Raw genomic sequence first — 144179 nt, 5'->3', positions numbered from 1 at the left:
CTGTTTGGGCAGGAATATGGGGTCCCAGGCACCTGAAGTCTAGAGGGGCATAGGCTCTGAGTGGATGTAGTCCCTCAGTCCTGCAGACTGAATGCCCTGCAGAAAGAGGTATAACATGAAGGGGGCCAGAGCACGGCTCTACCAGAGCTGCCCATGTTCAAGGGCAGTGCTGTTCACTCTGCCCATCTGAGTGCCACAAGGATTGTTTCAGGGAAGATGCCTGAAAAGAAACATCTGTGAAAATCAGATTGCAAATCCCTTTCCTGAACCATGAGCTTTTTAACTGAAACAGCCCTGCAGCACCACTGCAGGAGAGTCAACCCAGAGATTCATGAGCAGCTGCACTGGGATGGCTTCATGTGACACACTGAGGCATCAAGAGGGGCATGCCAAGGTGACCTGGGGAGCCTTCTTTCAGGCCTCCACTACCCCCATTTGGTAAATTAGGGAAGATTAGTAAAAACTGAAAGGAGACTCAAGGCTCGCATTATCTCTGGATGGTTTGCTACATGTAAATAATCAGAACTTGATGGTAGAAAGCAGATTGTCCATTATCATTAGTATGATTTCAGCCTGCTTTATGGCTCCTCGGTGAGTTGAAAACATATTTTTAGATTTAATATCAAAACCTGTCAGAATTTGTTTTGTTAAAGCTAACAGAATGATACAGGTCAGATCAATTATTATGAGAAATTTCATTAAGGAAGTGCCATATGTGGCACTATAAAAAAGACAGAACAGCACATACGGCTAGGAAGAAGGGATGGCACTGTGTCCCCTGCAGGTGCATAACACCGTCACGCCCTTCAGCCCCTGTCACTGTGGCCATACTTGAATGGGAAACCCCTCCTCCATCTCCATCCCTGCCTTATGCTGTCCTCTCTCCCCCAAAACCTGTGCTCTGCTGGTGCCCCAACCCCGGAAACCTGAAAACCAATTTAATTTTTGTCTGCAGAGGACTTGGTTAACAGGACTTCTGATATCCCAGGGAATGGAAACTTTCAAACAGGAGACAAAGAAAATGAATGGACAATTAAACGCAGTGCCCCAAGTCAGATTGAATGCTCTCTCTCTCTCCTGCTTGGTATCAGGGGTTAAGAACACCAGTTCTGGGATCAGACTAGCTAGGTTTAGGTCTTGATAAATCAAATCTCATCTTGAATTGTAATCTTCATAATCCCCATAATCCCCACGTGTCAAAGGAGAGGCCAGGTGGAGGTAATTGAATCATCGGGGCGGTTTCCCCCATGCTGTTCTCGTGATAGAGTTCTCATGAGATCTGATGGCCTTACAAGGAGCTCTTCCCCCCCTTCACTCGGCACACCTCCTTCCTGCCAGAAGGTGCCTTGCTTCGCCTTCGCCTTCCACTATGATTGTAAGTTTCCTGAGGCCTCCCCAGCCATGCTGAACTGTGAGTCAATTAAACCTCTTTCCTTTATAAATTACCCCCATCTCAGGCAGTTCATTATAGCAGTATGAAAACAGACTAATACAGTTCTCTACAACTCCTTCATGTGACAGTGTGCAGGTTACTTCATCTCAATAAGCCTCACTTTTCTCATCTGCAGTGTGGGGATAATAATATCCATTTCTTCAGGTGCCTGCTGGGAAAACTAAATGAGAAAATGCGTGTTAAAGCACTTAGCATGATGCCTGGAAAACAGTAAAATTTCAATCCATATTAGTAATTGTCTTCATTTGTATGTCATTTGCAGGCAATAGGTTTGGTGGAAAAACATACAATTTAAGTTAGGAAATCTGTATCTACCACTGGCTGTAAGACTTTGGCTAGTCAGTTCACCTCTCTAGACCTTCATTTCCTCATCAACAAATTGGGGATAATCCTACCCATCTGGCAGAGTTGTTTCAAGATTCAGGGAGCTACTGAATGGGGAAAGTGCTTACAAACTATAATGTGATATGCAAGCATAATTTAATGTAATCATCTCTAAGCTATCCCTGAGCCTTTGAAAATGCTGGACAGCTGCCATTTATATGACTTTCTTCCGAATATGGACTGTCCAGGCAGTCAAGTAATAACTAAAAGCATCCTAAGAGTGTAATGATACAAAGCATCAAAACACGTCAGAAATGTAGAAGTCCTTACTCATAAGGGTCTGAGATGTACAGCAGAGGCGTGTTCACAAAGGAGCTGCCTGGTTGATTGCACTTAATAGTTTAGCATCCTTCAAATAGGTTATATATATTTTTTAAAGCCCAGAAATTGATATTCAGCAGCACAGCTTCCTTTCAGGCCTAGAGTCTATAATAGTTTTGTCCTCTGAAATCATAGCTCAAGAGATAAACCAGTCTGGGCCTCTGAGATGCCCCACAATGGCAGCCATGCTTGGCTAGCCAGATCTTGCCTTCGAGTTTTGCTGATGAAGGATCTGACCACTTGGCTCGGATCATGGAATTTTTCAACCTTCTGGTCCCAGCACTTGGCTAACTATTATGCCCTCGGAAGGCCCTTCCAGCCTGGTCCTTCTCCAAGGCTAAGTGAGCTGATTACTTACACACAACTCCTCTCTTGGACTCTGAGGCTTGGAGGGTGTTGAGCATTTTGTCGTGAATCTCTTACTTTATGAAATCCTCTAGGATATACAAAACAGGAAAATGGAAAGGGAGAATGAGTGTTGAAGAAAAATGAAAGAAAGGAGGAGAAAACAAATGTTCTCCCTAACTCTGCTTCACCTCTTCAGGTGAAGGAGGAGGAAGGGTGCTGTCAAAGTTGCACCAGAGCCAGTTGTGAGAGGGAAGCACTTTGGGGAAGTAGCAACCTGCACAGCTCAGGGGAGCTGCTGACTCCTGGAGGAGGTGGCCCCTGCCAGCGCAGACCCAGCCTTAGCTGGACACAGAAAGGGCAGGATCCTTGGCTCCTGTGGTATCAGAAAGAGGTGACAGGCACATGACTGGAGCAGATTAACCTCAGGCAAAATGGAGAGGAGGCAGAGCTGAAGTGGAATCACAGACCTCCTCTGCTCTGGTCTTTACCTCAGTTTCCTCTTAGCTGCGGGAAAAAAAAAAAAAACCCTCTTGTGTAATTTGAACATTTCTATTCATTGGGTGGTGACTAAGGCTCAGCAGGCACAGGCCCTGAGCCTCTTCCAGCCTCAATTGCTGTCTCTCCTCAAGTACTCTTTCCCTCCCCACCTGCCTCGCGATGCACAGGTTCCTTCCTTTCTCCTTTCTTTCCTCAGTCCTATTGCTGCTCTCTCCACTTTCTCCTGCCTCAGACTCTTTCATTCAAACCCTTCTTTCCTGTTCACCCTTCTTCCTGTTCCCCTCTACTTCTTGTTCCCCCTCCTTCCTGTTCCCTTCTCCTTCTTGTTCCCCCTCCTTCCTATTTTCCCCTCCTTCCTGCTCCCCCACCTTCCTGCTTCCCTTTCCTTCTTGTTCCCCCTCCTTCTGCTCCCCCTTGTTCCTGCTTCCTCCTTGTTCCTGCTTCCCTCCTCGTTCCTGCTTCCCTCCTCGGTCCTGATTCCCTCCTCGGTCCTGCTTCCCACCTCGTTCCTGTTTCCCGCCTCCTTCCGCTTCCCCCCTCCTTCCTGCTTCCTCCCTCCTTCCTGCTTCCCCCCTCCTTCCTGCTTCCCCCTCCTTCCTGCTTCCCCCCTCCTTCTTGCTTCCCCCCTCCTTCCTGCTCCCCCCTCCTTCCTGCTCTCCCCTCCTTCCTTGCTCCTGTCCCCTTCTCTCTCAGTTCCCCTCCTCCTCTCTCCTTTTGCTCTCCTAGTCTACCTTTCCTGTTCTTGTCCTACCGCTTCAAGATGCTCTGGTGAGGACTTTCTGATTTCTCTGTTTCTGGCTTCTAGAACTTTGAAGGTAATTAAAATCATATTCGTATATGTATCTGTCAAAAGGCCCCAATATTGGTGGGGAAAGAATTAGGCAGGGGAGATGGTGATTCATGTTTAAATAAGTAAAATAAGTATAATAAAACCACTTTATAATAAATTTTCTAAGATTGCAGACTACTTTTTATATTTCTTGTGGTTTCCATAGAGCCTAGCATTGTGCCTAACACATAAAAAATGCTCAATAAGTATTTGTTGAATGAGTGTCTCAACCAATGAATGTACGAATATGGAAACAAAATGTGGTTTATTTCATTTAAGCACATATAGCCACAGTGTCAATTGAGCCAGAAAGCAGAGATGTATGTCTTTACAGAACCTTGAAAATCCTTGATGGAATGTACCTATTCACTTATAATTAGCATAAGTATTATTAAAATGTTGCCCTCTTCAATGGGCTAACATTTTCCTTGTTTACATTACTAATTTTCTTGGCAAGCCTTCTTTCACAAATACAGGTCAATCCCAGCTACAAGTTCTGTACACAAAGCTGCTGACTCTGCTGGTGTCCCATGTTGACACTGGATTACTTTACTCATCTCCTCTGAACCTAACTTGTTCATCTGCAGGATTCATCTAACTCATCCTTTCACAAATGTTTCTCTTATGCTTGTTTGTGCCAATCTTTATGCTGAGTACTTCACATATATCATCTCATTTAATTCATACAACCTCTGAGGAAGGCATATTATTATCCTTACTTTTCAGATGAGGAGCCCGAAGCTAAAATTGATCAAGTATCTTCACCAATTTTCCCAGTTTGCCTACCACAAAAGTAGTTCCTGGCATGCAGGCCTTGTGGTTTTCAAACCAGGACAGTCCCAGGCAAGCTGTCCCAGTTTGGCTGGGACCGGGGAATTTCCCAAGACATGGGACTTTCAGTGCTAAAGCTGGGAATGCCCTAATGCACACTGGAAGAGTTGCTCACCCTACTCTAGTCATGTGCCCAGGGCCATTAGAGTCAGGATTCAAAACTATGTCATCTGATTTCAAGGATCTACTTTTAAATAGCCTGCCCTGCCCAGCCGACCACTAATCCTACATTTCTAGCTGCTTCAGAGACATCCCACAGTTACCTCACACCCCAAATACCACCCTCTAAAACATCTCTCTTCCCTTTAAGCAAACTGTGCTACTCTGTTAAGTAATATCTAAAGGTATCCTTATAATCACTTCCAAATTTCTCAAATCCTTCCCTCCCTTGCTATTCCCTTTACTAGCACCCTGGTCCAGGTCTTCAGCCCCTGAATTCCCACAACCAAAATGTTTCTCTGCCACCAAGTGTCCACCCTGCACATCATCCTCAGATTCATTCCTTAAGAGGGTAGACATGAAAGAGAATTCACAGTCCAGCCTTGTATCTGACATGTTAAAAAGCTAAGGCAAAGAGAATTCAATAGCGCCTCCGAAGCTGCATCAGGGCATCCCACATCATCCTCACCCACAGGCCTGTGTACTTTCCAAAGCACCTACCCTTGCTTCTCCTGTGGTTCCCTTTGGCCACAGAGCAAGTCCAAATTCTGCATCTGAAAACATTTCAGCCTCCTGGTCCTACCTGCAATTCTACCAAGTACCCTCTCTGCTCTGCTAAGTTTGTCTGGCCTTTGCAGCTGCAAACTTCTGGACCACCTCTGCATCTTCTCTTCTGTTTTTGCCCACCTACTTTCCCTCTATCACTGAGGAGGTTTTTAGTGAGCACGTATTATGGACAAAGCCTCTCTCTAGTGAAAATACAGAAGAAGACACAGTCCCTAAAACAAACCGCTTTCACTCTGGCTCAGGTTTCACTTCCTCATGACCCCTTCCCCAACTCCTTTCCTCATAACTTTCCAGAATATACATTTTCGGTACCAAGACTTTTGGCATTTAAGCTATTGAATCCAATTTTTTATCTGTTCCATGTAGGTGGGTCTCAATTTCTTAATAAGATTGTCAGGTCTTGGATATAGTAATACTGGAGAGCCTTTCTTCCTGCTCCCCACAAGACATCTGACCTTGTGATGGGTATATAATCACTGCTTGACAATTTCTTGTTGAGCTGAATTAAATTGGTCACAACAGATTCTCTACCACAAACCATCCTATGCAACAATTTTTTTCTCCGATTCCAGTGTACGTAGCAGTCACTTTCCCAAAGAAAAACTTGACTGCATATTATTTTCATTGCAGTCTAGAAGGGCAAGAGCTGACATCAAATTGACCCACTTACATTTCTTTTTCCACCACTAAGGAGGAACCCGCCTCCTTCCGTGATCTTCCTCCTCCCCCAGACATCTCAAAGAACCTAATCACCATCTTCTGAATCCTCCCTGTCACCTTCCGCCCCCTCAACCAAATGCACATACCACCTCAAATACTGAACCGCAACTCAGATTTTTAAAGTTCAAGAACGAAGAAGAAGAAGCAATTGACTCATTTTTCCTTGATTCAAAGTGCTGTGGGTTTTCTAAAGCAGCCCCGACACCCCTTATGTGGGCCTATTTCTGCAGCCAGGGCAGACCAAGGGGCTCCTACTTCCCTAGCCAGAGTGAACAATGAACCATAAATTACACAGCCTTGATGTGTGACCTTGGGCAAATAAGTCGCTTCACTGCTCTGGGCTTAGGATTCCTCAGCTACAAAGGGAGGGGTTTCTCTATGGGCTGTCTGAGGACCCCTCCACTGGCACATTCTATGACTCTGATTTCTTTCTCACTCCTAGATTCCCTCCACAGAGCAACCTGCTCCAAGAACAACTCCAGCCCCAGTAAATCTTCCCTTGCCAACACAGCTCTTCCCCTGCCAGTGCAAAAGGTGGAAAGATGATTTCTTTTCTTTGTTTTGTTTTGTTTTTAATAAGTTTCATGCTGAGAAAAGCTCATGAAAACTGCTAGTTCACCCAAGATGGAAAGACACCCCCAGTAGAAGGGCAAACAGAGCTCAGGGGCTCTCAGTTGCCCTATGGAGGCAAAGTGACTCTAAAAGCTTTGTCCGTTTGATTTCAGTGGCTCATAGGATTCTTTGAGCCATTTGCCCTCTCAAAATAGACAGTAAGTAGACAATGAGTAGGTCCTCAGAAAAGCCACTCCTAGTTTTGGTATTTTGTGGATTCTTTATTTGGATGACACACAGGGCATCAGGTTCCTATTGGCCTTTTCTTGAATAACTTGCTTACAAAGGAGAAGGAAATGCTGCTTAAACCACAATTGCCTTCTATGGAGAGCAGCTCTTCATAAATAAGAAACCCTTTGAATCTGCTGACTACCTTGATGAGTTTGGATATGCAAAGTGGACCCAGAGCAAGATGTGGAAAGAAAGGCCGGGAAGAGTTGAATTGCTCCTCATAACTAATAAGAAAAATTGGAATTTGTCAGGAGAACCCGGGAAGGATGAGGATGAGAAAAAAGAGAGAAGGATGGAGAGAAGAACCAGCAATTTGGATGAGGCTGAGGCTCTATGTGGGGTACAATGGCCAGTGAAAAATCTCAGGGATGGGAAGGCAGAACTTGGATGACTATTTTCATATGTGGCTGTGTGCTGTTGCAATAAAACCATCTCCATCCTCCTCTTAAATCTACTCTAAAATCTTCTCTGCAAACTTTCATGAATAAGTGGAGATTTTTGTTTGTGTTGGTGAACTCAGGGAAGAGGCTCAATTTCAGGTATGAGTCAACTTGGATTAGAACAACTGAAAGCATAGAGCCACAAATTTAAAAAGCAGGAGTTAGAAGCCAGGGGTGATTACAAGACAGTAATCCCCAAGGAATTTGGAGAAATTGTGAGATGCTCACAGTGTATTGAGTTGGTGGTTCAAGCTTATGTTTTCTAAATACCAAATCGGAAAGAAATTTGGAATTTGTTGGGAGAATCCAGGAAGAATGAGGATGAGAAAAAGAGAGAATAATGAAGAGAAGAACCAGCAATTTGAATGAGGCTGGGGCTCTATGTGGGGTGCAATGGCCATGCACATGTGTGTGAATGCACACACACACACACGACTGGAAAAAAAAAAAATCTTGAAGAAAAGGCCGAGGGAGAACATTTGATCAGCCCAGGTACAGGGGAAACCTCACTAAAAATGAGCCGCTGCTCTCTGGAATATGAGGGCTCTTCTCTAAAGCTAGAGCAGATAGAGCCTTGGGCAGATACAGCCTTGGTTGCTGGCTAGGCAACGAAAAGGCAGCATCAAGAGAAGAGGCAGCTGCTGGCTGCAAAGGAGTGTGGATATGCAGGCCAAGCGCTGTCCACAGTGAAGGAAGTTAACCAGGAGAGTGTGATCAGATGAGGTATGAATTTCTCTTGATGGTTCAGTGCTTTCATATAGAATATTTGGAAATGTCTAAAAATCACAGCACCTCAAAGTTGGAAGACAGCTTCCCCCTATAAACAGTCCCTGTTAAAGCTATTAAAGAGTGTGAATGTACATTAGGAAAAACTGAACCAAGAAAGGGACCCGGGAGGGTTTGATGGTGGGAAGAACCAAATTCCTGCCAACCAGAATAGAATCCCAGAGAAAAATGGTTGCTAGCCAGAGAAATAGCCCCTTCCATAGATTGTTATCTAGGGAGAAACAGAGGGAATGAGGAGGAGTCCAGCACAGCCTCAGACAGACATATCTGGGCTCTAAAGCACCTCCCTTTCTAAGTTTTATGTCTTTAGTTTCATTCATTTTTTCACATATATTTACTGAACGCTCAGTACAAGCCAGGTACTTTTCTTGATGTTAGGGAGACAGAGATGAAATAAGCAGATAAGGCTTTGTTCTCTTGCATTTAACACAGGCAATAAACAAGAGGGAAGAACACAAATGAATAGGATTTAGATGCCACTAAGTATCCTATGAGTAAAATAAAGCCGACACTTATCACGAACAGTGACTTGGGACAGGGTCTGCTTTAGGAAGAGTGGTCAAGGAAGGCCTCTCTGAGGAAGGCTCCTCTGAGTTGCAACAGAAGCAATGAGAAGGAATCAGCCTTGAGAAGACATTGGAGAAAGGCATCCTGAGCAGAGGGGAGGAAATGCAAAGGCCCTAGGAAGGCAGAGGGCAGGTGGGGTGGAGCTGCAGAAGCGCATCTGGAGTAGAGGCTGAGAACAAAGCCCAGGGGAAGGTCCTGCAGGCCCCTGAAAGCCATGATGAAGCCAATCAAAGTAGGCAGCCATCTGGTGCAGTGTGTCGGAGAGGAGTTTCCTTCCTGCACTGGAGGAGGCCATTTCTCCAAGAAGAGATGCATGGAGTGAGCTCTGCACCCACACAGGAGACTCCAGGAGCGGTGCTTACAGCGAAATGCCACCAGATGGCTCCATGAAGAGATGGCCCGCTTTGCTTTCTCCTGCCATTGCTGACGCTTTTCCTGTTGTAAGGTAGAAGCACTTTTTCCCACTGAACAAAAGCTTCTTCAACAATCAGCCACTTTCCTTTCCTTTCCTTTATTTTTTTCAAACAAAATGAACCGATAGCAGCCAGTAACTACAACAGGGGAGGCCAAATACAAACCATCTTTGCCATCCTGACAGCTAAAACGGGCAACTCCTCCTAAACAGAGGGCTTCCTCTGTGCTCCATTCCTAAGCTCCCCTTTTCTCAAAGCACTGTGCTCAGTCCAACAGGCTGGATCACCCTCCTTTTCAGAAAGTCAATCCTAGGAAAAAAGGAATGCCTAGCCCAGGCCACAGGCCAAACTTTAACTCTCCAAGGAGTAGATTACCCAGGAAGTAATAACATCTGAGCACTTAAACAACTCACTGTGACAGTGTGCATGAGAACATGGGGCTGGGAGAGCAAGAGGAGCTTCAGAGTAAAAAGGCAGACAGGATGGTGGCTACTTTCACAAAGGTTTTCTTGCAATAGTGTGTATTAGTAAATCAAGGCAAGAATCGCTCCAGACTGTCCAACACACACCAGCCCTGGAAACTGTTGTTTGGTGTGAAAGAAGGAGCTTCAGAGAGCAGCACACAGCTGGCATCAAGAAGCAAAGGCCTGCAGGCCTTGTCAGTGAGTCTAGTGAACTCATCAAGGAGCCACAGGGCCCAAGGCTTTTCAGGGCACTCTGAAGAGTCAACAGGGAAAAAAAATAGCCCATCTTTAAGGAGCCTGCAATCAAATGTTGGTCATGAGAACTCTTGCCCAGTGGAATTTTTTCCTTCTTTTTCATCTGTTGGAATTAGTCTGTCCCTCCCCTGAGCTCCCACAGTACTTGGTCCATATTGTAGTTATACCCAGACCTGTGTCCCTCAGTAGATGCGGAGCTCCCTGAATCCAGGCCTACCTGTCATCCACATTTGTGTCCTCTCACCCACTCAGGACCTCCCATAGAGCCTGGTGCCTGGCTGGCCCTTCACAAATGCTCATTGAACTAAATTTTGATGTGGAAACAGGAAGCCCAACCACAGGGCCAAGGGGAGAGTCTGTGAAGTGAGTGAAGCCTTGAGTTACATTGGATCTGAAAAGTACTCTTCTTAGCACTGACAAGGTCTAGCACATGGTCAGCCCTTAATAATGGTGTTCTGTTGTCTTTTTTTCCTCCTATGAGGTAGGATTTAAGAAGCTTAAAAAAAATTTTTTTTGAAGTTCTCTTTTCCCTCAAACCCCTCCCCTCTCCCTGACATTATGCCTATAATCTCTAAATGAGTCAAACTAGTGAGATAGGGCAGTGAAGGGACCTATGTTAAATACAAATCTGAGACGGCAACTTGTGTGGATATTATTATCCCCTTATTGGAAACGAGGAGAACAAAGCTCAGAGAGGCTAAGTAACTTGGCTACTGTCACACAGTTTGCAAGTTGCCAAGCCAGGATTTAGTTCTAAACCTGACTTCACAATAGTCCTGCTGCCGCTGAGTTAGGCCAACCTTGCATGGTGGCATGGAACCAGAGCAGAGCTTCCTAAAGTGGGCACCTGTAGCGGGATCATTGATTCTCTCCAAAATGCACATCTCGAGGTTTCACCCATACCTACTTAAGTCAGAAGAAAGATCTGGGAGAGAGAATTGCATGTTTTTTTTCTTTTCTTTCTTTCTTTTTTTTTTTGAGACAGAATCTCACTCTGTCACTCAGGCTGGAGTGCGGTGACGCGATCTCGGCTCACTGCAGCCTCCGCATCCCAGGTTCAAGCAGTTCTCGTGCCTCAGCCTCCCAAGTAGCTGGGACTACAGACATGCACCACCACGCCTGGCTAATTTTTTTATATTTTTAGTGGAGATGGGGTTTCACCATGTTGACCAGACTGGTCTCGAACTCCTGAGCTCAAGAGATCAACCTGCCCCGGACTCCCAAAGTGCTTTGATTACAGTTGTGAGCCACCACACCTGGCCAGGATTGCATTATGATAAGCTCCCCAGGTGGATTCTTATCCCCATATTTGAGAACCACTGATCGTGGGACAAGAATTAAAAGTCTTTGGCTCCTTTCTCCTATAAGAATGGCCATAATCAAAAAATCAAAAAATAATAGATGTTGGCATGGATGCGGTGAACAGGGAACACACCTACACTGCTGGTGGGAAGGTAAACTAGTACAATGACTATAGAAAACAGTGTGGAGATGCCTTAAAAAACTGAAAGTAGAACTACCATTTGATCTAGCAATCCCACTACTGGGTATCTACCCAGTGGAAAAGACGTCATTATACAAAAAAGACACTTGCACACGCATGTTTATAGCAACAGAATTCACAATTGCAAAAATATGAAACCAACCCAAATTCCCATCAATCCATGAGTGGATAAAGAAACTGTGGTGTGAGTAGTATGATGGAATACTACTCATCCATAAAAAAGAATGAATTAACGGCATTTGCAGGACCTGGATGAGATTGGAGACTATTATTCTAAGGGAAGTCACTCAGGAATGGAAGACCAAACATCGTATGATCTCACTCATAAGCGGGAGCTAAGCTGTGAAGATGCAAAGGCGTGACAATGACACAATGGACTTTGGGGACTCTCGGGGGAAAGGGTGGGAAGGGGGTGAGGGATAAAAGACTACAAATTGTGTGCAGTGTATACTGCTCGGGTGATGGGTGCACCAAAATCTCACAGATCACCACTAAAGAACTTACTCATGTAACCAAACAGCACTTGTTCCCCAATAACCTATGGAAATAAAAAAATTTTTTTTAAAAAGTATCTTGCTGTGGAAGTGGCCAGTAGTGAACTCAAGTGGATCCTCTTCCAAGAGTCAAGAGAACAATTTTAGGAAGCTGTGCTCTGGGTCAGAAGGACAAACACTCCCTTCACCTTTGGACATCAGAACTAAAACTTAGTCTTTACATCAAGGGTAACACTATGGCCAGTCAGTAAAGCATGAGGTTCAAGGCTGCAGTTCTGCTTTTTTCAGCCTCTGCATCTTTTTTCAGTCTTGTGACTAGAACTTAGAGACCTTTCTATAAGAAAGGGCAATGATAAATGAATGAATATATATATGGTGGGGAAGGAGAGAATGATACAGTTAAATATATGTAACAAATATTTAATATATGATATACAATGTGTGTATTTAATAATATTGTTTTCAATGCTCTGTTCTCCAACTCTCCCTGACACAGGTACACACACACACACTTAAAGGATGTGTATGTCATGATTTACTTCTTTTTGACAATTCCCACTGGGGCAAATTAAAGGTGAAGAAGTAACCCTGGAACTTGAGGCTATATGATGACTTTTCTATCTGCCTGACCAAAAAATAAATAAAGAAAGGCCCTTGGTTAGTTACTTTCCATGATGAGTAGGAAGAGAGGCCTGCTGTGCTAGTCCATCATCTTCTCATGAAAGGTCACTGGTGTCATTTCTCCAGTAACTTCTGGAAAGATGAGCAAGCATACCAGAGAGGTCCTCTAAACACAGCCCACAAACCGTCACTTTTGGAGGAAGGTTCGTCTTTCCCCTGCTTTGCTGGCAGTACATGGTGTTTCGGCAAGACTGCCACCCCAAAGAGGCTTGTATGGTAAGTTTAAGAACCATCACGGGCTAAATCTTCCTATGGCACTGCTCTGATTATGTATCTCACCAGCCATGACCCCTTTAAAGGGCTCCCAGTTGCCTACTTATTTGGTTAAAATCCACTAGCAAGTTAGACCCTTCTCACCTCTAACTGCTCCTTTGGAAAACATTCCAGGATTCCCTCACACCAAGTAGCCTCCCCCATAACACGTTCCTATGGCACTCTCAACTTCCCACCCTTCACACCCTCATGATTTCTTAAGTATTTGTTTAATGTCACCAAAGCTAGACTGCTCAACCCTGTGTTGGTGGGGACCAGGTCTTTTTGTTCACATACCCAGAACAGTGGCTGACACTGAGTAAGTCCTCAAATATTTGTGACTCACCCAGTGACTGACCAACTGACTTACTATTCTGGTCCTAACTTAACCTTTTCAGCTTCCTCTCTTGATTCTCCCATACATACACCTATGTTCATCCAAATCTACCATTCCCTAACAACTGTCTTTACTTTTCCTCCTCTGTAACTTTGTTCATGCTCTTCCTTCTTCTTGGATAATGGACATTATTTTCATCCCAATTAAGGACAACCAAAAACTGAGAAGACAGAAGAAATTTTTTATTGATGTATAATTTCACATACCATAAAATCCACCTGTAGTTTTTGGTATATTCACAAGTTTGAGCAGCCATCACCATTATCTAATTCCAGAATATTTTCATCTCCCCCAAAAGAAACTCTGTACCCATTAGCTATTGTTCCCAATTCCTCTCCTCCCGCAGCTCCTGACAACCACTAATCTACTTTTTGTCTCTATGGATTTACCTATTCTAGATATTTAATTTAAATGGGATTATGTAATATGTTGCCATTTATGTCTGGCTTTTTTCACTTAGCATGATATTTTCAAGGCTCACCCATGTTGTAGCATGTATCAGTACTTCATTCCTCTTTATGGCTAAATAATATTCCATATGTGTGGATATGCCACATTTTATTTATTCATTCATCAATTAGTGGACATTTAGGTTGTTTCTATTTCTGGTTATTATGAATGATGCTGCCATAAATATTTTCATACAATTATTTGTGTAAACGTGTTTTCAATTATCTTGGTTATATACCTAAAAACAACATTTCTGGGTCATAGGTAACTCTATATTTAACTTTTTGAAAAACTGCCAAATTGTTTTTCTAAAGTAGCTGTGCCATTTTTACCTCTCTACCTGCAATGTAAGAGGATTTCAGTTTCTCTACATCCTTGCCAACACATGATATTATCTGATGATGATGATGATCATGATGACAATTGCCATTCTAGTGAGTGTGAAGTGGTATCTCATTGTGGTTTTCATTTGTATTTTCCTGATGGCTAATGATGTTGAGCATATTTTCATGTGCTTATTGGCCAGCTTTATATTTTGTTTGGATACATGTTTATTCAAATCCTTTGCCTATTTTTAATTGTATTTTTTTGGTGTTGAATTGTAAAAGTTCTTTACATATTCTAGATTCTTATCAGATATATAATTTATAAATATTTTCTACCATTCCATGGGTTGTCTGTTTGCTTTCTTGATAGTGTCCCTGAAACACAAAAGTTGAATTTTTGATGACGTTCAGTTTATTCTTTGGTTGCTTGGGTTTCAGGTGCCATATCTAAGAAATCATTGGCCAAACTAAGGTCACAAAAATTATGCCTTTGAGGATGTTGCCTTCTAAGAGTTTTATAGTTTTAGCTATTACAGTTAGGTCTTTGACCAATTTTATGTTAACTTTTGTATTTAGTGAGAGTCAGAGGGTCCAGATGGATACTTTTGCATGTGGATATCCAGTTATCTCAGCACACTTGTGGAAAGATTATTCTTTCCCCACTGAATGTCTTGGAAAGAAGAAACATTTTTAAGACAACCTTGACCCAACAGTCTGGCCCTGATTTAAAAAACAAAAAAAGAAAAAAAAACACAAAAAAACAGCCACCACAGTCTGAGGTATGACAGTCATGACTGCAGAGATTGGCTGGAATATTTTGTTCTTACCTACGATGTGAAAATTCCATGAGAACCATCTCAGCCCACCTCTCCTATATATATATTAGTAGGTTTTAACCTTGTTTAGAGTAACTTATCCAATGAGATTGTGGGCTTTTTAATATACATAGTAATATTCTGCTTAAAATGTTAAAAAGTTCACAGACACCCTCAAACAAAAATCCTATCCACAGATCTTTGGTTAAGAATCCCTGCTCTACCCTCCTTCCCACAGAGTTCTACCGTTGCCAAGGCTGAAGCCACACCCCTCAGTGCAGCTGACTCACTTTGTGTTCTATTTATTTGTTTGTGTGTAGCCCTGATCTCTCCTTTAAGCTCCACAGTGCCACCTAACTCCTAGATATGTGTACCTTGTCCCCAGGCATCTCCAGCTCAACACATTCAGCTCATCATCTTCCCTCCCCCCACCCAGCTCATACCCCCACTTCCCTTTTTCTGGTCACAGTGCTGTTCTTCCCATCACGCAGGCTCAAATCTCAAAGTCATCTTCACTTCTTCTTCCTCTCACCACCCCTCCCCCAACAGCTAATTCAGTCTCCAGGTTTATATAGTTGTTCCTTTAGCCTAACCACCTGTCAGTACCCTGCCTAGTCCAAGCTCCTATTCTGAGGCCTGGGCTGATGCAACAGATGTCTCTGGCCTTGCTCATTTCTTGCCTTTGGGTTCTGTACTTTCTAATTTATTAGAGTGCCAGACTTAACAGGTGAAAGGATAGTTCTGAGCATTTCCCTCTCTGGCTCAGAAAATCTTAATGGTCTTAATGGCTTGTCATGGTCCTCTAAATGCAGTGCAAACCCAACTGATCAGAAGTCCAAGAGCTTCCATTCTCTGACTGCAGCCAACCATCTGGCTTCATCTCCCGACTCTCCCCAGACTCCATGTTCCAGCCAGTAGTGGCACCAGTGACATTGTTTGCACCCTCATGCCACTTACCTTCACTCACTGCCCTGCCACCATTCTTGGCAAGCTAACCCTGCTGTGCCTTCAAGCCCAGCCCACTGTGATTGCCTCTATGAGGACTTTCCTGATTGCTGCAGGAGGACTCACTCATCTCGCATAGTAATTTACTTATTTTTATGTGACTTTTGCCATTATTGTGCATCTGACACCTCTCTTAGCACACAGCAAAATGCCTTGAGCAAAATGCTTCCTTAATGAATATTGGTCACATTCAGCAGTGATTCTCATAAGGGAATGTGAATCAGAATCACTTGGGGAACTTTTCAAAATACCCCACTTTGGGACCCAGACCTCAATATTTGAAAAGTTTCCACTGATGATTCTGATGTGCATCACTAATTTGACTACTTGTCAAATTAACAAATGATGGTAAAAAATATACTGAACATCTACTATGGGCCAGGCACTGTATGTGCATTATCTCATTTAATCCTCACAGAAACTCTGGGGTGGGGTGGGGGAGGTGGTATTATTATTTGTCCATTCTTTAGATGACGAAACTTGCGCTTAAAGAGACTAAATGCTTTGCCTTAGCTGGGTCATGTATAAATAAATGAAGTAAGTGAAATGAAGGTCTCTAAAGGTCACTTACAATCTATTTGAGAAATTTAACAGTAATTTCCCAAGAAAATCTATGTCCAGATTTAATAATTTTGAGCTGGTTCTCATTTTCTTAGCTTTGTGACCTTAGACAAATTACATGCCCTGTCTGAGCATGTTTCCTCTTCTGCAGAATGAGCATTATACCTACTATTATTGTAAGGTAGAAGGAAGGATTAAATGAGTTACAATATGTAAAGTACTAAGTGCCTACACACAGTAAACGCTCAATAGGTTAGCTATAACTATCATTATAATTATTTTTATTCCAAAATATGCTCCAACCCAAGGTATTTCTTCTTAGCTGCAGTCAACAATGGGGGCTGAGGGTCATGATGGCTTAAGTAGGTCACTCGCAAGACTGACTCTCAGTATTCAGAGTCAGTCTTATAAGTGGGGCAGAATTAATAAATAGATTTTTACTGAGGATTTCTAGGTGTCAGGCATTAGATAAAGAGGTGAATAGAGATAGGGTCCCTACCCTCAGAGAGATTACAATTTTTTGATACTGAGACAAGGGCCACTCCACCCATGGGGGAGTTTGCCCATTGGCTTGGAGGCCTGTAGGTTCCTGGGGAACCACTTGTGGCAAGATTTTTTCCCTCTGAACTTAGCAGTGTCCCATTTCCACTGCGTAATATTCCCCTCCAAGACAGCAAGGGCGGCAAGGAACACAGAGTGGCTTTGGGGTTTCATTACTTCTACCACTGCTTGGAATCTCGTAGCTTTCAAACTTCCCTTTGACATTAACCAAACATGGTCTAGTTCTGCTTTCTCTCCTTCCTAAATGCACTTTAGGGTGGGGAAAGGGGGTGATCTTAAATGATTGCAATGTGTTCTTCTGCAGCAAGAACACAGGCATATGAAATATTTCAGTTATTGCAGCCTGCATTGGACTACAAGTGTTATTTTAACTCTTGAAATTGCATAGCGTTTTTTGGATTAGCAGTGTTCTTTCACGTACACCCAGTGAGGTAGACATCATTGCTCTCTGTATAGAAATGAAGAAACTGAGTCTCAAAGAGTTTTTGTAACTTACCCAATGCCACAGCTAATGAACCTCTTTGACATGAAACTTTTGGGGAGGTTCTTTAAAAGGGAAAAGACAGTGTGGGTGGAGGTTGAAAAGGGAATCTTTTGCCTCCTCTCTTTTTCCCATTTCTTGCCTAAAATTCAGACATTATGGCTATCGTGCAAGCAGCACCATATTGTGACTTTAAACTTGAAAGCAATGCAAAAAGGAGGCAAACCTCCTTTTTGAAAAACTGATGAAGGCTAGGCCACTGATGCCTTCTTGCAACACCAGACCAGCCCTGAACAGGGTACCTTTGGCTTTTTTTTTTTTTTAATGTGTTTAAGATACTATAGGTGAGCCTCTATTTCTAGTAGCTATAAGCACTTCTTAGCTGCTACACAGGATAATCTACAATTGCATAAAACTGTTAACAATCACCAATAGGGACATGGTTTAGCAAATAATGTCACATCATTATTAATTGTCCCTGAGAGTCACTCATTCTCCATTTCTAAGAGGGACCTATACTATCCCCTCCTACATAAACCATTAAAGAAATAATTATGAAAAAAGTAGATGCACATTCCTAGGTCCATGATATACCTAATGGAATACCCTCTATGATTAAAATCATGAAAAAAGTCTGTATGAGAAGGAAAACAATAAAATCTAATATATAAAAGTAAAACAGAAATTTAAGCTGGCAGGGTCATGATTTTTTTATTCTATTTTCAAAATTATCTTTAATATTGTTGCTTTATCCTTCAACTTAAAGTATTAAAGAATTTTTAAAATGCTGAGTTCTTTAACTCATTGCTATTTACTTGCTAACAAACATATTCACTTTTGCCGAGGAGACATAGAGTATATAGCTATCGAGTATATGAAGCCATCTCTCCTGATGATGACTAGTATTTGAGTAATAGGAGGAATTATAATCCACATTCACATTCTTAAAACCAAACTGGGGAAGGAAAGACAACTCCTTGAATTTGGTAAATTCCTGGGGTCATCTGAAGAGAGCATCCTGGGGTATCAGGAAGGTTCCTTAGGCCAGTGTGACCAACCCAGGTGGCATGATCACACACAAGAGAGGACTCCCCAGCCCACAGCTCTCCTGCTTCTTCAATCTGTAGCACACAGGAAATAGGGTTCATTTTCCAGTGTCTGTCCTTTCATTCCAATTTTTTATTTCCCTTTAATATAAGAGGCCATTGGGGACAATCAGGTTTCACTAGACCCACTCTTTTGATTCAATGCTATTTCCAATTTCCTAAGACAGTATTGCACTGGACCCTTGCCTCCTTTCTGACTTCATTGTTTTATGCCGTACTGCTTCTCGTGGGGTTTCCCCATAACCCTTGTTTCTGTATAAAGTTGCAGGTGAGTGTAAGTTGGGGGGGGGGAGTCCATAGCATTTGAGAAAAACAAGCATACATGAGCATCTGAGTAGGAGAGGGTGGTGGTGGGTGGGACAGAGGGAAAGATAACAAACATATCCTTGCAGAGCCTATGGTGTGGGCCATGCACTGTCCTCTCCCCAAGCCTTTACTTATATTCTCAGGCCAACTCCTTTGAAAGATGGGTCACAGCATTATTGTCTGTAATGTACAAAGAATTAGTTGTGGCTCCTAGAGTTAACTAACTAGTCAAATTTCCACCAAGAGGAGTGGCTGGGAAAACAAGGTGGGCTCAGATATGTTTCACTCCAAATTCATGGTCTTCTCATCACACCTGCAATGGATTCACCAACACACAGAGGACAGTGAAAGTCTCAGTTTATTTTCTAGTTAGATTACTAACTTTGTTTACATGAGGCAATGCACTGTGCTCAAGAAAAAAGAGACAATAAAGAAGAGAACTGCTTTGCAATAGCAGGCAGCACAGCGCAGGAGCTCTCAGACTACCTAGGATGCCAAGAGCCTGGTTTGAATACAAGCCTTGCCATTGTGTGACTTTGGGTAAGTTTCTTAACCTTTCTGTGCCTTGGGTTCTTCATCTGTAAAATGGGAATGAAAATATTACCACCCACAGGGCTGTTATGAGACTCAAATGAGAAGGTAGTGAGAACACACTTAAAGCAGTACCTTCTGCAGAAGTCTAGTTCTGAGACATCTGAAAGAAGCAAGGAGGAGCAACTGGGAAAATGGGGCGATTCTGTAGACCAAAAGGTTGAGGAGTGTTGCATCTTTGTTACTCTTAGGTATTTACAATACACTGTAACAAATTAAATTCAAATTCCTACTTTACATAATGGAATTTATTTTGTTTAATTTTCTCTTTCTCCAAACTTATTTGAGGGTAGCACCCCACTTCACCTAACACTTCTGAATGTCCTTTAGTATAGGGGGTATCTGGCACTCAGCAACCCCTTCTTCCCTCACATGAACCCTGGGGAGCAACCAAGGGGTACTTGAGAAGGCTCCAATCCTACTACGTATTTTTGCTCAATGTTTCTCAAAAGTCTAGTGGATTTTTTCCATTGGTGATTTGCATGCAGGTCCCATGATTACACTTTGAAGTTGATGAGTAATATTTAGGAGTAGAAGTCTTTCCACTTCTAGTTCCTCTCATTAGTAGGTTATGTGGGCAAGTTAATTAACCTATCTGGGTCAAGTCTTGCTTTCTACTAGAAAGAGATCTATGCATAAAATTAATAATTACTACATCCTTTCGAATACAAGCCAATTGCACTTTACTAGAAAAAAATCATACCCAAGCCCTGCTCCAAAAAGTCATGAGAATAATTAACAAAGCCAACAGTAAGACATATTTACTCACAATTAGAAACTGAAGGACTGAATAAGTCATTCTGCCTGCATGGTTATATATTTTCCCACCAATCTGTGAATCTGTGAAATACAGCAGCCCAAGAGGGTTTAGCTAAAACGAGGATACTGGATGTTAAGGTCGTGTGTGACACAGGCACATGTGAAAGATGGCCATGCCTGGAAGAGAACATAATTTCTACTTTACCTAGGGCAGAGTGCTCACAAGAAAATGCAAAGTGATTAACCAGGAAAGGTTGAACCAGGCCTGACCCTTCTGAGGCAGATTTCATGGAATGGTATATATATATATATTTTTAATTGAGATTGCCAATATTTTGTCTTGCCAAATAAAAATTAAAATAAGGAAAAGTTACTATCCACTATCACCACATTTCAGCAAAGAAAAGAGACATTTTACCAACATAAAAATAAAAGAGACTTAATTTTGGAATAAAAGACAGTTCTTAAAATTGAATAAATGTAGTGATGTGAAAAACCTCACTGCCTTGCCCTTTCTTTTTCATTTCCTCATGCATCAGTGAAAATGCTATCCAACACTGGTGCCACTCCAAGGAATAGTATATGGGAATGACTGCTTTAGCAAGGCATCTCCTTCTGGCTCCTTCTTGTTACCTGGGGCAAATTACTCTGAGGTTCAGTTAACATCCATGAAATGGAAATAATGTGTGCTTTCCTGGCCTACCTCACGGGACTGTGGTCAAATGAGACACGGGACAGGGTAATATACACAATGTGACTCTAGAAAAGGTGAAGAATCATACAACTGCCCAAGCCTGTTATTTTATCTCCACTTAAGTTATACACTTATTCCCAAACTCCTGGGATTAGATGATTTCATGATAAAATTGTTTCAGAGAAACAGCAAATGCCAGATCCTCACACATTTTCCCTGTTAAGAAAATAAAATATAAATTGATAGTTTATCATGTAGAATAGGAAGTTGGATCTACATTTAAAGATCACCATTAGAAACTCGTTCAGTACTGACAGATATTTGATCCAGTTCATCCTTTGGTTCTGGGCAGATGCCACCTAAACCAAGTCACACAAGTGGGAGTCTTTGCCATTTTTAAAGATTCCAAAAGAAATTTTACAGACTCAAGACTCAGTGTCTCATAGACAACATGTTTCATTTATCTCTGTAACCACAGAACTAGAAACAATACTGGAAACAAAATAGAGGCTCAATGAATACTGAAGAAATGAATAAACCAAGGATCTGGTCTCTGGCAAAGCATTTTTCAGTTTATTGCCTTACTGAAATCATCAGTAAACTGGGAAGAAAACTATCCTAAGTCCTGGAGAAGTTACAAATATTTAATTTTTATTATATATATGATGGGAATATAAAATGGTATAGTACAGCTACTTTGGAAAAAAACAGTTTGATAGTTCCTCAAAATGTTAAAAACAAAACAAAACAAAACAAAACAAAAAAACATAGAATTATCAAATAACTCAGCAGTTTCAATACTAGGTATATACCTAGGAGAATTGAAAACATATGTTCATGTAAAAACTTGTACCCAAGTGTTCATAGCAGCATTATTCATAATAGCCAAAAAGTGGAAATAACTCAATTGTCCATCTGGTGATGAATGGATAAACAATATGTGGTATATTCTTACAGTGGAATATTACTTGGCAACGAAAAGGAATGAAATACAATTACCTGCTACATAGATGAACCTTGAAAACATGCTAAGTGAAAGAAGCCAGACACTACAGATATAACATATCATATATTACATGATTTCATTATATGAATGTCCAAAATAGCCAAATTCATAGGGACAGAAAGTAGATGCACGTTGTCAAGGGATGGGAGAGTGGGGATCAGAACTAACTACTAATGGGTATGGGGTTTCTTTTTGGGGTGGCGGAAATGTTCTGGAATCAGTAAGGATGATTGCACAAACTAAACTAATTTAGTGAATAAACTAAAAGCCGCTAAAGTGCACATTTTTAAATGATGAGTTTTATGTTATTTGAATTATACCACAATGTAAACAAAAATTTAAGTATAACAGGCTGTAAGAAAAGGGAAGTTAGTAGTAACAAGTGAATTATGCTTTATTGAATCAGCATTCAAGAAATTAGTGTCCAATTATGACTCTACTTTCAAAAGCCTTCTTTTGCCAGAGCTATTTAAATTTGTGCTACTAACTTTATTCTTTTCTCAATACCTAGTAGCTAATATGCACTCAATAAGTGATGAATGAATGTATACATATGAAAAGCCCACATTCAATTTTCCAACAAACAAGATTTTTTTAATGCATTCATTTTGGGAAATAGCAGGAAAGCCACCCAGACTTTTCATAAGGAATCAAAAAACCCAACATAGTGGCCCAACTAAAAACTGAATAAGCACCAGGAACCTTGACTACAGAGTACTTAAGCCTTGAGAATATTCTCAAAAGAGTTTTACTCAATGAATTATTTGAATCGGGAATTCTCAAAGTTTGAGATGCTTTCAGTTGTATCAATTAAAGTCTTGAACTCTTTTTAAGGTTCTCAAAATAAAATCAACTGCACATTCTTAAATAGTGAAAGCAAATCTATACAGTATATTTATATAGAGAAGGGCATAGTACTAAGCAGGCAAATCATAGCCAGGAGTAAAAATTCCAAAAAGATTTGGAATAACAATATTGAAAGGATTTGACACAAGATTTGTTTATCTCTAGAGAGAAGTTCCAAAGCCCCAGTGAATTGTGTTTTTAGGGAATATCTGAGCTGGGGTATGGTTTCTCAGCAGATAGTAACCCGTAGAAACTGAATCCTTAATTTATAGAGGAGGAAACAAAGACCCAGAAACACAAAGGGACCGGCCTGAGACCACCCTGCTGGTTAGGGCCAGAGCTGAGCCTAGAACCCACACTTCTTGATTTCCAGTGTTGTGTTTTCCCACTGCCTCTTTCATCAGCCTTTGCCAGAACTCTATACATTATGCTGTTTTCAAACTGTGTGGGATATGCTGAGAAACTGTTGGAATTTTAATGTGGCTAAGGTGACCATAATGAGTTTCCTCCAGATTCACAGATTTCATAAATACCATAAGTGAAGGTTTGGCCTGGGTTCAATAGAAAAAAAAAAAAAAAGAATTTCCTACTTGCCCATAGGCTCCTCATCTTGGCCTTAATGCTTGGAACTATTTGAAAAGTTGCAATTCTTCCCATAAATTTAGCTATCCCCTTCAGGTGGGCAAATTCATCCTTCTGTACACAACCTCAGTGAATGCCACTCATTCTTTGAGTTGGTGAGGAGGAGGGGGAAAAAGCCAGCTTTGACTTCAGGCTTTGCCAAAAACAAGTCGTATAATTTATAGCAGAACTAAGGAAGGTATAATCTGCAAATTGGCTGTGTATTTATTTTTCTAAGACATAAGTGAAGTGTTCTTGGGAGGTAGCACCACATGGCAAAGTGTAAGTTCTTTGGAGGCCAGGGGAAAAATATCTTCGTGGGGAGAAATTTCAGAGGCAGTGTGGGGGACAGCGATTGGTTTTGTCTACCGAGCATTCATTCTGCCTTCTTTTGATTAAAAAAAAAAAAAAAAAAAAAGCCTCACTTTTCCTTTGGAGGAACACCCACTCCTCTCAGTCCACAAAACATGGATAGAGCTGAAATTTACCAGTCCACTGCTCTACCAACTCAAAGGGTGGTCATGTGACTCAAGCTTAATTAGTCAAGATATTCTAACCCCTACCACTGTGACTGGTTCGAGGATAGCCCCCTAGAAAAGCCAGCCAATGAGACTCCACTCCAAATTTATACTGGGCATTTTGGGAAAGAAAGCTCTCCTGTCACTTGAGTCACAGCTCAAGTGAGAAGCTGCCAGGAATACCATGGCAAGAGATCCCACCCATAAGGCTCTCTATACCAATGCAACACAGGGCAGAGCAGGGACAAAAAATGGTGAGCAAGAGAAAAATGGGCAAAAGGGACACCAAGTGGAAACCTGGATTCTGCCCTACCTAAAGAAAGAACTATCTCAGGGCTATAACTATGGCAGCATTTTTTTTTTTTTTCTAGAATCTAGCACTAGAAAATCTAAGATTTCCTAGAATCTTAAATAGCAGCACTTTTTGCTTAAGTTCAGATTCTGTCACTTGCAATAGAGACAGATAGTACCATGCAGTGGTTATGCAGTCTCCAAAAACACAGAAACTAAACGTGGATACTGGTTCAGTCGCTTTTCCAGTTATGAGACCCTAAGCAAGTTATGCAATCTCTCTAAGTTGCAGTTTTCTCATCTGCAAAATGGGAACAATAATATTTGCTACTGGGAGCAGTAAATAAATCATCTGCCCAAAGCACTTACAATAGTTGCTGCCATGTAACTGGTGTTCAACAAATGTGAGGTATAAGTTTTAAAAAACAAACTATAATAAAAGCAACCTGATGCCTGCTATCAAAGATTAAAGTTACTACAATACTTTTCTATTTTTCTAAGTTTCACTAGTACATGAGGAACACTTGTCACTTAAATAGCTTGTCATCAAACAGAGGCATAGAAATGAACCTAAATATCATGCTTAACATACTTTCTGATGTTTCTAACAGGGGAGAAATAACATTGAAGAGATAATCATTATAGTTCACTAAGATAATAAAGAGTGCTCTAGGCTGGGCGTGGTGGTTCACGCCTGTAATCCCAGCACTTTAGGAAGATGAGGTGGGCGGATCACTTGAGATCAGGAGTTCGAGGCCAGCCTGGCCAACATGATGAAACCCTACCTCTACTAAAAATTAGCTGGGCATGGTGGCGCATGCCTATAATCTCAGCTACTCAAGAGACTGAGGCAGGAGAATTGCTTGAACCCAGGAGGCGGAGGTTGCAGTGAGCTGAAGTCTCACCACTGCACTCTAGCCTGGGCAGCAGAGTGAGTAAGACTTCATTTCAAAAAAAAAAAAAGAGTGCTCTAGTATAGCCTATGCTCTGTTTGTCAACTGTGTTCAAAACAAACTAAAGCAAAATCTTTAAATCTATGTATGAAAAATTCCAGAAGAAACTGCAATAAAATGAGTGAATGAGAGTGAATATTGCCTGATATTTAGATTTCTCTTTTACTTTTCTCTATTTTCTAAGTGTATTCAATAAGCATCAACTGTATTTTTGTTTTGAAAGTTTTTTTGTCTGTACTAAGCTTTCAGAATGTTAATTTAAAAATTGGAGAATCATAGACTATCAGAGATGAAAGAGAGAATAGGGACCATTTTCACCAACTCTCTCATCTTACAGAGGAGAAAAACTTGTTCAAGATCAAATAGCTAGGCACTGACAGCACTGGAATTTTAGCCCAACATATCTACTGATTCAGAAAAGTTCTTGAAGGAGACACTGTTGATTGAACCACATCACCTAGGTTAATTCTACCAGCCTTTCAAGACCCCTTTTAAATATCACCCCCTGCAGAAACCTTTCCTTGGGCATCAACTAGAAGAAATCTTCCCAAACTTCAATCTCCATAGCACCTTATTTTTACTTTATTATTGTCCTTATTATTCTTCAGGTGTGCTTATGTCTCCTTTATTAATCAATAAGTTCCTTGAAAGGGACTTGGTGTCTTTTTCATGTCTGTTCCCCTAGCATCTGACACCATGCATTGGCAAGTAGTAACCACTTAGTGAAAGGCTGCTGAAAACAGGATATTATATTGCTTCAGAATCTATGTAACATAATTGTCTTAGTTTGGAAATAGAACTCAATTACATAGACAGAGAAGTCATCACCACAGGATCTTTCCTGGGCACAAGGAAGATGATACTTCCCAGGCCCATTGCAGTTGGGAAGGACTCCAAGACTAGATTTGGCCAAAGAGCTGTAAGTAGAAGTGCTGTGTGTCATTTCCAGTCTGGGGCAGTGAAAAGCTTTTGTGAGACTCTCCAGTTTTATCTTCTCTTATCTTAGCATCCCAGAAGCCACTGCTGAGAAGCAGGGACCTTAAAAGGAGGTAGTCATCACTTGGAGAACTACACTGGAGAGCCATTGGGTTTACATCAGGCAATTCATGAACAAGAAAGACGTCTTTGTTGCATCAGGTCACCAGGATTTGGGGGTTACTTTGTTGCTGCAGCTTCATTTAGCTTTGCCAGACTAAAGCACAGACATTGTGACAGAGACTTCTGTTGGTAATCCATTCTTTCTTTATTCTTACCTACAGAATCTTGGGCAATGCTCCCAGCTGAAAAAATATATTACATTACATTACATTACATCACATCATCCACATCACATCACATCACATCACATCAGCCAGCGGTGGCCAATGGGATCTAAGCAGAAGTTATTATACGTCCTTTAGGAAGTTCTCCTTCCTATTTCCCAACTAGACCTCCAAAATAATGACTGGAGCTTCAGCAGCCTTCTTAGACCATGAGGTATCCTTGATAATAGAAGTCACAAACTAAGGGTGATAGATGGAAAGATACAACAAGTAAACAGGAAAGTAGAAAAAGAGTACTATTTAACACCTAACACAAGTTGGGGAAGAATAGCATTGTATTCCACTGCTTCCATCTTCTGAAAAACTGAAGAAAAAATTTGACCTCTCAGTAAGTCTAATATTTTTCAAAATGCATTTTTTACATTAGCAAATTCTGAAAGAAATAAAACCAAAATTACATTTCTCCAACATAATTCCGAGTATATTAATTGTAAAAACTATGAGAGGGAAAAGGCGTATTTAATGTTAAAATTAAAAAGGAAGAGTAAAAGTTACTTGATATTTCATATTATTAAGACAAATTTTAAAGGTGAGGCATTCTTCTGGGAGAAGCTGCATGTTGAGAGAGTAGGAGAATTTAAACATTAGAGAATTTAAAAACAGGTTCAGTGAAGTATTTTTTATACTTCTTACCATTAGCAATTCCCTTAGGGACTCATCCAGCTTTAATAAAGTTTTATTAAGAATGGTGTCTGCTATTATTTTAATAAGAACTGATACCAAAATATAACTGACTCCAAAGAAAAGATATAATATTCAGAATCACCAAGAGCTTCATTCTTTTCTGCTTTTTTTGGGGGGGGGGAGGGGCGGGGACTAAAATTTTGGCTCACTTTATGTCAGCTGTTTGCTTCTCAAAATCTGTATTTTTATTAAACAAAATAAAAGCACATCTTAAAAATTATGAAACCACTATCCCTATCAGGGTTGCTTCTGTAAATAGACACACTTTAAATCCATAAAGACCTATACCTCTGCCAATGGGTACAAATTCCATCTCTCTAAGTCATGTGATTCTGTCCTTTATAAGACTAGGAGATGTCCCTTCACCACCTCATGGCCAAAGGGAAATTTGAAATGGCAAATATTTCCAACATCAGGCATTTCAGACCACCTGAACTAATGACAACTATAAACAAAGGGCAAGAGTCATGTACCCAGAAGAAAAGATTTCATGATCTTCCTTGAAACATACCCTACAGGAGTGTTTATTTCCAGTGTGAAATTTCTCAGGAAGCCTTTCACCCACCAGTTTTCCTAGAAAACGTCATGCATGTGCCCTTGTACACAGTATCTTATCGGTTGCCCAGAGTCGGGCTTTGAGGATAGAAGGGGGTTATGACAAAGCAGCTGTTATTTTAAATCTTTTTTTTTTCTGAATATGACTTAACATCTTTTCGGCTAGAACCACGTCGTCTCTAAAATAAGCCTTATTTCAATACAAAGCTTTTCAGATGACGAATACCACAAGTTCTAGGGTTCATTTAAAAATCAGAAAGCCTTGGGTGTCCCTGATATTTTTGTAGCTGACCCTTGAATGCATACAAGGGTTAAAAGATAACAGTAGGAAGAGAAAGGCCTGGGTTCCCGTGACTGCACCTGCTACCAGCCATGTGAACATAGACAAGTGACTTAACTCTTAGCCTCCATTTCTTCACATTTAAAATGAAATGAATAATCTCTACTTTATGTGGTTACTGTGAGGGTTGAACAAGCTGATGCATGTAAAGTACTTAACACAGTGTCCAATGCATCGTAAACACTCCATAAATATGAGCTATTGCTAAAGCATTCCTCTTTCTGTTTAGCTAACAGAACTCTGGGAAGACTCACTGACAGGCAAATTCAGAAATTCTTGGAATTATTGCCAGACACAGATACTAACTAAGGCCTCTGTGGATTTGGGCCATTCTGAGTAGCAGCACTTGGTCCAAGTGGGTAAGCCAGACACGTAGCCTACAGATCTGGCCTCTGAGGTCCATCCACAGGAATTTAAAACTACAATTGGGAGAATGATGCCTATTTTGTGTCTACATCTACCATGCTGCCCAGAGTGGCTAAATCCTTTACCATAAACTGCTCCAAACAGCAACCCCTTTTCTCCTACCAGACATGCATAAAAACGAATCCATGTGTGCGTAAGTAGCAGTTCCAAAAATAATAGTGACATTAGATACTATAAGACCATGGGACAGCAGAAATTGTCCTGGGAAAGAATGTTCAGGAAAGAATTTATTGAGGAAACATCATTCGATCTGGGTTTTGAAGGATGAATAGAAGTTAGACATATGGATAAGAGAGAAAGCATGCCTTGGGTAGAGAAGAACATGACAAAGCTGTAGAGGTAGTAATGAGCAAAGACAAGCCAGTGGGTAATGAGTAGAGCTGAGAAGCTGTGCAGAGAAATGTGGGGTGGAGTAGGAGGGCAGTTGTGATGGTATAAGGAGCTGGAGACTCCAAGTAAGACAGGGACTTGATAGGGTCAAATTCATCTTTGTGTGCACAGGACAGAGCCTAGCACAGAGGAGTGCTCAATAAATACCTGTGACTACATCAGTGAATGCATAAACAAAATAAAATTGAATTTTCAGATGATTTGCCTGGCTGGACATATTGGAGGAAAGAGTTGAGGATGGCAGCCCAGGTAGGAGGTTACTGCAATAGTCTAAGCCTGGGTGATAAAGAACAAAACCAGGAAGTTCATGATCAACGTGAGAAATGTGTTGAAAGAAGAATTTTAAGACCTTAGAGATTGGCTGCATAGTGGAAGGAAGGCAAATTCCAAGGTGCTTTGGGCTCAGGGCCTGTGTAATTGGCTAACTGAGACAGCAGTGAGGACAATATTATCAAGAGCAAGTGTGAGAGTGAGGAAAAGAAGGTATAACAAGTCCAGCTTTGAGCACTTGAAGTGATGGGAAAGCAGCCAAGTGCAACTGTCCTGTCCTCATATGAAAAAAAGGGTCTAGGAGCAAACCAAGATAACTGGAGGGTCCTCTTGAAGGAGACATTGTGATTCCCTAGCCTCAAAAGCATTTGTCTTATACTTGTTTTTCTTAGACAGCATTCTGAAACTATGTTAAGGTCTGCATATAGTATTTTTTGAAAAATTGAGATTTAGGAAACAACCTCCAAGACTCTAAGTCTGGTATCATGCTGCTATTGTGTGTGGAAACTTTCCTGAGGGCTAGTATAAGAGTCCCAAATGCAGCTGCATCAGAATCACTTGGGTGTGGAGCCCTGGGATCCGTATTTCTAGCTTGCTCTTCAAGTCATTTGATGCTCACAGGAGTTTAAGAATGGCTGGCATGGAGAAAGGGAAGGCTCTCGATATCCCATACACACTGCCTTTTGACTCACTCTTACAAGAGTTCACCTAGGGTAACTGGTTAAATGTAAGAACTCTGGAGCAAGATTGCTAGGGTTCAAATCCTGGCTCTTACTCTAGCTGCCTGTGCTTGAGTATGCTATTTAATTTCCAAGTCATTTAATGACTGCCTAATATTTCCTGATCTAAACCAGGAAAATAAAGATGGTACTCCCACATGCGTTCCTATGAGGATTTTTTGTGTTAACACACACGAAGAACAGTTTCCAAGTTGGGCACTATGGACATTTGCATGGGGTGAGTCTTTGTTGTGGAGAGCTGTCCTGAGCATTGTAGGATGTTTAGCGGCATCCCTGGCCTCTACCCACTAGAAATCGGCAGCACCCTCCCTCCCAATCATGAGAATCAAAAATGTCTCCAGATATTGCCCAATGTCCTCTGGGGGCAAAATCACCCCCTAGTTGAGAACCACTGGCACAGGACAGTGCCTGGCCTTTGGTAAGCACTGCCTGAGTGTCAGCTACAGTCTCTCCTGAGCATTTGTTAGAAGGAATGCTGAATACTTTATGTTCATTGGCTCATGAATTCTCCCAACAACCCAGTAAGGTAGGTGTTCTTATCTCCATCTCTATAAATAAAGAAACTGACGTTCAGAGTGGCAAATACCTTGCCTAAAGTCACCCGGCTAGCAAATCGTGGGGAAGACCTCCAACCAAAGTCAGCGTGATCCTCAGTCCCCAGCTCGCACACCACTGCTGGCACAGTGCCAGATAATCACGCTCTCCTCTCACCAAGCAGTTGTCAGGGCTGTTGCCCTTGTCACACTTATCTCCATGGGCAAGACAGAAATCACAGTCGCAGCACCCCTGTAGCCTACCGTCATGGGAATGTACCATCCTCCTACCTTGAATCCTGAAAGTCTGCAATCTAAGGTTTCACTCTATATCAGGGGATAAACTTCAGTTCACGAAACTAACACCTGCTCATCTCACTACCTGGGTTAGGGCCCTCCTGTGTATGTCCATCTGGCATGGGTGGGTCACCCTGAGTAGTCTTCTTTGTGCTCCTGCGAGCACCTTCTCCTGGGACTGCACCCCACGCCTCTGTTTCTACAACACAAACACAGGACAAGGCACAGAGAGGTGTGCAAGAAACGGACTATTTGTTGAAGGAGTGAATAAATGACCTCTCTGTCCCTCAGGTTTTCTGAGATGTAGGCAGAGGGTCAGCCTCACTCTTGTGTTCTGTGAGATCATGGAAAGTATTACAGGCTTCAGGGACTGATCCATCTGGCTTTTCTAAACCCGAGCAGCACATACGTAATGAAGATGGAGCACCTGAGTCCTCCAAGCAGGCATTTCAGCTGAGATTATTGGAAGAATGCCTTGCCACGCTTGTGCTAAAAAATCAGGGAGCAACCTGAATCAATAGCAAATTCCTAAAGATGTCTTCCCCTTCTAGTGAACTACATTTCAATCTATTTCATCATTTATGAGTTAACAGCTCTGGCTTCTATATCTGGCTTCGATGGTCAGTACACTGACCCATCACTCATTAGCTGTATGATTTTGGAGCCACATGTCTGCTCGCTGAGCTCTAATTCCCTCATCTGTAAAATGGGGATCAGAATAACTACATCATAGGGTGGTTGTGAAGTTTAAGTGCATCAAGATACATAAAATACTTAAAACAGTGCCCAGCATACAATGAGCACTATTATTAATATTTGTTGTATTGTTTTTTATAATATGAAAAAAATCACTTAATTGTCACAGATGTTAAAACAGAAGTTTTGCTGATGCACATTCCAGAAGAAGGGCTAGATAAAATGCACAGAATAAGAGTTCAAAAGGCTGTAGTGGTTGTTATTCACTATCTGGACCACACTGCTATCATAAGAACATGCTAGGTATGTGCTTCACGAGATGCAAAGATAATCCACAAAGGGCAGTTGGACTGTGCAGACACAGGGAAGAAGGTAGAAGGAGGTGATTTCAGACCCAGATTTCACACAGAGCTGAGACAGCCGGCTATAGAAAGGTGTGAGTTGTGACTCGTGACCCAATACTTCCTGCCACAATACTGAGAACTCGTTTTCAACATGTTCTGTGGGCCCAGCCACAAGGGTGTTCCCTTTCACCTCCAAGCATGACTCTGATGATGCTGCCTGGGGCTAAAACAGGTAGTTGGTGAATTCTTCCTTTCAATTCCAGTCTCCTGAAAACTCAGGTACCAAATGTCATGCACAGTGCATCCCCTCAGAAGCTGTGAAATAGAAACTTTCAAAAGATAAGCTCATGTTTAACCACACAACCTGTGTCATTTCATAATTCTAAGCTTTCATAACCTGCATTTCCTGGGTAGCTGGCATTATGAAAGTGCCATGTAATATGCTCAACAAAGTCATAAGGAGGAATCTGCAAGGTTCTTAGGTGAATTGAATCAATCTTCAAAGACTACACAAAGCTTAATTTGGAAAGATTGCAGGAGTTGCCTTCACTTCCTTGAATTCTCACTTTAATCTCTACCTCCTACCACCTTGCCATCTATCTCTTCCCAGGCCTGATTTCACCCACCTGGCTTGGAGGTCCCTCTCCTATTTCCTAGAGCTCATTTCTCCATGAGGATACTTGGTCTCACTCATATCTTCACTGCCTGGAAAAGGAGCTTGAGTCTCCTGTTTTCAAAAAATAAAATTAAAAAAGAAAAAAATACTACCCAGAAAACTTCCTCAACCCTACCGTCCCCTCAAGTGTTTCCTGTTTCTCATCTTTTATTACCTTCCAGTGGGTTCACAAATGCTGACTGTAAACTGGCTTCATCTAAGTCATCTGGAAAAACAGTTTCCTAGGCCTGTCAACTGAAGATTTGACTCATAAGGTCTGATGTGAGGTCTAGGAATTTGTAATTTTTAAAATCCCTCCAGGTGATTACAGTGTTCAAGCCAGGTTCAAAAAACCGCTGGTCTATGTGTCCTCTATTTATTTCATTACCACTCACTCCAAACACTTGCTAAACTGATGCGCTCTCTACTGAAACTGCTTTCTCAAGAGCCACCAAAGACTTCTAGTTGCAGTGTTCAGTGGCTTATTCTCAGTGCTCCTTCTCAGCTTCTCAGTGGCAATCCAGAAGGCAACAGTGCTCCACTTTGGCTCTCTCTCCTCCCTTTTCTGTTGGGAGCCTTTTAACCCTACTACAACCACGCAAGCCAGTACACCACATCTGCTGTGTCCACTTCCTCCTTCCACCCCCTGACGCGTGTGCACAAGCAAGATTCAGACAGTGGTTTTCTGCTGCTCCATCTTTGGAGATCTCATCCAGTCATATCATTTTACTGGGCCTTGAAACTGACTTCCAAACATGTCTCTCCAGTCACTGTGCATGACATTTGGTACCTGAGTTTTCAGGAGACTGGAACTTCCAAATATGTCTTGATTTCCCTCCTGGACTAGATTCCCTTCATACATGCATTTGATTTCCCTCCTGGACTAGACTCCCTTCATATATGCATTCTCATCCTTCAATTTAGCAACTCCCAAAGTCATTTCCCACAAAACTAATGACTCTTCCAGAAATCCCCACTTCAGCTAATGACAATCATTTTGCCAATAATCTATCTTTACAAGTTTAAAATGTCTCCTGCCTTTCCTCTTTTTTCCCCACTTTTTTGTGCTTTTTGATTCTTCCTTTGCAATACTTACCAGTATTACTTCTTGCACATCTCTTTTCCACCCCTAAAGCCTTTACCTGAACTGTCTTGTCTGCCTGACATTTTCTAACTCTCATCTCCACTTCTCTAAACCCTGGACTTCCTTTAAGTCCCACACCAAATTCTCCCTCTTTCATGAAGCTTTGATCTCATGTCCACTTTAGCACATAGTCATGTCTTCTTCTGCTGACCACCATGAATGTTTAACTTCTGTTCTATTCAAGTAGCACTCACCACTTGCTGCCCGAAAATACTATTTCTCTTTTTCTCTCACATTCTCTCCCTGCCACTGGATTATGAGTCTTTTCTTGAGGGAAAGGACTCTGTCTAATATCTTCTTAAGACCCCACATTGTAGCACTATTCCTATGTTTAATAAATATTGCTGGTCATAAAACAGAAGCCTTTTTTTGACAACTCAATACCCATAATAAGCCTAATTATTTGCACCAAAGGCAAAAGGCTAGATGACTAGCACTCAGCAGCTAGAACAGCTGATGCATCACCCTGTTGGCACAGTATGCGTGAGCGCTTCCCACTTTATTCCAGGCCAGTGTTTCCAGCCATCATGTCAGAGCTGAGTGGAGTGGCACTAGGTGCCAAGGCAAACACCCAACCCAGCTGTGCTGGGAAGAACTGAGCTCCAATGTATCTTGTGACCCAGCTCCTCCCACCCACCTGGCTGTGTCTCCTATCCTGGAGGTACCAACCCAACTAAGCTAAGGGACTAGGTCCCTGCCATTAATTGAAAACAGGTGAACAAACATGAGAAGAAGGCATGATGGTGTTCTAGTTGCCTCGGTGGGGGACAGGGGGTAGTATAGCAGGGGGAAGGGCAGCTGCTGAATTTTGAGCATTGTTCCAACTGCTGGAAACCCTGGTCAACTAACACAACTTCCTCTAGCATTATAATATTGTTTCCCATATGAAGAGTTCCCCAGTGTTGGAAAGCGCACTCCTGGAGTTGGTTTTCCAATAGGATGCGTTTGTGCTCCCTCCTACCTGCCTCATGACACATTCATACACAGAGGCAGAAGAGGCAGGCAGAGTTAGAAGCTTTCACTATGGTGACCATGTAGGATAGGTAAGCCACAATCTCAATTTCTAATTCTCTTATAAATACCCGAATAGTCTTTCGGGGCAGCGGGCGGCGGTGCCGGGGGAGGCAGGTGGCAGCGCAGGAAAGGGGCTTTCTGGTGATTATCATTTAACTTTTTTCTGTATTTTGTAATTTTCCTATAATTTCATACAATTACAACAAATAACAATGAATGCAATATCTAATAACCAAGGGAAAAGCATAGATACATGCTCTTTTCATTCATTTGCATTACTTATCCTTGTCGAGCCAGATGCTTCCATTTTGGTTTGGCAAATTCACTTACCATTTAATGCCAGACCAGCCTACAACCCTGGGCTTTTTAACTTTCTCGAGCCAAGCATGCCAGGGAGTGAGATTTGGGAAACTAGGGGCACAAAATGCCCAAAGAGCTTTCCGCAGCAGAAGCACTTTAAAATGACTCAAGGCACCTGTGATCCCTTCCAAGAACAAGAAAGACATTTCAAATAGGTTGGCTATGCATGCTGGGATCATTCCCTCAACTCTAAAATGTCATCTTGTGGATGTTTTCTGGAAGTAGAGACTCTGCCTAGGGCATGTGGGTGCTTGTCTTTGATTTCCAATGTAGACAGTGATTAGGAGACAGTAGTGAAATGAGTCAGATGCATTTCTAGAGGATTTTCTAAGTAATCTAAAAGAATGAAATGGGTCTTTATGTACTAGTTTGGAAAGGTCTTCCAAGATATATTAAGCAAAAATTAATGTGAACAATATGATCCCATCAACATGAAAGAATGAAACTATAAATTTTCAAACACATAAATGCACACATAAAAAAATCAAACATAATAGGGATTACCTATTTCTTAGAAAAGAAACATGAGATAGCAAATGGGAGTTTTCATTTTGTATATGATTTTCGTAAGAAGATTTGGTTTACTTATATCATATACATTAAAACATTGTCTAGAGGAATATAAGAAATGTCTAACCGGCCAGGTGTGGTGACCCACACCTGTGATCCCAGCACTTTGGGAGGCGGAGGTGGGCGGATCACTTGAGGCCAGGAGTTCGAGACCAGCCTGGCCAATAGGGCAAAAGCCTGTCTCTACTAAAAATACAAAAATTAGCCAGGCGTGGTGGTGCATGACTGTAATCCCAGCTACTCGGGAGACTGAGGCAGGAGAATCACTTGAAACTGGGAGGCGGAAGTTGCAGTGAGCCGAGATCGCGCCATTGCACTCCAGCCTGGGCAACAGAGTGAGACTCTGTCTCAAAAAAAGAAAAAAAAAGTATCCAACCAAGGCTAATAAACAACCTAGGTAGTTTTCTATCTATGCCTGAAAATAGCTACAATAACTTTTGGGTAGGGAGAAAAAAATAACTTCAAATAATCCACTTACTTTATCCAATCCATCAGCAAATCCTGTTGGCTGTTCCTCAAAATATATGCAGAACTCAGACACTCGTTAGTATCTCCCTTGCTCTTACCTTGTCTAAGCTCTGCCATCACTCGCGAGCATGATGGCAATGGCTTCCTGACTGTCCCCCCTGCTTCCATCCTTGTGCTTGCACTGTCTGTTTTCCACACTGCTGGTCCTGAAAAATGCTACTTTCCACTAAGAAGCCTCCAGTGGCTTCTCATGTCATTCAGAGGAAAAACCAAAAGTCCTAACAGTGACTGCGAGGCCCTGTAAGCCTCCATAATCTCTCCAACCCCATCTTCTGCTACAGGTAGCCCCAGCCACACTGGTGTCTTTTCTGTTACAGAACACTCCAGGCACACTCCTGCCTCAAGACATTTGCACTTACTGTTTCCTCCACCTGGAATGCTGTCTCTTCAGATCGCCCCGTCATTGTTCTTCTTACTTTCTTCAGGTCTCTGTCCAAATGCCATCCTTTTCATGAGGCTTTCTCTGATTGCCCTAAATGTTCACTCTCATTTTCCTCTTTTATTTTTTACCAAAATCAAACACACTCTGTATTTTATGTTTTATTTTGTATATTGTCTGCCTTCCCCTACTAGAATAAAAGCTCCATTTGGAAAGGGTTTTTTTTCTCTTTGTTTGTTTGATGGCTGACTTGCTTGATTGTTTTTAATCAGTTTAGCTTATGGGTGTATCCTAGCACCTAGAGTCATTCCTAGACCATATTAGATGCTCAATAACGTTTTGTGGGATAAATGAAGTTTGAACAAGCCTTTTTATACACATCCTTAACTATTAAATCAAGCTTGTTTCCTTTCGTGGGGATATGGTAGTCACCTTCCTCCTCTGAGAATAGTATTAGAGATTAATAGATTAAAATGCCCAAGTATTCTGCAAGCTTGGCAGGAAGGTGTTGCCCAAATGCACGTAGCAGCTCCTTGTGCTGAGGGCCATTCCTTCGTGCTGTCTGTCAGCTGTGTCTGTTGTGACTTAGAACAGAACATGTGCCTAACGTGTATCACACAGGCTGCCCACACGTACCACCCTAGCAGGAGAAGGAGGTCATGTGCAGCTACAGACTGCTGAGCTATTGCACAAGCTACAGAAAGGGAGCCCAGCTCAAGTCAACAAAAGAAGATGAAGTAATTGACCTATAGAGAAGAAAGAGGGAAAAAGAAAAGGCCCAAACTTACAGAGCATAAGAGGAAAAGAGAAAAATTGACCTACATACACAACATTTGGAAAAGATGCATTGTTGGAAAGAACAATTTGAGGGTGAGTCTATCCAAAGTCTCGGTAGATATCGAACATCCTAACACTGCTGTTAAGCCTTGACTTCTGCCACAAAAGCAAATGGTGTTTTTCCTGTGTGAACACGTTCATACTGTTTCTCAGATGCTCAAGTCAGAACTCACCTGGCCTCTACCTGTCAGAGGGAATATGATGATGTGGACACATCAGGGCTTGGAAGTCAAACAGACATATGTTCCAATACTAACTCCACTAGAACTGCCAACTCAACTCTGGACAAGTTGTTTAACATTTGTGTAACTCCTTTTCCTAGTATATCAAATGAAATAGTGATATAGGAGTTAAGAAGAAATTACTTAGGCAGACAGTGAGGGTACAGGAGTCCTCCGTAAGGTTTTCCTTTTAATGAAAAGCAGCCCCCAAATCATTTCCTTTTCTAACAAAGAACAGCCTGTAAAATCGAGCTGCAGACATAGACAAGCAAGCTGGAAGCTTGCACGAGTGAACGCCGGCAGTAGAGCCAATAGGAAAAGGCTACCTGGGACTAAGCATGTTCAAAATGGCGGCTCCATCTTCCCTTCTCTTTGTACCATGTGTACAGTAAGGAGAAGACAATATGGCACCAGCCAGGTAAAGACCCTATTTGCATAATAAGATTAGAGTGGGGCGACCAGCCTTTCCCTCCGTATGTAAACCTCATACTTGGTAGAGCCAATCTGTGGGCCCTACATAAATCAGACACTGCTTCCTCAAGTCTGCCTATAAAATCCAGCGCAGTGCCCCACAGGCCGACTTTTTCCTTTCAGGAGCTCACCTCATTCTGGCAAGGGAGAGAGCTGTTCTCCTTTCTCTTTCTTTTGCCTGTTAAACCTTTGCTCCTAAACTCACTCCTCGTGTGTGTCTTTGTCCTTAATCTTCTTGGCGTGAGATGATGAACCCTGGGTATTTACCCCAGACAATGATGCCACTTCAATAGGAATAATATCTATTACGCAGGCAGGTCTTTTTGTAGATTAAAACTAATATATATTTATGTATATATATAAAACTAACAAGCAATGGGCTCTCAATAAATAATAGCAATAGTCATCATTATTAGTACTAGTACCACTGATGTTAATACAATAATAATGAGTCTTAACCCTTGCAGACTCAATTTAAATTTGAGCTGGAATGTGCAGGGTTTTGCCTGTTCGTTGTGTTTTTTGTTTTGTTTTCCTTTGTTATGTCACTCCTTCAGTGCTATCAGACTGCCCTTGTATTTCTTTTTCAGAGAGTTCTGGGGGCTGTTTCCGGTAAACAGGTAATGAAATGAAAGCGTCATTTTTCTTCCACAGTCATTGTCAGCCGGGTTTGAATTTAGGGTGGCAATCACAAGGAAGATCTGCAGCCACATGCCATCTTGTAAAGCCTAAAAGGGGAATCTGAATCTGATCAAGTTATTCTTAAAAGCCTTTGGTGACCTCCAGTCTGTTAGGACAAAGACTAAAGTCTTTCTTGAGGCCTTCAAGGCCATTCAGAACTGGCCTTTACTTATCTCCCCATTTTTCTTGGCCCATCACACTCTAGTCACCCTACCTTCTGCCACTTTTTTGAATTTGTTATACTGTCTTCCTACACTAGACCCCTCTCCAGCTCTTCACTGCCCAATCCCTTCAGGACCCAGTGGAAATATCATTTTCTTAAGGAAGACTGACTGAGCCTCCAACAGGATTCCTGATCATATGGTCTCATGGAGACCTGTACTTTTCTTTACCAATATTAATTTGTTATTTGTCTTTTTCCATTTATTGTCTACCACTTCTAGACATTAATTTCATAAGGGCAGTGACCTCGTCATCCTTTCTCATAGCTGAAGCAGCTGCTGAAGTTTAGTAGGGCTGGGCATAGAAACTTGCTTTATAAATATTTGTTGAAAGAATAAGTGGAGTCATGAGTGGGTAGATGCTGTTTTTGGGTAGATGCTGTTTTAGGCTAGTGGCACCCAGCTTGGATCTTTGCAAGGTCCCTTTGGAGAACAGAGCCATTCTGAGAGACAGAAGAGCCATAACTAGCAATGCCATAAATAGTAGAAGGCAAATAATGTGCATTGACAGAGGAAAGGCCTTCTCACCACATTGACAGGGTTTGTCTGCTCTGAGGCAATGCCATTGACAAGGGACACACATAAACTACTACTGGTGGAGCAGGAATAGGCCTTCTGCAATCTCATGCCTTCGGCAGCCCTCACTGAGGGTCTAGCCTTGCCCTGTCCAATATAGGACAGCCACTAGCCACATGTGAGCCTTTGAAATATGACCAGTGCACCCCCCCGGCACCAAGGAACTGATTTTTAAGTGTTATTTCATTTCGTAATTGACATTTAAATTTAAAACCTGATACTCTATTCAGTTGGAAAAAATAAAAATGTTTAGAGTAATGTGGATATGTGAATCTACTTTTTCAGTTGTAAACTTTAGAAAGTTTAAACCAGGATTAACTCTCTCTCTCTCTCTTTTTTTTTTTTTTTTTTTTTTCTGAGGTGGAGTCTCGCCCTGTTGTCCAGGCTGGAGTGCAGTGGCACAATCTTGACTCTCTGCAACCTCTGCCTCCTGAGTTCAAGAGATTCCCATACCTCAGCCTCCGTAATAGCTAGGATAACGGGCGTGCACTACCATGCCCGGCTAATATTTTGTATTTTTAATAGAGACAGAGTTTTGTCATTTTGGCCAGGCTGGCCTTGAACTCCTGACCTCATGATCCGCCTGCCTCAGCCTCCCAAAGTGCTGGGATTACAGGCATGAGCCACCGTGCCCAGCCAGGACTAACTATTTCTTAAGGAAAATTTAGCATCCCATTTGAAACATGCTGCAAGTGTAAGATATGCCAAATTTCAAAGGCAATACAGGAAAAAGGCGAAATATCTCAATAATTTTTATATTTATACACATTTAAAAATTTTAGAAATATGAGGTTAAATAAGCACATTCTAAAAAATAATTTTATCTGATTATTTTTATTTTTTTAATGTGGCCACTAGGAATTTTTAAATTGCTTTTGTTGCCGTATTATATTTCTATTGGACAGAGCTTCTCTAGAGAAAGAGAGATGAGAAAACATTTCTTTCAAACCAGAGCCCCAAAGTTTTAAACAGATATTACAGTGGCCCATATTTGGAAGGAAGGGACAATTAAAAAGAGAATCTTCCTTCATTACATGAAAAAAATTTATTATATTAAAACCTGAAGCGGTAGACACCTGAGTAATATCAGGAATTTTGAAAAAGAAGCACAATTTCTCTTCTTCCACAGATAGCTGTAAATGTTCCTCCTTGCAGTATTTTCAACCATGAGGGAGCTGTAGATTACAGAGACAGCTTCCTTTAGACTGACTTGCCTGGCAGATCAACTAAACCGGTAATGAAATGATGATAGTGACTATAAATTATTGTGTTCTTCTGAAGTACCTTTCCTCCATAGATCTTGCAAGCTTTCACAAATGCTAATTAAATCTTTCACAATATCCTACAAGGTCAAAAACTCACCTCTGTTTGAGTGGTGAGAAAGCAGAGACTATGGTGATTTGCCTAAGGCCACAGAGCAAAGCAGCCAAGACTAAGCAGGGAGGGTGCACAGTCCCTCAGCTGGGCTGCTAATCCAGATGGCTTCTCTTAAGGTGCCAGCCAGGCAATCACAAAATTATTCTTTCTTTCCAGAGTGCCAGCACCCACTAACCTGTAAATAGCACCTTGTTCCGGGGGAGTGATATTCTTTGCTAAGTGACCGTAAACTGATTTTACCAAGTCCTTCAATGGAGAGATGGTGGTTAAAAAGCAAAGCTGAGGCTGGTAAATTTTTACCATTTCTTTGTAGACTGTATGATTTGGGGCCTTGCTGCTCAAAATGTGGTCAGCAGCATTGACATCACCTGGGATCTCATTACAAATGCAGAATCTCAGGCCTCACTCCAGATGTGCTGGATGAGAATGGCCATTTTCACAAGTTCCCCAGGATATGTGTGCCTGTTAAAGTTTGAGAAGCACTGATCGGACGACTTGGGTTATAATCCCAACTTCTTCTGTAAGTGATTAAAGAAAATTCATTTACACTCTCCTTTGAACAGCTGTATGCTTCTCAATTTCTCTCTCTCTGTCTCTCACACACACACACACGCACACACACACACTTTATTTTTCAATCTCTGTAGACTTGCTTCTTTGTAAGGCTCTCAATTTCTCCTCCCCAGTGACACAAGCTTGCACGTGGATATAGCTCGTCATGGTGCCTATTTATCTTCAACTTTATGCAACCTTAGCACTCTTTTACTCAGAAACCTTTTGACTGGGAGAGCAGGGCAAACTCAAATCCCTACAGAGACCAGGAAGGCAGCCTGGATGAGTGCATTTGAAATTCAGAAAGCTACATTTGAATTCAGAAAGGAATCAGTGTATATTCTTTCAGCAGACACATTTAGTTTGTTTCTTATAAGCCACTAGAAGAGTCATTACTTTCACAAAGTCATATGCTTATTCCCATTTTTCATAAAATATGGCCTATCTTCAGTTTTCCCAGTTTTGATAGAGAAAAAAAAAATAAGAAAGATTTTCTATTTCCCTTAACTATAAAAGCCCACTAATAGCACCAGCACAGCCACCCCTGGGCTTCACACAGGGAGTGGCAGGAGCTGTGCAGATGGAGAGTGCATACTGGTGTGAAGGGGGCAATGGATCTCAGCTCCAGCCATTGTCTTCATGCGGGAATTTGGGACCATTTTACCGGATCCTCCCATTTCTTCAAGAGAAGCCGGAAATCTGGATTTCTATGTGAAATCTCCCACTTTTTTTATGCTGGCAACTAATTTTCTTTAAACACTGTGCCAAACAAAACATACCTGCAGGCCAAAATCTACACCCTCTGGGCTGTGATTTCAATGTCTCTTAAACTCTCAAGAGAGAGCATCTTACTGTTTCAGTTCAGGGTAGATATCTACCCATGGTCCCATCGAGTGCGGTCTGGATATGGAATCAGCTAGAAGAAGCATAGTCTATGCCCATTCTTTCAGCAGGGACTGTGAGCAGGAAACCATTTCCAAAGAAGCAGGCATGAGTTGGTGGCCATACCAATATATATGTTATACTGATAAATAAAAAAACAGGAGATTCTGGGGGACCACACGTTTTTAAAAATTAGGCTTATTTTAGGATAAATTCACCCTTGTTAGTGTGCAGTTCTATGAGTTTTGATATACATATGCGGTCATGTAACCACTCTTACAATTAAGATACAGAATAATTCCATCACCCCCAAATTTCCTGTATGCCCCTTTATAGCTAGCCCCTGACCCTAACCTCTGGCAATCACGAATATATTCTCTTTTTCTATAGGCTTGCTTTTTTTCAAAATGTCATATACATGGAATCACACAGTTTATAGCCTTTTGAGTCTGGCTTATTTTACTCAGCATAATGCCTTTGAGCTTTAACCATGTTATTTCATGTATCAGTAGTTCATTCCTGTGTATTGCTAAGTAATTTTCCACTGTATAGATTCACCACAGTTTGTTTATCCATTCACCAATTAAAGCCATAATCAACTTCCATGTAGAAGTTTGTGTGTGAACACAGTTTTAATTTATTTGGGGTTACTACCTAGGAGTGAGATTCTGGGTCTTATGGTAAGCATACATTTTACTAAGAAACTGTAAAACTCTTTTCCAAAGTGGCTGAACCATTTGACATTTCTAACAGCAATATTTGAAAGTTCCCATTGTTCTGTATCCTCTCCAGTACTTACATGCTCAGCATTTTGGTTTGGTTTGGTTTCATTGTTTCTGAGCTCTTCTGATAGATGTGGAGTACATTCCCATTTTGGATGAATTGTGCCAAATGTGTAGAACATCCTCTAAATCTAAGGTCTCCGTAAAAACAATTAAGCATGATTTCTGATATAATGTCTTATCCTTGCAAACCCTGACCCATCCATCTTCAGCACATTCACATGTGTAATAAGGTAAGTGATTTTTAATTCCACCAGGTTTAAAGACCCCTGACGTGACTTATTGCCATTCTGCTACTGAGCCTTGAGAGATTATGGTAAGTGCCAAGAGAAAAAAAATGACTTTGAACTACTCTTTCACCAGTTAAAAATAACACTGAAACCAAATGTAAACATAAAAGAAGTGGTCAGATTCGGGTTACATATTAACGGTGTTTGGTCAGGCTGGAGCTGAGGCACAGCAGCAGAGAATGCCTTTCACTTATCACTGTTTCCAAACCTCCCTACCTGGACTAGGCTTGACTGGATTTACAAGAGACCTTTTGAAAAGATGCAGAGAAGGCAAGCAGCACACATTTCCTAGTAATAAATTTTAAAGGTTGCTAAAACATTCCAGAGATTTTCACTCAACGTTCCTCTGGCCAACACATCTGCAATCTGCCAATCCTTAAAAATAGGTGTTTTTGCATTTTAATCTCACAAACATCTTTGAAAATGCATTTCTTCTCTGCCCCTGTGTTGGACAAATCCAGCTTTTTCCGTTTTCTAAAAACCACAGAAATATAATGCTGCTTAATTCATACAAGACTGAGCTAACTGGAGTTAAAATAAAATTTCTGAGAGTTTGTTTGGCTCACTCTTCCCTACCAGATGATTCCATTCTTAAAACGGTCCTGTGATTATATTCTCTCATTACAGAGGTGTCCAGAAAAAAAATAAGGAGCGCAGTTCTGAAATTATATAAAAGCAAAATTATTACTCTAAAAATAAGAGCTGTGATAGATCGTGTCATTGACCATGGTTCTTTTCCCCTGACACACACGTCCCCACCACCCACCCACTGTATCCATATGCCTTTTGCCATATGACTTTGCAGCTCTCCGCACTAAAGGGGCAGCCATGTGATTTGCTTTGGCCAATGAAATGAGGCAGTAGTGGTGGTATCCTAGTTCTGAGCCTAGGTCTCAAGAAGTCTTATGTGTTTCTGCTTATCCTCTTATACCTCTGCCATCACCATGAGACAAACATCCCCCAAGTAGCCCACTGGTCCCAGGACAAGGAGGGAGACATGGAGCAGAGTTCATCCAGCTGCTGCAGCCCCACTTGACCCAGAGACCTACACTGCGAAGCAGAGCTGCCCAGTCAAGTCCAACCTGGATGTGTGGAACCCCAGCCAACCTGATGCATGAGCAGTAAGTGTCTTTTTTAGCCACTGAAATTTGGACTGGTTTGCTTAGAAGCAAAAACTAACTGATATAAGCACATCCCTGAATTGTTGGCTTTACCTAAATATATATAATATATATTTATATATATATAAATATATATATAAATATATATAATATATATTTATATATATAAATATATATATATTTATATATAATATATATTTATATATTATATATAAATATATATATAATATATATTTATATATTATATATAAATATATATATAAATATATATTTATATATTATATATAATATATTATATATAATATATATAATATATATTATATATAAATATATATTATATATAATATATAAATATATATATTTATATATATATCAGTTACTTAGCATTTTAAAACTCTGCATGCTTTCTACATGAGGTTACTTCCAAAGGCAAAAGGTGCTTTAAAAAATTGTAAAAGGAGAAACTTAATAGAGATACCAGCATCTGTTGGGAGAAAATCTCTCATAGTTCCATGTTGCCTCATTCTGCAAGCAAGCCAACTCTTGATCCCCATCACCCGTGATGCGTGGGGCTGGAGTTGAAGTTGCTATCATGCCATAGACTGTTCTATGTACAATTCTTCCTCTTGCATCATTCCACTTTCTATGGCAGTGGTCCTCAACCAGATCAGTTTAGCACCCCAAAGCATATTGATAATATCCAGAAACATTTTTGATTGTCACAACTGGGTCGGAGAGAGCATATTACTGTTATCTACTGGGTAGAAGTCAAGGATGCTGCTAAACCCTACAATGCACAGGATAGTACCCAACAACAAAGAAAAAATCTGGCCCAAAATGTCAATATTGCCAACTTAAATCCTTTGATTTAAGTTGAAATTATTTTTTGATTCTTCCCCCTTATAAGAGTATGTAAGTTTGAGGAGTTGGATGACAAGAACTTATTAAATACAGAAAAAGAAAATCCTTTTTTAAAAAATCCAGACCAACTTTTCTATATGTAATGTGCAATATATATGAATGTATATCATTCAAAGTATAAATGACTTTTTCACAAATATCTCAAATAAGAAAAAGTTGAAGAAAAACCTTTGGAGATTTCTATATATCTAGAAGCAATTACTAGTACCTCAAATCAGCTGTCAAGACAATACTTCATTTTAAACATTTTTGAATAAATAAACAAATATGCAAAGGCATCCATTGCTGATGAGCCTCCACTCCACCCAACCCCCACCCCAAGGGCATTAGAGATTTATAATGCAGCAGTTGCAACGATCTGGGGCATGAGGCCATTTTGAATGAAATTGCTGTGTTATGACAATATCCTTTGGTGCTTCAGTAACTAAACCCTCTTAATGACATCCTAGGGAGATCAGCTTAATATTGAATTCTAGCCTCAATGCTTTGGATTTGTGCCAAGAAAAATAACCTGATCCCCAGAATCATTGAGAACTGACGGGGGTCCTTAGGCTGGTGAGTCAACTGTGGTTGAAATATAGGTGTGGAATAGTATGTATGCGGCTGTTTCTGATGAAAGACTGTATTTGGATAAGCTGTCTAAAATAATGGAACTGGCAAAGCTGGAAGGGACTCCTGAGATTCAGTGAGGGAGGGTTTTTAATGTGTGATGGGTTCTGTGAAGGCATTTTTAAAAATACAGAGAATTTTAAAATAGACGGAGAATTCGACAAAAGAGGGGACCTAGGATGACCTGCTCAAGATTTGAGAAGATGAGGAGAAAAATAAGTCTGCTGGAACAGCATTTCAAATCCTAGACAAAGGATAAGGTTACAGAGGAGAAGCCATAAAGCTAGAATTGGGCAGAAGGGCCCAGAAAGGGAACAAGTGAGAACAGAGAATTACCATGATCAGGGGCCAGGAGACCTGTGGTTGGTAAAACAGGCCATGGTATGGTCATTCCTCAGACATATTCCGTGGAGAGGACATCAAAACAAGTAGTCAAGATTCCACTGGTTTGAAGAATTAAGGCGATGGAGTAGCCTAACTTAGAATTGAGGCTGAGACCTGGGGTAATATTTTTTAAGAGCCTGATCATTATTAACTTGTGCCAAGGTAAAATAAATGGTGTATTGCTAACCTGACTTTACTAAGGAACAAAACTATTTCATTGAGAAACTGGCAACACATTAAATTGATGGTAGCATTATGCTCTGGTGGTAAATTTTAATCTATGTTCCACAAAACCATAAAAGTCAGTAGGGACCCACACCAGAAGGAAAGAACAAGAGAGGCCAAATGTGTGGGTATCTGAGCTTCCCGCCCCCACTTCAACCAGGAAAAGCTCTACTTTATCTGCTTTAAACATTGGAGCTCTGCCTAACTTTTCATCTGAAAAAATAGATTCTGCTGCTGAAAAAAGTTTGAAAAACAATGCACTAAAAGGCAGTGGTCCCTGGTTGGGGAGCAATATTGCTAGAGAAATTAAAAAAAAAAAAAAAAAATCAGCCCATGACCCCAGGGCTAAGAGTCTTTTAGAGACAATGGAACTTTTTCTGAGCAAAGCGACAATGTGAAAAGTTGGCCTGTGTGTTGGAGGGCTCCTCCCTGATTTTGTTCATGTTGGGGGACCCATATAATTTATTATTTTAACTGGGAAATTTTTTAGAATGAAGGGGGGTTTTATAAATATGTATTCTTTAGAACAAGAGGCATAAATTATGACTGCCCTGGGCAAATTAAAATGTTTGGTTGCCCTAATTAAAGTGGGTACTTGGCCATATTCACATCGGCCTCGGTGGGAAAGATAGACCCATTTCTAGCTTCACCACCAGTGTAGGTTGCTGTTACAATGACTAAAGATAAGAAAATTAACTTACACAATTTGATTCGCCATATATGACAAGGTCTAGTTTGCTCACTAAATGGGAGAAACGAGAGAAACCTCCTTAAGGTTTCTATCGGTGTCATGATTTTACATTATAGGCCCTCTGCACCCCTGAAGTGGAAAGCAGAGAGAGCGGTTTTTGGGAGCACTTAGTCCGTGCGCCGTTGCTCATGGATAGTGACCAGGCATAGATTTGGTTACACTGTCAACCCTTCTCCAAGATGATAGAAGACTGCTCGGACTTGTGGATCCATACATTTACACCCTTCCTCTTCCCCACTGTTGGCTACCCCTGCATCCCCAACCCCAGAACAGTCCATATTCTGTTTGGGCAATAGTTAACACGTCTAACCACTTCACCAAAAAACCAACAAGAGGAAGCCACTAGTGAAAGAGAAAGTCAGCTTATTACAAGTTCTGGCCAGCGCATACCTTGTGTTTGTTCACTGAGTTTGCCAGAAAGTTCCCTTCTGAGAGCCTAATTTACAACTTTCCTTGAGCTGCCAAATCATCACCCAGTAGACTTCTCCTATTACTTCTACTCTGTTACCCATCGATGGCCTTCTTGTGGAGCATTAAACAAAACACTCAGACCAAGTGGGAGTCTGACCCATACCAGGTACAAATAACCTACCTGTCACTCACCAACCACCCTTGGCAATTGACAACAATAATGTGGGCAGCTAAGTAATTATAGCGGGGAAGTTGGAAGAAGGAATTTATAAGTTTCAATCCAAATGTTTGGCATGCTTTATCACCAGAAACCCTAGCTCCCAAATGTCAGAAACAAACTATAAAAAGAGTGTGGATTAAAGGCTCTGAGTTACATATCAAAGGTCTTCTCATTGTCAAAAAATATTTTCTTTACTGAGCATTCACAGTGCCTCGCCCTGAAATGATTCCTAGATAGCTCCCTGAGGGATATACAAAGAGAGGAGGAATAATAAAAACCAACAAGCCACTAGCATCAGAACAAGGCTCCAGTGCAAATATCATTGCCAACAACACGAAATATGGTGGCCATCTGCCTGTGGTACATTTAGGGTTGGTCTTTACTTCCTGTATTGTCTAAGTTTTCTGCTATAAACACATATGCCTTTTATAATTTGAAAAATACAAATGTTGATTTTAAAAGGTTGTGGAATCAGGATTCAAATGCAAGTCTGTCTGATGGCCAAGCTCATGTTCTTTCTACTCCTCACTGCATCTCACCCATGTCCATCGATGACATTCATTTTATTTTTAATAAAATAACAAACAGTAAATAGAGCTGAATGTTTGCCAGGTACCTTTCTAAGCATTTAAAATGTATTAACTTGTTTCAGCCTCACATCATGTGAAGAATGATTATATTCTTACTCTACTGATGAGAAAACCAAGGCACAGAAAGGTTAGGTAACTTGCTGAAGGTGGCAAAGCTGGTCAGCGGCGACACTGGGATTCTTCCCCAGCCAGTCTGGCTCCAGGGTCTGTGCTCTTAGTTGCTCTGTTAAGCTGCCTCAACCCTCTCCTACTTAAAGATAGATCTTCTCTGGCCCTCATATCCTTTTGCAACCTGGCCAGGCCCCTGTTGCATGCGTTAGTGTAAGAGCAGGACAGGCAAGCCCAAGGAGCCTTTTTAATCAGAGATGACACAGCTGGATTACCAGTATAATCGGCTATAGCCTCAAAGCCTCATGATGAAAAGGTCCAGATGAAATCAACTCTAGTCAGTGTCCACGATGATGAGGAATTAAAAGATGTGAAGGCTCCTGCTGCCTAAAAAAATAACCATGGCATCATTTTTCTCATCTCATCTAGCACAAATTTAAATTACATTCCTTGAAAACATTTTTGCCTTCTTGATTTGTCCCTGGTTTTCTGTTTTAGTTCAATTTTACCTTCTCAGTCAACTCTTCTCCATCACACACATGCCGTGAACATCCCCCCACGAAGGGACTTGTCCCCTTCCCCATCACACACATGCCAGAGACAGTCCCCCTCCTATGAAAGCACTTGTCCCCCTCCCCCATCAAACATATGTCATGGGCATCCCCCTCCATAGAGAGACTTGTCCCCCTCCCCATCTCACATATGCCATGGACTGTTTCCCAATCCATGAAGGGACTTGTCTGCCTTCCCCCATCACACAGATGCCATGAACAGTCCCCCACTATGAAAGAACCTGTCCTCCCTCCCCCATCACACACACATCATGGACATCCCTCCCTGTGAAGGAACTTGTCCCCCTCCCTCATCACAAACATGCCATTGACATCCCTTCTTATCCATGGATTTGTTGACACTGAGCCAGAATCTTGACTTCCCTGAACCTCAGGTTTTTATCTGTGAATTCAGGGGTTTTAATTGAGGATCTCCAATAATGATGACATCTGGCATTTATATAGGAATTTGTGGTTTGTAAGCTCCTTCCTGTTTATTATCTCATTTTACCTTTCCAATGACTCTGGACAGTGAACATTGGTGGAAATTGGTTAGCCCCAATTTCCAGGTGAGAACACCAAGGTTCCTCTCTAACAGACAGAAAAATCCAAATCTACTCATTACAATCCCATATCTTCTTCCTCTTTGCCTCAAAACATCTCTAAGGGCCCTTTCAAGCTCACAGTCTGCGCTTTTGGGCCTGCCTCCCACATCCCTGTCCCCATTTAGGCAGCACTCATTGTAAAGTTTAAGCTACCTGCTGCAGCATCTTGGTCCCCAGAGACATTTGAGAGGCTCACTTGGTACCTGAGGACTGCAGTGATGAAAGTTCTCCCTTTAATTTTCATCCTCATGAATTTGGAACATTAGAGCCAACCATTGAGACCACAAACAGATGTCAAATTTGGCCTGGATTTTCTGGGAGCAGCATCTGGTTGGCCTTTCCCCAGACGACACTTCCCTCGGCAGCTGGTTGTCATGGTGGCTACAAGGCGAAGGTGGGGGGCACTGCGGGGAGATGCAGGACCATCTGGAGCCTGGACTGGCTCACCCTCTGGCTTTCATATGTCTCTTTATGTATATCTGGTGTGTTATTTACCTATATCATGAGCCATACATTGTTAACCTTCCTTCCCGAAGTCCCTGCCTAGATAGCAAGTGTCATTGGCTAAAGAGGAAAAGAAGAACTGGCATGACTTAAAATACATGAAAGCTGGGTAGCTAAACTTGTATAACTTGCACTGAGCTTGGGCCAAAGTTGTGCACCCTAATTAGGGTCAAAATACACTCTATGAACCTGAGCGTCCTAATTGACACATGTGGTCTAGGTGTGATTTTAATAGCAACCCCTTTCGCTCTCAAAAGTTTCCAAGTTTGGACAATAAATTATATGGATACCTTCTGTATGATGTGAGATCAAAGATTACCAAATTACGGAATCTCTAAACGGAGAGGCAGGCTAAAGACCTTTATGCGCAGCCTCCTACCCAGTGCTTGGAAACCTCTTGTAAACATCACAACAGAATTTGAGCTCTACTAGAAGCACATTTGGACTCAACCTTATAAAAATTTCAAGTCGCTTCATCTGTGTCTGTTTTGTCTTTGTAGCTCACGGCATTGGAAGACATCATAAACATTAATGGAGAGCGGGATGCCAAAATAAGTTGATCACAAATGATGCAGGAATATTTAGCAGCAAGGAGAAAGGAATTCATATTTCTCAGTACCCACTATGTGCCATACTTCGTGATAAGATGGTTTCCCTCCAATATATCCTCATTGTCAGCAATGTCGGGAAACAGGAATCATTTCCCCTTCTACAGGTGATAAAACTGAAGCAAGAAACATACAGGCTAACATCAGCCGAGCTGAGATTTGAACTCCACTCTTTTTGACCCTGGAGCTGATGAATGCTGCTCCTAGAGGTTGAGTATCCCTTATCCAAAATCCTTGGAACTAGAAGATTTTTGGATTTTGGAATATTCGCATATACATAATGAGATATCTTGGAGACGGGATCCAAGTCTAAATACAAAATTATTTTGTTGCATATACATCTTGTACACATAGACTGAAGGTAATTTTATATAATATTTTAAATAATTTTGTGCATGAAACAAAGCTGTGACTATGTCTTGACTGTAAGACATCTTGCATGCAACCCATCATATGAGGTCAGGTGCAGAATTTTCCATTTGTGGTGTCATGTTAGTGCTCAAAAATTTTCGGATTTTGGAGCACTTCAGACTTTTGTTTTCCAGATGGGGGATGCTCAACCTGTCTTAGAACCTGTGGTCTCCCATCATGCCTCCGTTCCCCATTCCCTTGCTCCACTGGGGTCTGAGGTGGGAAAGCAAAAGGAGTTGCAGGTAGCCCTCGCTTTTCACACCAGGCAATCTCTCCCCACAATCTGTCACATTTCTGAAGAACAAGGAAGCAGAGCACTCCACTGAAGAAATTCTGTTAAAATCTATCCCCAGCGTATAAGCATCCATCTTTGTCCCAGTCTGGGTCTAACATTAACAAAGTGCTTAAACAACTCAGTAGAGGAGAAAGGGAACTTGGAGCAGCTCTGTCGCCCTGGAGTGACACTGCCATGCTGCATTTCCTGTCTGTAATATCCCTTCAGAGCAATCGTTTTCTTCTGTGAGGACACTTCAGAGATTCACAGAGACAGATGCTCTTGTGACTGACCATAGCAAGTATCAAAAGGCCTGGGTAGAATTATGAAGCATTTCTCACGCACTGCATATTGGGAAGTGCTTCACAGCTGTGTGGCAGATGTGAGTGGACACAGGGGCAAGGGAACTGCCCCAAAGGAGGCAGCAGAGGAAGCAACAAGCCAGGGATTGGCTGGCCAGTCCCAGCACAGCAACTGCAGCAGCAGCAGCTTGCTAAGTTTCACAGGTGAAGCCAAAGGCTGGGGGGAATGGAAAACAAATACCACTCCATTAAATTAAGTTCTGAGGAAAACATGATGAGGAAAGTCAATAGTGAATCAAAACATTGAAGAGCCACTATCTTTGACTTTCCATGTGTGTGTGCAAGTTCACGTGTGCATGTGTGTCTGCATGTCCAAGTTCTACACTGATTCAAGAAATAATTATAGAGGGCCTGCCATAGGATGGTGAGCAAACCAGTCTTGGCCTCTGTCCTGATGGAGCATGCAGTATCACAGACTCTATATGTTCTATTTCTAGGCCTTGTATTTTGAGGATATATGCCAATGGAATGAGAATGGCTCTGTGACCTTGTTTAAGTCCCACCAGTGTCTCAGGCAGGGTTTTCCAAAGTGCAGTCCTTGTACTGTTATGTGGTGAAGATGCTTCATTATTTTGTAATTATTTAATGTGCATAGGTATCACATCAAACCCAGTATTTTCAAGGATTTTTATAGCTTAAGACAAGGCTTGGTATAGGCAAGGTGGATCAATTCAAAAAATATATACTAAGAAAATAATAGTGGAGTTGGTACAAAGAAACAGCAAAGGTAGTGAGATGGCTTCACTGGTGTTTGTGAATCACCAAGATAATGCATGTGGAAATAAAAATCAATGTGGTCCATAGAAACACAAGGGGTTCTAATTACCCCTCAGTGAGCACTTGCTCTCTCACTCACCCCAGCAATGACATATTAAGCAAAGCACTGCTCTGACTGCATATGCTCTTGCCGACAACTTGGCCAGCATTCAGAAGACACTGAGTGTGCTCTGGGAACTTCAGAAGGCACTAACGTTCCATAGAGAACTTCACAAAGAGTGAGACCTAGTCCCTGGCCTAAAGAGAGTATAATTTAGTAGGAAAGAAAAGACAAGCACACAAATAACTGTAAAATGGGATAAGCCCCAAAGTGGAGGTACAAAGTCCCATAGAAGAGGCTCAATGATAAGTCACACCTGCTTATCATCAAGAGGGGGGAGAGGGATGGGAGACATTCCAGAGAAGGAGAAATGCTTGAGCAATGGTACAGAGGCCAGGAAGTTATATGAGGGCAGAAAGTCCCTGCTGTCTATTTAGCTGGGATATAGAATGCAAGTCAGTTAGATGATTAGGTGGGGTTATCACATAACTAGCCTTAAATAGTGGACTGAGAATTTTCCACTTAATTTAATGCAAGTGGCAGGGGAGGGGGCAGGCAATGGAGAGCTGAAAACAGGACTGGAGATGCGCTGGAGGGAAATAACCCTGGAAATGGGTGAAGTAAGGGTTACTGTCACCCCAGCTCTGGTTCTTGTTATTCCCTTGGAGAAGCATAATAGAAGTGTGAATTTAAGGTAGCCAAATGATGACTTTGCAGAGGGAATCTTTAGGACCTGTGACTTGATTAAAAGCAGGGAGATGGATAGGGAACATCCAAGGATAACTAGATAACTAGAGCTCTCCTGTTCCTCTGACTCATGTGTGCTAAAACTGTAGAGTCAAACAAACACTTGTAAGTGGCGTGATGTAAATCCCTTAGGGGCCCATGCCCGCCTCAAGAGAAGAACGTGTGGTCACGAAAAACGACCAGGGGAAGTGAAAACAACACAAGACCCAGAGGATAACCCTTATTTTATTCACACATGCAAATTTAGGCACAGCAAAAAGCAAAACGAAGTATACCAAATGTCAAGGGTTAATTATTAATCATTTCTATATTAAATTATGAGTTTTTCAGTAAGACACTTTTTGATAAGAAACTCGAATTATGTTCATAACCATCAAAATAAAGAAAATAAAAGAGACAGATTTTCTTTGGTGGTGGGAAAACATTAAGTATTGCGGAAGCCTGAAAAATGGTCCCCAAAAGATATCTGGTCCTAATCCTTAGAACTCGTGAGTGTTATCTTACTTGGAAAAAGGGTTGTTTTAAGATAAGGATCTTGAGTTGGGAAGATTGTCCTGAATTATTCAGGTAGGCTGTATATGCCATCACAGACAACCTTTTTAAGTGGATATTTGACACAGAGTGGAGGAGACACCCATAGGAGAAGGCTATGTGAAGACATAGCATCGGGAGACTTGAAGATATTGGCCTTCAAATGGCACAGCCACAAGCAAAGGAATGCCAGCAGCCACCAGGAAAAAGCAAAGAATGGATTCTCACCTAAAGTCTCCAGAGGGACTGTAGAGTATCCTGCCAACACCTTGATTTTGACTCTGTGAAATTGATGTCAGGCTTCTGGCCTCCAGAACTGTGAGAGAAGAAATTTCTGTTGTTTTAAACCATCGAGTCTGTGGTAATGTGTTATAGCAGCCACAGGAAACTCATATTCTAAACTAGCAAATATGAAATGAGAATTTCTAGTGTTCAGCTAAGATACCACCGCAGAAGCAGCTGGATAATATCAGATGAGCTGAAAACTTCTCTTACCCCATTTCCTTATCCATAAAATTAGCAAATAATACCTGTCTTGCAGAGTTAATTTTAAAGTTATACAAGTAAATACACTTTGAAAGTGACAAGTACTAGAAAAATGTAGGGAATTATCCTACAAGTCTGGGTATCCCCACCACCCAAGGCACATGAATGATGCACAATAAAATATATAATTGGTTAGAAATAGAACAAAGATGTTGAAAAGTGCTTCAAAGCTCGAAATGTAGGGCATGAGGAATGAAGGAAATTCAGTTCAGGAATAAAATATTTATTCAGCATCATTAATAAGCCAGGCACTCTGCCAGAACCCAAAGGTATAAAGAGGAACAAATGATAATTCCTGCCCTGTGGATGGCTTATAGTCTAGGGTAGCATTTTTAAAGTGTGTTCACAGACCACTAAGCTCTCAAATTTCTATTTAAAGATGCCAAAGGACCCAAGATCAAGTGCCGTATTCTAATATCTACCCTCTCCATTTCCTACCCGCTCCCACACCCACACTTTCTGTAGACTCACAATGTGTTAGTTAATTTAAGGCATTGAGTCCTGTTGTTAATAAGCTGGCTTGCCCTTAATTATCCCAGGCTTTTCCAAATTTCCTTGACATGCACTAACCATTTAACCTTGGGGAAAAGAATGGAATAACATTCTTGCCTGCCTGTTGTAGCTGTCATCATATTTAAATGTAACAAAACATGGAAAGTGTTTAATAATTATGGTGCTCTAGGCAAAATAGCAGTCCTTCAAAAATGCCCGTGCCCTAATCTCCAGAACCTGTGAATATGTTACCTGACATTGTAAAGCAACCTTGTAGGTGTGATTAAAGTTACAAGCTCTGAGAAGGGAAAATTACTCTGGATTATCTGGGTGGGTCCAGCTTAATCATATGAATCCTTAAAAGTGGAGAATGTTTTCCAGCTAAGGTCAGAGAAAGAGACTTGACAAAGGAAGAAGGATCATAGGGATGTGATATTGCTAGCTTTAGAGATGAAGGAAGAGGACCACAGCCAAGAAATGTGGGTACCCTCTGAACACAATACAAGGCAAGGACACGGGCTCTCCCCTTGAGCCTCTAGAAGGAGCACAGCCATAAGGCATTCTTAAACTATGTCGCCTACCTTACCTACCTCATCCACTTACTAGTCGTATGGCTAATGGCATGAGGAAGTCACTAAAACTCTCCGAGCCTTCCTGGCCTCCACTTAAATGGGAGTAGTAACCACAGAGGGTCAGGAGGCTCAATCAAATCTCAAATTCATTATCTCTTGCTTCTCATGCACAAGTCAGTGTCAGCAGGAGGCATCAGTGCTTCTGCAAAAATAACTAATTCAACGTTACTTTATCAGATCACAACCCATCTTCACTAAAACCTTCCAGAGGCTCCCTGTCTCACTCACAGAACAACCTCATGGACTTCCTCTGTTCTCAGGGTTCTCATGACACAATATGACCCCATTTCCTCTGACTATAGGTCCTTCCTCTCTCCCCCTTCCTGATGGTGCTCCAGCCATACTGGCCACCTTGCTGTTCCTGAGGCACACCAGGCAGCTTCCAGCCTCAGGACATTTGCACTTGCTGTTTTCTCTGCTTAGAGCCTTCTTCCCCCATATCCACATAGCTTGCTCCCTCAACTCCTTTAGATCTTCATTCGGCTATTACCTCCTTCCTGAGGCCTTCCCTAACAACCCTATGAAAATTGCAATACCCGCCAGCCAAACATTCCCCATCCTCCCTTCACTTTAATTTTCTCCATAGTAATTTCATCTTCTCACATGCTGCATATTTAACATTTTTGTTTACTTTCTTTCCTCCATTGGAATATAAGCTCTATCGGGGCTTTTCATGAAGGACATACAAGTAGATGCTTGATAAATATTTGTTGGATAAATAAATCAGTGCATATACAATCTAAAGTCACAAAATCAATATGAGCATCACCTTCCACTAAAGACATATCCTTTCAGTTATCGATGAAAAATGAAGTTGAAAACACAATAATCAGCCTGTCATTGAATAATGAAGCTGCAGCTAACATCAAGTTCTTGACTGACATTGCTGAGCCCAACCAATTCAAAGGAATAATAGAAACATGGTCAAGGGACCGAAGACCCAGCTCTTATCCCCTAGTCAGAGAGAACCCAGAAAGAACCAGCCTTCTGATGTCTTGTCCTTCCTGATTTTGACCAGCCTCCAAAAAGCATAAGAACAGTTTGTCTCAGTATTTCAGTACTTCCGCTTCCAGGCCCAGGAAAGAGCAGGAAGTGCAGGGGCGTGTGAAAATCAAGAAAAAAGAAGAATTAAACCCGCTACACATGAAGCGTCAAAGACTTCCTCTGTAACCTGTCGCAGCACACGGGTTTCAATGTGCTTTCACTGAGAGCCTGGGGGGACTGTGCTGTCCCCAGAATTTTGCACCATGCCCTACACTCTCAATAAACACTTGTTGCCTAAAAAAAAAATTAAATTTTAAGACCTTCAGTTTCTCTATTTGTATAAAGTGATTATAAAACCTACCTCATGGAGCTGTGTGATGACCACATATGAAATCGAATATGTTAAGTGCTTATGCAGTCTGGCACATGATCAGCATTAATTTTATGTGAACTGCCGTTTTGATGGCAGTGGTAGCGATCTGATGGTGGAGGAGGTTTAGTTAGCGCTGGGTAGATTGTAACACATACCTATCCTTAATGATTTGTTCAACCTGGAATTTTGGACTGAGCCTGGGCCTGATGAGTTGAACCTTAGACTGATCCATTTCTCTTGGAAAAGTCCTGTTCAGTTTGAGCAAGAAACTCTGGAAAGGGGAAGGATGTATTTTAATCCCAGCTACCAGGGTGACAGCCAGCAGAACTGAAACAGCATGACTAAGCACAGACCATCTCCTTTCATTACGTGGGGGGCTGAGGTCTTTCCTCTCTACTGCCAGGGACTGGAGAAAGGAAAGATACTCAGTTTAATTGCATCTGATAAACGGATAGTAAAGTCCAAGGGCAGACAATTGGAATATTTCCCCAGCCTTTTTCCTGTTAGGTTCTCAAAGCTAGAAAAAAATGCTGAATGTCTTTTCCCTAACTTCATATTGCCATATGAAGCCCAGCTAAGTTTCCCTTGAAGTTCACTAGCCCATTTCCTCTGTAGGTCTACAGGGGCCACCTGCCAATGTGCAGGGATTAAATGAAGAAATAAAGACCTAAGGCCTTTCTAGAAGCTAAAAACCCTAGGACTCCCTAAACACTTTGGAGTTGCAGCTCAGAATCCCTTTGGTTAAGAGGTATGGATCGCATAGTTTCAAGCTGAGCCATGCTTTTCAGAATACTCTGCTTTTTCTCATCTTTTTCCACTATAGTAATACTAGAAATGAGATCTCTTCCAGAAATACAGGCGAAAAGCCCCAAGCTCGATGCTAAAGATGTTTGTGAAAGAGTTCTGCAAGAATAGGATATTTGCAGTCTCATCTGTGATAATCATTTCAGAAGTGGCTGCTGATACAGGTAGGTATGCAGTCAGCAATTGTGGTGGAAATGGGGACTGTCTGCTCAAAGAAACAGAATGTGCAATGACTCAAATGATTACAAGCAATTGTCACTATTAATTGATGTTAGTCATGTATGCTACCTTTTTCTTATTTATAGATGCCTAGCTTTAAATTAACCTCCCTGATATATGGAAGTAATTTGGTCAGTAATAAGTTCCTTTGTTTTGGGTTTTTTTTTTTTTTTTTTTTTTAGGACTGTGTGGCAGAGGAGACTCCTGACTTTCGCTTCTCTAAATAACCAACAACTCCTCACTGTCCCTGTGTAAAGCTATCATGGCTGTGGGGAAGGAGAGACACTTCAAGGACAGCTCAGAGCAAAGTACCAGTTTAAAATCTTCTCACGAGAAGAGTAGCATCCTTCACTCATTTGTCCTTTCATTGAGGGTGCACTACATGTACTCACTGTGCTAGATATTGGGAATACAGGGCTGAGTGAGACATGGGCAGGCTTCCTGAGAGGTAACACTCAGACTGCATCTCAAAAGATAACTAGATATCCGCCAATCAAGATGGAGCAGCAGGCCAGGTATACAGGCTCAGCATCACTTTGGGTGTTGCTTTATCTTAAAAAGCTGCCTGAACCACTTAAAGGGACCCACTGTTGCCTTCAAAAGAGTACAGTGATATGCATCTTCCTGAGGTCTTTCTAAGCCACTTCTGGAGCTAGATATATGTTTCTCAGATGTCTCCGAAACAAGGCTTCCAGGCAACTACATCTGAGGCCATTGGTGCTACAATATGACTGAAAGGAAAGAGGGTGTGTACTTCAACAGCCTTGCTGTAAGCAAGGTGGCTTCATCCCCTCCCCCCACCTGAAATTGAGAAACGCAGAAGTGACCACAGTCCTAGGCCACTGTGTGCAAAAATGGGAAATGTCACTCATCAGGTCCTCTCCCATGTTTAACCAGAATCATCAGCCTATAGATTCGGGAACTGAGTGGCTTGACCATTTTGCACGTAAGCCATGTGCAATTGGTCCAAAGGAGACCAGTGAGCAACTATTCAATTTAGAGTTCACTGAACCCTCTGGTTTGGGAAGGAAATTGCTAGTAATCAATTGCAGCAAGCATACAGGCTCAGGGCCAGGAAGAGAAAAATCACTTTAATGGGCAAAGCAGATGTTGCTAAATTCATTGCAAAAGTGAGATGGGCACAGAGCCAGGCCTTGCATGAGAGATGCTGATCTGTTCTCCTGAATGAACAAAACAGAGACACTTCAAAAAGGGGGGTTTCTATGAAAGAAGCCAGAGGTCAGTGTCCCTGTTAGAGTGAATAAAAGAAAATGCGCCCAGGTGTTCAGGTCCCCCATACCACCATGGGACTTAAAGTTGTTAACATCTTATGAGGATTTTTAAACAAATCCAGAATACTAGCTAAAAACTGCCTGGGGAGTCTTCATTCGGTTCTAAGGAGAGTATGTGGTAGAGTAGAGAGAACATGGGCTTTGGCATCAGATCTGTTTCTTCCGTGAATTAGTTGCTTCCACCACCAAGAAGTTGTATGACTTGGGCAAAGTTCTTAACCCCTCTCAGTCTCAGTTTCCTCCACTGTGAAATGGGCCTAATGTCATTTACCATATTAGAGCAGTTATAAGGACTAGTGATAATGTCTGTAAAGTATGGTAGAGAAATGCACTTAAGCAATAACGTGTTTTCAGAACCATGAAAAGACCAGTGACACTAGGATGTGGGGAGAATTGGTTAATGACAGGGCAGGGTGGGGTGGGATGGGGAGAATTTCTGGCCCAATATTGACTAGCTTTGGCACGTGCTCTTGGTGAAGGATTACTTCACAGGCCACATGTTTCTTTGCATGTTTAGGCTGATAAAACACCTCTCAAGACTATAAGAGCTCAGCAAGTGTAGGAGCACAGCCCGAGGAAGGTCACTGTGTGTACTTAGAACATTTTCATGGAGTAGCTTCGAATGCAAGCCTCCTAAAAGAGAGTTGATTCTGATTCCCCAAATCTGAAATGTTCTTTACTTACCTAATTCCCACTCATCCTTCAAGGCCCAACCAGAGTCCTTCCTCTGAGAATCATCCCAAATTCCTCTGGAGCTCACCATCTCTACCTACTCACATATTGCCCAGTTTATATCAGCTGCCTTCAATCCTTCCTGGAACAAGACATTAATCCCATTCAGTAAAAACTTTAAATGCTACTTGCTCACTTCTTTGGCCTGTCATAGTAAAGTGTCATACATTGATCATCACCTGAATCATGTGGTTCTACCCCAAATACTTAGCAACTTCCTAGAGTTTAGATATTGAACTTGCACTAATTAAAATCTCTAAATCAGAAGGCAGAGAGAGCTGAGGGCTCTGATACTTGACTAGTTGTGTGAGCTTGGGCCAAGTTTCATGGCCTTCTCAAGCCTTACTTCTCTCATCTGTATACTGGAGATAATAATAGCACCTTCTTCCTAGGACTTGTGTGAGACTTTCATGAGCTCAGTCCTACAAAGTGCTCAGCACTACATTGTTAGCTGAGTAGTAACAGTCACTTTCCTGGAAGCTTCTTCACCCAGAGGGGCTAGCCCATGCCTGTGCACAAAAAATGTCAAATTACATTCACACCCCCTGAGATTTCCAAGCTACAGGCCATTTTCACAGTGGCCACTCTCCAGAAAGCTAAGTCCTGCTGAAAGTATGTTTCCAAGTTGCCATCACCTTTAGAATATTTCTGATAAGCAAGCAAAACTGCCTGTGGACTTTGGCAGTGAATTTCTGGGGGCTGGTAAGAGAAGGATGTTTACCAGAGCACAAAGGCTAGGTCATAAGCAGAGAATATTTTGGCCCAGACAGATCCCAGAGAAGGCATTTTTGCCAAGCACAGACTCCATTCTCAGGTCCTGAAGTCAGCATTAGAAACTAAACAAACCTTCCCGGGTTCACATTTGTTTACTTTTGGCCAAATGCAACTTCCTGTTTGAAAGGAAAAGGGCAGTAAAGCTTTCTATAGCCTTCTTGGACATAAAGGCTCTACTTGAAACAATTGATTCGCTAAGGATAAATGAATCAAACGTACACATTGGGGATCTCCCTTCTCCTCAAAATGTTCACGTTTCAACAGGGAAAGCGTGCAACAAAACCAAAACAAATATTTTTTCAACTGCTGGCCAGTGAAGATTGTTTAGGCCATTTCTTCTCCTGAGAGCAAGAAAAACAGACATCAGGAGAGAGCTGAGTTACATGTGCTGTGTCAGAGAAGTCACTGCGACACACTTGGGGGTTGAGATTTCAGTTACACAGAAAGTCACAAAGTTGAAGTTCCCACAGCCACTCAAACCACATTCCCCAGCATGAACACAGAACAACCAGCTCTTTCATTACGTGACTACGTCCCAAGCCACGTCCTTCAGGATCCTGAAATTCCCTCGGATGGCCATGCGTCCTGCACCTAGGTTTGAAAACTGACTACCAACCCCACGTAAATCCACCATAAGCTTTTTACAAGGATTCAAAATAACTTACTCTGTGTGAGGAGGTGGGGGATGGGGAGGGGAGGTCTGTAATTTTAGAGCATCTAGCAAAGTTAGCATAAAATATAGACTTTAACTTGGGTTTATATATAAAATGAAGGTGCTCTCTACAAATCTTGAATCTTTTTGTCATAAAATATTAAATTTGTAAAGGGCCTTAAAAATCTTCTGGTCAACCTCCCCCTATACACAAATATATAAATAATATAGATGAGGAGTAAAGAGGTCTGGAGACATTTCCTCCTTAGACTGTAAATGTCTTGCTTCTTAGGGCAAGAACTATTTTGCTTATCTTCTTATTCTTTAACACAGTAGCATGAACATAATAAAGACTCAGGAAGAAAGTGACAAATGAAGAAGTTAATGAGCTGCCCTGGTCTGCAAAGTCAGGCTCAGCACACAGGACTCTCTCAATGCTGTGCGCTCTGCCCAGTCCTACGCCTGTGTATCCACTAGATTGTAATCTCCTTGAGGGCTGACTATGTCATTTATTTGTTTTTTTGGCCATCATACCCTGTGCATTGAACTTTGCAAGTATTCAATAAAAACATTTTGAATGAGTAAAGAAATTAATGAATGATTGAGTAGATGAAAACACACAAAGGAGATAACTAAATATCTTTCTTGAATAATTTCAATATTACTTTGCCCCAAAGGGGAAATTCTTCCAGTTTCTAGGATGCTGGGTTTAAGGACAAGTAGATTTGTGCATATTCCATACATTCCTTTGACACTTCCCTATTGGTGTCCCACTGGACAATTATAAAACGAGAAAGGGGCCGGGCACGGTGGCTCACACCTGTAATCCCAGCACTTTGGGAGGTCGAGGTGGGCAGATCACCTGAGGTCAGGAGTTGGAGATCAGCCTGGCCAACATGGTGAAACCCCGTCTCTGCTAAAAACACAAAAACTAGTCGGGCGTGGTGGCACACACCTGTAGTCCCAGTTACTCGGGAGGCTGAGGCAGAAGAACAGCTTGAATCCAGGAGGCAGAGATTGCAGTGAGCTGAGATCTCGCCATTGCACTCCAGCCTGGGCAACAGAGTGAGACTCCGTCTTAAAAATAAATAAAACGAGAAAGGTAGTTATAACAGGAAACATCACTTCCTCCCTCACAGTGCAGCCAGTTCTCTTCAAGCTCATTACCTACTTCAACTTTAATGAAAATGAGTTCATCTTGGCCCACGAGGCCTTTACATCTGGCTACAACCTAACTGTCCATCTGTGGCCACCCTACCATGTTTTTAGACTTAAAGAGATCTTTCATGACTTTACGTTCGTGTGCATGCTGCGACCTCCGTCTAGAATACACTTCACCATCACCATAATTACCATGAGTGCTGCCAACACCACAGCCACCTGGCCACTGATGCCATCACCCTTTTCACCACTCCCACCCACCTCCACCATCACTGTCATCACCACCACCACCACCATCTCCCATCATCACCACCCTCGTCATTCAAAGCCAGCATCACCACCACCACCATCACTGCCCCCCATCACCCTCACCACCAATTACTGCCACCTTGCCACCACCCCCTTGAACTTAAAAAATTCTTCTTCCTCTCCTAAGAGCCAGCTCAAAAGGAACTTCCTAAATCTCTCCAGAATTTGGTGCCCAGCCCTTCTCTGAGCTCCAACAGTTATTGTTCTCCACTACCTGATTGCATCCAGCATATTGCATTGTAGCTTATGCAATGGCATGTCCTTTCTAGCAGCCCATATGCTCTGCTGGACCCTGAATCCTTGCTTGAAAGGAAATATTTACAGAGTGTCTGACCACAGATCTCAGAGCAATGAGGGTCAAAAGAAAGGGAGTGTGCGAAGACTCCACAGAGAGGAGGCTGGGGTGCTTCTGCCCAGGCTACGGCTACAAGGTTTCAAGAGTTACCAACGTTGCCCCTAAACAAAGATGTGGTATGAACTGATTCTATAGCCTGCCTCTTCCATCTTTCTAGGGTTCTCATTTTCATTTGAATTGTCATTAAAAAATTACATACCACCTATTCAGTACTAAGATCACAGGCATGCTGGGGAGGAAAACAGCCAGACCACTCTCATGCAGGACTAGAATTGGGTGGGTGGGGCTGGACAGGAAGGGTGTTTGAGGGTCGGGGAAGGCTCCCAGAGGAAGCGAGGTCTAGGCTGAGGTCTGACAGCTGGGTGACGACTAACCAGGTAAGGAGAGAGGAGAAGAGGTGCTCCATGATGAAGACACAGGTCTTTCTGTTTTGCAAACAAGACAAGCTTGTTCTCTCATCCAGCCCCTTGTACTTTCCATTTCCTCTGCCTGGATCCTTCTGCTCCCACATCTTTACATGGACAGCTTTTCTTCACTCAAGTCTCAGCTCAGATGTCACCTAGGCAGAGAAACCTTCCATTTCCCACTGTCTAGCCCAGTGCTTCTCAAACATTAGCATGCAAAGAAATGACAAAGGGATCCTGTTACAATGCTGATTCTGAATCAGTAGGTCTGGGCCGTCTTCTGAGATTCTGCATTTTTAACAAACTGATTGCTCATATGATGTTGTTGACTCAAAGATCATGCTTTGGGTAGCTCTAGCTGAAAATCGTCATGTCTGATTTCCTTCATAGCTCTTATCATTACATGAAATTACCTTGTTCATTATTTTTTTCTAGTTATTGTTCTCATACATACACAAACCACCCCTAGAATATGAGTTCCATGAAATCAGGTATATGTTTTGCTTTTTACACCACCATATCCTCAGGACTTGCTTATAGTAATTGCATACCAAATATGAATGAATGTGTGAATAAATGAATGATTTGGAGTTTGGCCTTCTAGCCCAGGGCTTCACTTCCCTCCCACAACCTAGGCCTCCATAATAGGACATCAGCACTTTGTGCCAAAGACCACTGTAGGAAATCTCGAGAATAAGCCTATGCCATAACTGTGGGTCAGCGTGTAGTCTTGGTTTTATTGTTCCTTCCTCTTTATTTCACCCCAGCAGCCATCATGAGCTCATCCCAGACCTGGGAACACGCCGTCCTTTCCTGCTCAACTTCTAATATAAGCCCTTAGTGTTTCTGGTGAAAGCTACTCTCTCCACCTGAACCCTGACACAATGAAATTCTTGGATTCTGCACCATCTCTTCTTTCATCTTTCTGATTTTTCCTAGGCCCTATGACCTATAGTCAATCTATGCTCTCAAAATTCTTAAAAAGCCTTCTCTCTAATCAGATAATGTATCTCATTCTGCTGCTCAAGGAGCCTTTCAACCTAGGATTGAGCATACTTTCCAATTTTTTCATACTCCAAACTAGATTTCTGTTCCTAAACACCCTCTTTTTTCTCCCTTCCCCCAGCGGGCACAGATTACCATGGCCAAGCATTAGCAAGCATCACCTCAAGGTGAAGTGCTGTGCCTGGTTTGGGGAACTACAAAGGACAGACATGACCCCAGTCCCTGGAGACCTGAAATCTCAACAAGAGGGAAAGCAGCCTACACACAAGAAGAGAACTAATATCCAGTGCAGGGTGTAAAAAGTGTCCATTTGCGTGAGTGTGCCACACAAAAATGAGGTGGGCCCAGGAAACCCACTGTCTTGACATAACTTTGCCCGCCTGGTGATCCCCACAGGCTATTCCTTCTTCTTCTACAGCAACTCTTCCTCTCCTCGCCTCTAAATGCTGACATGTTCAGGGTTTAGCCATGGGCCTTTTGCTCTTCCATCTATATACTCTCCTGCTCTGGGAAATCTCAGCCATTTATATGACTTTAAACACTGTCTCTATGCTGACAACTGCCAGATTTCCATCTTTATTCCAGACTCTTCTTTGAAAGACAAGGTCACAAAACCAACTGTTTGGTTAACATTGCAATGTGGATATCTAACAGACATCTCAAGCTTAAACTATCCAAAATGGAAATCTTGGATTTCATCTTCTCTCTCTCTCTCTCTCTCTCATACACACACACACACACACAGACACAAACATATACATACTGACACACACAACCTCCTTTAAAATCTGCTCCTCACCTAGTCTTCCATTTAAACAGTTGTTTGAGGGAAGGGGGAAAAAATAGAATTATCCTATCTTGCTTCTCCCACATCCAATCTGAATCAGTTAGAAATAAGTTTGGTGATATATAAACTAAATTTAACTTACAATGATTTAACCAAATAAGAGTTTAATTTTTTTTCCACAAGGGAATTCCAAAGGAAGGCAGTCCGGGGTGAGATGGGGACTCTGAATCAAAGATCACACGTGCTCTTTAATCTTTCTGTTTCCTTCATGGTGACTTTCTCCTCAGGCCTTTTGTCTCTTGTCCTCAAAGTAGCTACTCCAAATGGCATCTGCAATTCAAGCAAGAAGAAGAGGAAGAGCAAAGGGAAAAATTTATTTGGCAGTTAAATCCACTTCCTTTTAAAGAGCTTTTCCAGAATCCCCTATGCAGCATTTCCCTCTTACTTCTCATTGGTCAGAACTACATCACATGACTACCCTTAGTTGCAAGAGAAGCTGGAAAATACAGAATTTTCTTTTTAGTTAGGCACATTGTCACCCCCAAACAACACTTACATTATAAATGTTACATTATTTATATTCTATAACATTATATTAATAGGGAAGAAAGGGAGAATGGATATTAAGAAATCAATCTAAAATGTCAACCACAAAATCCATCAGCAAATCCTGCTATTGTCCTCCAAAAACCATCACAAATTCATCTCTTCCTCTCCATCCACACTGCCAACAGTACTGCGATGCCTGCAGCCAAGTTACTGCAATAGACTTTTAACTTGCTTCTTCAACTGCCAACCTCCAACCCTTTTTCCACCTAAAAGTCAGGTGGGGACATATTTAAAGGCAATCTTAGGTCGTGTAATTCTTCCGTTAAAATTCCTGTTACTTGCCACTTCATGAAAATAAAATCCAAGCATTTATCATAACCCACAGGCCCTGTATGATGTCATCCCTGCCTACTTCTCTAGTTTTCTTCCATCACACTCTTATTCATTCATTCATGCATTCATTCACTCAAACATATTTACTGAGTGCCTACTATGTTCAAAGCACTGTTTTAGACACTGAGGATAAAGTAGTAAAGAAATCAGACAAAAATACCTTCCTTCCTGAATTTTGCACTCTAGCAGAGGGAGACAAATAATATACAAAATGTATCAGTGAAACATTTAGCACTTGAGTGGTCATTAGTCATCCACTCTGCTCCAGCCTCACTGGGCTTGCTTCAGTTCTTCCAGCTCTTCTAGCTGAGGACCTCTGCCTAAAAAGCTCTTACCTCTTCATTCCCACAGTCCTTCCCTTATATTATTCAAGTGTCAGCTCAAAGGGCACTTCTCCCAAGTGGCCTTCTTTGACCACCCATCCTGAAATACGGCCACTCGTTATCCTCTTTCATCACACTTAGCACATTTTGAAATTGGATGGATAGATGGATGTATGAACGCCATATGTTTACTTGCATACTATCAGGCTCTCACTGAAGATTTACCTGTGTAATTAAAAAGACCATGTCTATTCTGTTCACTATTCTAATCCAAGGGCATAGAACAGTCAGTGCCTGGCAGATGGAGGCCCTTAATAAATATTTGTTGATGGATTAACGAATCAGTGAATGAGTGAAATGGGTGTGAAATGGGCCTTTGAAAGGCAGTATCAGTACTTCAATAGCAGAGATTGGGGGGAAAAGGCATTCTTAGACAGATGGAACTATATGGGTAAAAACTGAAAGGCAGCAATTGGCACCAATTGGCTTGGTGTGGTTGACAGTCAATTAGCCATTTTTGACTACAGTCTTAAGAGATGATATTAGAGGGGAAGATTAGGGACAGTTGAGAGGAGGTCTCTAATGCTGGGCCTTACTTTGGTCAGTATCAAAAATAAACAAATAGAGAGCAAACACGCCATCACAGAACAACATAATATCTCTCTGGAGCAGCCTCCAGACCCAACTCAAAGTCATCACCACAAGCACTCAGAGAAATCACAAGAGATGAGAAAAGTCCAAAAACTTGGGATTGCTCCATGCCAGGCATACAAATCATCTCTTCATCAATTTAGTATTTTTTTAATATCTTTTCTGGCTGGGCACAGTGGCTCACACCTGTAATCCCAGCACTTTGGGAGGCTGAGGCAGGATGATCACTTGAGGCCAGGAGTTAGAGATCGGTCTGGGCAACACAGGGAGACCCCATCCCTACAAAATAAAATATTAGCTGGGCATGGTGGCGCGCACCTGTAGCCCTAGCTACTTGGTAGACCAAGGTGGGAGGATTGCTTGAGCCCAGGAGTTGGAGGATGCAGTGAGCTATGATTACACAACTACACTCCAGCCTGGAGGACAGAGCAAGACTCTATCTCTTAAAAAAAATTAATTAATTAAAAACTAAAAGTTATCTCTTCTGATTATAGAAGCAATACATATTTATTATAGAAAAATTACAAAGCACAAAAAAATTAAAAAAGAAATTCAGTATTAGTACTATGAACATTAATACAGGCTTTTGTCCAAAAGGGAGCATCCTTCATCAAGACTCTGCATAGCACATGGAAGGGGTGGCAACACCAGTGACTGTACAGCTGGGCCAACCAAAAGAGATGAATTGCTAACCTTGACTCCAATGAGTCCCTGGTGTGTGACATTGGAAAGTCACTTTATTCCTCTACCTTCAGTTTCCTCATCAGTCAAACATGGATTTTTCTGATTTGTGATTTTTAAAGTGTTCCTTGGGGCTTTGTGACACCCTTTTAGAACAGGTGGGGGAAAGGGCTCAAACTATCCTGCCTGTCCTCCAGCCGGCATAGATCCACATTACCTGTTTTCCATTTTGGGTTTTGGCATAAATTTGGTAGTATATTGGATTTTTGTTGTTGTTATTGTTGTTGTTGCTTTAATTTGTTTTGTTTTAAACTACACATCAGGATACATGAGGTTGCAATTCATTTTTCCAAATACTCAATAAAGTTACTTCCAACTCTAACTTTTGATGATGATTCTAATTCCCTTCTGATATAAATTAATATAGTCATGAACTAGGTGTAACTACAAATTCCTTTTCCTATGGGCCTACAGGAACTTTCCTAAACATTCTAAAAGTATCAAGTCATTCTAAATGGAATAACTTATACCAGCTCATCTATGGCTGTGGACCTTGAACAAATTGCTTAACCTCCCCATGCTTCAATCTCCTCATCTATAAAATGGGGATCATATAACCCACTCTATTGGATGCAGGGAAAATGAAATTGTATCTCATACACAAAAGTGCCTAGCACACAACAAGGAACAGAGCCGTAGCTTACATTTCCCGACTTCTTACTGTGAGCCAGGATCTGAGCTACATGTTTGGTATGCCTTCCTTCATCCCGTCTACACACAAGCCTATGCAATAGGCCCTTTTTTTTATTATTGTCTATTATTTCCCCATTTTACAGATGAGAAACTGAGGCTTAATGACATTAGGTGACTTTTTTCCATTTCACCCAGAGCTTGGGTTTGAACCCAGGTAATCAGATTAATGAGGCTGTGCTATAAAACGAATAACAGTAAAAAGCATAATACTAACTGTAACTCACCTATTTTGAGGGTTTGCTCTACAGGAGATACTGTTATAAAAGCTTTGTCTCATTTAGTCCTCACATGGATCCAATGGAGCGAGCATTGACTTTACAGATTCGAAAACTGAGACACAGAGGCACTAAATGCTATAATATCTCCACTGCCTTTTAAGTTGACTGCTTAGAACTGACTCCAACTCCTTAGGTAGCTTCTCTACTGAACATTAGGAGCCTGTGCAACTAATTGTCTAACTGATCCTTCTGAAAATATAGAATAAGAAGCATCCTCTAAAATGAAAACTCCCAGGGAAAGGGGTACATTAACTCAGGATTTACAACAGCAAAAGGTAATCATCAAAGACTCCTTTCCTTCCCGCTCCTGCAAATCCAATCAATTATGGGTCCTGCAGTCTCACCTCCTAAATATGTCTCCACTCATTCCTTTCGCTCATTCCTGCCTTGGCTGCTCTGGTTTGTGCCATTCTGTCTGTCAAAAGCCTCCTGCCTGCTCTCCCTGCTCCAATCTTGACCTCCAACCACCTTGCACCCTCACTCTATACTGTAATTTACCCACTAAAATCCTTTTAGTGCCCCCACACCATGTCCTACAGAATAAAGCCCAAGCTCCACATGCCCACATTTGTCTCCGGCCTCATTTCCTAGTGTAAAATGCATATTCCAACATCAGGAAACCACTCATAGGTCCTCTCACCACACGGTCGTTTCCCACCTTTGTATATTTAGTATATGTTCTCTTTGCATAGAAATCCTTTCCCATCTTTCCATGTTAACTAACTCTTTGCTCTTCCTTCCTTGAATAGCCAGGCTAATCCATGTACCCTCCTCCAGGCTCCTAATGAGCCCTGCACTCTTAGCACATTGAGTTAAATGTATGTCCTAACAGGACTGTCTACCCCACAGCACAGCACATTTCCTGAGAGCAGGGACAATTGGGGTTTTATTCTCCTCTGCATCCATGACATCTATATGTGCAGTATGCAGCATGTAATAAGCACTCAATAAATATTTGTTAAAGAATCAAATCAGGCCAGGCATGGTGGCTCATGCCTGTAATCCTAGCACTTAGGGAGGCCAAGGTAGGAGGATCCCTTGAGCCCAGGAGTTTGAGACTAGCCTGGGCAATATAGGGAGACCCTATCTCTAGAAAAAACTTCAAAAATTAGCCAGGTGTGGTGGCATGCACCTGTAACCCCAGCTACTTGGGAGGCTGAGGTGAGAGGATCTCTTGGTCTGAGAGGCCAGGGCTGCAGTGAGCCATGATCCCACCACTGCACTCCAGCCTGGGCAACAGAGTGAGACCCTGTCTCAAAAAATAAAAATTAAAAAAGAATCACACCAAAGTCAAGGAATTAAAGATTGTAGTGGACAGTATGTAAATTCTTCACATGTTTTTAGCTATAGTTAACATTCAGTGAACTCTCCCAAGTTTGAATAATTGTATTAAGCAGCTACCATGAACCATTTGCCATTCTAAGCCTTTACCTCATGTCTTCACAATAGCCCCACAAATTACATGCTGCTACTATTCCCATTTTACAGATGTGAAAACTGAGAGAGATTAAACAACTTTTGCAGGGCCACAGATCTAGCAAGTAGAAGGGCTGTAGTTTGAATCTGACTCCAGGGTCAAGTTCTTAGCTAATTACCACAAGACTAAAATGTCAGCCAACGAGTGTATATCATAAGCTCAAGGCAAGAGCTGCCAGTAGTACACGCCTGGGGGCAAAAATATGGAGATAACATCTGTCTTAGGAAGAAAACTGAGAGAGATGTGTACTCCGAGTCAAATGGCAGGGCGTGGCTGGTGTCAAGAAGAGACACTCCTAAGCCATATACATTGATATGTAGCTCCAATCCTCCAAAATGAGGGATTGCTGCTGTGCCCAGGTCCACTTACCCACTGTTTAGCAGTTAAAGACTAAGGCCTTGAGTCAAACAGATCTAGGTTTAAATTCCAATTCCATTCACTGCAAATCATTGGTCTTCTCCAAAACTCAATATCCTCATCTGTAAGCTAGAGATACTTAACCAGTTTTGAGGATTAAATGACATAATACAATACATCCAGTGATATATTATATCATTATATTAAATCTAGTGATATATTATATCATTATATCTAGTGATATAAGTGCCTAAAACATAGAAGACACTGAAAACAGCTACTTTATTACTATGATGTTGACTATTATCATACAAGCACTGAATCAGAAATCATTCCAGGAAGGGAGAAGTCACACAGTATACATAGGTGCTGGGAATCCATCCCTCCATTTGGGGAATAGGGACATGGTCTGAGAAGACATTCTGAGAGCTGTGTATAGTCAGAGACTGCTGATGGTGCGTGCTTTATAAGTGGAGTGGGAGTAGCCCAGCAGTATTGATGGTGTAGCCTAAGAAAGAGGCCCTGGAAGCTTCTGGTTTCATACTTTTTAATTTCATTTTAACAACTAATGAATCAGAAATATAAGGATGGATCAGAAAATCAGAGGTGTTTCTGAAATATCCATCTTTGCCAGTCTTTGATCAGAGCAACACTGAAGAATAATTTTCTGCCTGGTCTCACTGAAACGTGATATTTGCATCTTCTGAAGTCTTATCACTGGTCCTTGCAAAGACTAGATAAACCTGGTCTTTGCAAAGACTGTTCCTGCCATCAAGGCATGACGAGTGGTGGATTGGGGTGCTATTTAAAAGCCTTATTCATAAAGACTACTCAAGAGCCTCTAAAAATAATCTTGTGATTTAACAAGGCCAGGATTCAAATAAGTTAAATGGGTTGGAATAAGTTAAACAACTGACAGGAAAAGGCTAAAGATTTCCCAGCTGTCAACCTCTAGTGGTGTTGGCAGGAGTCTCGTGACCTACCTCTTCCATATCTAATCACCTAACACAGGGGGTCACTCCCTCTCCCATAGCAATCTCTCCCTTCTTTTCACCCACCCACCCCCATGCTGTTCACATCCAAGAACAACAGGTTGTGCAAATATAGGCATGGATGATAGACAATTCAGTCCCCAAGGATGACTAAACTCACCTAATTCCCTTCTTTACCAGATATTTATGAGAAAATCACTTTTGATGTTCCAAAGGATGCCGCATTAAAGCATGCTGAGGAGTATTGGTACACCTCCTTGACTCAACTGTAATAATAAAAATAGTTAATATTTTTTGAGTGTTCACTGTGTTCCAGGATCTCTGTTGAAAGCTTTTTTCCTTCCAATTTTTTTACTGTGGTAAAATACATATAACATAAAATTCACCATTTCAGCCATTTTTAAGTGAACAATTCAATGGTGTTAAGTATATTCATAATGTTATATAACCATCACCACCACCCTTCTTCATAACTCTTTATACCTTCTAAAACTGAAACTCTAATCTATTGAGAGCTTTTTACATATATTATTCTATTTAACTCTCAAGATAACTTTGTGAGATTGGTACAATTATTATTCCCATTTTTTTAACCAAGGAAACAGAACCTGAGAGATAATAACAAACTCATCCGAAATCACACAGCCAGTAGGAGAAGAAAGTAGTTTTAAACCTACATGTAATAAAGTTTGCACTTGTACTCTTAATTTAAACCTTTCTACAATAAACCAATGCAAACTCTTTACTGGCTACCCAAGAACCAAACCAGCCAAGGGACTCTGACTTCAGATTATGTGACTGTAACTGAAAGGTCCTCCATCTCTTTGAGATAGATTCTGAAGACAAACTCTTCTCAACTCTTTCTTTTACAAAACCTGCACTTACAGCTGAAAATGTGGAGAGGAACAAGGGCAGAACACCTCAAAGGCTGCCCTGGCATAGGGGAGGTCACACTGCCCCGCAGCTGGTCTCAAGGCCGCCTCACCATTCATCAAATCAGTCTGTTCCATCTATGCATTCCGGACAACGCTTAAGTCCAAAGCTGCCTCTAGTAGTCCTGTGATGGGTCAAGACGAGAAGTAACCAAACATAATGTCCTTTCCTGGCACCATTGTTCGTATTTGGTTTGAGGGCTTCAGCCTGAACATGGCAACACTCTTTTAGAAATGTATGGTGCCAGGTCAGATGGCCAGACTCTGCATGCCATGTAGCTGTGAGTACCACCAGTAACATTTAGAGCTCTGAATAATGAAAAAAAGTACTGGTCAGATGCACTCTCAGTAATCCCGTGTGTCATTTTTTAGAAGAAAACAGCAGGTTCTTCTTAGTGCATAGTTATCACGTGCCTTAATCCCCACACCCACTCTATGACGGTCATACAGACAAGAAAACTGAGGTCTAGAGAAGTTAAGCCACTTGCTCAGTGTCTCACAACTAGTGTCAGGAATTTAATTCAGGTGATCTGATACTCTTACTGTTGGCAGTTATTCTGTTCTCCGTAATAAAATGAGGTAACCAACATGGCCCAATGCAGCCTTTTTCATCAAAGGCCCAGAGGGCTCTCAGATCAATATTTTCTTCTAAACCATTCCAGGTATGAATTTTCCCTGCCTGCTGTGGTCCAGCTTTTTTTTTTTTTTTTTTTTTTTTTTTTGAGACAGAGTCTCACTCTGTTGCCCAGGCTGGAGTGCAATGGCCCAATCTCGGCTCACTGCAACCTCCACCTCCCGGGTTCAAGCGATTCTCCTGCCTCAGCCTCCTGAGTAGCTAGAATTACAAGCACGTGCCACCATGCCTGGCTAATTTTTGTATTTTTGGTAGAGACAGGTTTTCACCATGTTGGTCAGGCTGGTCTCAAACTCCTGACCTTGTGATCCACCCGCCTTGGTTTCCCAAAGTGCTGGGATTACAGGCATGAGCCACCATGCCTGGCCGCTTTTACATTTTTAAAGTAGCTCTTTGCTGGAGGAAGACCTTGCAAACACTATCGAATAATGGCAGTGGTAGATGTCCGTGATCAGCTAGTGGAAACTTTCCTTAGTGAGTCCTCTCATTTTGAACAGTGGTGTCCTGAGTTACTTCCAGAAAGAGTGATCCTATCCAAGACTGGACATGTAATATTGAAATGGATGGACTATAGAAACTAACTTAAATACTTTAATGTTTCCATGAAAGAATTATTTCCCAATATGTATCTGGAAATATATGTTTTTCAGAATAAAAAATCCCAAGAAAAGCCAATTAAGAAATCAGAAAAATAGGGAAAAGTATTATAATTCTACTGCAAGAAATAAAGCTTCACAATCAATACAAAGACATGTGTTTGAAGAAATCCACTAACATTGGAGCGAGATGAAAGCCTGCAGCTGAAGGCTAAGGTTGACATTTCCAGGAGCTGGTACAGCACACATAGGAGGAAAGCCACCCTAACCTAACCAAACTTGCCTGCAGCTGTGGCCATGTTGTAAGGGTGTGTTTGTGATTGTGTTTGTTGACAATGGTGAGTGATTTTGGGGAAAAAAAAGTGATATTAATAAATTTATATGCATATATACTTTATAAAAATCCTATAAGTTGTGTTCCAAAGAATAAAAATTTTTGGCAACAAAATAAGCCCTTAAACTGGTGATTTCAATTTCAAATGCTACCCGATTATGTTTGCTGCCATTTTCAAGCATTTGAATATTTACTATAGGCTAAAGTTCTTTGTAACTACAGGATGAGCATCCCAAATCCAAAAATCCAAACTCTGAAATGTTCCAAAATCTGAAACTACTTAACAGCCTACATGACACTCAAAGAAAATGCTCACTGGAGCATTTTGGCTTTCAGATTTTTGGATTTGAGGTGCTCAACCAGTAAGTATAATGCAAATATTCCAAAATCTGAAAAAACACTTCTGGTCCCAAGCATTTCAAATAAGGGATACTCAACATGTACTACTAAAATTAATGTTTCTAACTTATTAAATACATTTTTCTTAGATGTCCATCATAATAAGAAATGAATACAAAGAATGTTGAAATATTTTAAGAATAACTTAGGATTTGAGGAATTCCTAAGAATTCCTGGGAGTTTTGATTTCTCATCCTCAAAGATTAATACCTGTTGAAAATCTGGAAACACCAGAATTCTTAAATAAGGTGGTAATAATGAAATGCATCCATTTGCACACTCAAGAGCCCATTCCTTTTAGCTTTCTGAAGCGACAGCAGCAGTCCCTACCCAAGTCATCCCACTAGCTGATTCCTAACATGTCATTGCTGATGTAATCCCTCAAGCAAGAAACATAGGATAGGTTATGAATTACAGAGGGCTTACTACAGTGCATGGAATTCAGGCTGCTTTTGATGAAGTGATGTCATACTATCAATATCATCTATCTACAGGTTATTAGAACTTCAAGGACCAATAAAAGCAAGATAAAGCCAAATTTAAAGCCAAAAGGAAAGAAGAACCAAGCTCTGTTTTCCAGAGATAACGGGTGTAGACTTTAGACAAAATTTTCCACCCAAATTTGTGCATCGCAGGTCAGGAGAAAAGCCTATCCTAGTAAATCAGACAAAGAGAGAATCAGAACCTACCACACTATGTAAAATCAGAGGAGACAGGGACCTCAAAGAACATCCCCCACACAGTGAACACTGAAGGCTTCCTGAGAAATAGGCAAAAACTCCAGTAAGCACAGGACAAAAGAGAAGCTGCCAAATTAAGAGCCTCCCTTATTTTTGTACCTCATACCCCTGGTTTGTGGCAGACATTGAGCTGGAGAACACCTAGTCATAGCCCTCTCCTTTATATGGGAAGTGTTACTCCTTTAAGAAGGATGACTTCCTTTATGTTTTCTATATGAACTTTCCTTATGCATCTTTTATACCCTTTCCCTCACTGAACTTGAGCAGCCCATTCACTCACTTTGTAACTGTCTACAGAGGAGGAAAAAAAAAGAGAAAAGAACAGAGAAAGGAAAAGGAAAGGGGAAGAGAAAGGGAAAGGGAAAGAAAAAAAAGGAAAGGAAAGGAAAATAAAAGAAAGGAAGAAGGAAGGAATTGCAAGAAAAAAAAAAAGTAGAAAAGTAGTTTGAGGTCAACAGTTTACCAAGAAAACTTCACTAATTGTGGGAGAGAATTGTCTATGCATGGACATTTTATGAATTTCCCCATTTACAAATGCACCCTACTCACAAAGCTAACTACTTTAAAGTTCTTCACATGGCTACTACCAAAGATAGACTTTTAAAAACAGTCACATTACCTTTGTGGAAGGACCCATGCCAATCTTTTCTCAGTCCATTCAGCATGAGTGTGTGTGCTGCCAAAATGTGGCCTTGTGTAGTTTTCATTTTATTTTATTAATAAACCCAAGCTTTTCTTCAGAAAAGATGTGCTGATGGCACTTTTTAAAGAAACAAACAGTAGCCTTCACAAGACACTCCCCAATTGCAGCAGCAAGCAAGGACTCAATTAGGCCCCAAACTCATATCCCACCAGAGTAGCCAGGACGCATGGTCCAGGCAGAAGAATTTCATGTTTATTTTGTGGAAAATGGGAAATCCTTGGAAGATTGGCATGACATTCCCAAGGAAGTATTTTTGGAAAACAGATTTGCCTCTCTTGAATGGAATAATATAGTCATCTGTCAGCCAGTCGTTGGCCCATTACCAAAAGTACCTCTCTACATCCACTTTTATAAACACATAATTTCCACTTTTACTTTAGATTTATTCAGAAGGTACATATACAGGTTTGTTACATGGGTACATTGCATGATGCTGAGGTTGGGGTATGAATGATCCTGTCACCCCATTAGTGAGCATAGTGCCCAACAGTTTTCAGTCCTTGCCCTCCTTCCTCTAGTAGTCCGCAGTGCCTATTGCTGCCATCTTTATGTTCATGAGTACCCAATGTTCAGCTCCTATGTGTAAGTGAGAACATGTGGTATTATTACAAAACGCTTTTATGTTTTTAGTCTATTTTTGCATATGAAGGTAGAGACTGCAATATACTACTGTGTAAATTGTGGAGAAGCAGGAAACTCAATGGAAGCCAAATATATGATGGATGGAAGGACGCATGGACAAGTCACTGGCACTCTCTGAACCTCAGTTTCCACATCTGTAAAATGGAGGAAATATACCTACCACATGAGAATGAGTATAAAATGCTCAGCACAGTGCCTATCATATAAACATTAGCCTCAAATGTTAGCTAACATCATTATCATCACTATCGACTACCCACCACCACCACCACAATCATCATGGCCGTCATCAGCATCCTAGCAGCAGCAGCAACTTAGGGCCACCAGAGCAAGCCTTCCCATCGTCTCTTGAAATCCCATTCCCCAGGCAGATCCTTACTGTTCATCATAGTATTTCTCAACATGTTCTTCTCCAGCATAGAGGAGATCCAACCAGTGGAAGAGGCTAAGAAACAGTATGTCAAAAACATCTTAAATAATGAAGAAGGCTGAGGGTATTGAGGAGGGAAACAAACTACTTGAAGCACAATGACAATTCCCAGGAAATGTAAATTGGTTGGACACCCTTTGTGTTATTCAAGTGTTCCTTACAGATGTTAATTCACCTCATTTGGACCCCCTTTGCAAATGGCGGCTGCCAACAAATGTCCCTAGTTAAATACAACTTAAGAGAATTGCTCAGAAATGGGCATGTTCTGTGCTCCTGCAAGGACAAAGTTAAAATCATTTGTTCCCTACTCAATTCATCTTTAACCCCCAAACACATTCTTCAAGAGCAATCTTCCTCTTTAGAAGTTCCTCTCTTGGGTTTTAGAGAACTTTTTGGCTTGAACTCTTTCTAAAATTAAAGCCAACTGCTGTTAACTCTCAGATGCAATGATATTTCACTCTGGCCGGGGCTGACTATCACAGACGCATCCCAAACCACATAAGTTCTTATTGTTTAAACTGTCTTAAGCAGCTGTTAAAACATACCCTAAGATATCAAAGCCACTCTAATTAACTTCCTGCTTCTTTGGGACTTCAAAGTCTTTCAAAAAGTTTTAAATAGGGTTTTTATAGAGAATTTGACCTAATATTTGAAGAAAATTTTGCAAGCTTGCCCAAGAGACTCCAACTTCTCCTTTCCTGTTCCACTCCCATTCCCTCCCCACCCCCCAGAATCTTAGCATTCTAAGACTAGCTGTGAGAATTAAGGATAAATTTTAAAATCTGCCATACCAAAAATGTAAATCTCTTTACTCACATCTATGCTATTTATCACGGTGGTCATTGACATCCCGTGCAAATGGCCCTCCCTGTGACACCCCTTCTCAACTTGGCAACACTTTGCCCATCCCTCAAACCAAATCTTCTCTGTGAAGTGCCCCTGGCTCTCTCAGGGTGAGGGCACCGCTCTCTTTCCCAGCGCCCACACAATCCCCACATCTCTGCTTGGCTTTTATCATGATGAATTGGAATGTGTCCATTTACGTGTCTGTCTCCCTGTCTAGACTATGAGGTCCATAGGGCAGGAACTGTTTTGTATTAAGCTTTGTGCTCCCACAGCCTAGCACAGGGCTCTGCATACCCATGAGCAGGACTCAATAGATGTCTGATAAATGACTGAGTCCCAACTCATTCTGGGGGAGTTTGAGTTGTATTTTAATGTATCCATTCCTTATTGGTTTTTGACCTCAGTCCCCAGGTTTTCCATAAACATCATCTTAAAGGCATTATATCAAGGGAATCGCTGCTCTGAGTAACAGTGTCATAAAAATTAGCTAAAACTTGGAAATAAGGCAAAAATGGTGAGTGGCACGACTTTCCAAGTCCTCCAAAGAATTTTCCAGGAGAATACATGTAGTTCATTTCATTGCTTGCCAGTGACTAAAGGTCTCTGACTTAGTGAATTTATCTATTATCTTGTACATTTTTGTCCTGTAGAGACACTGATCATTTCTGTCTGCTGGAACATATAACCTCAAAGATTTGTGGCCTGTTGGACATTAACCAGTTTATATCTAACCCAGCAATCTTATCCTAACAATTTTTTTATTAAATTGCCTATAAATATCCTCACTTCTTAGTCTTTGAACAGGGCACACCATCTTACTGGTTCCCTCATTAATGAATGAATTAAATAAAATCTTTGGTGGCACAGTCTTTTAGTCCTAGCTACTTGGGAGGCTGAGATGGGAGGATCACTGGAGCCCAGGAGGTCACGGCTGTAGTGAGCCATGATCACACCATTGCACACCAGCCCAGGTGAGAGAAAGAGGCTCCAGCTTAAAAAAAGAAAAAAGAAAAAAAAGTGTTTCTTTTGTATTTCCCTGAATCAGATTTTACCTTTTTAACAATTTTTTTTTAATAAAAGTCATAATCCACAGTGACAGTACAAAACCAAAAGGTCTACAGGGTAGGTCCCATGGAGCAACAGAGAGGCCTGGGCTGGGTGTGCAGGAAGCTGGCTCTGCTAGGAACTCTCTATAACCTCCAGAACCTCCCTCATGCTTATCTGTCACAGAAGGACAATATCCTAAGCTCCCTGTATCCCTCACAGGATTACTGAGATAATCACATAGATCAATTTACTTAAATAACTTTGGAAGAGTCTAAAGTACCAGTCCTAGTGGGGCATAGTGGCGCATGCTTGTAATCCCAGCACTTTGGGAAGCTGAGATGGGTAGATCACATGAGGTCAGTAGTTCAAGACCAGCCTGGCCAACATGGCAAAACCCTGTCTCTACTAAAAATACAAAAATTAGCCTGGCATAGTGGTACGTGCCTGTAATTCCAGCTACTCGAGAGGCTGAGGCACAAGAATTGCTGGAACCCACAAGGCGGAGGTTGCACTGAGCCGAGATTACACCACTACATTCCAGCCTGGGCAACAGAGCGAGACTCTGTTTCAAAATAAATAAATAAATAAAGTACCAGTCCACCATGAAACTCTTATGAAAGAAGGCCAGCTTTTCCCCCAGAAAACAATGGTGGGAAGGACAATACATGGAAGGAGACCAAAATGAACATAGATAGGAAGGAGCTGCTGCCATCCCACCCCACCCCTCTGGCCCAGGGTTAAACCACTGTCAGCTCCTGCCTGGACATTGGGAAGAGACTTCTAAAACATCCACTCTTGCCTCCATCCCCATCCAGTCTCCACACAGCAGCGACTGTTCTTTCCAAACTGTAGGAAGATCATGTCACACCTCTGCTTCAAGCCCTCCAGAGGCCCTCCAATACTCTTAGGTTAACATTCACACTCCCTTCTTGGCCCACCAGGGCACTATGTGATCCAGCCCCATGGCTACTTCTCCAAACTCATCTCAGGGATTTCTCGTCTTTGCTCTGTGCTCCAGCTTCACAGGTGCTATTAGGCTCCTCAGACAGGTGTAGCTCTCTCACCTCAGGGCCTTTGCACTTGCTGTTTCTTCTACCCGAAAGTCTCATTCCCATCCCCCTTTCTTCACATTACTGGCTTCTTTTGATATTACCTTAAATTTCACACACACATCCCAGAAAGAACATCCTTGCCCACCCTTGCCAGAAATATATCTACCACTATTCTTTCTCTGGCTCTGTTCTTAGTACTCTCCAGCATGGGAAGATATTTACGTATGGTCTGTCTCCCCCATCAGCAAGACTGCCTGGTAGTTGCCCTAGTGCCTGGCACACAGTAGGCACCTGATACATATTTGTTGAATACATGAGGATAAAGGCACAAGATATCCAGCTGCTTCCAAGTAACAGAGGTCATGCAGGACAGACACATTTCTGAACCCGTGCAATGCAAGTTCCTGAATCCCAAGTACATATTTCAAAAGACTGTAACCAAGAAGAAAACTCCCAAGCTCGCAAGGTGTCAATTCAGTGCTGCTTTCAAGAACAGGGCTCCTCAGAAACGCTCTGCCTAAGGAACAACAAGTAACAACAGGTCTCACCAGCACTTCATTTCGTAACTCCAAAGATATCGAATCACTTCATGGGAAGGGAACAGCCCTTCCTACCAAGAATGAAACATTACCCAGAAACACGGCTGCATCTGTACCCAAGGGCTAGGCTTGAAGCAGATGAAAACAACCACCAAGTGGAGTTCACGGATGTTTCAACAGCACATTGGGCAGAGAAAATCCCAGGCTGCCTTACAGGATTCTGCTCGAGGTTTGCTTCAGGGTATCCAATTACACAGCTCCCTCTCCACAAGCCTTAATCAGAGCCACAGGGCGCAGCTCCCTTTCCAGGGGCTTAGGGCTTTACAGTTTCTGTGATCACTCTTGCCAGCCACTCCAACGGCTGCAGCACGAAGCCCAGTACCTTCAGGATGCTCCCATAACGCCCAGGGCGCTGCCGACTCACCTCTGTGAAAAGATACCTCCAACAAGCAATGCTGCCTAAGAGCTGCTGGTTAATGGGGTGCTCATCTCCATTCACATTTTTCATATCAAGGATATCAAACAGCAGCAAAAGAGGTCATAGCAGCAAAAAGCTATTTCCTGGAAAAGTGTCTGATGGGGGAAGGGCCCAAAATGATTTCATTCACTATGTGACTGGCTTCGTCAAGTTATCTGGAGATCAGAGGCTGCTGGAAACCTGCCCCTAGAAGTCCTTCCCCACAAAGGCTTGTGGCCAACGGGAATGCTAAGGCAGGGATGCCAACAGGGCTTTCTTGCTTTGGGGGAAATATTAGGTTGTAGCCCAAGATAAGTTCATTCTAAGCACCCGGGCAGAGAATACCTATCTTCAAGTGTTTACCTTTTTCAGGTGCAACAGAATTTTTTTCTGCACCTGTCAACCTGCCACCCACAATCAAAGGCCAGGCTGCAGCCTTCACAGCCAGGACCCACCCACCTGTGCAACCTCTGCCCAGACACCCAAGTCCTATCTCAGGATTCCAAGTTAAAGAGTTTCTCTTATCACTTCCAACCCCTTGCCTCCATGAAGAAGTTATTCCCTGAAACGCACCAAACTCTTCTTGAAACTCAGACAACAACACGAACGAGCTTGTCGCCACGCTTTGTTTAACTTTTTCTTTTCTCAGAAATATCTTGTGGCCAAAAATAGAACATTTTCCATTCTGGGGAACAAACAGCATCCATGGGAATTAAAGTAGTGCCTCATGCCTCTCCAGAAAATTCCTGCACGCACACTCATGCACACATAAGCTGCTTGCAAGTTCCAAAAAGTCGCTTTCTGTAGGTACAGCGGTGAACAGGAGCCAAAAGTCCTCTGTTTATTTTCTATCCAAGAAAGTTGCCAGATAAAAAAACACAAGGGCACCTCAGGGAGGCTTTATAGGAAAAATCTAACTTAATCTAGTGTAATGATTTTGAAAATGGCCCCATTGTCTAACCCTCCTCCCTCTCACCACCATCCTAGAGTTGGTCTCAAGACTCACTCCTCTAAAATTCCAAAACGTCATGGCCTTTATTCCGGCAAGCTACCGTTGGATGATTAGCCGTGAGGTTTCTCTAAACTTACTCCTTCCATGGAATCAGAAATGACACATTTAGGAAAAAAATCTCAATCTTAAATACTGAACTAGGTAAAATGAAGCCTTGTGTAAGATGTCAGAAAAACAGTAATCCAGAAATTAGGCTACTAGCAAAAGATGCGGCAGTATTTTATACACTCTTACATGTCCTACAAGTTTATTATTGTCAGCATTTCCATAATCCTCTTTAATGAGACTTACATGGCTACAATGACATTTCTTATTTTTATGTTGGAATATGCAGCCCATTGACTATCCACCACCTCTCTGAAACCAGGGATTGTGTTAGCTACGAGGTCTGCAGGGGCTATGTTTTTTTGTTTGTTTGTTTGTTTTGTTTGTTTTTTTGTTTTTTGAGATGGAGTCTCGCTCTGTTGCCCAGGCTGGAGTGCAGTGGCATGACCTTGGTTCACTGCCACCTCCGCCTCTCGGATTCAAGCAATTCTCCTGCCTCAGCCTCCCGAGTAGCTGGGATTACAGGCACCCGCCACCATGCCCAGCCAATTTTTTGTATTTTTAGTAGAGACGGGATTTCACCATGCTGGCCAGGCTGGTCCTGAACTCCTGACCTTGTGATCCTCCTGCCTCGGCCTCCCAAAGTGCTGGGATTACAGGCGTGAGCCACCGCACCTGGCTGGGGCTATGTTTTTATATGCAGCTGGTAAGAATTTAGAAATGAGGATTAAAGAAAAGGAAAGGTCCTTTAAAATAACTGGATCTATTGCTGACACCAGAAGTAGAAAGAACTAATAAGCCAATGCAGGGACAGTGAAGGAAAGACCAAGAAACGGGGAAAAGCATAAGAATAGGGGAGAAACGGGAAGTAAGAGACAGAGAAGAATCTGAACATTAGACACTAATTGATGGATGATTGGAGGTGAACAAAAGCAAACTGAATGACCCAAGAGGGGCCGTGGGAAGACAAGTATGGCAAAAGAGAGGGGACAGGAAGGCCAAAGGGAGAAGGAAGCATATAATCTAGTGGTTAGAGAATAGTTATTTACCAACTGGGTTGCATTGGCCAGTTCACCATTCTGAAGCTCAGTTACTTGGTATATTAAGTGGAGATACTAGAATCTCACGCAGGAGCATGTGGATTAAATGAGTTAATACATAAGATGCCTATAACAGTGGCTGGTTCAGAGTAAACATTTAACAAAAATGTTAGCTATTATTATTACCAAAAGACAAACATATTGCATATTTCCATCAGAGAATATTTGCTTATGGGCTAGACCTTCAGTTATACTGTCCTTGCATTCTTCTAACACATATGAAAGCACAAAAATTATGAGGGAGCTGTGAACCCAAGTGCACTGGTGAAAGAGGTTGCAGGATAGTGGTCCAGACGCTGACAAGTACTTGCAACAATTAGCCCCCAGAGATTGAACGAAAGGGAATTCATAGCCGAGAATTTGTCACAACCACTGTTCCCATTTTCGACTTCGATACTTCATTCAGTCAACAAACATCATGCAAGCAGCTCTTGAAGCCTGCACACATTTGGTCTTGCCCCAGCTTATCTTTCTAGAATCAGCTTGAGCCCCTTCCACCAACCTCACCATTTTGCAGCTGTACCAGGGTAATTATTCAAAAGACATTTCTTGTTCTTATGATCCTGCATTTGCTCAAGTTGTTTGCTCAACCTGGAATTTCCTTTCCTATTTCTGTAGTCTAGCAAGATATTTGTCATCCATCCAGGCCAAATGTTGTGTTGGTTTTTGTGCCCTCCCTTTACTTCTCCCCCATTGTTTAGCAGGATGAATCCTCCTCACCTCTGTTCTCTTGGCATACAAATGGTAAATATTAATACATACACCTTATTATGGATTGAATTGTGTCCCTCAAAGATGATATTGTGAAGTCCTGACCCTTTGTGTGTGACCTTATTTGGAAACAGAATCTTACAGATTACAGAAGTAATCAAGTTAAAATGAGGTCATTAGGGTGGTCCCTAATCTGACTAGTGTCCTGATAAAATAAGAAAACTTGGAGGCCAAGCACAGTGGCTCACCCCTGTAATTCTAGCACTTTGGGAGGCCGCGGAGGGCAAATCACTTGAAGTCAGGAGTTCGAGACCAGCTTGGCCAACATGGCGAAACCTCGTCTCTACTAAAAATAAAAAATTAGCCAGATGTGGTGGCACGCGCCTGTAATACCAGCACTTTTGGAGGCCCCGAAGTGGGCGGATCACTTGAAGTCAGGAGTTCAAGACCAGCCTGGCCAACATGGTGAAACCCTATTTCTACTAAAAATACAAAAATTAGCTGGGCATGATAGCACACGCCTGTAATCCCAGCTGCTCTGGAGGATGAGGCAGGAGAATTGCTTGAACCCAGGGAGCAGAGACTGCAGTGAGCCAAGATTGTGCCACTGCACTCCAGCCTGGGCAACAGAGCAAGACTCCGTCTCAAAAAAAAGAAAGAAAATTTGGACACAGAGACAGATGTACAAAGGAACGACACATGGAGAACTCCAGGTATAGGTAGAGGATTGGAATGATGCATCTACAAAATCAAGGAGCCATGAGAAGCTGGAAGAGAGGCATGGGCCCGACTCACCCTCACAGCACCCAGAAGGACCCAACTCTGCCATCACCTTGATTTCGGACATCTAGCCTCCAGAGCTGTGAGAGAATACATTTCTATTATTTAGAGCCTCCCAGTTGTGACACTTTGTTAGGACAGCCCTAGGAGACTAATCTGCACCTCAACCGCAGCACACGCTTGGTCTCCATGGGAGATCCCTGAGGTCAGGAACTGAAGAGCATTTGTCTCTAGATTCTCAGACCTCTGGCATCATCTGGCAGGTAAAAGGCTCTCTAAACTCTAAATTCTTATTAAGTAACTCTCTAGGAGTCCACAGTCTAGACCAGAGGTCGGTAAACTCTTGGCTTGTGGGCCAGATCCAGCCCACTGCCTGTTTCAGTAAATAAAGTTTTATTGGAACACAGCCACGCTCATCCATTTGTTTTGTCTATGGCTGATTTCACACTAAAACCACAGAGTTGAGTAGTTGCAACAGAGACCATATGGCCTGTAAAGCCTAAAATATTTACTCTCTGGCCCTTTACCAAAAAATTCTACTGACCCCTGGTCTAGAAGGAAAGAAACATAAATGAAGCACAGCAATAGAATAAAATCAATTCTATAATATAATATAGATAGGTGCAGAGAAAAGAATTATGGGTTGAATCAGTATTTATAGAGAAGATGACATTTTTAAAGTGAGAGTCTAGTTGGAAAAGTCAAAATACATCATTTATTCCCTCTATTGTGTCCTCTGAACTACCAACCTTTGCACTAGTGGTTGCAGAGTGGTTGTAGGCTGGAGTTGTAGAGCTGGTTTGGGGGAAAATGATGATGGGTTTATTCTCTACCCATTGAGTTGGACTGGCCAGTGGCATACCCAAGACGAGATGTCCACTCACTAAACATTGCTGAGAAATCTAGGTCAGAGGCACAGATTTGGGGCTTAACACAATACAGATGAAGCCCTCACAGGAAGAGAGAAGCTTACCCAGAAAGAGTAGGAGGTGAGGAGAGAAGACAGTTGCACAGGAAATTCAGGGCACTTCAGAACTTAGCAGTAGCAAAGGAAGAGGAAAAGCCCCTGAGGGGCCTTTTTACAGAGAGGAGAGACAGGAAAAAAAAAAAGAGGGAATGCTGTTCCTCGGGCCCAGGAAAAGAGGGTCCGGCAGCGTCCAGACACCAGGAAAATGAATCCGAGATATTTAGCAACCAAGAGGCCAATGGCCTGGTGTCAGTCATTTCAGTTGCTTATCACTGGCACAAGTTACTCCTCAAACTGAACCACAGGAAAAGGGAACTTCAGTTATCGTGAATAGAAAACAATAGAGACTAAGAGAAAGGGAAAGAAAAAAAATAAAGAGATGCGAAAAACACAAAAATTGAAGATAACAGGGCTGAAATTAACACCTCATCCATGAAATCTATGTTATGCTCATTCTATATCAATTTTATACTTTATCTAAATTCAACAGGGTTAACTGAAAAAACAAAGAAAAATCTACCATTTGAGACAACATGGATGAACTCAGAGGACATTATGCTGAATAAAGTAAGCCAGACACAGAAAGACAAACAATGCATGATCTCACTTATATATGATTTCTAAACAAATCGAACTCATAGAAACAGAGCGTAGAAAGGCGGTCAGGCGATGCAGGATACAATACAGGGAGGAGATTTTGGTCAAAGGGTACCAAATGTCAGTCATAAAAGACGTAAGTTCTGTAGATCTAATATACAACCTAGTAACTGCAGTTAATAATACTACACTGTATGCTTGAAACTTGCCAAGAGAGCAGGTCTTAAGTGTTCTAATCACAAAAAAAAAAAAAAAAAAAAAAAAACTGTATGAGGTGAAAGATACATTAATTGTGAAATCACTCCAAACCTATGCATATAATTGTCCCCATTTATCCAAGGGGAATATGTTCCAAGATCCCCAGTGGGTGCCTGAAACCACAGATAATACTTAGCCCTACATGTACTATGTTTTGTCCTGTACATACATATCTATGATAAAGTTTAACTTATAAACTAGGCACAGTAAGATAGTAACAATGATAACTAGCAAAAAAAAAAATTATAACAATATACTATAATGAAAGTTATATGAAGGTGGTCTCTCTCGCTCTTTCTCAAAATATCTTATTGTACTATATTCACTGATTTTCAGACCTCAGTTGACTGTGGGTAACTGAAACCATGCAAAGAAAAACCATGAATTAGGGGGAACTACTGTATATCAAAACATCACATAGTACACCTTAAATATACACAATTTTAGTTTGTCAATTGTACCTCAGGAAAGCTGAGCAGAAAAGAAATAAATTCAACATGGCTGAAAATTAATCAAGTGCGTATGATTCATTCCTTTAGACAGCCCAGAAAATTCGATAACTGACTTAAAGCACATTAACAGGTTTTAAAGTAATCCCAGCTACAAATTATTGACTGCCCGCTCTGCGCCAGGTGCTGTGAAAGTTGCTTTAGATGGATTACCTCATTTGATCCCCACTAAAACCCTGTGTGGTGAATATATAGTAAAGTATAATTTATGATTTTTAGATGAGGAAGTTGAGGTTCAGAAATATCTCACAGCTATACACCATTCTGGGAAGGAGGAAAACGGGGAGCAGAGAAGAAGGGAGGAAACCAAAGTCAATATTTATAAATTGTTTACTGTTTGTAAGTATTACTGTAAGAATTTTAAATACTTTGGTTCATTTCAGCCTCACAACAACCTATATGGAAGAGGGAATGGCAAGTAAATGAACTTAAAGAGGTTGCCAAAGGTTAGAAGTGAGTGAAATACGGTGGGTTTCCAAAGAAATCTCTCAGAATTCAGAAATGAACTAACTGTGGAGCTATGTGAGGGTAAGATGAGTCTAAGTCAATGCTAAAATAATACAAAATAACTCTGACTGCCTTCTAAGACATTTCTGAAGAGTTCCTCTGACCTTGAATGGAGGAAAACAGAACCATCCTCCCCTCCCCACAGCTCCTACAGTCCACCCCCAGGAGAGGGAAAGGCCCCAACGAGGTGGCACTGGCTTGAAGCTCCTCCTCTGTGTCATAAGGGATGGGACCACATGACCCTGAATTTCTTCCAGAATTAAACATCAATGTTTCCAAGCACATGATAGAGTCCGGCAGGTAAAGGGACTGCAATGAGTGCTTATTACATAAGGAATTCAACTGAGATTTTTAAAGACCCCAATGAAGAGTGTGTGAAAAATGGTCAATTGTCACAAATCACTTCCCTGTCTTGGAGGGGCTTTATTCTGCAGAGTCTCCGCTTCCTTGCTTTACACAACTCCTGATATTCCAGTACAAGGTTGTGATCCAGGCCTCTCCTTGTCCTCATTCATGCATTCGTTCCACAAACAAAAAATTCTCCCCTGAAATGTAGGTCATCCATTTTAGTGAACACTTAGAAGATGATCTTGAAATAATTGAGCATGCTCTATAAAGACACATGCACACGTATGTTTATTGCGGCACTATTCACAATAGCAAAGACTTGGAACCAACCCAAATGTCCAACAATGATAGCCTGGATTAAGAAAATGTGGCATATATACACCATGGAATACTATGCAGCCATAAAAAATGATGAGTCCATGTCCTTTGTAAGGACATGGATGAAATTGGAAATCATCATTCTCAGTAAACTATCTCAAGGACAAAAAACCAAACACTGCATGTTCTCACTCATAGATGGGAATTGAACAATGAGAACACATGGACACAGGAAGGGGAACATCACACTCTGGGGACTGTTGTGGGGTGGGGGGAGGGGGGAGGGATAGCATTAGGAGATATACCTAATGCTAAATGGCGAGTTAATGCAAAATCAGAATTAATAAATGCTTAAACATCAAAAAAAAAAAAAAAAAGAAATAATTGAGCATGCTAACAAACAAGGGAAAGGCCTGCTTAAGAAAAATCAATGTTCATAATACCTGATGGAAGACAAGAAAATAGATTACTTGTTGTTTATCGTGGTTCTAATTAAGAATTTGTGTTCTTTGTTGTTGACTATGGAGAAATAAAACCCTCATACTCTGCTGGTGGAAGTTCTCACTGCTTCTGGGAAATAATCCGGCAATTCTTATGATGAGCTTTAAAGTAAGTCAAGCCCTTGACTATGGAATTCTCCTTCTAAGGTTATAAACTTAGGAAAAGCACCAGAAAAGCAGTATGAGGGAAATAGTATCATGTTTTGCTCAAACTCTGGATTTATAGTGCCTGTACTATTCTAATGCTCACTTAGATGATCTACTTAACCTCTGTGCCTCAGTTTCCTCATCTGAAAAATGCAGATGACAATGGTCTCTGCATCACAAAGTTAACATCAAATGAGTTTAAAAGTGCAACATAATTTACATTTATTTTCTCTCTTTTTTTTTTTTTTTTTTGAGACCAAGTCTTGCTCTTTCAACCAGGCTGGAGAGCACTGATGCGATCTTGGCTCACTGCAATCTCCACCGGCAGGTTCAAGAGGTTCTCATGCTTCAGCCTCCTGAGTAGCTGGTAGCTAGGATTACAGGCACGCACCACCATGCTCTGCTCATATTTGTATTTTAGTAGAGACCATGTTTCACCATGTTGGCCAGGCTGGCCTTGAACTCCTGACCTCAAGTGATCTGCCTGCCTTGGCCTCTCAAAGTGCTGGGATTAAAGGCGTGACCCACTGCACCCAGCCTCTCATTTATTTCTCATAAAAACTCCACAAGGAAGGCAAGAAAGATATTGGCCTGACATAGTCAATAGTAAGCATTCTCAATTAAATACAGTTTATTTTTATTAGTGTCATGTGTATTACAAAGATATAAAGACGTTTATTATATTATTTATTATAGTGAAAATGTGTCAAAATTAATTGTTCAACAATAAGAGAACAGTTAAATAAATGATACTTTCATAGGATAAAATAAGCAGATATTTAAAATGTTGATTTCAAAGAGAGGTTAACAAAATGGGAAAAATTCATCAAATAATGTTGAGTGAAAAAGTAGGTTGAGAAGTTGCATGGACTGTATGATCCCGATTTTAACATGACATTGCAGTGGATACCGAATGCAGTCTTTGCCCAACTCCCCTTTGTGAAGTACACGTCCCTCTCCAGCTGCTGGGAATATCACTGCTGATAGCACACAGCTGCATCCCCTATTGGGAATTGTCCTTGGCCCCCAAAAATAGAATCATCCAGAATTAGCCCCTCTAGGGGGCCAATGACTCACTGATGCAAGGATACAAAAGCCAGGCCAGTTACCTTACTTTGGGTCAATTCTAAAGGGCCGTCCCAGCTCCACAGCTCCCTCCATGATTGGCTGAGTCTCAGTTGCAACTGCATCTGGAGTCAGATTCTCCTCTGCACAGCACGGTCCTTCCTTACTTTCTTACAAGGAGCAACTCCTGAAAACATGCTCCCAGTAAGCATTCAGCAGGCAATTCTCAGAGTCTGTTTCTGGAGAACCCAATCTAAGATATATTTAGATCAAAATATAATGAAGACATGGAGCGTGGTAGATTTGGGGGGCAATGAAACTATTCTATGTTATACTTTGGTGGATACATGTCATTATACATTTGTCCAAACTCATGGTATATACAAGAATGAACCCCACTGTAAACTATGGACTTTGGATGGTAATGTTGTCTTGATGCATGTACATCAGTTGTAACGAATGTCTACTCTGGCAGGAAATGTTGATAATGGGGGAGGATCTGCACGTGTTAGGGAAGTGGGTATATGGGAACTCTCTGACCTGCTCAATTTTGCTGTGAACCTAAAACTGCTCTAAAAAATTAAGTCTATTAAAAACATATATATTATGAGGGAATAGCTCTGAGTAAAGAAATTTCTGGATTTTCCAAATTCTGTATAAAAAGTATGTATTACTTATTTTAAATGAATAAAATGACATTGTTTTAAAAGAGGCAGAGTCCTCCCTGGACTGTTATAATTAATTAAGCCCATGAATGTCAATACATAGATTTTGTTTTATTTCTTTGTCTCAAGCTGAGTTTTCTTTAAAAATATGCACGTATTTTCATTTAAATGGCATCACTCATAAGTAATGAGCCTAAATTAAATATACACACATACACTTCAGAGTAAAAGTGTCTCAACCTGGCCATCAGGTTCTTTAATCTGCATATCCTAATGATCTACTGCAGCTTAAAATCTGACTCCTTACTCTGGGAGAATTGTTCTCATATTCTGTGCTATTTACTAGTCACGCAAGAAAATCAGCCTCATGGTTTTGTAATAGTACTGTGGTGATTTATCTTTTTAAATCTTGCCCATTTTCCCACTCACCTTATTGTCCACTCAGTTAGATTCTGAAAATCACTGAAAGTTTCAAAAGATACAATTCTTCCTCAAAAAAGATTAAGATTTTTCTTCATTAAGGATATTCAAAAACTGTGCCAGAGATTTTTGACAGTAGTTTCAGAAGAGGAGGCCTAAGACATCTGGAGTGATGACACATTGTTGGACTATGAGCTCAGCCACCTACAGTAGCTGCTTGGAGAACACAATGCTTTGAATGGATTGGCTTTGGGTGTTTCTTCAAAGTTAAATCCACCATGGAACTTCAGCTTAGATTTTCAAATAATACAACCTTAGAAGTAACTATTTGAGTCAGACTTTCTACTTGTAGGTACAGAACGTCTCCTCCTATGGATAAACGCCAAATTATTGTTATGAGATCAGAAAAGCCGTCAAGATCTGAGGAAGCTGGAGGTGAACGAAAGAAGCCTGTGGAAATCTTCCACTCAAATAGCATATACTGCTCTCAGAGAAGTTATTATAACTATAGATAAAGGGGGAAAGAACAGACAAAGCTTTTGGCTTTGTATTTTTTTGTATCATCAGTCTTGCCTTTGTGAGGATATACGATGTTCTTGCAACAGCAGCAGTTAGATTTTTTTCCCACTGGAAACATCAAGTACAGACTGTGATATAGAGTGTCCAGGTAAAAGATTTTTGTATTTGGAGAAGAAATACTGCATGAAGCCCAGGGAAATAGCATGTTTTTATAATGGTAGTCTTTCTACTAATCCCAATTCTGGGAGACTAACTCAAGAAAATAAGCAGAAATGTAGGAAAAACTTCATGCACAAGGATATCAATCATAATGCTATTATTTATGTATAAATATTCTCACAACAGTGAGAATAAGCTAAATGCTCCATACTAGGCAAATGGTTTGAGTAAACTCTGCTGCGTCAACTCACTAATGTTTCTGAAGATTTTATAATAATAAGGAAAAATAGTCATAGTGTTGAATGAACAATACTGGATATACAGATCTCTGTCTGATGTAATGCTAATCACACACACATGCACACGCACACGCTAAGTAAGCATTAAAAAATAACTAGAAGGAAAAACAACAGAATGTCACCAACCAGGGGATGTCTTAGTGAAGTTTTATGTATTTTTTTCCCTTTCTTCTACTTGTCTATATGTTACTCATTTCTTTTAATGAAATAGAAATTATAAACCTTATATTATAAAAATAAAAAGAGGAGGAGGGGCAGGGCACAGTGGCTCATTCCTATAATCCCAGCACTTTGGGAGGCCGAGGCGGGTGGATCACCTGAGGTCGGGAGCTCGAGACCAGCCTGACCAACATAGAAACCCCGTCTCTACTAAAAACACAAAATTAGCCAGGCATGGTGGTGCATGCCTGTAATCCCAGCTACTCGGGGGCTTAGACAGGAGAATTGCTTGAACCTGGGAGGCAGAGGTTGCCATGAGCCAAGGTCACGCCATTGCACTCCAGCCTGGGCAACAAGAGTGAAACTCCATCTCAAAAAAAAAAAAAAGAGAGAAGAGGAGGAAGACAATGGCTATACCTTCACCCTGGTTACTGAGGTGATTAGGGAAAGTAAATGGAAGGAGCCTTGATGGATCACTGAAATCAGCCACCAGGTTGCTAATATAGAAAACGAGCAATGTAAGAAAGTGACCAAAAAGAACATGTTAAAATAAGAGTGAAAGAGTAGGCACTGTAAGAATTTGCATTAGGAAAGTATTTTGAAATGCTCCTCAGTGTGGTTTTATCATGTTTCTTTTCACTTGGACCTTTCTTTCATTCAGTGAGCTGTGTATTCAGAACCACTTATTCAAAAAGAAAGGAAAACCTAAGATCCTATCTCAAAATGAGACCCTGTCTTAGAAAGGAAAACCACAATTCTGTTCTTGGCCTGGGTTTTAGAGCCCAAGGCTAGTGAGGAGTAGAAGAATTTGGGACATAAAGTAAGAGAAAGTCTAGCTGACCCTCCATATTAGAAAACATTGCCCAGACTAGGATGAAAGGGAGAGTGGAAAGCAAGCTAAGAGAGTTGGACACTGGTGGATCCCCCACAGTGGGTCCCGCAGCCTGGCCCAACCCACTGACCTTGTGGGAATGGGAAGGGAAGGGAAGAAACCCCATGCAGGCTTGATGATATGTGTGCCCCTTTCTCCAGGTAAAGTCATGGAGGCTGCAAGATGTCATAGGAGAAAATGTGGCCATGTGAGATCTAAGCAGCCCAAAGCAACTAAGTTTCCCCATGCCAAAATGATGCAGAAGAGAGGCTGGATTCCTGCATGCCTAAGAGCACTCAGGAGGAGTGAATTCTACCAGTACCCAGCTACCCAGCCACCCAGCAGGACATGGAGGGACAGAATACCTTTTATGCTCCCAAGGGCCCACTGATAAGCCCAGGGCCTTATCAGCCTTAGTAAGTTCCTGTGTCCAAGGAACTGCATCCAAGAGAGACACAGAAGTAGCAGAAAGAGCCATCCAGCTTTGAAAGAGCTCTGAGATGAGAACGAAATGTCCCTAGCAATGATCTCTGTTGCCTGAGGACCAGGAACCAGGCCAAATGATGGTCATCTCAGGGGCTTCCATACATAAGCCCCCAGGAAACGCAAGGTAATCATGGGGAGAGGTGGTGCTTAACTGACTGAAATTTAATTTCCAATACTCAAAGGAATGGGAGTGCAAATGAGAGATTAGCTATTTCATTGATACTAAAATGCCATAGATTGTAAAATACATCATTAATTTGTGTGCCACCAAGAAAGAAAGATGCCCCCAATTAATCTATGAAACAATGCTTTCTCTTTGTTTCAAATTTTTATTTTATACTTGCTGGAGAAGCCCTTTAAGACTTGTTGGGACGTAGACTTTTATTACGTGTCACTCCTGTACACATAAAAAAGAAAATAAATGTATTAAGAAATTCCTAAACATATCCCTTCATTCAGAGTTTAACTCTTCCACATCTCTGTTTATATTTTTCTCCTCACTATTTTTCTCTGTTGGTGATGAAACATTTCTTACTAGTATCCCCACTCTTGACTCCAGGTTTTCTTCCAAGATGCTGTCACCCATTCTTAAAAGTTTAATGTGAGCCGGGCACGGTAGCTCATGCCTGTAATCCCAGCACTTTGGGAGGCCGAGGCAGGTGGATCACGAGGTCAGGAGATTGAGACCACGGTGAAACCCCATCTCTACTAAAAATACAAAAAATTAGCTGAGTGCGGTGGCGGGCGCCTGTAGTCCCAGCTACTCAGGAGGCTGAGGCAGGAGAATGGCGTGAACCCGGGAAGCAGAGGTTGCAGTGAGCTGAGATAGCGCCACTGCACTCCAGCCTGGCCGACAGAGTGAGATTCTGTCTCAAAAAAAAAAAAAAAAGGTTTAATGTGAGTGCATTCTTGCTTGGCATGTACTAACACGCAATGCTTTTTAACATAACTCTGTATCACAGTTTCGTATACTTATAGTAATTTAATTCTCTTACTCTGTATGACACTGTAGCTTTGAAGTGATTCTTATAATTTTTTTTTTTTTGCTTTACTAATATATTTACACTCCACTACTGTGTCTGAGCCTTTCTGTTCATTATAAGCTTTCATTTCGTTGCTGAAACTCAGGTTAATCTTTTTGAAAATACTTCAAACAGCAACTAAACTCTGCCTGGGTAATACCAAGAGTGCACATTATTCAACTAAAGAGGTAACAATATCTAAATACCTATGACCATGTTCACACACATACAGACAATGGCAAATAAATCAGCACTGCCACCCAGCAAATAGCAATTCAAACATGCCATCAATTATTAGATCCAGATTTCAGAGATGTTAGCATACAAAAAGGCATGTATTGGAATTAATAAAATATGGTAATTTGAGTTAAAGGAAAATGTAAAGTACATTTTTTACACACCTGAACTTACAGAACAAAGTTATACCCATTACACTGGTGTAAGGCCCTCCCCATACAGCAAAGAGAGACTATCACTTGCATTTTAAATGCATCCAGTTAAGAGTTTCATTAGCAGGCTGGCCACAGGATAAGGTCCAAAGTCCTTAATCTAATGTGATCTCATGATTTCTGGCCGGAATAGGTTAAGCAGGAACAGGATCCCTGAGCTGCCGACATGAAAAGGAAGGTTATATGGCTTCACACAGGAAGTGTCACAGCATGCATTTTTCTGTCTCTTCAAAGAAGACATTTTCAGCCTGGCCCTTAATCAGGTAGTGAGTCTTCCTGACAAAGAGCAGACTATAAACTTCCTTTCACCATGTGGCTGCAGCACAGTCTTTAAAAATGTATTTTTATATATATATAAAAGTTTTTATATTAAAAAATGTACATATACAGCTAAAGAGAGGATAGACATGTGGCTAACAGCTTAGGCTTCTAGTCCAACCAATATGTATTTGAGTCGCAGATCTGCACTTATTTATTGTATGACAAGTTTTTTAATTTCTGTGTGGCAGAGACTGGCTAGATACTCACCAAAATTGTTTCCTCTTCTCCTAGGTGTATAAGAAGATTATATTTCCCAGCCCCCTTGCCTTTTCAACAGAGACACGTAATTGATTCCTGGCCAATGAAATTTGAGCAGAAGGAATATACCACTTCTAGGCCTGGGTTCTAAACCCTTCTGTATGATCTCCACTTCCTCTCTCCTTTGTCTTGTCAGTGCCACCAGATTCAGAGGACCTAAGGGAGGATTCTGAGATCCATGTGAAAGGAGCCTGAATCCGTGAATAACTACGTGGAGTAGATACCCTTGACCACAAAAGTACATGGACATGAGCAATAAAATAAGGCTTTGTGTGTTACAGTAGTTATCACACTCTATTTAATACATGCTGTATACCTCAGCTTCTTCACCTGTGGCAAAGCTTAAGTTAATTACTCAAAGGAGTAGCACAATGCCTGCCACACGGTAAGTACTAAATAGTAGAAGCTATGTTACTATTGTTGTAGATATCATCCTTGTTATTACTGAGGCAAAGAACTCAGGTATAGATGTTGAACAGGCAGGCAGTCTTTTGTGCATATATTAGAGGGAAGTAAAACTTTTCTAAATATCAACTGGTGCAGACTTATGTAAAGTGAAATTTGAGCAATCACATTTCAGACACCAAGAATCATCCGCAAATAGTAAGTAATAAAGACCCTGAAAGAAGGAAGTGACTGATTCCTGAGCAGGCAGCGTAGGTTAAGGACAAGTGTCGGTTAAGGACCAGCATCAGAGTCAGAAGGAGGTCAGCAGAAGCTGGGAAAAGAGGAATCCAGATCAGGCCAGAACAGAAACTGCTCCCCAGGGCCACACTGGGCAATGTTTCTCAACAGTGCCCCAGGGAAGAGGAAGTAGTTGTCATCATCAAAATTCTACCCCATGAACATAGAATGGTTAAATTAAAATAGAATTAAATACATGTAGTTCTTATTGTTTCCATAAAATTATCAGAGACCATCCTGGCAACTGCTATAGAGACATCCCCCACCTGCCATTTGGATTTGATTCTCGTAAATAAAATGAATCCTTCTTGTCAAACATTGCTTTAACAAGCTTTATTTCTTTTGTGGGTTTTTTTGTTGTTGTTTGTTTTTGTTTTTGTTTTTGAGATGAAGTCTTGGTCTTGTCCCCAAGACTGGAGTGCAATGGCATGATCTCGGCTCACTGCAACCTCTGCCTCCCAGGTTCAAGTGATTCTCCTGCCTCAGCCTCCCGAGTAGCTGGGATTACAGGCGCCTGCCACCACGCCCAGCTAATTTTTGTATTTTTAGTAGAGATGAGGTTTCACCATGTTGGCCAGGCTGGTCTCGAACTCCTGACCTCAGGTGATCCGCCTGCTTCAGCTTCCCAAAGTGCTGGGATTAGAGGCGTGAGCCACTGTACCCGGCCACAAGCTTTATTTCCTTTTTTTTTTCTTGAGACGGAGTCTCACTCTGTCGCCCAGTCTGGAGTGCAGTGGTGCAATCTAGGCTCACTGCAAGCTCCGCCTCCCAGGTTCATGCCATTCTCCTGCCTCAGCCTCCCTAGTTGCTGGGACTACAGGTGCCCACCAGCACGCCCAGCTAATTTTTTGTATTTTTAGTAGAGACGGGGTTTCACCATGTTAGCCAGGATGGTCTCGATCTCCTGACCTCATGATCCACCCGCCTCGGCCTCCCAAAGTGCTGGGATTACAGGCGTGAGCCCCCACGCCCCGCCCACAAGCTTTATTTCTAATTGTGTGTGCAACACATTCTACCGGCATTTGACACTTTGCCAAGTCAATCTTGTCAGTTGTTTATTCATTCACTCATTCATTCATTCAAACATTTATTGAGCACCTACTCTGTGCCAAGCACTGTGTTACCAGATACATAGCAGCAGCAAAACAAATACAGCTTCTGCCCTCATTGTTCTTAACAGGGAGCAGGGGAGACAGACCAGAAAAAGGTAAACAAATAACAAATAAATGTATAATTACATATGTAGGAAAGTAATCTGAATGTGAAAAAAAAATGAAATCATTAAGTTTCTGATAGAGAAGAACAAGAGGGACTGGATTTAGAGAGAGCACGTGGGGATCCCTGCCTGAGGAGATGATGTTTAAGCATAAATATGTAGAAACAGGAGTTGACCAGGGGTAAAGTACTCCAAACCATAAAGAAGGATCTTGGGCAAGGGAAGAAGCATTTCAACAACTGCAAAGAAGCTACTGTAATTGGAGCCCAAGAGCGAGCAAAGGTGAATGCAGCGCAAGATGGGATTGGAAAGGTAAGGAAGTACTAGACTGTGCAGGGTCACAAACAAAGCTGGGGTCTAAGCCAAAGACATAGTTGGGGTCCTTTCCAAGTGCAACAAAAACCACAGGAGGGTTTTAAGTGGATGCTGTCATGTGATCTGGCTTACAATGTTTAAAGTTCATTCAAGATTGCCAAGTGGAGAACTGGCTAAAGGACACAAGAGAAGAAGCAAGAAGACCCATTAGGAGGAGGCTGTTTCCATTCTCAAGCACACGCTGGTGGCAAGCTGGATGAGCAAGGGGCAGAGACAGTGACAAAAAGGACATAGTGAGAGATATTTTGGAGGTAAATACTTCAGGACTTGCAGATGTGAGAGTGAGGGCAACAGAGGGATGAATGTCAACCCTCAGATTTCCTGCTTAACCAGCTGGGCATATAAATGTGAATTTTACTGAGATGGGAAAAGATGGAGAATAAAATGGATTAGAGAACAGAGAAATCAGAAATTCCATTTTGGACTTGTTACTTGGGAGCTATCACAGAAGCCTGGTGTCCCAGCACTTCTTTCTGAGCTTTCTTCCCATTCTCCCCTAACAATAACTCTCTGATAATCAATTTGGACTTTTTCCTGTCCCCCAAAGGCCTCCAACGGTAGGAAAAATCTTTCTCTCTGAATGATTCTACTCCCTATTTTCTACATACCAAAATCGTATTGATCTACTCCCACCCTGCATGTACCATCACGTTATTTATATCATTCATTTGAAGCGCCACATGACAGTAATGAATGGGAGTTAAGAGTAAAAACTGTGGATTCACTCACATCTGGGTTTTAACCCTGGCTCTGCTATTTGCTGGTTGTATGATAAATTGAGCAAACCATTTAACCTCTTTGAGCCTCAGTTTATTATCTGTAAAATGACATAGTCAACCCACAGTGGCAGACACTGCTATTTATGTTCCCAATGTAAGTTCTCTCCTCATTTTTCCTTCTTATAGAGCTCCAGTTTTGTTAAGGGTAACGACGTGCCCAGCTAAAATGCTCAAGCAACTGGCTTCCTTAAAGCTGATGGTAGCCTACTGACATTGTTCTGGCTAATAGTATATAAGAGGAAGTAAGCTTGAATTTCTGGGAAAGCATTCCTTTTCTTATATAAGTGCCCCACGCCCGTTACTCCATCCTTCATCCTGCTTTACACACAAATGTGATGCTTGAAAGGGCAGCAACTATGACTGTGGAGCTAAGGACTGTAGAGCAGAAATACAGAGAAGACTGTGTCCCTGGTGGCCCTAACCAGGGCAACAAACTCTAGGCTTTTTGTAGCATGATATAAATAACCTCCTTACTTGTTTAAGCCAGTATATATTTTTTTTGGCTTTTCTGTTGCCAGTCAGCAAATATATTTTAACAAACCCATCTACTTCATGGGCTGATTTGGTAAGTATTAAATAAGCAATGTCTATACAATGCTCAGTAGCTGCTGATAATTATTATGCTACTCTTACCTTGCTATTTAAATCATTTTGGTATATATGTGCCTTGTTCCCTCAATAGACTGTTATATGACCTCAAGACAGAGATTTCTGTAGCGTTTGGTAATCCCTTCCCACAGATAATGGGTGCTCAACAAATCCATTGACAAAGTGGCCACCCTTTCCTTTTCTGGAGAACATCAGCCCAAATTTTCTTTATTCATCCTCTTTTCTCCATCTGTTGCTTTAGTTTTCACCAGCAGTGCCAGCTTCAAAGAGATGTTTTTCTGTAATCTTTTTAAAAAAATAAATGTTATTATGTGTATTTAAGGTATATAACATGTTAAGGGATATACAGAGATAGCAAAAAGGTTATTATACTGAAAGCAAATTAACATAGTCATCATTTCACATAGTTACCCATGGCAAGAGCAGCTAAAATCTACTCATTTACAGTGAATTCTATACACAGCACAATTTAATTACCTAAGATCTTCATGTTGTAGATGAGATTTCTAGACTCGTTCGTCCTACATATCTACCACTTTCTATCCTCTGACCCACATGTCCCCATTTCCTCTTCACTCTCTACCCCTGCCTCAGTAACCACTGTTTTGTTCACTATCTCTAAATATTTTCAATGTATTTACTTTATTTATTTATGTATTTATTTTACTGAGACAGAGTCTTACTTTGTCACCCAGGCTGGAATGTAGTGGCATGATCATGACTCACAGGATCCTCGACCTCCTGGACTCAAGCTATCCTCCCACCTCAGCCTCCTGAGTAGTTGGGACTACAGGTGGGTGCCATCATGCCTGGCTATCTTTTAAATTTGCTTTGTAGAGATAGGATCTAACTATGTTGCCCAGGCCAGTCTCAAGTGATTCTCCCACCTCAGCCACCCAAAGTGCTGGGATTACAGGCATGAGTCACAGGGCCCAACAGTGAATTTGTTTTTAGATTCCACATGTGAGAGCATATTCTACATGTGAGGTCATATTCCACATATGAGATCATGCAGTATTTGTATTTCTGTGTCTGGCTTATTTCACTTAGCATAATATCCTCCAGGCTCATCCATGTTTTGGCAAATGGCAAGATCTTGCTCTTTTTTAGGGCTGAATAATATTCCATTGTATATACACACCACAGTTTCTTTATCCATTTGTCCACTGATTGACACTTAGGTTGTTTCCACATCTTGGCTATTGTAAATAATTCTGCAGTGAACATGGGGGTGAAGATATCTTAAAAAGGTGGTGATTTCATTACCTCTGGGTTTATGCCCAAAAGAGGGACAGCTAGATCAAATGGTAGTTCTATTTTTTCCTACAGTCTTATTTTTTTGTAAGATTTACCCCAGTGGCCTCTCATGCAGGCCTGATCTTTCCAAAAAAACTAGAGAATGGTTTGGGAATAATCTCAGTAACTGTCATTTCTCACACGCTAGTCTTTGATGGTGGTTCAGACATTGTGGGATGGTCTTTAGGATTTTCACCTCTTTAGTAGAGCTGCCTATGGCTTCTTTCTTTCTTCACTCACTCTCTTAAAGAAGAAAAAACACGAGTCGGAGTCATCACTAAAGAGAAAAGTCAAACCGTATGAATGCTCTAGAGACATCAAAAGTATTATGAAAAGGAAGTGTTTAAGTGGAAAATATCCACCTATGGAAATAAAACTGCCAGCATCTTAGCATAAGTATGAAACCCAGTTAATGGATGTGAGAAATGGTGAGAAGCTCTTTTACCATGGAGTCAAGTCTCTGGCAAATGATCTTTGATGAATCCAATTTGCACTGGGATTTGAAACTTTCCATGCTCTTGTATTTCATCAGCTGCTTTGAGTTACTTTTAAAGAAACACATTTTTAATGAGAAATTTTTGACAGAGAATAAATGCAGATGTAATTCTTTGGAACAATTGTTTCCTTTGTTGATGAATTTTTTTTCCACAGTGCCCACTCACAATTACATAAAACAGTAATTAAAACCCTAAATCCACTCAAATTATTGTTTCATCAGTCACCTCCAGAGATCCTTCTAATGTCTTTGTGGAAAGAATGTCTTAACAGAGATGCAATGTGCTAAGACAGAAAGCCTTAGATTTTTCAAATTTGGAGTAATAAATTCTAAATACGCAAGAACTTTTTAAGTGACTAGAAAGTTATTACAATGAAATAAAAACCCAAGGCTATATGCCATAGGATAGCTTAATCCCCTTGGGAAAAAAAAAGACTAGTTTTTTTTGAGATTTTTATACAAATTACAAACACATTGAAAAATTCAGTGATATATATGTTACAGACATAGACCAATACACTTCTCTTCATGCAGACATGAAACTCAGCCTAATTTAGCCATGACATAGTGCATCTCTCTGGGTATCTCCCTAATGGAGACAAGGTGTATTTAAATCTGATGTTCACTCATCAATTGAGTCTTTGAAGCTTCTTAAAGTGATTCAAGAATGAGTTCTCCTCCCCTATTTCTTCCTCCTCCTCACTTCCTTATCCTTCTCTGGCATTCTCCACTTTCCTAAAAGTACCATTATCCTGCCAACAACACAAGCAGGCAACTTCCAAGGGTAACACAGACTGCTTCTTTTCATGGCCTACTTGAGCCATTTCTCTGTAATTTAATTTCTTTTTCATCTGCTCTCTTCCTGTTCTCCTTTTATTGAAACTACATTATTATTGTTATTATTATTATTGATTGAAATGGGGTTTCCCTTGTCACCCAGGCTGGAGTGCAGTGGTGAGAACATAGCTCACTGCAGCCTCAACTTCCTGGACTGAAGCCATTCTCCCTCCTCAGTCTCCCATGTAGCTGGGACTTCAGGCACATGCCATCACTCTCAGCTAATTAAAAAAAAAATTATTTGTAGAGATGGGGGGGTCTCACAATATTGACCAGGCTGGTCTCAAACTCCTGGACTCAAGGGAACCTCTTAACCTTAGCCTTCTAAAGTGTTGGGATTACAGGCATGAGCCACCACACCCAGCCTATTTTCTTATCTTGCGCCAGATCTCCCAATGTCCACTCCTTCCTCACTCTAATCCTAACAACACAGTGTTTCCAAGTTAATATTCCTAAAGGCAGCTAATGAATCACTCCTTCCCTCACTCATGAAACTCTGATACTCACTTTGCCTACCTAGGGGCCATTACAGGGGTTAAGCCGCAATTTACCTTTTTGGTTTAATATGCATCTTCCTCCATTTGTGTACCCTTAGCCTCCCAGCTAAACTGAATTGTCCTTAGTTTTCCACACATAGTGGCCTCGACCCTCTCCAGATCTTCACTCATGCTATTTTCTCCACTAGGGATGCCACTGCTCTCAAGTCAGCATATCTAAATCCTATCCACCCTTCAATTCCCAATTCAAGAAAAGAATACCCCATGAATTGGGCCTTGAAGGATGGCTGCAGGTTCATGAGAATCCTAGAGTGTTCAGAAAATTTCTAGAGCTGATGTCTATCACATTCAAGCTTTGTCTTTCTGCACTCAGCTGATTTCAGACATTTCTCTAAAATGCTCATTTCCTACTATTAATTCTCACCTTTTTTCCCCTTTGATCTTTTGTTTACTGAACAAATGAACTGAGAAGTGAGTATCGCTCATATAAAGAGTTCTGGAGGTGCAAGTGGACATGTCAGAGACAGTCTACCCAGCATCATTTGTAAATTATCAATCACTCACATCTTGAAAGCATTAGTTAAAACCTTCTTGAGGTGATGAAAGATAGCCACGCCTCTTGAGTAGGAATGTGAAGAGATCTCAGCCCTGCTAGTAAACCCTAAATCCTCAAGCTCTGGGCATTCCCATCCTGCACCAAGAAATTCACACTCCAATTCTATAAGGTTTCCTATGATGAGGAAAACAAATTAAAAGTAACTGGCTGGCACTAAAGACAGAGTTTTAAAGTTTCCACTGCCTGCCTAAATGTGGATTTCCCACATTGCCCATATCTTAGGCCAGGTCTTTTGATTGCAAGAACACTCAAGTTGACACATACAAAGGATTAATATTGTGAGAATACATAGGAATCTCATAGATTCCCAAAGACAGTAAACTATAACACATCCTGGTGCCTCATGAGAACTGGAGCTTGGGAACCAGTAGGAACCATGGCCACTTAATGTCTTAGGACTTCCCTGCTTTTCTCAGCACATCTGTTTTCTTCTCTTTCTTACCATCCACTGTCCTCTGCTTTCTCAGAGTCTTTTCTCCCTCAAAACTTTAACTTGTACTTGGTCTCTTAAGATCCAGCCTGCCCCAACTTCACCTGTGATACCTAACTGCTTAGTCTCTCAGTGTTCCAATTCTTCCTTGCTGAGAGAGCAATGTGATTCGTTTAAAAGCATTTGGGGGGCCAGGTACGGTGGCTCATGCCTGTAATCCCAACACTTTGGGAGGCTGAGGTGGGCAGATCACTTGAGGTCAGGTGTTCAAGACTAGCCTGGCCAACATGGCAAAATGCTGTCCCTACTAAAAATACAAAAATTAGCCTGGCATGGTGGCACATGCCTGTAATCTCAGCTACTCAGGAGTCTGAGGCACAAGAATTGCTTGAACCGGGGAGGTGGAGGTTGCAGTGAGCCGAGATCACGCCACTACACTCCAGCCTGGGTGACAGACCAAGACTCTGCCTCTAAAATAAAAATAATAAAATAAATAAAAGCATTTGGAGGAAGGTCACTAGCCTATGGTTGGGTCACCCTTAAGTTGGCTTGTTATGTATATGTGTGATGGGGCAGTAGGAATGGGGATAAATACCATAACTATGACCACTCACTGTGAGCAGCTTTTCCTCTCAGAAGGGAGCTGTGGTTAGGGCAGGCTGCGAGACTCTTCACTGGTCCAAGTGGCAAAGGTGCTGGAGGTCTTGAGTGTGGCAACCCGGAAGTCTTATCAGAGTTTCCTAGATCTACCTCCATGGAATATACTGTTGGGTAGCAAGAACATCCTGAATACTCTCTCACAGTTTGGGAACCTAGCCTACTAGTCTCATCTCTAGGGCCTAGTTTTTAGGCCATTGTCTTATCCTATAGTTAAATACTAAGAAAGACATTTGCAATCATGCACTTACGGAAAGATGGCTCAACTTCCATGAGTGCTACATACTTAAAAAAAAGAGAGAGAGAGGTAGAGAGAGCTTCCCACACATAATTCATTAGCCTTGTGTTTAGTTAGAAAGGTTCAGGATGTTCCTTGTGGAAATTGTGAGCATAGGCGTCAACTGGGCACATTCATCAAACAGTATCCACAAAAAAAGCATTTGCCCATGGCCATCGAAAATCCGGAGGCTTAGTTCTAAGAGTTTAAGCTTTAAAGAAAATTGCCAAGTATGGTGTATTTCAGAATCAAATCCCCTACTCAAAAAGCAAACACACACTATGGGGAGGGAGTACAGAAGCTACATCAGAGAGAATCTTCATTAATTCTTCCCCTGCATCCCTTTTTGGCATTTTGAACTGGCAAAGAGAAAACCTGTGATGTCTGTGCCTGGTTATTTCGTCGATAAAGAGCCAGGGTCATGGTTTCTATCCTGTTACCCAGTTGGCTTCATTTTGTCCAATGGCTACAACATGTACCTTGCACTCTAGCCAGAAAGCTGACTCTCTGCAGGCCCTTGTTTTATTTGGGGATGGATTGGGATTTTGGAGAGTGATGAAAATTTTTTAACATGATGGGAAAGACAAATAAATAAATAAATAAACAACTAGAAAAGCACACTTCTGTCTATCCATTCTGCCATCTTCACTGGCTGAAGACACCCTATTGCTTGTCAGGGTCTTGCTGTTCATCCTGCACTGCAAAGACAGTAGGGTGATGACGAAAGAAAACCATGGAGAAAAGGATGACGGTGATCTCTCTCAGTTTAGGAAATCTATTTATTTTAATAAGTCAAGGGGGGTGAAGGAAGACCTTCTGAATAAAGGTCAAAAAGGAATTTGATAATAATTCAACGGCAATACATAGTTTTTTAAAAATTGCTTAGTAACCTAGAAATAAAGGGAACAAAGATACAACTCAAATGAGATAAAGATTGTCTACAAAACCAGCAGCAAACATTCTGTACATGTACAAAATTGAGCCCTATTAACTTTAGTAATAAGGATACCCTCTCTCCCCATACACATTTAACATGGTCTGAAGTCTCTAGCCAATAAAATAAGACTACGGAAAGGAAAAAAAAAAAAAGATACCGTTTTTGGAAAAGAGATACAAATTTTTGTTGTTGTTTTGTTTTCAGACAGTATCTCACTCTGTCACCCAGGTTGGATGTAGTGGCGTGATCTCGGCTCACTGCAGCCTTGACCTCCCAGGCTCAAGCCATCCTCTCATCTCAGCCTCCCAAGTAGCTGGGACTACAGGTGCATGCCATCACACTCAGTTAATTTTGTTCATTTTTTTGTAGAGACAGGATCTTACTATGTTGCCTAGGCTCAAAGTCCTGGGCTCAAGGGATCCCCCTGCCTCGGCCTCTCAAAGTGCTGGGATTACAGGTGTGAGCCACTGCACCGAGCCTAAAGTTGCTTTTCTATAATATCATTGCCTTTCTAAAACACTCAAAACAATTAATAAAAAACTATTTGTCCAAAAAAAGATAATTTAATGGGGCAGAAAGTTATAAAACAGGCATAAAGTTTTTCTTAAATACAGCAGCAACTATACTGGAATTGGTTCAAGGTAATAGACTGAACACAGATGACTGCTGACCCTCCCATCCAAATATTTTTAATATTACAAGGATAAGCCCAACAAGCCCTGGAAAATAGGAGAAAGTCTCATCAGTGACTGGAAATCATGAGTAATTGCTTGAAAATAGAAACACATGCAAGAGAAAAATACTATAAAGACTAGAATAGCACACAACAACCTCAACTGAGATTGAATAGACACAAGGACTGGAAGGTGCCTTGGGTCAATCAATTTGTGATTAATACTTCATAAGCAAATTTCACTAATGAGCTCATACAAAGAGAGTATTTGAAAAACTGAATCCAGCAGAGTATTAAGAGAATAAAATGTTATGACAAAGTAGAATTTACTCTGTGTATTCTAAGTAAAATATGTAGAATTTATTTTATGTATTCTATGTAGAATACAGGTATACTTACATAATTCATAACAATAACAGATCAAAGTAAATGATATACAAATTTTAATAGTGCTTAAAAGCACTTGGTAAATTTCAATACGCATTTCAATTTTAAAAGGAAAAAAACTTAGAAAAGGAATAAGAGGACATTTCTTTAACTTAACGAAAGTTGCAAGGGAATATAGCAGAAGCCTATAGAAAGCACCATTTTAATGCCAAAACATTTTAAAATTCCCATTAAAGTAAAAAATGTGGTCCAGGCACAGTGGTTCACACCAGTAATCTCAGCATTTTGGGAGACTGAGGTGGGAAGACTGATGAGGCCAGGAGCTGGAGATCAGCCTGGGCAACATAGTGAGACCCTGACTTTACAAAAATAAAAAACTTACTGGGCATGGTGGTGCATACCTGTAGTCCAGGCTACTTGCGGGGGCTGAGGTGGGAGGATCCCTTGAGCCCGGGATATTGAGGCTGCAGTGAGCTGTGATCGTGGTACTGCACTCCAGCCTGGGTAATAGGTGAGACCCTGTCTCAAAAATAAACAAATAAATAAATAATACAAAGCACCAGAAAACCTGCCATCCATGCAATCGATAAATATTTTACTAGCCATACTAACAAATTAAATAAGATAGGAAAAAACTTTTAATGAAATACGTATATGAGAAAGGAAAAGACGTGATGATTCTTTGAAGATAATATAATTGTCTACATAAAGTAACAAATTAGGGGAATAAACTAAGAAATTTCTGAAACTCATCTGAGAGTAAATATGGCTAGTACAAGACCACAAAATTTAATAGAATATCTAATTGTCTATAATAATCAGAAAGTTAAAAGAAAAAAGATACTGTACTATTCCTAAAGCAACAAACTTGGAATAAACCCAAGAAGAAACATTCAAGAATAATATGAATGACATAAAAGAAAATCTAAATAAATGAAATATACTGTTGTTTTAAATAGAAATTGTGGCGGGTGAAGCAACTTCACTTTGGATGCTACTTCACCAAGTTGGCTTCTGATTAACCCCAGTTCCAAGAGGGCTCTGAGATTTCCAGCTTCTCTACACTGTCCCTCGCTTAAAAGCAGGTACTTACTACTATAAATCCTGCCTGTAGGTCAAACAATCTTGATGTTCTCGTACTTCAATTGTGCTACACATCTCTTCCAAACCACCCCTCTCCTGTGGTATATAAGCCCTGGGCCTGAGGGGTAATGGCACAAAGAACTTATCATCTCATCCTGCCGTGTCTGAGACCCAGACATGTCTTCTGTTCCTAAATCCCTGTTAAATGTTTCTTTCTGAGAAACTGGATTTGTCAGCCTCTTTCTTCAGCCTCTCAGCTTCCTTGAACTTTAGGATAGGTTTGCAGAGATCTGCCCACTGCAAAACAGGAATATACATTTTTAAATCAAAATTCCAACACAAACTTTTCTGGAAGTTGACAAACTGCTTCTAAATTTTATATAAAAGAAAATGAGGGTTGGGCATGGTGATTCACATCCATAATCCCAGCACTTTGGGAAGCCGAGGCAGGAGGATCACTTGGGGCCAGTAGTTTGAGACCAGCCAGGGCAATACAGTGAGAGCTCATCTCTACCTCTACCAAAAAAAATTAAAAATAAAAAAATTAGCTGGGCATGGTGGAGAATGCCTGTAGTCCTAGATGCTCGGGAGGCTGGGGCAGGAGGACTGCTTGAACCCAGGAATTGGAGGCTACAATGAGCTATGACTGAGCACAACACTCCAGCCTGGGAGACAAAGCAAAATCCTGTCTCTAAAAATTAATGAATTAATTAATTTTAATTTTTAAAAAGAAGATGAATGAGAGAAGCCAATAATTTTTTAAATAACAGTAAGGGAAAACTTTTTTTTTCTTTTTGAGATGGAGTCTTGCTCTGTCCCCCAGGCTGGAGTCCAGTGGTGCAATCTTGGCTCACCACAATCTCTAACAAAAAGCCAAGGTTAAAATAGGTAGTATTAGCTAATGAATAAAGAGTTAGCCCACTGATACAAAATATTCAAAAATGCTACATGTCTATGGGACCTTAAAATATTATAAAAGTAAGCCGAGCGTGGTGGCTCATGCCTGTAATCCCAGCACTTTGGGAGGCCAAGGCAGGCGGATCATGAGGTCAGGAGTTCAAGACCAGCCTGGCCAACACAGCGAAACCCCATCTCTACTAAAAATAGAAAAAATTAGCCAGGCATGGTGGCGGGTGCCTGTAATCCCAGCTACTCAGGAGACTGAGGCAGGAGAATTGCTTGAACCTGGGAGGTGGAGGTTGCAGTGAGCCGAAATCGCGCCATTGCACTCCAGCCCGGGCGACAGTGTGAGACTCTGTCTCAAAAAAAAAAAAAAAAAAAATTGTAAATAAAGTAGCATTTCATGGGGAAAGTATAGTTATGATATTATAAAAATGGATATTCATTAGATCACTACCTCATGCCATACTAAAAATAAATTTCAGATTGATTAAAGAACAAAATATTTTAAAATAAAGTGTAAGGTTAAAATACAAAAAGTATTTTTTTAATCTTATAAATCTTTCACGTGGGTCAGAAAACCCAGAAGCCAAAACCAAAATTGATGGCATCGATTGTATAAAAATTTAAATGTGTGTCTGATAAGCACCATAAAAATGTTAAAAGACAATCAATGGACTGAGAAAACATACAACCAACAATGCATAACTACTCACGATTCAGAAAAACTAATTACAAATAAGTAGGGAAAAGACAGACAACTCCATTGAAAATAAGCAAAAAATTAGAGCAAGCAAGTCACACAAGAAATACAAATAGATGATTTGCTTTAAACATAAGATTTGCTTAACCTCACTAGAGTCAAAGAAATGCAACTTAAAACAATAAAAATAACTTTTCCCTAAAATATAAAGAATACAAAGATTAATAGCATCCAATATCAGCAAAGTTATAAAGAAACTTTATTACTAGAAGTAAAATTTAAAATCCCTGGCAAAATCCTTTTGCAGAGCAATTTGAAAGCATGTGACTAGCATTTCCACAATTTCGGAAAATACAAAGAAGCTTGTATAAAGATATTAATTGTAATTGAAGTATTTTATTTAATTGTAATACATCTCTTTTATAAACTCAAGTCTGCTGACTTCATAGGCACTTCTCTTTACCATTCCTCACTGCTAGGCCAGTAGGTTGATTTTTCAGCTTCTGTTGCTAAGAGTTCAGTGTTCTAAGAGGCACAGAAAATAACAACAGCAAAATTCATCACCTACTTCATCGCCCAGTCTCAGCAGCAGTTTGACTATTCCAAGGGTCAGCTCAGAGTGCCTGTGCTGACCGTGATGGCTTCAACAGGAATGCTACTATGACCCGGTTGATAATAAGAAATTGGAAAGTGAAGATCCCCACTGTTTGTTGAAATTTCTGCCTATGGATGCAACTCAATTCAAAAAGCATTTATGTAGACACTGCATGGGGTCAGGTTGCTGAGGATGCATGGATAAGCAAGACACAATTTGTGACCTCAAGGAATTTATGTCTTTGTTTTTGCTTTCTACTTAGATGCTTAGTGATAATTGTGATTCCCTGGGCAAAAGCTAGTTATTCTAAACTAGTGTTTCTCAAAGTAAAGTGTCAAGACCAGCAGCATCAGCATCTCCTGGGAATGTGTTAGACATGCTGATGCTCAGCCAGGCATGGTGGCTCATGTCTGTAATCCCAGCGCTTTAGGAGGCCGAGGCAGGCAGATCAGCTTAGGTCAGGAGTTCGAGACCAGCCTGGCCAACATGGTGAAACCCCGTCACTACTAAAAATACAAAAATTAGCTGGGCATGGTGGTGCATGTCTGTAATCCTAGCTACTCAGTAGGCTGAGGCAGGGGAATCGCTTGAACCCAGGAGGTGAAGGTTGCAGTGAGCCGAGATTGTACCACTGCACTCCAGCCTTGGAGACAGAGTGAGACTCCATCTCAAAAAAAAAAAAAAAAAAAAGCTGATGCTCAAGCCCAAACCCAAACCTACTGAATCAGAATCTCTTAGGGGCAGTGGGGGATGATCCAGGTGATTCTGATACACAATTAAGTTTGAGAACCACTACTCACTACTCTATTGGAAGCATTTAAACAATGCCTAGATTTTTTTCCTTGCAAAAAATTTGTTTAAGATTACTTGTGAAAACAAAAGACACCACTGTATAATTTGTATATGCTATTTGAGTGGCACACATTTTGCACATATGGCTTCTGGAAGCATCCCATTGTTATGAAGCTACCCTATATGGAATGTTCCTTTCGTGGAACTTATTCATTTATTCCTTGATCGGTGCGTGATTTATTTCTTGAGCTCCTATTTATCTGACATTATAGATAATGTGGCAATGAACAACTTCATATCATATATATAAAGCTTTTTTCTGAATTAGTAACATGGGATAAATGTTCAGGCATGGGATAACTTCATGGGAAAAAAGAAGAGGGACATCTTTATTATTCATGCTACATGTTGTCATGCTGCTTTCCAAACAGGTTTGTCCTCAAATGATGCCAGCTGCCCTGTGAGTGTAAGTTTTATCACCCACTTCCCCACATAGGGCATAATCATTCAATTTTGATATGATTATGTATAAAATGTTGCCTCGAGGCTGCTCTATTCTACTTTCTTTGCTTTCTAATGAGGTTGTAGATGTTTCCCATGTGTTTCTTTAATATTCACATTACTGCTTGTGTGACGCATCTGTGGATGATTACTTGGTTATCAAAAATAGCACTTTTAAAAATACCCACTCAAGAAGTCCCTACTACACCCTGGGAACAGAATTGTGTTCTGGGTGTTCAAGAGTGTGGAATTAAGCTCCTTAGAGGTAAGGAATAATTTCTGAGTCAGTAGGTAGAGCTTCTATAGTAGTATGTGAGTTTGGCCAGGATTGCTGCTAGCAGTCTGTATGAATTAGAAAATAATAACAATAATAAGCCAAGTGCAGTGGCTAATGCCTGTAATCATAACACTTTGGGAGGCTGAGTCAGGAGGATTGTTTAAGGCCAAGAGTTCAAGACCAGCCTGGGCAACATAGTGAGACCCTGTCTCTTTAAAAGAGAGAGAGAGAGGTCTCTTTGCAGTCCTATGTCCCAGGCATGAACTTGATGAACAGAGGATTTTTGGTCCCCATTTGTTCCCTAGCCCAGGTGCCCTTGAACAGTGAACAATCTGCTTGACCTTATCCTACCACTCAGAGTCTGTCACTCCAAGTTCCTATGCAGAACTCTTAATTTTCTGAAAACCAAAATGAAGCAGAAGGAATCCTGCCATTTCCTCATTTCTAAGGCCTAAGTTTCCTGCATGGTGGCTTCAGGTTTGAGTGGGGTCCCCACCACTTCTGATTGTCTTTTCTGTGGTTTGGAAGGAAGCACTGTGCTTAGGCAGGTTGGATCCTAATAAGGACCCAGGAGTTGGAGATCATCTCTTGCCGTGGCTCTTGAAAATAAGTGCTGTGTGTGTCACTGTTTCCCATTGGTGAGAGTGGAGAGCATATTGCTAAGGTCATTCCAGCAACCTAAGGAGACTCCCTCCCTACGGCTCTCCTTTGGCACTTTCAAAGAACTCTCTACCTCCACCTCGCCTCATCCCTGACCACTGACCTCTTACTAATTCTCCTTATTCTTCCAGATGTTGACACTCATTTATACCATCAGCATAACACACTCAAGCCTTTCCCAGGTTACAACAAATATCCTTTCAGCCTTTCTTCTAGCTACTGACCTTTCCCCTTCTCTTAATAGCTGAACTTCTAAATGACTCCTATACAATAGCCTGAAAGTACATGTCCCCTCAAAATTTATATGTTGGAATACTGTGTTAGTCTGTTCTCACAGTGCTAATAAAGATATACCCGAGACTGGGTAATTTATAAAGGAAAGAGGTTTAATGGATTCACAGTTCCACATGGCTGGGGAGGCCTCACAATCATGGCAGAAGGCAAATGAGGAGCAAAGTCGTGTCTTACGTGGCAGCAGGCAAGAGAGAGCATGTGCAGGGGAACTCACCTTTATAAAACCATCAGATCTTATGAGACATATTCACTGTTACAAGAACAGCACAGGAAAGACCCACTCTTATCATTCAATTACCTCCCACCGGGCCCCTCCCACAACACAGAGGAATTATGGGAGCTACAATTAGAGATTTGAGTGGGGACACAGCCAAACTGTACCAAATACTAATACCCAATGTGATAGCATTAAGAGGTGGAACATTTTAGGAAGTAATTAAGTCATGAGGGCTTAGTGCCCTTATTTTCAAAAGGTTGAAGGGAGTTGCCTTGCCCTTTCTGCTCTGTGAGGACACATAGAAGGCACCATCTCTCAAGAATGAGCCCTCACCGGACACCAAATCTGCTGATACCTCAATCTTGGACTTCCGGGCCCCCAGAACTGTGAGAAACAGATTTCTGTTGTTTGTAAATAACCCAGCTTAGAGTATTTTGTTATAACAGCAGAAATGGACTAAGACACTACTTCTTCACCTCCCATTCACACTCAGCCCATGGTAATCTGGCTTGCAATTCAATAATTCCTCTAGACCAGCAGCTTAACTCCTTAACTGCCAAACCCAACAGACATTTTTCAGTCCTATTTTAATTTGTTTAGACTTGAAATTGTTGATCATACCTCCCTCCTTGAAGCTTTCACACATGAGAATATGTGTGCTCCATAAAGACAGAGATCTGTCTGTGTTTTTCACTAACATATCCCAATACCTGGAACAGTGCTTGACCCATAATGGACTCTAAATAAATATTTATTAAATTAATTAGTTATTCTTTCCTCATTCTCATATTAATCTAGACATTCTCTCAGTGTCCTTCTACCTCAGTGCTCAGCTTTGAAAGACCAAATAACTAGCCTGGAGCTGTGGCTCACACCTGTAATCCTAGCACTTTGAGACGCCAAGGCAGGCAGATCACGTGAGGGCAGGAGTTCAAGACCAGCCTGGCCAACATGGTGAAATCCCATCTCTACTAAAAATACAAAAATTAGCCGGGCATGGTGGTGGGCACCTGTAATCCCAGCTACTCGGGAGGCTGAAGCAGGAGAATCACTTGAACCCCAGAGGTGGAGGTTGCAGTGAGCCGAGATCGCACCGCTGCGTTCCAGCCTGGGTGACAGAGCAAGACTTTGTCTCAAAATAAATAAATAAATAAAAATAAAGACCAAATAACTGAATGCCAACTTCACTGTTACTTCTGGCACCCCTGAACTTGTGTATACTGACAACCATGTGATCACATAGGTTTCCATCATATTTGATCACATCACAGTAGTATAGAAAAAGTCTGTCATTCAGATTTATTGTTAACATCAAAATACTTACTTTCAAATATAAACATTTGACATGTAACAGAGTGAAAATCTTGAAAACTATATATGCAGAAATTCTATCAGTTAGTTGAAAAATATGTATTACTACAAAAGTTAAATTATAATGTCAGTTGTAAAAAGCTGTCTATTTTCATATACAAAAACAATTAAATTACTTCAAATAGTTAAATAAGGAAATATAATATAAATATTAACTGATTTATAATAGTTTATAAATGTAAATGGTATACTAGCTAGATATCTTTAGCAAGAATATTACATCCTTTGAATCAAAAAATGTTTATACTGGCTGGGTGCAGTGGCTCATGCCTGTAATCTCAGCACTTTGGGAGGCCTAGGCAGAAGATCACTTGAAGCCAGGAGTTCAAGACCACCCTGGGCAACATAGCAAGACCCTGTCTCCACAAAAAAAGTTTTTTTTTAAAATGAGTCAGGTGTGGTGATGTGTGCCTGTAGTCCCAACTACTTGGGAAGCTGAGGCAGAAGGGTTGCTTGAACCTACGAAGCTGAGGCTGCAGTGAGCCATGATCATACCACTGCACTGCAGCCTGGGTGACAGAGAGACCCAGTCTCAAAAAAAATGTTTATGAAATTTTAAATAATAATAACACAAGTCAAAATGGTAAAGGTAAGATATAATGTTAGTCTTTGTGGGATTTCTTGGTATAGTTGCCCAAGTCAGAAACCCTGGAGTCATGCTGGACCTGGCCTCTAATCTCACCAACTACAGCCAACCACCTTTCAGATGCTGTTGACTCTGTGTCCTAAATAGCAATTTATTATCTCCCCCACTTTTCTCTATCCCCACTTCCACTGCCCCCAGCTGAGATATTCATGTTTTCACCCAATTTCTTATGTCACTCTGTGTTATTAGGATAGGCTGAGCAATGGCAACAGATCCAAATACACAATGACTCAACTTACAAGTAAACACATAAATGTTTACTTCTGGCCCACTTAACAGTCCAGCATGTGTTTCAAGACAGTAGGGAGGCCTATTCTGATGACAGCACTAGTATCTCCATGACTTGGTTTCCAAGATCTCAACTCAGTCAGCCAGCATAAAACCCAGCACATGTGAGGTTTTAATGGGCCTTGACAGAACACAACACAACTCACTTTTGCACACATTCCATAGACTAGACTAAGGTCACATGACCACACCTAACTGCAAGAGAGACTGAGATGTGTGGTCTGGCTGTGTATCCAGGCAGAAGTACATTTGGTGAAAACAGCTGGTATTCTGTACCAAATATCTTTTATTTATTCATTTTTCACATTGCTACCAGAGTGGCTCAACATTGAACCTAGATCATATTTGGTGAGTGAGTGAATGAGTGAATGAGCAAGTGATCAGATCAGCTATCAAGATCCTCCTCAAAATTCTCCAATGGCTCCTCATCAACTATAGGGTAAAAATGGTAACTTCTTACCTTTACAGTTCTGCTACCGATTACCTTTCTAGCCTCATTTCATGTCATTCTACCCCTCTCATACTAGTATTAATGAAACTGGACCATTTGTCATTGCTTAAATAAGCCATATTTTCTCATATGTTATGTCTTTACATGTACATTTCTCACTTTTTCACCTGCAAAACTTCCACATATCCCTCAAGCCTCAGCTCAAGAGTCCCTTCATGTTAGAAGCATTCTAGTTCCACTCTTTAATTATACTTAGATATACAATAAATTTTTTCTTCTTTTTGAGACAGGGTCTCACTCTGCCACCCAGGCTAGAGTACAGTGACATGATCACAGCTCACTGCAGCCTCAATCTCTGGGCTCAAGTGATCCTCCTACATTGGCCTCCCAAGTAGCTTGGACCACAGTTGCATGTCACCATGCCCAGCTAATTTTTTTTTATTTTTTGTAGAGACAGGGTCTCACTATGTTGCTCAGGCTGTACAATAAATTATGTTAACAATAGTCACCCTATTGGCCAGGCACAGTGGCTCATGCCTGTGATCCCAGCACTTTGGGAGGCCAAGGTGGGCAGATCACCTGAGGTCGGGAGTTCAAGACCAGCCTGACCAACATGGAGAAACCCTGTCTCTACTAAAATTACAAAATTAGCTGGGCGTAGTGGCACATGCCTGTAATCCCAGCTACTTGGGAGGCTGAGGCAGGAGAATTGCTTGAACCCAGGAGGCGGAGGTTGTGGTGAGCCAAGATAGCGCCATTGCACTCCAGCCTGGGCAATAAGAGTGAAACTCCATCTCAAAAAAAAAAAAAAAAAAAAAAAAAAAAGTCACCCTATTATGCTACAAAAGACTACATCTTATTCATGTTTGAGGGTCTTTTTTGAGACAGAATCTCACTCTATCACCCAGGCTGGAGTGCAGTGGCACAATCTCAGCTCACTGCAACCTCTGCCTCCCAGGTTCAAGCGATTCTTGTGCCTCAGCCTCCCAAGTAGCTGGGATTACAGGCGCAGGCCACCATGCCCAGCTAACTTTTTGCATTTTTAGTAGAGACAGGGTTTCACCATGTTGGCCAGGCTGGTCTAGAACTTCTGACCTCAAGTGATCTAACTGCCTCGGTCTCCCAAAGTTCTGTGATTACAGGAATGAGCCACCACACCTGGCCCTAGAATTTATTCATTCTAAATGTATTTATGTACCCATTAACCATCCTCACTTTATCCTCCACTCCTGCTACTCTTCCCAGTCTCTGATAAGCATCATTCTACTCTCTATCTCCATGAATTCAGTTTTTTAAATTTTTAGCTCCCACATATGAGTGAAAACATGTAAAATTCATCTTTCTGTGTCTGGCTTATTTCACTTAACTTAATGACTTCCAGCTCCATTCATGTTGTCGCAGATGACAGAATTTCATTCTTTTTATGGCTGAATAGTACTTCATTGTGCATAAGTACCACTTTTTTTTATCCTTTTGTCTATTGATGGACATTTAGGTTGTTCATGAAGCAAATTTTGTCTATGCTTGAGCTGATGGATACCCCAATTATCATTATTTCATCATTACACATTGTATGCCTATATCAAAACATCACATGTACTCCATAAATATATAGAACTATTACGTACCAATAATAATTATAAACAAAAAATTTTAATTAAACAAAAAGAGTCCCTTTCTACAGGAAGCCTTTAGCAACACTCCACCTCAGGTTCTATCCCCAGCAAAGCTGGAAGCTGACTCCTCCCCCAGCTCAGCAACCTCTACTCTGTAATTGTCACTTTGCCTTGTTATTCTATGCTTGCATAATCTGTGTCTCTCTAGGAAGCAAGCTGCTAATGGAGAAAGCAACGGCTGTGCCATCTACTCTCTCCCTATCAGCAATGGGGCAGCCACCATTTAGGTAGGCTTAACATTTTCCATTTTGAATCCCATCAGCTTGTTGAATTCCATCACCTTCTGGAACTACAGCCAAAAATAAAAATCAACATATAGGGACAACCACAAAGAAAAATACTAAATTTACTCTTCTTCTTGAGTAGATGGCACCATCATTATCAATTGGTTACTCAACTTACTCAACTCAAGCAGGCGCCTTGGGAATTACCTTATCTCCCCTCACCATTTACATTTAGTTCCCCAAATCCTACACATTCTACATTGTTGGCATTTCTAGGTTCTCCTGCCCTCTGTGTGCTATGCAGTGGCAAGTCAAGCCCTTCTCCTTTCTTTACTCCTCCTAACTCTCCTCCCTCTCTTCAGTCTCTTGCTCAGTACATTTTCACGTGGCGTAGATCTGTGTAGAAACTTTCAATGACACTCTCGCCAGTCCTGGCCAATGCTCATGCCTCATCCTAAGCACAGGGCTGATCCTGGCCAGGTCCCAAATTCTTTCCAGCCTCATGTCCTGCATTATTCCAATTCATTGATGCTCTAACCCCACGGAGCTGTTTGTAATTCCTTGACCATATAGTGTAAGCCTTTGCCCATCCAAGTCTTTTACCCTCTCTCCCAAAGTGCTTTTCTTCCCCTACCCTTCACCCTGCCTTTTCCTACCACCAACCTCCCATTCCTCACAAAGAGGCTCAGATAATATCTTTTTTGAAGCTATCTCCAGCACACAGTGGTTTATACAGCCTCTTCCCATAGCATTTACTATAGAGAGCTACTTCACCACTGATCACATTATAATCATTTTTTATGCATTTCACTGACTAGATACTTGTGTGTATATATATGTATATTTATTTCTGTAGAAATATTTATAAATATATAAAGAAATACCAACCCCAATATACATATATATTTCTTTACTTTAAAGTAGGATGTTGAGTTAGCACTGGCCAGGATTTTTACTTTAAAGAAATATATATGGCAGGGCGCGGTGGCTCATGCCTATAATCCCAGCACTTTGGGAGGCTGAGGCTGGCGGATCACAAGGTCAGGAGATCAAGACCATCCTGGCTAACACGGTGAAACCCCGTCTCTACTAAAAAATACAAAAAATTAGCCGGGCATGGTGGCGGGCACCTGTCGTCCCAGCTACTCGGGAGGCTGAGGCGGGAGAATAGCGTGAACCCAGGAGGCGGAGCTTGCAGTGAGCCGAGATTGCACCACTGAACTTCAGCCTGGGCGACAGAGGGACACTCCATCTCAAAAAAAAAGAAAAAAAAAATATACATATATATGTATAAAACATAAATATATATATCAGGATAGATATACACACATATCAGGATATATATAATATAAACTTTATATTTATATTTTATATTTATTAAATTTTATATATTTATTATTTATAAATTTATATTTTATATTTATTAAATGTTATATTTATATTATATAGCTCTCTCTCTTTCAAGATCCAGTCAGTGAAATGCACAATATATATAAATATGAAATATGTATATTTTGCCACTAAATGAAATAAAAATTCTCAAAGGCAGGAACTATGTATACAATCAGTGCTTAATAAATATTCATTTAAAAGAATGAGTAGAACCCTGTTACACTGTGTTTTTTGTTTTGTTTTGTTTTTTGAGACTGAGTTCGGCTCTGTCGCTCTGGCTGGAGTGCAGTGGCATGATCTCGGCTCACTGCAACCTCAGCCTCCTAGGTTCAAGAGATCCTCCCACCTCAGCACCCCGAATAGCTGGGACTACAAGCATGCACCACCATGCCTGGCCTAATTTTTGTATTTTTTGTAGAGATGGAGTTTTATCATGTTTCCCAAGCTGGTCTCAATCTCTTGGCTCAAGCAATCCACCCACCTCAGCCTCGGCCTCCCAAAGTGCTAGGATTATAGGCGTGAGCCAATGTGCCTGCTTAAGCTACATCATCAGCAAAATTCTTAACAGTTATAATTCTATATATTGAGGCGAAAGAATCATGTCCCTAGAGATGTGAGTGGTTCCCACAGCAGATGGTCACATGGAACATTCTAATCAGACAGGCCAAAAAAGAAGCAAACCAAAGTCAGGGCCCTATGTAGCAGCCTCTAGAGCAACAGGCTGAAAATTCTTCCAAACTAACTCTGACTCCCAGTCTTCTTTACTGAGATCAACCAGTATCCCATTTAAAAGTTTCAGCCACAAAATGGGGCATTCTTTCCTTGTGATTCACATTACCCAGAAGCCTCCAGCTTCCCGGAATTTGTGTTAAGCAGTAGCTTTCAAAGATGATAATATTTGCCAACAATCCCTGGGGCACTACTTTACATTTTCCTGAAACAAAAAGGGGATTATTTTGTTCATATTCCTCATCTCTACAGGCCTTTGCATATATTAGTTCTTCCTCTTCTGGCATTAAATAGCAACCTCTTTCCATTAAATTATGAGAATTACTTTATTGTCTGTTTAACATCAGTTTTCCATCAAGGTTGACAACAAGGCTCCTTGACATTCTCATGAACATCTTACTCAATATGTGGGTACTAATTTCCCACTCGTCTTAAGAAATGCTGATCACAGGTAGTAAGAAATTAACACTTAAAAATTTGATATTTACCAACATCCCATAATTACCTATTCAGTTCTATAGGCCTGCATTATTACTGCCCAAACCATAATCTTTGAAATTATGTAGAAAGAAAAAAAAATGATGCTGTGATTATTATCAATCTAATCAAATCCAATTATTTGATTACTGATAACTTATTTTTTTTTCTCTGGCCTTTTTTCATCCCTTTTCATATCTCAGGAGTGTGCTCTATCACACTTCCTCCTGCCCAGGGATTAGTATGTCCAGATTCTGGCTTTCCTGCAAGGTCTATTTTGAATGCCAATATCCCTCTACGGAATTCCCATGATGCCTCCCTGTCCAACGTAACCTTTCTGTTCTCATGCACCACCTTAGTCCCTTCTCTAATGTTTTGCACTACATTGTAGACATCGCTCCATATGTCTTAACTTTCCTACTGCACTACAAGTTTCTTAAAGAAATAATACACATGCTCTTATTATGTTATCTTTAAAGGACTCTCAGAATACTGAGTTTACAGAAGCATGCCATTGTTTGTTGAGTAAATACATTTTTCTGCCCATAAACTGCTATACTAGGTAAATGGGTGATTTAAAGGTTTTAGTGACTAATTAAGACCAATTTGGGTCAAGGTTTTTATAATTATGCATACAGTATTTGATATATAGAATGTAATCCAGCTTCCACTATTCTCTAGCTCAGGGATGCACCTTCTTTGCCTTAAAAAGTCTTACTCATCACTGGAATAGAAGCTTCCTGAGGGCAGTGGCTGTTCCTATTGTTTCTCTCGGTGGTCCGTGTGCCTGGCTTGTGGTAAGTATTCAATACATATTAATTAGTAAATTAATCTTTCAAGACCCAAATCCATTTCTTTTGAAAGCTTTTCCTAACCATCTCAGGATTCACTTATGCCTGATGTTACATATGTATGTGTATATATACATATATTCATATATATGTACATACATGTATGTGTATATATACATATATTCATATATATGTACATACATGTATGTGTATTTATGCTTTTTGGATGATTCAATGGTATAGTCATTCAAAGAAAGCATATCTTTCTATTTTATAGATAAGAAAACAGAGGTCAAGAGACCTTTAAGTAATGAGGTTACAAGCTGGTTAAGTGGCAAACCTTGAATTCTGACTCAAGTATGTCAATTCCACAGGGTTCTTGTTAATATACCACTGTGTCTTTTATAATTTCAAAAGGCTTGAAATTTCCCTCACTTTCCAAAATCAACAGCATAGTAACATAATCCTTCCAGGGTTAGCATTAATTTTAATATCTCAGTCCTTTGAGATCTGTTTCTCTTTCTGTTCTTTACTTTGCGGTATGCTCCGGGAACGTGCTCTGCCTGTGATGAGATGTTCCATTCTAGTTATATACCACTTTGGCTTCCTTTTCCATATATGAACTAACAATACATTTTTCTTGGATTTCTCTCAGTTCTTGTAGTTTAATAAAGCTTCCCAAAACACGCTAAAGGTTTCTTCCCTCTGTGCACACTTCCTCCTTCCTACTAATCACCTTTCTCTTGTGACAGTCCGTCTCTCTTCTAATACTTCATTTAGCATAGATTTGCCAGCTGTCTCCTTTATCTTTTTAAAATTGTAATTAAATTATAATTAAAATATAATTTTAAGATGTGTAATTATATACATCTTCATTGCAGAAATGTTAGAAAATGCATATAAATAAAAGGAAAATATTGATAACTAGAAATACCGGCACCCAGTAAAAGTACTATTAATTCTGCAATCTCCATCTTGCTTTATTTTTATCTATGTGAATAGATTTGTTTAAAGATATGGATTTTTTAAAATAAAATTAAATACATGAGTCATTTTTTATTAAGAATTTGTCATTTAGTGTCCTGTGGACACTAAAAAGGAGGGTTTTGGGCCGGGCATGGTGGCTCATGCCTATAATCCCAGAACTTTGGGAGGCCGAGGCAGGTGGATCACCTGAGGTCAGGAGTTCGAGACCAGCCTGTCCAACATGGTGAAACCCCGTCTCTACTAAAAGTACAAAAATTAGCCAAGCATGGTGGCAGATGCCTGTAATCCCAGCTACTTGAGAGGCTGAAGCAGGATAATCGCTTGAACCCAGGAGGCAGAGATTGCAGTGAGCTGAGATCGCGCCATTGCACTCCAGCCTGGGCAACAAGAGCAAAACTCCATCTCAAAAAAAAAAAGAGAAAGGTTTTTTGGCAAAAAATAAAATTTGTAATATATTCAAATAAAACTCATTAATTACATTATTCAATTTCTCTACTATAATGCATACTTTTGTCTCTTTGGTTAGTTAATGACTCACAGGAATATGCTAATATTCTCCCACTACAGATTTTTTTCTTCACACATCGCAAACAGATTTTGCATTATGTATTTTATCATTATGTTGTTGTTTATTGTATATAATTTCACTACATTTAGGTATTTATTGAGGTTTCTATATGTCAGCAATAAAACAGTAATCCTTTTGTCCTATTTGTTGATTTTTATAAGAACATAAAATACTCCTATGTCAAAATTGGGACTCCTGCTTTATTTTTGTTTGTATTTGTATGTCATGTTTTGCTAATTCTTACATTTTTAACCCAGCATCTGGAGCGGTGCCTGGCGCATGGTAGGCATGCAACAATTTGATTCATTGATCTACTGCATCAATAAATAGTGGTTACACTTTCTTTGTTACTCCTTGTAGATGTGTCTTCTAGGTATTACCTTATTAGATTTTGTTTTTGACCCAATGTGGTACTTTCTTTCTTTAATAGGTGATTTTACTTCATTTTTATTTTTTTTAAGTAATATACACTTGGTCCTATTTCTATCATGTTGTTGTGTGTTTTTAAATGTTTATTACTATTTTCTAACTTTTATTTGTTTTGAAATGTTTTAGTTCTGCCAGTAGTTATCTTTTTAAAAAATTACTTAAATCCATGCTTCCCTTCAATATTCTCAATCTATATTATAATTGAAGAGTATCTATTGACATTTCATATGAAAAATACTTCCTCCTATGGCCTCCCCTTCTACCTGCCATCTAGCCAGTTGGGGGAGGTAAGGTTTGGGACTTTGTCTCAGCAAATTATTGTAAATGTTAACATTGTATATGTTTAGAGTATTATCATTGTTTGCACGGTGAACCTTCTTTTTCAATAATGTGATGGGTTTTTTTGTTCGTTTGTTTGTTTTTGTTTTAAAGTTCTGGGATCCACGTGCAGGATGTGCAGGTTTGTTACACAGGTAAACATGAGCCGTGGTGGTTTGCTGCACCTATCAACCCATCAGCTAGGTATTAAGCCCAGCATGCATTAGCTGTTTTTCCTGATGCTCTCCCTTTCCCACTCCCCGCCAACAGGCCCCATCATGTGTTGTTCCCCTCCCTGTGTCCATGTGTTCTCATTGTTCAGCTCCCACTTATAAATGAGAACGTGCTGTTTGGGTGTCTGTTCCTGTGTTAATTTGCTGAGGATAATGGCTTCTAGTTCCATCCATGTCCCTGCAAAGGACATGATCTCATTCCCTTTTATGGCTGCATAGTATTCCATGGTATACATGTACTACATTTTCTTTATCCAGTCTATCATTGATGGACATTTGGGTTGATTTCATGTCTTTGCTATTGTGAATAGTGCTGCAATGAACATATGTGTGCATTTATCTTTATAACAGAATAATTTATATTCCTTTGAGTATATACCCAGTAATGGGATTGCTGTGTCAAATGGTATTTCTGGTTCTAGGTCTTGGAGGAATCACCACATTGTCTTCCACAATGGTTGAGCTAATTTACATTCCCATGAACAGCATAAAAGTGTTCCTATTTCTCCACAGCCTCACCAGCATCTGTTGTTTCTTGACTTTCTGATAATCTCTATTCTGACTGGTATGAGATGGTATCTCATCATGGTTTTGATTTACATTTATCTAATGATCAGTGATGCTGAGCTTTTTTTAATATGTTTGTTGGCCACATAATTGTCTTCTTTTGAGAAGCGTCTGTTCATGTCCTTTGCCCACGTTTTAATGGGGTTGTTTGCTTTTTTGTGTGAATTTGTTTAAGTTCCTTGTAGATTATGGTTATTGGACCTTTGTCAGATGGATAGATTGCACACATTTTCTCCCATTCTGTAGGTTGTCTGTTCACTCTGATGATGGTTTCTTTTTCTGTGCAGAAGTGCTTCAGTTTAGTGAGATCCCGATTGTCAATTTTCGTTTTCATTGCAATTGCTTTTGACATTTTCACCATGAAATCTTAGCCCATGCTTATGTGCTGAATGGTATTGCCTAGATTTTCTTCTAGGGTTTTTATAGTTTTGGATTTTACATTTAAGTCTTTAATCCATCTTGAGTTAATTTTTGTATAATATGTAAGGAAGGGGTCCAGTTTCAATTTTCTGCATATGACTAGACAGTTCTCCCAGCACCATTGATTAAGTAGGGAATCCTTTCCCCATTGCTTATTTTTGTCAGGTTTGTTGAAGATCAGATAGTTGTAGATGTGCAGTCTTATTTCTGAGTTCTGCATTCTGTTCCATTGGTCTATATGTCTGTTTTGGCACCAGTACCATGCTGTTTCAGTTACTGTAGCCTTGTAGTGTAGTTTGAAGTAGGTAGCATGATGCCTCCAGCTTTGTTCTTTTTGCTTAGGATTGTCTTCGCTATATGCACTCTTTTTTGGTTCCATATAAATTTTAAAGTAGTTATTTCTAATTCTGTGAAGAATGTCAGTGGTAATTTAATGGGAATAGCATTCAATCTACAAGTTGCTTTGGGCAGTATGGCCATTTTCATGATATTGATTCTGCCTACCTATGAGCATGGAATGTTTTTCCATTTGTTCGTGTCCACTCTGATTTCCTTGAGCAGTGGTCTGAGTTCTCCTTGAAGAGGTCCTTTACTTCCCTTTTTAGCTGTATTCCTAGGTATTCTATTCTCTTTGTAGCTAATGAGAACGGAAGTGCATTCATGATTTGGCTCTCTGCTTGTCTATTGTTGGCATATAGGAATGCCTGTGATTTTTGCACATTGATTTTGCATGCTGAGACTTTGCTGATGTTGATTATCAGCTTAAGAAGATTTGGGGCTAAGACGATGGGGTTTTCTAGATATAAGATTATGTCATCTGCAAACAGAGACAGTTTGATTTTCTCTCTTCCTATTTGGATACACTTTATTTCTTTCTCCTGTCTGATTGCCCTGGCCAGAACTTCCAATACTATGTTGAATAGGAGTGGTGAGAGAGGATATCCTGTCTTGTGCCGGTTTTCAAGAGGAATGCTTCCAGCTTTTTCCCATTCCGTATGATATTGGCTGTAGGTCTGTCATAAATGGCTCTTCTTATTTGTAGGTATGTTCCATCAATACCTAGTTTACTGAAAGTTTTTAACATGAAGGGATGTTGAATTTTATTGAAGGCTTTTTCTGTGTCTATTGAGGTAATCATGTGGTTTTTGTCTTTAGTGCTGTTTATGTGATGAATTACGTTTATTGATTTTTATATATTGAACCAGCCTTGCATCTGGGTATGAAGCCAACTGGATTGTAGTGGATAAGCCTTTTGATGAGCTGCTGGATTCAGTCTGCCAGTACTTTATTGAAGATTTTTGCATTGAAGTTCATCAGGGATATTGACCTACAGTTTTTAATAATGTGATTTTTGCAATCTTTTATGTAACCATGTGATATAGTTTGGATATTTGTCCCCACCCAAATCTCATGTTGAATTGTAATCCCCAGTGTTGGAGGTGGGGCCTAGTGGAAGGTATTTGGATCATGGGGACAGATCCCTTATGGCTTGGTACTGTCTTCATGATAGTGAGTTCTCATGAGATTTGGTCACTGAAAAGTTGTGGCACCTCCCCCACACAACTCTCTCTCTCCTGCTCTTGCTTGTGCCATGTGATGTGCCTGCTCCTGCTTCACCATCTGCCATAATTGTTAGCTTCCTGAGGCTTCCCCAGAAGCAGAGCAGATACCTGCAGCATGCTTCCTGGATAGCCCACAGAACCATGAGCCAATTAAACCTCTTTTCTTATAAACTACCCAGTCTCAGGTATTTCTTTATGGCAACACAAGAGTGGCCTAATATACAATGTTTATCACAGTTTTATGTACCCTGTTCTAAATTGAATAGTTTCAAGGCTCATTACTGTCACTAGCCCTTCCATACCATGATTTCTCACTTCAGGAGGTTTTATTTACTTATATTTAAATTTTGAATGAATAATTCCATAAAACTTTAAAGGCAAGAAAGTCACCAAGACAATTCTAGGTGTTGTTCATTTTGTCATTAATTATACATTAGCCACAGGCATATCTGGATCATTCTTTTTTTCAGAAGCATCTTTGTTTTATTTGTTCTCTCCCTTTTGGGATCACCAATTATCCACATGTTACACCATTATTATTTGTCTCCTGTATCTATTATATTCCTTCTAATTCTCTAGTCTTCTTGCCTATTTCCTCTATGTTCTTACAAAGCTTCTTATACTCATCTCATTTAACTGGCTTGATTCTCCGCAGTGGTAATTCCACTTTTCATTGCTTCATATGCCATTATAATGTCTGTTCTGGTCTTACTTGTTCCCTTACATTTTAGTCTTACATTTCTTTTTTATTCTCATTCTGTTGTCTTATCATAACATCTTCTATCTCTTATTCGAAGAAATCATAATTTGTTTAAGTATCCTGAAATTGCTAAGCAAATGCTCCCTAAAACTGAACTGTCTTTTCTGGAGTATGTTCAGCCTTTGGTTTGGGGAATGCTATGGTAATCTTCTACTTTTATGTGGCAGAATATTTTTTATATCCCATTTTTTGTTTTGTTTTGTTTCATTGCTGTTTACTTTAGAAATCATTCATTTAATTTAAAAAATAAGACAGGGTGCAGCGGCACATGCCTGTAATCTCAGCAATTTGGGAGACTGAGGCAGGAGGATCCCTTGAGCACGGGAGTTCGAGACCAGCCTGGGCAATATAGTTGAGACCACTTCTAAAAATAAAATATTAGCCTAGTGTGGTGGCGTGCGCCTATGGTCCCAGCTACTCAGGAGGCTAAGGTGAGAAGATTGCTTGAACACAGGAGTTGGAGGCCGCAGTGAGCTGTGATCACGCCACTGAACCCCAGCCTGGGTGACAGAGCAAGATCCCATCTTAAATAGATAAATAAAATAATTTTCAAGATATATTTATTGAGATAAATGTGAAGAAAAAAATCTTAGCACTAGCCTGCAGTTTCATCTTCTAGTGTGAAAAATCTTTAAACAAGTAAGCAAAGAAATATCCAATGTGAACTGGGGAAAGTCATTTAAGAAAAAGGGAGTCCTATCAGAAAGAATACCTTGGGGAACCTCTTTTGTTTGGGTGATTCCCTAGACCTCTTGAGAAGTACCATTTAAGATAAAATTTAGACCAGGTGCAGTGGCTCACGCCTGTAATCCCAGCACTTTGGGAGGCTGGGGGGGCAGATCACCTGAGGTCAGGAGTTCGAGACCAGCCTAGTCCACATGATGAAACCCATCTCTACTAAAAATACAAAAAATTAGCTGGACATGGTGGTGCACACCTGTAATTTCAGCTACTCGGGAGGCTGAGGCATGGGAATTGCTTGAACCCGGGAGGCAGAAGTTGCAGTGAGCCAAGACCACATCAGTGCACTCTAGCCTGGAGGACAGAGCAAGACTCTGTCTCAAAAAAAATACAATGAACAAGGTAAAAATACCAGCACATGCAAAGCTCTGAGGTCAGAAACACTCCAGTTCCTCTCCACCCTAATCACTCTGCAGGAGATAAAGAGGTTGGAAAAAACCAGGTCATTCCCAGTGTTGTACAAGCTTGGACATTCTTGGAAATGCCATGAGAAGTTATTAGGATCTTTAGGGGAAAGGACTGACATGGTCTGATCGATGCTTCAAGTTTATTAGGACTGCTATCTGAAGAATGGGGTTGAAAGAAAAAAGGAGAAACAAGGGCCAATTAGGAAGGTTTGTCAGTAATCCCAGCAAGAAATTATAGCAGTTTGGATTAAGAGAGAATGATTAAAGTTATATTTTGGAAGGAGAATCTTAGATTAAATGGATTGGATTAAATGTGGTGGAGAGAAGGTTGTTAAATAAGGAGAAAAAAATATTAGGCCTTTGGCTTGAACAACCAGGTGGACAGTGCTGCAGTTTACTGAGATGTGAAAGACTAGGGGAAGAACAGGGTTAGAGCTGAAAATCAAGAATTCAGTTTTGGACATGTTAAGCTTGAGATGCGTGTGAAAAATAGATAACATGGAGACTCTGTGGAGAAATAGTAGATGGACATAGAAACTTGAGAAGTCATCAGGATACAGAGGTATTTAACAAGAATGGATTGGAGCACCTTGGGTAGAAGTATAGAGGGAGATGAGTAGGTAGCCAAACACCACAACCTAAGGGACTCCAAAGTTTAGACATGTAGTAGAGAAGAAAGAGGTGAGAAGAGGACCCAAAGACTGTGAAGTCACAGAAGCCAAGAAAGAAAGGTGTTTCAAGAACAGTGGTCAACTTTCATTTAAAATGGCAAAATGAAGATACTTCTACACACTTCTCTCAGAAATCTCCTTCAAACAACAAAGAGAATGAGAACAGAAACACAAATTCCACCTTTAATGAATGCTAGAGACATTTGTAGCCAACAAAAATATGAAGATGGAAAGAGGTGGAAGGATAGTAACTACCTATAGGAACAGTAGAAAGTTTAACAAGTACTTGCAGAAAGATACTGATGAGAAGAAAGTTGATTGACTCTGCCTAACTCTGAAAAGACACAGAAAATGGAGTTATCCAGTACTATAAAAAAGGGAGAAAAATGGAAAACGGAGCCTTGGGATTTTGGATCTCTTGCTCCACAATATGAATGGACAACCAAGTATTTCCAGACATTTACAGTAATATAAAAATAGAGATTAAAACAAACTGAAAAAAGGAACTTGAAGAGGAAAAAAAGTGCAAAAGCTGAAGAAATCTTGAAATTTAAAACACTGTAATTACTCCTCTCAGAATGATAAGAATATATTGTGTGTATAAATCAGCAACAGGAAGCCACATAAAAGAAAAATTCAGCCAGGCACAGAGGCTCACGCCTGTAATCCTAGCACTTTGGGAGGCGAGGCAGATGGATCACAAGGTCAAGAGATTGAGACCATCCTGGCCAATATGGTGAAACTCCATCTCCACTAAAAAATACAAAAATTAGCTGGGCATGGTGATGCGCACCTGTAGTCCCAGCTACTCGGAAGGCTGAAGCAGGAGAATCGCTTGAACCCGGGAGGCAGAGGTTGCAGTGAGCCGAGATCGCACCACTGCACTCCATCCTAGCAACAGAGAGAGACTCTGTCTCAAAAAAAAAAAAAAAAAAGAAAAAGAAAAAGAAGAAAAAAAAGACAGAAAAATTCAGAGAACAAGAAAGAGATCTTGGAAATAAAAATACAACTGCAATGACTTTTTAAAACTCAACAGAGCAATTGGAAGATACAAATCAAGAAAATCCCTCACTTTTCTTTGAAATTAAGGACTTGTTAATAATAATACAGAAAACTTCCTCCCAGAATTTAGAAAAAGAAGAGAAAACTTTTTGCAATCAAATTATCAGTCCGGCCTCTGATGAGGCACATTAGGCACATCTGAATGCTAATGAATGCCAGCAGCTCTGATGAAAAACACAGGATCAATCCAGAAGATGAGTTCCAGAAAGGAAGAAGAAGAACAGAGAAAATAATGGGAGGGAAATTATTTTATATACACACACTTAATTCCCAGAATTAAAGGACATAAAACTATAAATTAAAAGGATCCATAATTACACACAATGAATATTAAAAGATCCCTAGGACACATTATCATAAAATTTTAGAACATCAAAAATGAAAAGAAGATCCTAAAAGCTTCCAGACAGAAAAAGAGGTCCCATAGAAATGACAGAAATCCAGATGGTATTTGGCTTTACAACAGCTAAATCAGAGGTGGCAGCATAGTGGAAAGGTTGGAAACCTGGCTGCTGGTTTTGAATCCTGACTCTATATTCTGTGAGCAATGATAGTGTTGTTATGAGGATAAGGTAGGTTCGTATTTATAAGCACGCAGAACAGTGTCTGGTACCTAATATTTGAGATTTAAGTATTTTCTAAATATACTTAGAGAAGATAAATTGAACAAGTATTCCAAATTCTGAGAGTAAATGAGTAAATGAGCTGCCACTTGCAAGTCAGTACCTAACTAAAACTCTTAAATAGGTATAAGAATAGAAAAAAAACCTTTTATTTTTAGACAGAGTCTCTTTCACCCAGGCTAGAGTGCAGTGGTGTGATCTCGGCTCACTGCAACCTCACCTCCCAGGATCAAGTGATTCTCATGCCTCAGCCTTCCTAGTAACTGGGATTACAGGTGCTCGCCTGTAATTAGCACCAGCTAATTTTTGTATTTTTAGTAGAGATGGGGTTTTGCCATGTTGGCCAAGCTGGTCTTGAACTCCTGACCTCAGGTGATCTGCCCACCTTGGCCTCCCAAAGTGCTGGGATTACAGGAATGAGAAAAAACAACAACAACAACATATTTTCAGGCATGCAAAGTCGCCCCCAAAATTAACTTCCTCTGCACCTTTTCTCAGGAAGCTCCAGAATTATAAGCATCACTGAAAATAGGGATTAAACTAAGAAAGAAGATACAGTAGGCAGGAAATAGGGAACCTAACACAGGAGAAAAGCAAAGGAAAGTCCCCGAATGACAGCTAGATAGCAGGCCTAGAGGGTAATCAGTGAAGATCACAGGATGGTCTTCAGAAAAATAAATGAAATGGATAGATTCCTGCCAGATTTGACCATGTCGGACATCATACTTAAAGAAGGAAGAAAAATTAGCAAAGGCTGCAAGGTACAAGGAAATGAACAAATGAAAATAAATCAGGCAATTACTGTGTACAGGAAAAACAGAAAGTTGAATAAGAAAAAGAAACAATTAGTACACTGCTTGGCCAAGCTGAGAGCAGTATTAATTTAGTCCATTAATAAAAATGTTTAATAGTGATTTAAGCAGAAACAGTGATATAACTAACTATTCCAGAGGATTAAAAAGGGATAAGGGTTGGCAGTTGGGAGATATGTGTGCTAAGCAGCAACTACCAAAATGAGAAGCCCATATAATCTCTAAAGTTAAAAAGCAAAGAGAGTATTGACATATTATTTGGAAATATGGAGGTAAACACAGGACTGGAAATATTTACCCTAAATAGTGTGTATGTATTCTCCTGAGCCTCCTTATTAATCCTAGGCGCCACTTAAAAATTGCGTCTTTGATCCAATTGGAGGGCTGATGATGTATGGTCTTCTCATAACTGTTCTAAAAGAAATCTAAAGAACATTGGTGAGAGCTGAGCCCAGGCCTGCCTGGGATCAGGTGAGGAAGAGGAAATAATCTTTATTATTTGACTTCTATATTTCACCCTCTCTCATAGGAAGGTAGATTCCCATGTCCATTGCTCTTTGGTTTGATAGTCGCTCTTGGTACACCCACCATTTGACACAGACTCCCTTTCTCTTGGTGGGAAAGTGAGCACTGATAGTTCTGTTTGGGAAAGTCCTTCTTTTCCTTGACGCGAAGCCCTATGTTACTGAGAAGATGAATCAAAGAAAATACTCAATTTGCTTTTTGTTACTATAAGCTGTACTCTTTTTTGTTTTGCTTTTTTGTTTTGTTTTGAGATGGAATCTCGCTCTGTCGCCCAGGCTGGAGTACAGTGGTGCGATCTCGGCTCACTGCAACCTCCGCCTCCTGGGTTCAAGCAATTCTCCAGCCTCAGCCTCCTGAGTAGCTGGGACTACAGGCGTGCGCCACTACACCTAGCTAATGTTTGTATTTTTAGTAGAGACGGGGTTTCACCATGTTGGTTGGCCAGGATGGTCTCGATCTCTTGACCTTGTGATCTGCCCGCCTTGGCCTCCCAAAGTGCTGGGATTAGAGGTGAGAGCCACCGCACCCGGCCCAGTATAAGCTGTGCTCTTACAGCCACATCTCCCACTCTGCCTCAGCCTCTCTCTAAATTAAGGGGTTCCAGTTAGGTTTCCAGGATTTCCTTTCTCTGTCTCTTCAGTCCGGGCTCATTGCACCATAACTAATAGAAATTCTTTGAATTTTGTGGAATTTGGTTGGCAACATTCCCTGGTTTCAAAACAAATTAGTTGGGAGCATTTTGTTTTTTTGAATGTCTCTTGGCCATTTCCAGTTCTGAGAAAAGCTTCAGAAACTTATATGTAAACTGCCATCTTTCCCAGAAGCCTGTGGCAAGGTTTCTTGATTCTCCTAAATGTGCTTAACTCATGTCTAAATATCCCTATAAAAAGTATCAAATTGTAATATATTGAAAATAGGCCTTTTCCAATTCACAACCTAAAGGGGCTTCTATTGTAATGTATACTAGATAGTGCTACCTGGTCCTGTTTTGATTGAATTATACAAGGATGTATATTGTTAAGAAGGATGTTTAAAATTTTAATACAAACAAAATATGATATAGTCACAAAATTAAATATTTAGCCACAAAAAGGAATGAAGTTATTCAACATAGATGAAACTTGAAAATATTATAGTAAGAAGCTAGACACAAAACGCTATTATCGTATGACTCCATTTGTATGAAATGCCCAGAGAAAACAAATCTGTAGAGACATAAAGTAGATTACCGGTTTCAGAGTATAGGGGAAAGGGAAATGGAGAATGATTGCTAATGGATACAGTGATGAAAATGTTTTGGAAAAGAAAGTGGTGGTGATTGCACCACTTTCTGAGTATAGCAAAAAACCACGAGTGTACACTTTAAAAAGGTGAATGTTACAGTGTGTGAATTACATCCCAATTAAAAAAAAAAAATGAATACACTCTCCCTGGGGCACTGAAACCTGTTTAAAAATTTCAAACCATAGCATGCACAATTGCATACAAAAGAAGAATTCACAGAGCTATGCAGAAAGTGACAAGCCCTAAAGCTTACTTAGAGTTTTATGTGCCAGTAATGGAATCAAAACATTAGTAAGTGGTAAAATAAAATGGAGTTCTGAAATGTGAATAGTGTGCTACCATTTGAATTTTAAAAAAGAAAAAAAAGAGGGCCAGGTGCAGTGGCTTACACCTGTAATCCCAGAACTTTGGGAGGCCGAGGCGGGCAGATCACTTGAGGTCAGGAGTTCAAGACCAGCCTGGCCAACATGGTGAAACCCCATCTCTACTGAAAATACAAAAATTAGCCGGGTGTGGTTGCACGTGCCTGTAATCCCAGCTACTCAGGAGGCCGACACACAAGAATCACTTGAACCTATGAGGCGAAGGATGATGCAGTGAGTCGAGGTCGTGCCACTGCACTCCAGCCTGGGCAACAGAGTGAGACTGTCAAAAAAAGAAAGCAAAGAAAAAGAATAAAATTTTTTTACATATACGTAAAATATCTTAAGGCAATATTTTAAAAATGGTAAGAGTGGTTGTTTTCAATGAGAACTGGCTAAGAAATGTGTGACAGTGTAATTAAGACTTTCACTAGATATCCTTCTGATTTTAAACCATGAATGAAATACACATTCGAAATAAACGAAAATTAAATTAATTTTGCCTAATTTTAGTTAACTTCATATTTACAAATACAATCTCCAACTATAACTGTAGTGTTTTCTATGTGTACTTTCAGGTCTTTAGCTTTTGTTTAATATATTTAAAGCCCTGTTATCAGCTGCATCCACAATTAAAATAGCTGTGACTTCTTGTTGACTTGACCCCTTTATCATTAGAAAATGCCCTTCTTTAATTCTTGTAATGTTCCTTGTTCTTAAGTTTATCTTGTCTGATATTAATAAAGCCACTCCAGATTTCTTTTGATAAGTAGCTGCATAGTATATATTTTCCCATTGTTTTAATTTTTAACCTGTGTCTTTATATGAAATATTAGTTGCATTATAGCACATAGTTGAGTATAGTTTTTCTCTTTATCCAATCTAACAATCTCTGCCTTTAAATTGGAGTATTAAGACCATTTACACATAATGCATTATTGATATGGTTAAATTTAAATCTATCTTATTGCTATTTCCTATTTGTTCCATCTGTTCTTTGTTCCCTTTCCCCCATCCTTGCTTTCTTTTGGATTGAGTATTTGTTTTTTATGATAGCATTTATCTTCACTAATGGCTACACATTTTTTTTTCTTTTGAGATGAGGTCTCACTCTATCACCCAGGCTGGAGTGCAGTGATGCAATCTCAGCTCACTGCAGCCTCAACCTCCTGGGGCTCAGGTGATCCTCCCACCTCAGCCTCCTGAATAGCTGGGACTACAGGTGCATACCACCATGCCCGGCTAATTTTTGCATTTTTTGTTGAGACAGGGTCCCGCTATGTTGCCCAGGCTGGTCTCAAGCTCCTGGGCTCAACTGATCTTCCCACCTTGGCCTCCAAAAGTGCTGGGATTATAGGCATGAGTTACCATGCCCGGCGTTCAGCTACACCTTTTTGTTTTAGTTTTGATGTAGTTGCCCTGGGATTTATAATATACATCTTTAACAAATCATAGTCTACCTACAAATAATTTTATACCACCTCAAGTATAGTGTAAAAACCTTACCACAGTATACTTCTGTTTCCTTCTATTGCTTGTCATGCTTCATATTTACCAATTTTAAATTACAAATTTCAATTTTACATATGTTATAAATTTTATGGTACTTTGTTATTATTTTAAATAGTCAATTATTGTGATGGCTAATTTTACATGTCAACTTGATTGGACCACAGTGCCCAGATATTTGGTCAAACATTGTTCTAGATGTGTTTCTCTGAAGGTGTTTTATGGATAAGATAAACATTTAAGTCAGTGGACTTTGAGTAATCAGATTACCTACCATAATGTGGATGTGCCTCATCCAATCAGATGAAGACCTTAATAGAACAAAGACTGACTTCTCTTGAGCAAGAAGGAATTCTGCCAGCAAACTGCCTGTAATAATGTTGTGTGTCAACTTGACTGGGCCATCGGGGGGGTCCAGATGTTTAATTAAACATTATTCTGCATGGTCTTTGGGGGTGTTTCTGGAAGAGAGTAACATTTGAATAGGTAGAATGAGTAAAACAGATTGACCTCCTCAATGCGGATGCACCTCATCCAATTCACTGGAGTCTTGAATAGAATCAAGGAAGGAGGGTTAGTGGTAAGGGAGAATTCACTCTCTGCCTGACTGTTTTTAAGCTGGGACAATGATCTCCTGCCCTTGAACTAGAACTTATGTCATCAGCCCTCCTTGTTTTTAGGCCTTCAAACTTGGACTAGAACTATACCACTGGCTCTCCTGGGATTACAGCTTCTACCTTTGGACTAAAATTTTCACTCTTTCTTGAGCCTCTAGTCTTCCAGCCTACCCTGCAGATTTTGGACTTACCAAATTTCCACGATTTTGTGAGTCAATTCCTTAAAACAAATTTTTATCTATCTCTCCATCGATCCACATGCAGCTGGGTCTGTTTCTCTGGAAAATCTTGACTAATATAATTACGTTTAAGATGGCTAAAAAATAAGAGAAATTTTATTTTATATTTACTTACAATCTTACTATGTCTGGTGTTCTTTACTTCTTTGTGTAGATCCAAATATGATATCATTTTCCTTCTTCAAGTTTTCTGGCAATTGATTTTTTAGTTTCCTTTATTCTGAAACAGTCTTCATTTCCCCTCATTTTTGACAGATATTTTCCCTGGATTTAGATTGCTAGGTTGACCTTTTTTCCTTTAGCTCTAAAATGATATCATGCCACTGTCATGTAGCCTACACAGTTTACAACAAGAAACCTGCTCTTCTTCTTATCTTTGTTTCTCTGTAAGATATCTGCTATGCTTTGAGTGTTTGTCCCCTTCAAAATTCGTGTTGAAATTTAATTGCCAGTGTAATGGTATTGATGAGAGGGGCCTTTAAGAGATCTCATGAGTGGGTTTAATGCCTTAATAAAAGGGGTTCTGGAAATGGGTTCTCTGTCTCTTTTTTTTTTTTTTTTTTTTTTTTGAGACAGAGTCTCGCTCTGTCACCGAGGCTGGAGTGCAGTGGTGCAATCTCAGTTCACTGCAACCTCCACCTTGCTGGTTCAAGTGATTCTCCTGTCTCACCCTCCCGAGTAGCTGGGACGACAGGCACACACCTCTATGCCTGGCTAACTTTTGTATTTTTTTTAGTAGAGACGGGGTTTCACCATATTGGTCAGGCTGGTCTCAAACTCCTGACCTCAGGTGATCCACCTGCCTCGGCCTCCCAAAGTGTTGGGATTACAGGCGTGAGCCACCACGCCCGGCTGGGTTCTCTCTCTTAAGCAACTCTGCTATGTGAGAAACAGAGTTCTTCCCCTCTATAGGATGCAGCATTCAAGAAAACATCTTGGAAGCAGAGACCAGGCCCTCACCAGACACCAAACCTGCCACCACCTTTTTCTTGGGAAGTCCAAGAGGTCTAGAGGCTGGGAAGCCTCTAGAATTGTAGGAAATAAATTTCTGTTCTTTATAAATTATAACCCATCTCAGGTATTCAGCTAAAACATCATAAAACAGATGAAGATGGTGCCTTTCCCCCACCCCACCCACCTTGTTTTTAAGGTTTTTCTCTTCATCACTGATTCTCAACAATTTGATTGTGATATACCTTGATGTGGTTTTCTTTATGTTTATTCTTGAATCTATGGGCTTATAATTTTCATCACATTTGAAAGTTTTATGGCTATTACTTCCTTGAATATTTATTTCAGTTCTCCCTACTCTTCTCCTTTTGTGAAAACAATCCTGTAGATTAGATTATATAATTTTGTCCCACAACTCACTGAAGCTCTAGTCATTTTTATTTTCAGTCTTTTCCCACTCTGCTGTATTTTAGATAACACCTGTTTCCATGCCCTTGAGTTTCCTAATCTTTCATTTGCAGTGTCTACATTGCTCTTAACCTCAACCTCATTCAGTACTTTTATTTCAGATATTTTATTTTTTAGTTCTGTAACTTCTATTTTTATTTTTATCTGTTCCATTTTTCTCTTCATTATTTTGATGTTTTATTTTACATCCTTTAATATATAAGATTTATAATAACTATGTAATATTCTTTAAAATATTATCTCTGTTATTTCTGTCTCTTTTTATTGGTTTATTTTTTTTCAATAATTGACTTCATTTTTTAGAGTAGTTTTTGGATTCATGGCAAAATTGAACGGAAAGCTTTAATATAGCCCTGCTCCCACAAACACATAGTCTCCACTACTATCAACAGCCTATACCACAGTCATAAATGTGTTACACTCAACAAACTAACACTGACACATCCTTATGACCCAAAGTCTTTAGTTTATGTCAGGATTCACTCTTGGTGTTATATATGCTGTGGGTTTGGACAAATGTATAATGATGTATCTACCATTATAATATTATACAGAATAATTTTACTGCCCTGAAAATCCTCTGTGCCCTACCGATTCATCCCTTCCTCGCCCCAGTCCCTGGCAACCACTGATCTTTAAGCTATCTCCATAGTTTTGCCTTTTTCAAAATGTCATATAGTTGGAGTAATACAGTATGTAGTCTTTTTGGATTGGCTTCTTTCACTTAGTCATATGCATCTAATGTTCTTCCATGTCTTTTCCTGAGTTGATAGCTTATTCCTTGTTAGCACTGAATAATACTCTATTTTCTAGATGCATCCCAGTTTATTTATCCATTCACCCACTGAAGGACATCCTGGTTGCTTCCAAGTTTTCACAATTATGAATAAACCTGCTATAAAGACTCATGAGTGGTCTTTTGTGTTGACATAGGTTTGCAACTCATTTGGGTCATGTGTATGTTTTGTGCGGACATAAGTTTGCAACTGATTTTGGTAAATACCAAGGAGCACAATTTCTGGATTATATGGTTATGGTAAGAGTGTGTTTAGTTTTATAAGAAACTTCCAAACTGTCTTTCAATGTAGGTGTACCATTTTGCATTCCCAAGAGCAAGGAATGAGAATTCCTTTTGCCCCACATGCTCACCAGCATTGGATATTTATTTTTGCCATTTTAATAGGTTATAGTGGTATCTTGTTTTAATTTGCAGTTTACCAATAACATATGCTGTTGAGTATCCTTTCATATGCCTATTTGTCATTTGTATTATCTTCTTTGATGAAGTGTCTGTTTAGATATTTTGCCCATTTTTAATTGGGTTGTTCTTTTTTAATTGTTGAAACTTAGTAGTTCTTTATATATTTTGAAAATAGTCCTTTATCAGGTATGTCTTTTACAAATATTTTACTCCACTCTGTGGCTTTGTTTTTTCATTGACTGTTTTTCATTCTTTTGACTGTTTATGTGTTTATGTGAAGACATAAAAACATAACGGAAGTTTTTAACGTAATAAATTCCAGCTTATTATTTCTTTCATGGAGTATACCTTTGGTGTTGTATCTAAAAAGTCATCGCCATACCCAAGGTCACCTAGATTTTTTTTTTTTTTTTTAAGACAGAATCTCACTCTGTCACCCAGGCTGGACTGTGGTGGTGCTATCTCAACTCACTGCAACCTCCCCCTCCCGGGTTCAAGCGATTCTCCTGCTTCAGCCTCCTGAGTAGCTGGGACTACAGGTGCACGCCACCATGCCCAGCTAATTTTTGTATTTTTGGTAGAGACAGGGTTTCACCATGTTGGCCAGGCTGGTCTTGAACTCCAGACCTCAAGTGATCTGCCCACCTCAGCCTCCCAAAGTGTTGGGATTACAGGTGTGAGCCACCTCACCCAGCCTAGTTTTTTTTCTGTGTTTTATCTTAGGAGTTTTATAGCTTTGCATTTTACATTTAAGTCTATGATTCATTTTGAGTTAATTTTTGTGAGGATATAAGGCCTATGTCTAGATTTATTTTTTTTTGTATGTGGACCTCCAGTTGTTCCAGCACCATTTATTGAACAGATTGTTCTTTCTCCATTGCATTGTCTTTGCTCCTTTGTCAAAAATTAGTTGATTATATTTATGTGGGTCGATTTCTGGGCTCTCTATTCTGTTCCATTGGTCTATTTGTCTGTTCTCTTACCAATACCACACTGTCTTGATTACTGTACATTTACAGTAAATCTCGAAGTTAGGTAGTATCAGTCCTCCAACTTTGTTCTCTTCCTTTAACATTGTGTTTGTTAGTCTGGATTTTTTGCCTCTTCATATAAACTTTAGAATCATTTTGTCAATATCCACAAATTAACTTGCTGAGATTTTGATTTTGATTGCATTGAATCTGTATATCAAGTTGAGGATAACTAGCATCTTGACAATATTGAGACTTTTTATCCATGATCATGGAATATCTCTTCATTTTTGTAGTTCTTTGATTTATTTCATAAAAGTTTTATAGTTTTCTTCACATAGATCTTGTTCATATTTTGTTAGATTTATATTTGAGTATTTTATTTTGCAGGGGTGCTAATGTAAATGGTATTGTGTTTTTAATTTCAAATTCCACTTCTTTATTGGTGGTATATAGGAAAGCAATTGACTTTGTATGTTAACCTTGCGTCCTGCAACCTTCTTAAAATCACTTATTAGTTCCAGAAGGTTATCATTGTTGTTAATGATTCTTTCAGATTTTCTACATATACAATCACGTCATCTACAAACAAAAACAGTTTCATGTTTTCCTTCCCAGTCTACACATCTTTTATTTCCTTTTTTCTTATTTCATTAGCGAGAACTTCCAGATGATATTTAAAAAGCATTGGTGAAAGTTCATCCTTGCCTTGTTTCTGATCTTAGCAGAAAAGCATCTGGTTTCTCACCATCAAGTATGATGTTAGTAGCAGGTTTTGTGTAGATGTTCTTTATCAAGTTGAGGAAGTTCCTCTCTATTCCTAGTTTTCTGCGCATTATCGTGAATGGATTATTGGTTGTTTTTTTCCTCCTGATTATGGTCATATTTTCATGCTTTTTGGGCACTGAATGTAACCAAAGGCCTAGACACACGTAGCAGAAGAATCATTTGACAAATAGTGTGGGAACTGGAAAGTAGGATACAGGGAGATGAAAATGGAAAGAAAAGAGCAGCCAGATGATGGAAGGTTTTGTATGGTGTATTAAGGATTTGGGAGTTTATGTGGTAGAAGTACTTGAGCTTGTATGGTAATAAGAATGAGCAAGTATAAAGAAAAGAATTGCTAATTAGAGAAAATGATTGCATTAAAAAGGTTTTAAACCACTAGAAGAGATAGAATTCAATATGAAGAGATTGGTCTTTGAAATGAGTAAAATTACTCATTGACTGTAACAAGAAGAAAGGCACAGAGCATGCTACTGATTCTGATAGGTTAGTAGATTCTGTAGTAAGAAGATGTGAGTGTTTCCATGTGATAATTTCCATGGTGATGTGTATAAAATGTAAGTTTGAGCCACTGATCACAGTTTTGGAAGTTTGAAGAGTGAGAAGTCATAAAATTGTTATCTTAGAGAATGCGAAAGTAAATGTACCAGGAAAAGTATCAGGAAAAAGTAAGACTACTGTGTGGCGGTGATGTCTATTTTTGATATTTGGGGATTAACATCCAGTGAGACCAAAAAGCACAGTTGTGTTTCACCCTGCTTAGGTGTAGGCATGCAGTAGCACATAGACAATTTCAGATTTGCCAGGCAAATGAGTGAGAAAGAGAGTGTCAAAGAAATTAATAATGTGCTGTAAGAGAGTGATTATAATGATGAACCAGGAAATGGGTATGAACATATGTAAGGATAGAAGAGGGGAAATGAATAATGAAAAAGAGTTAGGTTCAGTGAACTTTAAGACTTAGGAGGTTTACATATGCTGAAGTAGAAGTAGTATAAAAATAAGTGAGTGAAAATGCGGGAGGTGATAGAGAGGTGGATGCTGGAAAACACAGGTTTGCAAGATCTTTGCTAATTGGAAATGGCAGAATCAAGCCTATTACAATGGGAGCTGGTGATTGGGGTGGAGGGAAGGAAAAGGTCAGTGGAAATGATTGGGTCAGGGGGGTATAGAATATATCCAAATCGATATTAAATATATTATTTTACATATATTATTTCACATATGTGCATTTGTAACTAAATTAAAATAGATATTACAAATAGAAAAATTAGTGAATGAGATGTGAGGAAGTAGAGACAAGGGTAGATTTTCCTTTTTGAACTTGAGTTTTAAGAGAGAGAGGAGAGTGATAACTAAATAGAATACAAGATAGAGAAAGCTTTCTTTTTTCTCTGTTTATTGATAAAAATGGAGAGATTTAAGAATATTTTTCAACTCCAAGAAATGATCCAAAAGAGAGTCAAATGTTGAAAATAAGGAGAGAAAGAGATAATCCAATAAAACACAATCTGTGTCCTGGGAAAGAAAGAGCACGGTAGAAAAGTTAGCTTTAAACAAGAAGGGAGGCCAGGCACGGTGGCTCACGCCTGTAATCCCAGCACTTTGGGAGGCTGGGGTGGATGGATCACCTGAGGTCAGGAGTTCAACAGCAGCCTGACCAACATGGTGAAACCCTGTCTCTACTAAAAATGCAAAAATTAGCCGGACATGGTGGTGCATGCCTGTAATCCCAACTACTCAGGAGGCTTGAGGCAGGAGAATCACCTGAACCCGGGAAGCAGAGGTTGCAGTGAGCCAAACTCGTGCCATTGCACTCCAGGCTGGGCAACAGGAGCGAAAGTCCCTCTTGGGAAAACAAAACAAAACAAAACAAAAAAACAAGAAGGGAAATATTTCTTTCTTCTAAAATGAGAGGGAGGCAGGTCGAGGAAGGTAGAGAGTTGGCTGATAATAGAGAAAAGAAGGACATGATGTTGAAGCAGTCCAGGCAGCATGAAAGCCTTAATTTTCTCTATTCAGTAGAAGGCAATGGAAGTTTCTGAGAGAATAAAAGAGGTGCGAGTGTTGGACCAAGCAGGGCAAAGAAAGTCTGTGGAGTCCGGGCGCAGTGGCTCACGCCTGTAATTCCAACACTTTGGGAGGGTGAGGCAGATGGATCGCCTGAGCTTAGGAGTTCAAGACCACCCAGGGCAACATGGTGAAACCCCGTCTCTACTAAAAATTAAAAAAAATTAACTGGGTGTGGTGGCACACACTTCGAGTCCCAGGTGTTTGGGAGGCTGAGGCAGGAGAATCACTTGAGGCCCAGAGGCAACGCTTGCAGTGAGTCGAGATCACACCACTGCACTCCAGCTTGGGCTATGGAATGAGGCTCTGTCTCAAAAATAAATAAATAAATAAATAAATAAGAAAGTCTGTGGAATGGAAGAGAACTGGCCAGAGAGGAGTACAGTAGGACGTCAACTAGTGTTAGATTACAAAAGCAAACACTACTCACCATTTGGACCTAAGTTTTAGAATCATGGCAGTCAGCTAGCAGGTGTATGGGATAAGCATGTCCCCTTTTCATGCTGCCAGATGTTCAGTGTCATGTTTGGATGAGAAAGGCAAAAGTAAAGAGAAGGCACCTTGTATCACTTTGCCCCTAACAGGTCCTTATTGAATATGAAGTCTCCAATTCTCCACAAAATGTTCTCCTACAATAAGATCAAGTTGCTAAGGGTGTCCAGGCAGTGTACAAATTTGCTTTAATCACAAGCACTGTGGAATTCCTTCAAAAACATGCTGTACAGGTGGTGACAGAAGGCAAGGAAGTGAGAACATGTTTAACAACCTATTTACAGGCAAGATAAGAGTTTTTTGTTGTTGTGTGTAGTTTTGTCTTGCAAGATTACTTTATGCAATAGCATTGCCAAATGTTTAGGAGCAAGCCATGTTTCTAGGGAAATATACTACACTGTATTCAAAACTGTACATGCAAACCCCACATTTACAGATGAAGAAACTGAGGCACAGAGGGGGTAAGTAAGGTCATAGAGCTAGTAAACAGTGGCACCAAGAATTAAACCGGCGGCCAGACCTGGTCCAAGGCCTGAACCCTAAACTTCATCCATTTTACCTGAAATACATGCATATATTTTGTACACTTATTCACTTATTCAATAATACATACTGATCAGCTCTCTATTTGAAAGAGGAAGGGAAGACAGAAAGACCTCTTTGTCCTCCTCCTCCTTACCCTATGACAAATCTGGGTGCTGCTGGAGCCCAAGCATTCATCTGAGCACAGATTGAGAACACAAATTTAGATCAAATGCACACCAAATGGAGTCTTCTGTGAGGTCCTCTTGTCAGAACTATGACCCGGTCTCTGCTTGTGTACCTCAAAATGCAAAATGAAAAGTGAAATTAGGTTCCTCTTCAAGGTATTATTATTTTGTTGGAAACTCTATTAACTAGAATTACCCTGTCCAGTAGAAATATAATATGAGCCATATATGTAATTTTAAATGTTCCATTAGCCATATATATCTTAAAAAGTAAAAGAAATCAGGTGAAATGTTTTTAAAATATATTAATTTAGACCGGGAGGTGGCTCATGCCTGTAATCCCAGCACTCTGGGAGGCTAAGGAAGGTGGATCACTTGAGCTCAGCAGTTCGAGACCAGCCTGGGCAACATGGTGAAACCCTATCTCTACCAAAAATGCAAAAAATTAGCCATGTGTGGTGGTGCACAACTGTGGTCCCAGCTACCTGAGAGGCTGAGGTGGGAGGATGGCTTGAGCCTGGGTGGTGGAGGTTATAGTGAGCCAAGATCACACCATCACACCCCAGCCTGGGCAACAGAGTGAAACCCCATCTCAAAAACAAAAATTATATGTATATAATTTAACTCACTATATCAAAAATATTATCAATATGTAATCAATGTAAAAAATTGACAAGATATTTTGCCTTCTACTTTTTATACTAAGTTTTCAAAATCTGATGTGTAATTTATACTTATAGCAAATCTCACTTTGAACCAGTCACATTTCAAGTGCTCCATAGAGACATGTAGCTTAGTGACTGGAGTCACCATACGACAGCGCAGAACTAGAATATTACTCATTGTGAGGCAAACTTGGTCTCTCCAAGGTTCTACCCATAAGTTCCGGTATATGTTCCTTGGAGTGAAAGAGTACAACTCCATCTTTTTCTGGAGCTTTAGAGATTATCTTATCCAGCATTTTCAATATTGCAGATATAGAGCATAGGTCTCGAAGTGAAGTAACTTACTCCAGGTCATTCATTAAGTTGATGGTAAAGCCAGGAAGAGCAACCAGATGTTCTAATTTCCTGTGCTATGCTCTTTCCACAAGCCAATGCTAGCTTCTCTCACAAGGCAGACTTCACATATTTTATAACACTTGAAAATACCACTAGGCTTCTGTTCTGTTTTAGTTTTCCTCGTGTGTGCCTCTCAGAC

General features: G+C 40.6%; 2 long non-coding RNA genes across 2 annotated transcripts; one reads left to right on the top strand and one right to left on the bottom strand.

Annotated features, from left to right (window-relative positions):
- Positions 1-63682: 63682 nt before the first annotated feature.
- On the bottom strand, positions 63683-143786 carry LOC129048305 (uncharacterized). The gene is made up of 5 exons (XR_008510534.1): positions 143730-143786; positions 142949-143092; positions 72119-72224; positions 65647-65834; positions 63683-63867 (listed from the first exon to the last, which is right to left on the bottom strand). It is a non-coding gene; the product is annotated as an uncharacterized LOC129048305 (long non-coding RNA).
- On the top strand, positions 91467-96297 carry LOC129048304 (uncharacterized). The gene is made up of 3 exons (XR_008510533.2): positions 91467-91925; positions 93427-93875; positions 95775-96297. It is a non-coding gene; the product is annotated as an uncharacterized LOC129048304 (long non-coding RNA).
- Positions 143787-144179: the final 393 nt, after the last annotated feature.

The sequence above is a fragment of the Pongo abelii genome, chromosome 8 (assembly GCF_028885655.2).
Source record: "Pongo abelii isolate AG06213 chromosome 8, NHGRI_mPonAbe1-v2.0_pri, whole genome shotgun sequence".
NCBI classification, from domain to species: Eukaryota; Metazoa; Chordata; class Mammalia; order Primates; family Hominidae; genus Pongo; species Pongo abelii.
Note: the sequence above shows the minus strand (reverse complement) of the source record. Positions and strands in the feature narration are given on the sequence as shown.